General features: G+C 40.4%; 4 protein-coding genes across 6 annotated transcripts; 1 reads left to right on the top strand and 3 right to left on the bottom strand.

The window, feature by feature from the left end:
• Positions 1 to 66,500: 66,500 nt before the first annotated feature.
• On the bottom strand, positions 66,501 to 73,632 carry SULT6B1 (sulfotransferase family 6B member 1). Its single transcript, XM_054396916.1, is given in 10 exon segments — positions 66,501 to 66,653; positions 67,266 to 67,369; positions 67,699 to 67,768; positions 67,872 to 67,891; positions 68,100 to 68,129; positions 68,132 to 68,224; positions 69,088 to 69,175; positions 69,392 to 69,483; positions 73,436 to 73,520; positions 73,522 to 73,632. Coding segments are annotated over 10 exon segments (846 nt in total).
• A 5,772-nt stretch (positions 73,633 to 79,404) lies between these two features.
• Positions 79,405 to 94,658, bottom strand: CEBPZ (CCAAT enhancer binding protein zeta). The gene is made up of 16 exons (XM_054393359.1): positions 94,509 to 94,658; positions 92,799 to 94,330; positions 92,031 to 92,262; positions 91,293 to 91,467; positions 91,027 to 91,115; positions 90,462 to 90,515; positions 89,938 to 90,040; positions 88,800 to 88,868; positions 86,415 to 86,481; positions 84,943 to 85,043; positions 83,417 to 83,477; positions 82,183 to 82,382; positions 81,048 to 81,131; positions 80,505 to 80,566; positions 80,338 to 80,419; positions 79,405 to 79,608 (listed from the first exon to the last, which is right to left on the bottom strand). Exons 1-16 carry the CDS (start codon positions 94,656 to 94,658, stop codon positions 79,469 to 79,471), a joined length of 3,201 nt encoding a protein of 1,066 aa, XP_054249334.1. The 3' UTR covers positions 79,405 to 79,468.
• Positions 94,659 to 95,161: 503 nt separating this feature from the next.
• On the top strand, positions 95,162 to 100,521 carry NDUFAF7 (NADH:ubiquinone oxidoreductase complex assembly factor 7). Its single transcript, XM_054395942.1, has 9 exons — positions 95,162 to 95,266; positions 95,415 to 95,495; positions 96,085 to 96,195; positions 97,053 to 97,263; positions 97,736 to 97,794; positions 98,418 to 98,531; positions 99,326 to 99,469; positions 99,787 to 99,960; positions 100,309 to 100,521. Exons 1-9 carry the CDS (start codon positions 95,177 to 95,179, stop codon positions 100,519 to 100,521), a joined length of 1,197 nt encoding a protein of 398 aa, XP_054251917.1. The 5' UTR covers positions 95,162 to 95,176.
• Positions 100,522 to 101,797: 1,276 nt separating this feature from the next.
• On the bottom strand, positions 101,798 to 143,756 carry PRKD3 (protein kinase D3). Of its 3 annotated transcripts, XM_054399233.1 has the most exons (18): positions 143,702 to 143,756; positions 142,825 to 142,982; positions 132,043 to 132,050; positions 129,800 to 129,807; positions 129,431 to 129,607; positions 126,651 to 126,728; positions 124,578 to 124,761; positions 121,420 to 121,543; positions 118,661 to 118,738; positions 116,745 to 117,021; positions 113,559 to 113,611; positions 113,106 to 113,178; positions 108,407 to 108,513; positions 107,738 to 107,899; positions 107,197 to 107,295; positions 106,152 to 106,419; positions 105,207 to 105,292; positions 101,798 to 104,285 (listed from the first exon to the last, which is right to left on the bottom strand). In XM_054399233.1, the coding sequence occupies exons 1-18, from the start codon at positions 143,739 to 143,741 to the stop codon at positions 104,112 to 104,114; spliced, it is 2,154 nt and encodes a 717-aa protein (XP_054255208.1). In that variant the 5' UTR covers positions 143,742 to 143,756; the 3' UTR covers positions 101,798 to 104,111. The 3 variants fall into 3 exon arrangements, with proteins under 3 accessions (XP_054255208.1, XP_054255207.1, XP_054255206.1); XM_054399232.1 differs by lacking the exons at positions 129,800 to 129,807; positions 132,043 to 132,050 and adding an exon at positions 142,000 to 142,015; XM_054399231.1 differs by lacking the exons at positions 129,800 to 129,807; positions 132,043 to 132,050 and having other exon boundaries at positions 129,431 to 129,620.
• Between the last annotated feature and the right edge of the window lie 423 nt (positions 143,757 to 144,179).

The following is a 144,179-nucleotide window of genomic DNA, read 5'->3' as shown; positions in this document are numbered from 1 at the left end:
AACCAAAGCTTAGTATATGTTGCACACATTTCATCTTGCTGATAATACATACATGTACATGCATGTACATGATACATACATGCACATACAAGGACATTTCATTTGCAGGGTAAATATTATAGCTGGGTAATATAAATTACATCAGCATAAAAAGTGAGTATATCAGAAAAACAAGAGCATTGCTCTGTCAGTATCACTATCACATACAAGCTTAGAAGTATGGAAGATTAAATTCTTCAATATTCAGCCTCAAATTCTGATTTGTATTGAAAATTTTTTAGTTACAGAAGACTAAAATCATTGCTAGTCAGACTAAGTCAGCAATAGCACAAGGAAGAGTGATAAATTATGGAATATGAGGCATGGCTCAAGGTAGGCAGCCAGACAGAAAACAGGATGTAAAGCACAAGCTGAAAAAATCCTACACTGCAAAAATCAAACCTCAGCTTCTGCAAACTGCAACACTCACAGGGGAAACCAGTTTACTGCTTTGGTCTGCACAGCATATTGCATATGACCCTAGATATCATGCAGAGAAATCTGAGTATAAACACTGCAGAAAAATTGAACATTATGATAGAGTATGGTCTCTTGCTTTCTGTAAAAATGGATAAATTAAATTACCATTCCAGGCATGCCCCTTAACTTTGTACATAAATATTCTAATATTTGTTGTATTAGTAACTAACTAATAATTCTGCTATATCAGGAGAACAGACACAGGTGATTAATTAATGTCAGATACCGACTGTGCAGGCTCTCTATTACCTGAATTCACTTACTTGAAATGCTTTTGAGGTTTGTCACTTGCTGAGCCTCCGTTATATGTAGTGAGTGATCTATGGAATCAATTTCAGTGCTTGGTTTACTGTACTTGAATATGATTTTTGACCCAGATAATATACTTGCTGTACTTGAATTCCATATTGTGCATAAAGGTATGCTATGTACAATACAGTGTATGTACATGCAACACAGGCACCTGTTTGTTATGAGAAACATGCAAATAACTCCTTGTCTGTAATGCTTTAGCAGCACTGTACACTACAGAACAGACTATAGTGTCAGACTATAACAGAGTGTACTGGAAAAACACTGCTATGCAAAGGCCTTGTTCAGAGAAACAAAATTCAATCTTTTGTGTTATTCACACAATAGAGGACACAATTCACTGTTTGTATTGCAACCCACAATTTGTATCACATCCCTTTAAAAATAATCCAGAATGTCATTATTGGTGAAACTGAAATTTCATAATGCGTCTCACCAATAGACATGAAAAGACAAACATTTTTCATCTTTGCATGTATTCAAGGAATTCAAGCAAAGCCGAGTGCTCCTTATGTATTTCCATTAAAAAATCAGGTGCCATATTTGCAAAACACACAAAGGTGAAATTTACTCCTGCTAGACTGTGTATTGCTGCATAATGTAGCACAAGATCTGCCAGAATTACACAGCACTTAGCTCACTTGATAGATTTTTCCATTTTAAATGGGTATGCTACAGACTTTCTTCCACGCTCAAAGCTTTTTAAAGTATGGCAAACATGTCATTATTTCTCAATAATAAGTCTAAAGCCTGATATCAAAATAATGGTATTATGTTAGGAAAGGTTTCACATTTGAGACCCACCTGGACGCATTCCTGTGCAGACTACCCTGGATGATCCTGCTTTGGCGGGGGTGTTGGACCCAATGATATCTGAAGGTTCTTTCCAACCTCTAATGTGTGATTCAAGCCCTTGGCTTTGCCCTCCTGCTCTACACAGCACCTTGGCAAACTGAGATAGAAACTGAACGTTACCAGTTGCAACTTCATGCTGGCAGATTTGTCGTTTTAGTTTAGAATGTCTCTAACAGGAGTAAAAATCCTAAACAAACAAATATGATTACAAAAGTTTCAACACCATCATGATCACATGTTCTGGCTTAATTTGTACAACATGATATGTTTCTCTTTAACCAGAGAAAGAAAAAAAAAATAGCTTTTCTGGTGATTACAGAGGATATGTAACAGTCCCCAGAAAAGAAACACAGGAGGAAATAAATACTGCCCTACATTCTGCCAAATCCTGATTAACCACCTCCAGGCACTAGGAAAATTTTCCATTAGGAAAATAAATGTAAAAGTTTAGGCTTTCATTTTAACCATTTTGTCCCAGATCAGTCTGTCTATTTTGTTTCTAAGTATATGACTACCTAGTAGGTAGCTATGTAAATGCTGAGACAGGTGGATAATAAAGTTACTATTTTGTTACTGCTTTGACATTACAAATAAACAATATCTTTAAAGGATAGGAGCATATGTTCTTGCAATAGGTGCTTGGAAGGTGCTGGGTTTTGTGTTAGATGGGCTCTCCTCTCTCTAAAGATTGCCCAGAAAGGAAACTGGCTTGCTATTGCCACTGCAATACCCTATTATAATATACATACTGAAGCCTGTCCTTTACACTTTAGCTTGGCTACATTCCCAACCTCATGGAGTAATTCAGTTTAATTTACAATTACCAAGGATTACTGAGCAGCAAAACTCATATAACTCTTCTTGTCCAAAACAAGCAAACAAAAAACAAACTTAAATAAACATTTGCAATGTTCTCTGTGAAAGAGAAGGTGCAGAAGCTAGAGAGACATGGGTGGGAGGTTTTAAAAGAATGAAGGCTTTTATGCCTGGCTTCCAAGAATTACAGACATCTGTTGGGGTTTTGCTTAGTTGCTTTCCCCACAACACTTTTCAAGTACATTTGAGATCTACAGAAACCTATCAAGTTGACGAAAACAGGCAACTAGATGCCTGCAGATATACAGCAGACTGATAATCCAGATGGAAAAATATCAATCATTAGGTAACGTTTTTAATTGGACTTCAAGAAATCAACACATGAAAAAGTTCAATATATGACCCTTCAAACAGAGCATACAATCAGTTGTGAGGTGTACATCCAGAGAAATTCCATCTTTAATTTCTTATAACATGCTATTCCTGAAAAGAAGAAAACTATTGTAGAGAATACAGAATCACAGTGCACAGTTCTTGGGTACAGTGGTCATCTTTGACAAATCAATGTTCCACAAGAGGATTTGAGAGGCTGCATTTGGCTGCAGTATAAAAAAAGAATGGGCAATGCCTTTGCTGCCTTACCACCATGGAGCTGTGGACAAGTACTGATATTGACAGTCTGAAGACAGCTGTTAGTATTGGGATAAGATAAGCACTGAGCTCTGCCAGCAATGCATTGCTTTCTGCCATTCCTCATTATCTATCTTTGAAAATAGCATTAAAGTATTGGAAAGTAGGAGGTGACTAATGCTATACTACTGTGGCTAGTAGCAATCATTTTTTATTATGAAATGCAGTTTATTTTTTTCAACTACGCTAGTACTCAGTGATATGAAATATCCATTATTCTTAGAGGAGACAAATATCTACAAAGAGATAAAGATAACAATTCTGTGCCACCATTTACTGCACCACAAATCAAATGAAATATTTTCACTGAAGAGCAGATATACTTAGTACAGTGATGACCAAACATCTGCTTCATCCAGGCCAGACAGGTGTGCAGATGCACAAATTATTTGAATGATGCAGGGTCTGTACACAGAACAGAAGTTTATAGAAAAAAACTACTGTGTCCTTCCAGGATAATAGCTCTCAAGCCACAGATTACTCCACCTACCCTCAGTGGCTCAGATGAAATTAAACAAAAAAGGTTGCCCATTTGGGTCATACCAGATTTCAGCTCCCACCTCTTTTGGTTAGAAACCATGTGCGTAAACACTGGGAGGAAAATTAGGCTTTGGTCATCACTATTTTGACAGAAATTGTAGCTTATCTGACTTTTCATCCTCTTAGGACTTGACTGCTCATTAATTTTTGAGTGCTGTAGTGCTAAATTACAAATCCCATTCTAAACATCAACAAGACATGCCACAGCACTTTAAACAAATACCAAAGTGAGTGGCCACCACTCTATATAAGATGTGACTCATATGCACAAGGATGGATTTCTATCACAATTTTTGCTTTGGAGTCAGTATTTTTGCTGGTGTATCCAATTATTTCCTAATGTGTGATCAAATTAGCTTCTTACCCAAATCAAGTAAAATACTCAGTGGTAATCCAGCTTCTCCAAATCTGAGATCATGTTATTTTATTCCTGCATAAGGGATATAAATAATAACAGGGCAATCCCAGAAGGAATAGTCTCAGCTAAGTATACCTTCTGACAGTGATGTAGTGCTCAAGAAATGCTTTTTCTTCTCCTCTTCCTACAGAAGCACATCACCGACAATAGTCGCACAAAATTTCAGTCTATTCAGTTGATTGCATCCCCTCTTGTCTTTGAGCTGGCTTACAGAAATGTCAAACCCTTTTCAGAAATGCACTAAATTCTGTTGTACAGGGATAGATGTTTCTTAGAGATGGGGAGCAGCTTTCTCCAGCTTTTAACCTTTTAGCTGTGGTCCTTTTATAAATTAAAATGTCCACCTGTGCAATAAAAGCTGTGCTAACATTCTGAAGGCTAAGGCTACATACCACAAGACTCAGACATCTTTTCTTACTGTTTAATATAATGGTTTTAATACCCCTCTTGGACAGCATGCCATGGTTTAAATATTGGTTAATCAGCTGTTAATCCAAACTAAAAGTCTAGATAAAAGTACAATTCTTCCATGCTTTCAGGTTTTAGACTTCAGTTTTGATTCAGGGTTGCTCCTTAGCTGAATATTATCAGTGTTCCATTCATTTCAATGATTGCAGAAAATGCCTTAATACTAATGATGAACTCAAAAGGGGGGAAACGAGCCATAGCATTCTTTGCTTTGCTTTTGTACAAGGCAATTCTGAAAGTTTACAAATAGAATTGCAGGGGGGTTAAGCTTGGTTAAGGTTGGGCTTTATGCCACTGAAAAATCAGGTTTGCTTCCCTACTGTCAGGTTTGTATTTTGCCAGCAACAGATTTTCCTGTCCCCGGTGTTCCAGTGAGCTCTTTTTGATGAGGAAGTAATTAATTACGTGTACCACAGGTGCCAATAGGTACATCTTTATTTAGTGCAAAGGCAAATGAAGCTGTGCTGGAGCACTCTACAGTATGGAAAAGGAAAGCAAGGCACAACCCCCACAAACTACCCAGTAACCCGAAAACGAGCCTGACCCCAAGCAAAGCGCAGCTAACTTGCCCTAAACACCCTGTAAGAAACACAGCAGTACCCAAAATCATGAAATGGCAGAGCTGACTGTCTCCCATCCAAGCAGGCATCCCTGCGAGACCAAATCTTGTCTTGTTGGATCAGAGAAGCAGCAGCAGCCACACATTAGTGATCTTCAGGTTTTCTAAGGGTCCCGCGTCCTGTGACGTTGGGCCAGGACGGTCACAGGAGGATGGGTCTTGAGCCAAATCCCCACCCATATTTCACAACCATGTTACGTAACTTCTCACCCTACTGCTCATGTGTGCAGCCCACTCAGGGAGTTGCACACCCCCTGCACAGAAATAGCCTTCCTCATCTTCATCTTCCTCAGGTCCATTAGCGGTCAAATGAGAGCTCAAAGGTCATTTTTGGTCAGCTCAAGATGTCAACACATTCAGTACACTCCCATCCCCACTCAGTTTCACACACAAAGGGGCCTACAGATACATGTTATCCATTACTTTTATCATGCACCTGGGAGCTTCGAGCATTTCCAGACACCTCCAGGCAGCTGGGCACAAATTATCCCAGGCAGGCCTTGGCAGCTGGATATTTCTAATCAAAACTGCAATTAACTCTTCCCTGCTACACCTGGTTATGCACACAGTGGCCTCCCAATAACATATTCTTCTGGTAGCTATTCTAGTTTGGGGGGTTTTGTAGTACATCTAGGATCTGGTTGTAACCTAGGAAGGGAATTCATTATGGTAGCTCCAACCTATAGCTTTTCTTCTCTGGCAGACTGGTGGCTGGTCCTTCTATACAGTATCTCACAGCTGCAATTGAGAAGGGGTAGTCCAGTAGTCTGTTATGCATGTTTCTGGGTTTATTACAATAGTAAAGTTCAGACATCTGTCAGGTATTATTGGTGATGAGATGCTCACTGACCTCTTCATTACAAGTAGAAGATTAGAGATACACAGTCCTTAAATGTACTAAGTAGCAGAACATGTGAAGAAACATTTTTCTCAAGTACAGTCTGGATACAGCCCTCAGTCACATACCATGCAGGGACTCTAGGAGAATCTTTTCATTCATATTCTCTCCCACTAAACAGGGTCTATGCAAGGTCCCATGCTGGTGTAAGGGCCCACCAGTATTGTAGCCTGCTGGGCTACTTAAGCTTCAGCTCTCTGAGAGAACCAAGCAAGAAACTTTCTGTCCTCCCAGAAGAGCACATTAGTCATCTCAATTTTTAATAATTTGTGCCTAATTTCCCTATAAAAAGAAAGATTTCATGCAAGAAAAAAAAATCTGCTTTTCAGTAAGCCACCACCCTATGGATCATGAAATGAACAAGGAGAAGTGCAGGTCCTTCAACCAATATGCTAGTCAATATTCTTTACAGAGGTTGGACCATTTTCCAGAGCTGGAAGGAAGCAGTTGTAACCTGGAGTCTTTGCGATTACAATAGAAAAATCATCCCTGTGACTCTCAGCTTTCTCACTCCAACAGGAAAGGGACACTTTCCTGGATCCAAACACACCTTCACTGGGCATGTTTGGTCACTGCCTCAACCTTGGGCTCCTTATCCATCCTACCCAACCTGTCTCTCAGTTGCTCTTTGTTCAAGACTTCTCTCCTCCTCATCCAGTTCTCAAGTCCTCTGTCAAAACCCTCACAGGCCTTTTGCATTCTCTCTTTGATCACTTCTTTCCCTGTTCTCAAAGAACCCAGGAGTACTAACTGTACTTTCCAAAATTACTGAAGCAAGCTCTTCTCTATTATTTCACATAAAAAGCCATGAGGTTTTAATCACCAAGTTAATGTTCATTAAATTATCTATAGTACCTACAGTTTAGTCAATATTACATCAGAGAGGAACCATCACAAATCAGGATATGGTGAGAATGCATACAACACTAAGATGGGAGCATACAGAATGGAGAAAAAATATTCTGGTACCAGTGTGAATCTGATCCCTTCTAATGATCCAACTTGATCCAACAGAAACACTTGAAAAGTGAATCTTAAACTAGGAATATGTGCTAAAAGATAACTGAGTAAAATTCCCATTGACATGACTGGAAATTATCTGGGCTTCACTTCTATGAAAGGAAACCTCACAGGTTTCTAGAAAAGGTAGGTTTGCTATTTGAACAAGAAGGGATGCAAGACTTTAATTTTTTCTGCCCTTTATACTTTTTTTTATTATATCCCTGGACAGTACATAAAAACCACAAGGCTATTGTTAGCTACAAAATGGGAAGCTCAACCTTGTAAATATGCAAAGACAAATTTCTCATCTGAATATGGAAAAAATATATTTTAAGCTAACAATTAAAACAAGAATATTTCCTAAGTGGCATTGTGTTGCTGGATGGCTTTTACAGGCATTAATTCAAACATTTTGCTATGAATCACTGGTAAACTTCAAGACTGTACCAACAGGAACTGATTGCTTGATCTGATGCTATTGCAGTCATTTCTGTGGGTCTTCACAAGAACTGATCCCCTTTACACAAATTTGTCCTTCTGCCTAATGATGCATAATATTTTCTTTCACTTTCCAGTGGGGAAAAAAAATTGTCCACATTTCAGAAAAGCTGTACCATAAAGTCAAGCTACCCCATTCTTCCAATGCCTCTGGGAGAAAATGAAAACAAAATGAAGGTTCACCAAGACTTCAGTCACATTTACACTTCCATTAAAATTTTATCTTCTGTCTTTCCACACAGGTACCTCCCAATATCAGGTCTTTAAACTGCTGTTTCTGGAACAAATAATTCCTTGACACTGGAGGCATAGATGGATTATGAGCAACTTGAAGTGAAGGCACTAATACTGTCAACGAACCCATTTGTTTTTTCTTGCCTTTTCCCACTACTTCTGTGAAGCTCTTTAAACAAAATAACTTGTCTCCAGTCCTGATGCCTGTGAGAAATGCAGTGGTGAAGTGCAGAAGTCATTTAGCTGAAACAGCAGCATCAAAACATCTAAATATGCACTGACTTTCATAAGGAAGCAAGGTAGCAAGTTACTTAGCAGAAAATAACAAAGCAAAAGAAAGCAACCTCTTTCTCATGTGAATGTTTTAATGGTGGCTCTGTGACTAAGCTTGTTCTGAAAGGCCCTTTGATTTTTTCCAGAGGGATGAAGGAACAATATAGTAATTTGGGAAACGAACAGACAGTAGCATTAATTTCCCATACTGTTGATACAACTAAGTTTGTTCATCTGAGACTGCAAAAGCAGGACAGATCAAAGAGTGAGCTGTAAAGACTCGAGTTCAAATCCTAGCCTTCATATGACCTATATGAGCTGTCTCATTTCTCCTCAACTGTTTGAACAACATGAAGCTCTAACCCTTATCAATCTTAAGAAGCAGACATAATTGTAAGACTTTTTTAACAATAAAATTAAATCTTAATCTTTAATATCTGATATTTAATGTACACTAGTTGCTTTCCATTTTTGAGTCTGAAATGTAACTGCCTATCCGTAGTAAAACTCCAAAGCTCTGCATTTGGTTGTACCTTTACTAGAGGAACACAAATTTGGATTTAAGAATTGGAATGCCAATATTTTGTCATAATCACAGGACTGACATCCAAACAATCAGGTACTGTTGGCACAAATCCAGTGACAAAAGACAGACAGTCTAATATATTTGCACTGCTCTGATTTTACTGTGTATAGCATCAGTTCTAATCACAGAATTATTCCTTTTATTTTTTACAGTCAACAAATCACTCCATTCTCTACATCCAAAGAAAAATTAATGGCTATAGTCATTTTTTACTCATTAAATATAATTGAATCACAATTCTGTTTCTGACAACTTTTTCAAGGTTATTAACCAGGTGACTTCTAAGTGGTTTGTTTGTGCTACTCAGTCTCTCTCTCTTATTTTTCACTTCTGCTCCTGACAGCTTTACAGAACAGCAATTGTCAGCATATGCACAGTAACAGCATTGTGACTATTAAAATGCTACAATTCAGAGCAGCATTTCTAATTATCCATTAGAGCCATACTTAAAGTGATCTTACCACTTAGCAATTTTTACCAAACTTCCTTCATTTCAAATTGTTTGATAAAATCTTTCTGTCACAGATTCAGAATATTCAGCATTTTTAAATAAAAGGCTTTTTCTTCCTACATTTTCTACAGGTCAATTAGTGAATCAAATATTAATATTCCTAGGGTAATCAGTATTCTCTGTTTATAATAATAATATTTACAGATGTTCCTTGTGTTCAACAGAGCACAGTGCAGGAAATTTATGTCTTAACTAAAATCTTTGTAGGAGGAGATTAATCACTGGTTAAGGCATTTCTCTGCAAAATACCTCATTCTCAAACATTTGTGACTAGAAATCATCTTGGGTTGGGACATGGTAAATACTAGGACTGTATTCTCCATTTGGAAACTGTTTTAAGTCCCACCAATCTCAACTTAAAGCATGTTAGTTTTAAAATTTGCAACTAATATAAAATCACTGAACAATGTTGGGCATGTTTTCAAATCTAAGGTCAATTAATAACATTTAAAACCTGTAAAGGTCTAAACCTTCTTTAACATAGCATTTCTATAGCTGAAATGGAAGTCCAGCTCTGCTTTTAGATGCAAAGTTTGAGCAAGTTAGAAGTAGTAGTACAATATTAAATGGATTTCCTAAGAAGCCATTTGTTTTAGCTGCTTTTAACAGTGAGTTAAAGATATATTACCCACTTGCTTAATTTCCTAAATGTTCCAAAGGATATTTGTAGCTGTGTCTCTGGCACTTTGCTCATGCATTTCAAATCTTCCAGTGGTGAAGGTGGAGGAACAGAATGATGGATGGTCGTCTATCTGATGGATAATGCCACAATTCTCCATCTCAAAAACTGAATCCAACATAATTAAAGTTTCTTTTCAATATTCTTTTTTTTTTCCTTTCCATTGCTCACTGCCTTCAATTTTCCCAACTATCATGATTTTTCCCAATATACAATGGGCACTATTTATCAAAAATGGCATTCTCAGGTAAAAGCAGCTCCAAAATGTAAGTATATATCCTACAGAGCTCACTTCCACTGCCTTGGCCAGGATGAGCTTCTAGGTAAGCAGTAGTTTGCTGTCAGTCACTGACCACCGTGTTTCTGTTGCTAAAAATTTTTCATCATAAAACATCAAAAAAGAGCATCCTCCCCCTGGAAGTTTGTGAGGTAGTTAGTTGAAAGGGAAAGGGACAGAATTTCTCAGCTCCACGTTTGGACACTTAATCTTTGCCCTTAATCTTTTTTGCTTCACTGAATCTCTACCTTACTGAAGAAAACTTATCACTCAAATGTATCCAGTATCTAATTCAATAAAATGCTGAGTAGCATTGAGCTGGGCTCATAATCTTCAATTCTCAAAGTTATTTTAAAAACTTGAGTGATTAGGCCTTTGGGAGACAGACATCTTGATGAGGTGATGAGGTGATGAGGCAGCATGAAAAAAAACCAAACCAAAACAAAACAAAACAATTCTATCAGTTCCAAACAAGCCATTGTGGAGTACACAGAGAAAGCACCTTGCTAAGCAGTCTTCTGAGAGATTCCTAATGGGTCAGTTTGTACCCCACTAGCAGATTTACTTTCCCATCTCATTCTAACATCAAGATAAATTACTTTGCATGACTGTTTTCCATCACATATACCATGCAGGTCACCTGTTATAACAATTACACATTCACAAAACAGAGAATCCTCACACAATAATGTAGGTGGCAAGTCATTACCCTCTCAGCCTGTTCCCTGTCTAATTAAATATACAAGACCCATAGTGCTTTCTAACCAGAAGGCAAATGCTTTCTATAACTCTGCAACAGGGATAAAGCTTGGACTTTAATAAGCAGGAACTTCTACAAGCAAACATAACAAGGAGCATTGGGGAAAGTTCAGACACATGAAAAAGATTTTTAAAAAATGAATTAAAAAATAAACTGAAAAATGTCTAGAACTGTCAAAATATTGCTTTTGGTTAAATAACCAATAAAGGTGATTTCCAATATAAATGATTCTATAATGTGCCAGGGTTTTTTTAAGCAACAGTACACCAAATACATTAATATCAATATATATAACAACTACATCAATACACCAAATACATTAATATCAATATATATAACAACTACATCAATATATTTGTTTTGGTTAGACATACACCAGGATACAACACTTTACACCTCATGAGATCTTGGCCAAAAACATCTAGGAGTGGAAGAAAGGGGGAACTCATCATCATCACCTGAACCTCTCCCTTCTGTGAGGGAAGTGCAGGCTAAAGTATTATGTACTCCATTTTCACAGGAGAAACTTTGACAGAAAATGCTTTTCAGCATTGAAACTTACACATCAATAACGGTAGAAACATTGTTTCCTGTAAACTGCTTCATGTAGAAGGTCAATTGTTACAAAAAATCAAAACTACTTTTATTTCCAGCAGCCCAACACCTAAACCTCTTGCCTCAGGCCACCAGAGAATGTGAATCGTAAGTCAGTATCAGAATTAAAACTATGAGGATTTTGGTTCTTCTGATAAGAAACAGAAAGCATTTCAGACACAACTGTTCTTTAAATGGAAATAAGGCAATTAGTTATAAAGCAAATCTTCCTTTAAACACTATAGTGTTTAAAGGTATTTTCTTTTATCAGCCAAGCCTGTGCTCCAGCAGATGGGAGTGTCATATTGTGGGCAAGAAGATTATTTCCTGCCGTGATAATATTTAACCAGCTTTTAGATTCACAGCAAGAAAACGTCACCACTGGACTGCTTATTTTGAGAATAAATACAAGTCTATTGGCCAGAGCTTTCTGCAAACTTCCCTTCACCTTAATTTCAGGGTTTGTAAATTCAAGCCTCCCAACAAAAGAATCTGTTTGCTTCTTCCCTTGTCTAAACTATAAAAATCGATACATTGTAGAGAGCAAAGCTTTCTGACTTAGCTCCTCATAGTTTTCTAACTGAGAGACTGTGTCAATTCTTGGTGGCTAGAGAGTCATTCTTAAAACATTTATGAACACATGCATTCTTAAAGTGTACCAAAACCACAAGTCAAATTGTGACCTTTGAGCAATCAGGACAGCAAAGCACTGCATAAAGAAAGCCATCAGGCAGCTAAGAGTAAAATTGTAACCCCAAGCAGACAATTAGTTGTGCAGCAAGAAGTGACCACTAGCCACAGCCCACAAAATAAACTAAGCACTGTGAAGTGCTCATTATCTTGGATTGAAATGTTTCTCATCCAGGAAGAATTTCTCATGGTGTAACTCAATGCAGTGGTCAGTAGACAAAACTTTTTTAAAAGTTTGGCTTACATTATTCCTGTAATTGATTATGCCAATTATGTTGTCTCCACATTCACAACTTCAGTTTCTTCACATACAAACAGATGCTTTCCATTAAAATTCATTTTCTCTCTTCTGGTGTAGTATGGTTTACTGTATTTTTTTTTTTTAATTCAAAATTCTAAGGACAAATATCTTAACTGAACTATGGCCCCTGTCCTTACATGCTCATCTGTTTTCACAATGGCTTTTTGTTCATGCTTTTATCACGTTTGGAGTAATTTCTATTCCTTCTCCATTAGTCCTCAATCCTCTTTTTGCCTTTTACCTTCTACATTTCTTTCTTAACAGCACATTGCAACCATCCCTTCTCATACAGTCAGTTCTCTTAGGACTTTTCAGATCAAAGGAACCCAAATATAATTTTAGGACTTATTGCACAAACAGGTTCTGAAAACTTGCTATTTCTGTAGGCTTCAATGAGAAATTAACTTCTTTAGTAGCTCAGGATTTCAGATCATTATTGCTTTTTAAAAGATCCTTATCAGTGGAACGCTAAATACATACCTGGGGGAGTGTAATCTTACAAAATCTAAGCGCTGGCCTCAGATATCATTTGCAATATGAAAACATCATACTCAAAAGAGGTAGCTGTTTTTAAAATCCAGTAATCTGAGAATGCTGTGTTAGCATTCATTACCTACACTGGCTTTCCTTTTGTGATTCCTTAAGCATGCAGTTCTCCAGGTGCCGTTTCCATTTACTGTGTCTCACTTCATTCATTGTTTATCCAGTGCTTGCAGTTCAGATCCCTGCGGGTGATTTTTTTTGCAACCCTGTGCAGTTTTCTATCTCAGTGGTGCTCTCTACTACACAGGTTTTAACACATCTTGTTCTTCAAACACACAAATTTTGATTATGTAAAAATTTCCTTGGACTCTCATTAGATTGTTTTTAAGAAGTGTTCACTTTACTATTAATTAAGCAAAAGCACAGCAGTAGCTGCTTGAAATAAGTGGAAAGCACATACTGGACCTTTCTGAATGGAAAAGTCTTTCTTCTGCTAAACAGAAACTCCCAGAAGAGAACTGAAGGACAGTTTCGCTGAAGAAGCAAGTTTGCATGGCAGCATTTACCTAGGTGTGAGACAGTCCCACAGCTTTCAAAGGTCAAAAATTACTGCATTCATCCATATTTTTTCCTATACATATACAAATCAAACAGTTTAATAATGAGAGCTTTGGGACCTGTATATAGGCTTTGGTATTGACTTGTTTAAGTCTCCTTGCCTCTGTTTCTCACCTACTCGTTCAAGTTTACCTTGCTGTGTTATCCAAGTGCGTTCTACAACAGGAGAGGTGAAGTCCCTGTTGAGCATTACAGAACCAATGGCATGCCTTCATTTTGGAGGTAAACATTCTGTAGGGTCCTGAAGTTTTAAGTTTAGTTAATTTACTATACTCTATCATCCACCTTCCATCCACTGTGTTTATATAGAAAGAAAAAAGCATCAAGGCAGAACCCAGACGCACTCTGTGTTTCTAGAAAGACTTTCAGTATTTGTAACGAGATTGAAAGGCTCACAAGGACAGAAGTGTAGAACGTATCTGTATGCAGATATTTTCAGGATGTCTGACCACCCTTTACCTTCTCTTTGTTCTACTCTATATCTTCATGCCCTATTTCAGTCAGCCCTAGACCTCCAAGGGTTTTCGTATATGGTAATTTTAGCATTGTGAGTTGCTTCAGTGTTAGTAAAGTAAGTCACTGCCTGCAGTTATGTAAATGAGTAATTCTTTGCAGGACGACAGCCTGAACTTTCAATAACACATGGTTTCCTCCTTTCATGTTTTTATTCTTTCAAATTATTCTTTAATTCCCCTGTTTTACAGCCTTCATCTGTATCATCAGACAACCAGTGTGGGACTTATTAGCACATGAAGAAGCATCATTAGTGTCTAGCTTTATGTTCTGCATCTAATTTATTCCAAGAAGCACCTCCACGTTTAACTTTTCATCAGATCAATTTTTCTCATTTTAGAGTTCAAAGTTTTTATCCCCACCCAGTACTCATAACAGGAAATACTATCTCTACAAAGCAGAATTGCCATGGACCATGGACAGTGTCACTACGGTAACTCTTGGCACTTTTGGAAATTTAACAGCTCCACAGAGTGTAGATATATACTTTGCATTAAAATGCCCTCTTCAGTGTCACCTGGGTATTAGACATTGCATTCACGTATACTGTTATTTTTTGCAGGGTATTTTTGAGCTGCTTAATAGTCATAGTAATTCACTGCAGAGGTAACTGCACTTAAGGTATGCTTGAAATGTGTGCATGTCTGTATACTGTGCTTTGCTGTTTTCCACGAATAAAGATGTTATAGATATTACATAGAAATTTATTTGAAGAGAGTTTTAAATACAGTCTAACAATTTTTATCTCAAATGGATTTACAAGATTAAAAGCTAGTTAGAGAGCCAAGACTGTAAACTAAAATATGATCACAGGCTAAGAAATGGCAAGGGGGAAAAGATAGTTGAGATACAAACTGATAAGCCAGAGTTATGGAAAGGCGATAGTAGCTTAAGGTCCAAACAAGAGACAATGTTGCTGCATTGCTGAGATAATTTGGTAACAGTGTCAGTGTTTTGAATAGCTGAGAGATAAGTAGTCATTGTATTGGCAGCATGTGCAAGAAAAGGATAGCAGGCAAGCGTAATCATCAAAGTCTTTGCAGGTGAAATCATTAGCACAGTAAGCGGGCATCGTGAATTTTAAAAAATATGTGGAACGCTACATAGGAATCAGAAAACTAACAGGATCTCCAGAACCTGGATAGCAAGAGATAAGGGCATGAGAGTCAAGACACCCAGGAATTTAGAAGGAGGGTTTGGAAGGGGAAAGCAGGTATATTAAAAGCTCTTTTAAAGGAACGATTGGAAAAATAAAATTCAGAAAAACTGGAAAGGAAAAACTTCAAAAGAAAGAGATTAGTAGCAGATGCTCAGAGAAGATGAACCCCACACAGGAAGAAGTTCTGTGTCTGTTAATACTGTACTTGCATGTTTATATGAGTATGCAACGTATTTTCTGAATACATAACATTACCCTCCAGCCAGCAAGCAGATCACCATGACACAGAGGACAAGAAATGGAGACTTTCTAGGTGAAAGAAAGTTTGTAGAGAAAATAGAGTGGTGTGGTAGTGGCAGAAAAGGTCATAGCTAAAGGATCTTTCTTGACCCACTAAACTCTCAGTTATCAGAGGGGAATACAGGTTAACAAATTGTAGGTGCTGAGACATTTGGATATGAAAGAACTTAAAAGACGAGGACAGGTAAGGGTATGAATAAAAAGGATCTTGGAAATAATCATCATAAGAAAAAGTGTTGTTAAGGTCTTACAACTTCACAAAGAAGTAAATCAATGTTGGAACATAGAGAAAAAAAAAAACAGATAATGTGGAAGAAAGGGGTTAAGAAACATGCAACAACTAAACCAAGTAGTCATGTAGAAGCACATGAATGTTCCTCTAGTCAGGAAGAATATTTATAGAGACAAGTTATTGTGTAGAGAAATCATATCACACAGTATCACAGTATATCAGAGGTTGGAAGGGACCTGCCAGAGCAGGATCACTCAGGGTAGTCCACACAGGAACACATCTGGGTGGGTTTTGAAAGTCTCCAGAGAAGGAAACTCCACAACACCCCTGGGGAGCCTGTTCCAGTGCTTTCCTCTTCCTCTAAATTACTTCCTTCGCTCCACGTTGTGCTTTCTCATTTTTTTTTTACTGCACAGCCAACTCTCTACCTCTAAGTACTGAAAGGAGACTCAGCTGCTATTTTCTCCTTTCCTCACACAACAGAAGGCTTGATTTACATTCTGTAGAAACCACAGATGTCAGGTTGTGTGTTTGAAGGCTCATCTCCACAAACAAGAGCACAAAGGAATACAGAAGTACAATGGCAAGCAGGAGAATGCCAATAACTTGATAAAACAAAAGGACCCCCCTGCCCTGACTACTCACAGGATGAGTGATCAGCCTCACTGTCCAGATGTAAAACGCATAAATATGAGTCAGTAGGTGCAGTTCCTCAGATCAGCTTAAAGACTGAGTTGGTATGGAATTCATTACAGGATATAGGGAAAGAGCATCCTGGGATTCCTCAAGTTTAGGGAAGAAACCAAAGGTAGGGAAAGGGATGGATCAAGGTAGTCTGGGGAGGAACACAGAATCATAGAATGGCTTGAGTTAGAAGGAACCTTACAGATCATCTAGTTCAAACTCCCGTGCCATTGTCAGGGACATCTCCCACCTAGACCAGGTTGCTCAAAGCCTCATTCAGCCTGATCTTTAATGCTTCCAGGGATGAGATGTGCACAACTTCTGTGGGCAACCCACTTTCCTGTAGGCCACCTTCAGGTACTGGAAGGCTGCTAAAAGGTCTCCCTGGAAGTTTCTCTTCTCTTCTCTAGACTGAACAGACCCAACTACCTCAGTCGATTCTTGTAGGAGAGGTGCTCCATCCCTTTCAACAAGTTCTCTTCCTTTATCCACCAATTCTGTGATCCCATAATGAAAAGCCACCAAACTCATCAGCCCTGTTTTGGCTAAATCTGAGGCTAAAATAACATAATCAGCTTCAAAGCAGATTTTGAAGGCTAGAATGCCTGAGTGGGGACCTTTGCTAATTGCAATTTTAATATCAAAGTTGACACCCCTCAGTACAATAATGAGCCAGACTGAGTACATGCCAAACATATGGCTGTTACTCAATTCTCCTACCAAATCATGCTAAATGTCACCTAGAAGGCAAAGACAGCCAGGGCTAGGGTATAAAAAACATGAGAGGAACATCTCTCAGGGCACCAGCACCAGGGTCAGCAGCAAGAGGTGCAGCTGCAGCAGCATCAGCAGTTGGGAGCAAAAGATAGAGGTGAGGACAGTCAATGGGCTACAGTCTTTTCCTCCATCCGAGACAGGGACACCTTTCATAGTAAGAATCACATTTTTATTATACAGCTTAACTTTTGCTGCATTTCTATTATCTGTTAGAGCTATTACCAAAGTTTGCATCAGATGTTACCCTAGATTTATTAACTCAAGCTCAATCTTGCAGTCAGTGCATCGATCACTGGCATTCCCAAATCTGTTGTATCTGTTACTTTAATAAATTAAATCTATTGGTTATTTTAACTTTCTTAACTGGTTTCAGTAAGACTCTGAGTAAAATTCTTGGACTCTGAGACAGCAGACATTGGAATCTTACCCATAACTCAACGTCTGAATGCATGCTCAGCCTTGCTACTGGCAAGATCTTGGAAGATGGAGCTGCAGCAGCCTTACCTCAACAATCTTTCCACTAACCTCCATACAGAGACATCCACAGAGGGCATCTTATACCCTATACTCATACACATAGAGCTTGCAGCAAGTCCAGTGCATTAGACTCATGACAAGTGCTAACCAGTTATAACCAGGCAGTATCACACATCTGGCTATTACAGAGTGTACTTGCACATGAACCATAGCCACCGCTCCTTACACCTGCAGAATATCCTTTGTGTATTTCATATGTAGTCAGAACTTGTCTGCCTTTAGACAGATCCATATTACATGACACCCATGATGTTTCCTAGACCATACTGATCCAAGACATTTTCTCAGAGCAATGCTGATGTATATACAAAGCCTACAGACAAAACCATATTTTAATGTCAAGCATAAAAGAAGTTTTCGGTTCATCCTGACATGGTTTTTTTCTTGTATTTACTGATGAACATGTGATAAAAAAATCAAATGCATAATCTCTGACATGTACCATTTGGTCATCTTTGTCAGTATGCTTAATCAGGCAGTTTGAAGACTCATTATGCAAACTGAGATTATTTCAAAGTTTCTAGTGAGAATGGTTTGGTCACATCTCCATTACATTTCCTGTCTGCTAAATTCAGCAAAATTTTTTCACTCCAAATCTCTCTATGTATCTAAAATTTGGAAACCATTGAAGTCCATTATTCTTTGCACTTCCATATGCCCACATTGTGATCTGAACCAGAAAGTAAAAGAAAAGCTTTTTTCAAAAGAAAGGTCATTTTAGAGGAGCTCAGAGTTGTGGTGTGGTATCGTTTGAAGCTGCCTACTGAACTCACACATTCCCAGAGCTTCAGACACCAGGGTTATGTAGGGTTTTTTTTCTTAATAGAAACTTCACTCTTCAGAACTTTTTTCTAGCTTTGATGACAAGTCCTCTGAAATTGCTTATTTTTCAGATCAGTGGAGGGTGATACAGAGGGTCTTGGATCATTACAGAACATGAAGATCCTTACACATCTGGGCATATTGCAAGTGACAGCAGAACACAAAGTGAGCACCCAACAACATTGTTGGCAGCTAGAGTTAAGAAAATAACATTCACTAGAATTTTCCTTACTTAGAGATGTGTTCTGATTTATTATTGACCCAACACTGTTGTGTGTTTAAAGCAGTCAGAGACATGTTACATCAGCCCTAGTGCTTGATGTAGAAACACAGGAAAAAGATCATCCAAGGAACACACTGGTCAGGATCACAGGATGTTAGGGGTTGGAAGGGACCTCTGGAGATCTTTGGGTCCAACCCCCTGCCACAGCAGGACCATAGAATCTAGCATAGGTCGCACAGGAACACACACAAATGGGTCTTGAAAGTCTCCAGGGAAAGAGACTCCACAACCTCTCTGGGGAGCCTCTTCCAGTGGTCTGTGACACTTACTTTAAAGAAGTTCTTCCTCATGTTGAGCTGTAATTTCCTGTGCTGTAGTTTACATCCATTGCCCCTTGTCCTATCACAGGGCACAAGTGAGAAGAGGATGTCCCAGCCCTCATATACTTAAATACGTTTATTAGATCCCCTCTCAGTAGTCTTCCCTCCAGAATAAACAGCCCCAAGACTCTCAGCCTCTCCACATAAGGCACATGCTTCAGTCCCTTAATCATCCTTGTAGTCCTCTAGTTGGACTCTCTCAAGTAGATACCTGTTCCTCTTGAACTGGGGAGTCCAGAATTGGATGCAATATTACAGGTGTGGCCTTACTAGGGCAGAGTAGAGGGGGAGGAGAACCTCCCTCCATCTGCTGGACACACACTTCTTAATACACTCCAGGAGGCCTTTGGCCTTCTTGGCTACAAGGGCACATTACTGTCTCATGGATAACTTGTCCGCCAGAACTCCCAGGTCCTTCTCCACAGGGCTACTCTCTAGCAGATCACCTCCTAACCTGTACTGGTGCAGTTTATTATTCCTTCCCAGATGCAGGACTCTGCACTTATCTTTGTTGTACCTCATTAGGTTCCTCTGTGCCCAGCTCTCCAGTCTGTCCAAGTCTTGCTGAATGGCCACACAGCCTTCAGCTGTATCAGCCAAGCCTCCCAGTTTGCTATCAGATTAACCAATCATGATTTCCCCTTGGTAAATCCATGCTGACTGCTCCTGATCATCTTTTTCTCTTCCAAGTGCCTAGGGATGACCTCCAAAATGAGCTGCTCCATCATTTTTCCAGGGATGGAGGTGAGGCTGACTGGTCTATAGTTTCCTGGAACCTCTTTTTTGCACTTTTTGAAGACTGGAGTGACATTAGCTTTCCTCCAGTCCTCAGTCACCTCTGCTGCTGCCTTGATTTTGCAAAAATGATGGAGAGTGGTAGAGTGACAACATCAGGCAGTTCTCTCAACACTCTTGGGTGCATCTCATCAAGGCCCATGGAATTGTGTATATTCAGCTGGTGTAACTGATCTCTAACCCAGTCTTCATTGACTAGTGGAGAGTCTTCTCTCCTCCAGGCTTTCTCTCCTTCAATTCAGGGTCTGGAGTTCACAGGGGCTGGACTTAGGAGTCAAGACTGAAAAAAAAAGAAAGTACTTAGCAACTCTGCCTTCTCTGCATCCTCAGTTATCAGGCTGCCACCTCATTCAGCAGTGGCCTCACACCTTCCCTATTCTTTCTTTTACTACTGATATATTTGAAGAAGCCCTTCTTGTTCTCTTCAACTTCCTTTGCCAATTTTAGTTCCAAGAGGGTTTTGGCCTTCCTTGTTGCCTTCCTACATGCCCTGACAACTTCTCTATAGTTTTCCCAAGTGTCAAGTGCCTTCCTCCATGAACTGTAAATTTTGTTTCTTCCATGAGATTTCCTTCAGAAGCTCCTTGCTCATCCATGCAGGTCTCCTGGCACGTCTACCCGATTTTTTACTCAAGGGAACACACCTATCTTGGGCTTGGAGGAAGCAGCATTTAAAAATTGACCAAGTTTCTTGAGCTCCTTTACCCTCCAGTCTTAGCCCATGGGATTCCTGCAAGCAGATCTTTGAAGAGTACAAAGTTAGCACTGCAGAAGTCCAGGGCTGTAATCCTACTTACTGCCCTGCTTCTGTCCTGTATAATACTAAACTCCATGTCACAATCATTGTTGCCAAGGCTGTTTCTGACCTTAATGTCCCCAACCAGTCCTTCTTTATTAGCTAATACAAGGTCCAGCAGTGCACCTCTCCTTGTTTGTTCCTCCATTACCTGCATCAAGAAGTTATCAATACACTGCAAGAGTTTATTGGACTGGCTGTGCCTAGGAGTGTGGGCTTTCCAGCAAATGTCAGGGTGATTGAAGTCACCCATGAATACCAAGGAGTGTGCTCTAGAGGCTACCTCCAGTCAACTGTAGAAGGTCTCATCAACATCTTCTATTTTGATGATCAGGTCAACAATCCAGTCTGCACAGAAATGCATATGACCATTTTAACAGCAGCAGTTTTCTAATCCCTCTATCCAGGAGGAGGCTTCTGTAGGCTCAGGGGTTTGCAGTCAAGGAAAAAATGGGAAATGGAAAAAAGTGTGCATTGCAGCCTTCCCACGGGAATAGGAATTGTTAAAGCTCAAGGATCTGAAGCTAGTTGCAAGCACAACATGATAAAGAGGAAAATGGCACCTCTCAGGCCAGCTCAGAGGTAGCACTCCCACAGGCGTGCCACCAGCATGCTCCACAGGTCAGCTGAGTGGCACCAAATTTACCTGCTAAGGGTCCACAGCAGCAAGCACAATGAATCTCACAGTTTCTCTCTTAAAAAACCCTGGATCAGACATTCACAAGATTACATGTGAATTATTTTGTCTTCTTTTTTAAGAGAGTCTGAAACTTACCACCTGAAAGTTTGACATTTTAGCCACCAAGGATTTAAGAAATTTTTCTTCATTCTCTTAAATGCAATATATTAAATATATTCCATTCATTGTCATTATATTTGGCATTTGATTTCTGAGTGCAAAATTCATGTCACTGAAGTTCCCATGCTAAGTACCTGCCCCAAAAGCTTTTGTTATGGGAGAAGGGGAACTGCCTCTCTGAAAGTCAGTGACCCCAGGTACCAATTATCAGAGGAGATGCTTGACTCACTAATGCTAACCCTCTTCACACCCAAAAAAGTGAAGGCAAGTTGCTGTATTCACATCAACCACTACAGAGTGCAAATCCAGGTATAATACCTTCCCATATATTTAAGTAGAAATTTGTTGTTTCATTCTTGAAATGTCAAGATGAAAAGGTCTCTATAGGCTACATTTAAAATAAGGCCATCCATAGCACAGCATCATTGTTTCTCTTCCAGTGTACCCTTAGAGCAGAGCACAAAGTACACATCTATATGCCCTTTTGCCTGCAAAAAGCTTTAGAGATAGTACATATGGGATTCTCTTATCTGTGCAAGCACCTTGAAAGATCCAGACTTTGGCAGGCAAAGGTAGAGAAGGGAAACATCTATATTGATGAATTATATTAAACAGTAGTAACAGTAGACTGGGGAATAAAAAATGTGAAGTTACATAACTAAGGTAGAAATCCTAAGTCAATGGAGCAATTTCTTGGATGAAGTGTGAACACAATTTGGTGCTATACAATATTCCATTGATTTTATGTTCTGACTTCAAGGTGTCATCTTAAATGCTGTTTTCTTTCAACAGAACTGTCCTTTCCACTGTAGAAGTTCAACTAGCAGCCTGCAGAATGGGCCATTGCCATGGGTTGAGTTGAATCTGCTGATATTATTCATACCATGGTGCAGTCATGCCAGCTTCAAAAATGAAAGTGCTAAATGGAGCAAAGTATTATGGGGCTTGAAGTTCAAATTGCAACATGAGAGGCTTCCTGTTCTGGATCTTAGGTGTTGGCTCTTCTCTGCAGGAACGGCAGCGAGATGTATGGGAGTTGGATAGCTGCTGGGTTTGGTTTTCTGTTTTATGCTGTTTGGGGTTTTTTCCTGTATTTCACTGACTTCTTCTGCAAATAGGCTAAGCTAAGGTAATCGTGAGTTGTATTATTAGATTTATTAGATACTAGCTAAGGTAATTCTGCATTTTGATTATGATATCTTATGTTATATTAAACTTTTATCTCTTTATCTCAAGCCCGAGTTTTGTGTGTTACTTTTCCTCTCACTTTTGTGTTGGGGAAGCAGGCAAGTTAGCCCTTGTGTTAACCCATTACAGCCATTTATACATCTTTATTTCCATGTATTCAAATAAGATTTACTTTACTAAGATTTTAGTAAAGTTTAGACCACGCCACAGCCTCAAAGTCTTCACCTCCACCAAAAAAAAAAAAATGTTTGTTGAATCACTTAATCTACTTTCACAAAGGGGAAGGAGATTTGGGCTTATTTTCTTTATACTTGTAATCTTTCCTTCCTCAAATTGCTTTCAGAGAAGATGCTCAGACTGCGAGCTGCGAGGCAACAGCATCAGCACCGGCTAGCTCCATGAGAGGGGGGGAGAGGCGAGCTGACCCAACTCAGCGTCTCTCCGAGGATGCCCGAGAGGGCAGCGTGGCTGGGGGCATTCTCGGAGAAGCCGCGGGGGTTTTAAACCCGGTGAAACCGGAAGAGGCTCTCAGACTGCGAGCTGCAGGCGCAGGCTTTCTGCTTGTTGGAACCCAGCCAGTGGGGCATGAGAGGGAGGGGTGCAGTCAGACAGCTGGGAGCGCCTGGCCATTGGTACAGGCAGGCCAACAGGCACAGGGAGAGCAAATAGAGACCGAGTGTGCCCCAGGGGCTCCTTTTGAATTAGCTCAGTAGCTGGCATGAGCAGGGTGTGTCGGCAGAACATAAGGTGCTGCAGTTTTACTGAAGGCATGAGAGTGGCTACTCGGAGGAGGAAGACTGTGCTCTCTGCACTCACCAAAATGGATATTGGCATCCAGGCCATAGGTTGTGAGGAATGCCATAGTCTTTCACAGGCAACAGGGGGCAACACTGGTTGGTGTTGGGTGTGTGTGGTGTGAGCAGGTTTTTGACCTGCTCAGCTGGGTGGCACAGCTCAAGGATGAAGTGATGGAGCTCAGGGAAGAGGTGAGTAGGCTAAGAAGCATCAGGGGGAGTGAGAAGGAAATTGATAACTTTCACAAAGTGCTCTTTACAAATATAGAACAAGAGTCGACTCTTAGTGGGGCAGAGGATTCAACATCCTCTCATCAGCAAGCCCCCCAGCCCTCCTGCAGTAACTGTAGTAACTCGCATGTGCAGGGTCAATGGAAACAGGTAGCTACCCAACGAAACAAATGACACAAATGGAGCAAAAGGATGAGGGCTTACAAAAGCCAAAAATGCCACAAGGGCCAGAAGTGCCACAAAGGCTGACTTGGCCTCAGGCCAGCCATAAAAACTGACTCTGAAAAGAAAAATCGAAGGGTCATTGTTGTAGGTAACTCCTTGCTGAGGGGAGCAGAGGGCCCAATATGCAGACCAAACCCACTTCATAGAGAGGTCTGCTGTCTCCCTGGTGCCTGGGTAAAGGATGTCGTAGCCAAACTTCCCTCCCTTGTGAGTCCTTCAGATTATTACCCACTTCTGGTTTTTCAGGTGGGTAGTGATGATGCAGCAGCGAGAGTCTCACAATCAGTTAAAAGAAACTTCAGGATCCTGGAGCAACTACTAAAGGGATCAGGAGCTCAAGCTGTGTTCTCCATCCCTCTGACATCAGCGATGGATGAGGGAACATTTAGGAAGAGCCAACAGGTCAATTCATGGCTCCAGGACTGGTGTCATGGACAGGGGTTTGGATTTTATGATCACAGCTCAATTTACAGGCACCAGAACTGCAAACAACCAATGGGATGCACCTGTCCCAGAGGGGGAAAAGGATTCTAGGGCAGAAGTTAGCAGGGCTCATTGATAGGGCTTTAAACTAGATTTGAAGGGGGAAGGGGTTGCTAATCTCATGCTTGCCTGTGACAAACATTGGGGCAGTTCACCAGAAGCAGAGGGATGGAGTGCTAGCAAGGGCTCTCAACTTGCTACCCTGAGGCAAGCCAAGGATGAAGCACCAGAACACCCCAAGGGAAGAGAGTGCCACAGCCAGCCCAGCTGAAGTGTTTCTATGCTAATGCACACACCTTGGGCAACAAACAGGACGAATGAAGGGCCACTGTGCTGCTAGGATGCTATGACATAGTAGCTATTACTGAAACTTGGTGGGATGATTCCCATGACTGGAATGTAGGGATAGATGGGTACAAGCTCTTTAGGAAGGACAGGCAGAGTAGGAGGGGAGGGGGTGTTGCTCTTTATATCAGTGACCAGCTGGAATCAGTGGAGCTTCACCTGGGGAAGGATGATGAGCTGGTTGAGAGCATATGGGGGAAGATTAAAGGGAAGACAGGGGAAGGAGATGTTACTGTAGAGGTCTGCTACAGGCCACCTGACCAGCAGAGCCAAGCAGATGAGGCCCTCCACAGGCAAATAGAAGCAGCTTCCAGGTCACAAGCCCTGGTCCTCATGGGGGATTTCAACCACCCTGACATCTGCTGGTGACCAATGTGAGGCTCAGCGATGACCTTGGCTGCAGTGACCATGATGCAATAGAATTTAAGATCCTCAGGGCAACTAGGAGGGCACATCCCAGGATTACAACCCTCAACTTCAGGCATGCAGACTTTGATCACTTCAAGGCTCTGCTGGCCAAAGTACCATGGGACAAAGCCCTGGAGGGAAGAGGGGCCCAGGACAGCTGGTCAGTGCTCAAGGATCACCTTCTCCATGCCCAGGAGCAAAGTATCCCCACAAAGAGGCAAGCAGGAAAGAATGCTAGAAGACCAGGGAGATCAAGGGGAACAGTGAACATTTCTGTAGTTATATTAATGGTAAAAAGAAGACTAGGGAAGGTGTGGGCCCCCTCAGAAAGGAAAGAGGGGAGCTGGTGACAAGTGACATGGAGAAGGCTGAGGTTCTCAATGACTGCTTTCCCTCAGTCTTCACTGGCAAGGGCTCCAGCCTCACTCCTGGGATCACGGAAGATAATGGCAGGGACTGGAAGAAGGAACTGCCCATTGTGAGTGAAGATCAGGTTCGTGACCATCTGAAGAACCTGAAAGTGTTCAAGTCCATGGGATCTGATGAGATACCCCCACGGGTGCTGAGGGAACTGGCAGAGGAGATTGCTAAACCCCTCTCAGTTGTATTCCAAAAGTCCTGGCAGTCTGAGGAGGTCCCCACTGACTGGAAAAGGGGAAACATAACTCCCATTTTCAAAAAGGGAAAGAAGATGACCCAGGGAACTACAGACCAGTCAGTCTCACCTCTGTGCCTGGTAAGGTCACGGAGCAGATCCTCCTGGAGGCATTGCTGAGACAGAAGAATAATGAAGAGGTAATTGGGTATAGTCAGCACAGCTTCACCAAGGGCAAATTCTGCCTGACAAACCTGGTGGCCTTGTATCACAAGGTCACAACATTAATAGATGAAGGCTGAGCAACCAATATCATTTACCTGGACTGAGCAAAGCCTTCAACACTGTTCTGTACCACATCCTGGTCTCCAAGCTGGTGCAGTCTGGGTTTGATGGATGGAGCATTCTGTTGATAAACAACTGACTTGATCGCTGCACCCAAAGGGTGGCTGTGAATGAGTCCATGTACAGGTGGAGGCCAGTGACAAGTGGAGTCCCTCAGGGATCAGTGATGTTCAACATCTTTGTTGGCGACATAGACAGAGGCATTGAGTGCACCCTCAACAAGTTTGCTGACGACACCAAGTTGTGTGGTACAGCAGACACATGGGAAGGAAGGGATGGCATCCAGAGGGACCTGGACAGGGTGGAGACTGGGCACAAGCCAACATCATGAGGTTCAACAAGACCAAATGCAAGGTCCTGCATCAGGGTCGGGGCAATCCCAAGTACCAATATAGGCTGGGCAGTGACTGGCTTGAGAACAGCCCTGAAGAAAGGGACTTGGGGGTGCTGGTGGATGAGAAGCTCAACATGAGCCACCAGTGTGCACTTGCAGCCCAGAAAGCCAATCATATCCCGGACTGCATCAAGAGAAGCATAGCCAGCAGGTCAAGGGAGGTGATTCTCCCCCTCTACTCCGCTCTGGTGAGACCCCCACCTGGAGTACTGCATCCAGTTCTGGAGCCCCTGTTACAGGTAGGATATGTATAGGATACAGGTAGGATATGCTGGAACGTGTCCAAGAAGGGCTACGAGGATGATCAGAGGGCTGGAGCATCTCTCCTATGAGGACAGACTGAGAGAGTTGGGGCTGTTCAGTCTGGAGAAGAGAAGACTCTGAGGAGACCTTCCAGTATCTTAAGGGGGCCTACAAGAAAGCTGGGAAGGGACTTTTTAGGATGTCAGGTAGCAATAGGACTAGGGGGAATGGAACAAAACTAGAAGTGGGTAGATTCAGATTGGATATTAGGAAGTTTTACACCATGAGGGTGGTGAGACACTGGAACAGGTTGCTGAGGGAGGTGATTGAGGCCCCATCCCTGGAGGTTTTTAAGGCCAGACTGGATGTGGCTCTGGCCAGCCTGATCTAGTGTGAGGTGTCCCTGCCCATGGCAGGGGGGTTGGAACTAAATGATCCTTGAGGTCCCTTCCAACCCTAACAATTCTATGACTCTATGATCAACAGAAAAGAGACAACTGTGGCACCTTGTGATTGGTTACAACTTCTCTTCCCAAGCTGCTCTGCTCATCCATTTCATATGACATTTGCAAAAGCTAACATGATGTTAAAATTCATCAGTTGATAGAGAAAGAAAATGTCTAGCAATGAGAGATCAGTTTGTTTCATCAAAAATAATTCTATTTCTTCTCATTCTATCTTAGGAAACACAATGAATACTTTAAAACACTTTCCAAAATATTTCCCAGACGTACTTCCTACATTATATCACATAAGAAATATTTAATTCTGCTTAGTTATCAGCTGGTACCTTTTCTGAGCTTTTATAAGTCTGTCTTTTTCCAATACCTTCCTTTAACTGACTCCACAGACACTGGTATAGCACACATATATATTCCTATTTACAGCACAAAGCCATAGAAAAGCTGACAAAACCAAAAATCTGTATTGATTTGGTTTAGGGATGTGTTGCCTCTTTAACAAAAGACTACAGTTCTGAGCTGCTCCAGAGGCACCACAGGAGGGACCTGCAGGCTAGTGGTTATTTACTGTAAGCATAGATGTCAGCTAGCAGTAAATAACTACTCTGATGTGCAAGTCCAGTAAGCATCAATTGTTCTGGTTCATACACTGGCAGAAAATTTAAAGCTAAAGAATTATCCTGTACCTGTCATTTCTGATACCCAACCTTGCATCCCTGCAGGGAAGTAGAAAGCAAGCACGCGCTGGTTTTATTTCTCCGGTGCGCTGGGAAAGCATAGAGGGAAGAATGTAAGCCCCTGCCTTGGCATGCAGTATTTCTTTGTGCCCAGCTCTGGAGAATACCCAAAGCTTCAATAAGTCAGATGCAGGCAGCACCTGCACTGAAGCCAGGCACAAAATGTGCCTAAAAGCCCTGTTTCCCCTCGATACACAATCTTGGGACCACTGCAGAGAGAGACTGGTCGATGTTAGCGCTGAGATATCCTCTCTGTTTTTGTAGTGATCTGTCAGCAAGGCAGAGCAATAAAGCAGTAACGTGAACAGCAAGTGTGTACTTGAATGCCCTTGACAGACAACAGCTTTTCATCTGTAAAATACTAGCCCTGTTGCTGTAAAACCAGTCTGTACATTCCCCAACAGGTTAACAGTCTAATTAGTAAATGAATCTTGCTTCATGTCCCACTGAAGGCTACATTAAAATAGTGTAAGAACAGTCACTGAGCCTGATGCAGAGCCCCTTTCACTCAACAGGAAAAGTCTTTATTAATTTCATTATCTTTATTGCTAGTAATTAGACTTAGAAGCCTTTCATTAACACAGGAATCTGGTAACATTTAGTTCCTTTAGGCAGTTCAAAAAAACTGGCTTTGTCATGTCAAAGTACAATCTTTTAGCTCAGCATATGAATTGGCAAACCCCAGTCAGGGCCATACTGAGCAGCAGGATGTATCAAGATGGCTAATACCAATGACGTGAGTGGTGGATGGGTTTGCTTGCTTTCCATTGCAAAGTGCTGTCTAATGAACATTTCAGTCCACCCTGAAAGAACAGAAAGCTGTACATAGCTCCAGATAGAGCAGTCCAGACGGGAAGGTACACTAACTGGCAGATCAAAAAATCCATTCTTCAGCTTAAATCATGGAAAACATACAGCCACAAGAGAAGTTTGGAGATGAAGTCCAAAGATGAGACTTTCAAAAACAGGCACCCACTCCTAGCATTTAGAATCTACCTTGCAAGTAACTTTAACCACATATCTGGTTTTTCTCCCAAAACTTACTACTTTACCTCTTCCTATTAGAACTGTTTTATTTGCCATTTTACCCATTTTGGGAGGCCCCTCACTTATGCCCTCTATTTCAGTGCTAGTGACATGGAATGCTTTCCTAGGTTTTTCTCATTTTCATAGCCATGCATCTTTTTTAACTCAAGTAGCTTCTTCTCGGTTTCCCTGCAGTCAGCCACTCTCAAAGCTCTGCTCATGACCAGGAATACAGATGCAGATTCATTACCAAGGGCTGCCAGCATCCAGTTTTGAATAAATTATACATAGACAAGCCTCCATCAACTGCACTTCGGCTGATAACTGAAGATACATGAGTAAACACAGCTCTGAGAAGCCTCTCAGAGCAGCTGGGCTTCAGTGGCCTCTTGTAGAAAGTGCAGACAACAGCTACAATCGAGCAGACTAACTGTAGCAGTTCTGCTAGGTGTCAAAGCACCAGTATTCAAGACACAACAAGAGCAGGTCAAACAAATACATTAAAGAAACCCTATGCCCATCTAAAGACAGAAATATATGTGTACTCCTGGAGCCAAGTAGCTCTCTAAAATCATTCTATATCCCTCTCACCGCACTTCTAGCCCAGCATCCCAAGTTTAGAGCACCTCAGAAGGAAAAGCCACAAGGCTGGCAGATTTCACTAAGACAGTTGGCAGCTGGACAGTTGGCCTAATGGCCTGAGTATCTGAACAGCCCCACTCACCCACACGGCAGCTACTGCTGGACAAGCATGAGAGTGAACACAACGAGACAGACTGGCTACAGGCTTTAGCCACATTAACTCAGTAGTTCACACCTACAGAGCAGCAGCTCAACTCGTGAACTGCAGTTACCAGATGTTACCCAAGATGGTCAGAGTTATGCTAAAACACAGGCCCTTGTTTTGATGTTCTCCTTCACAATATGCTGCTTTGTCCAAAATTTTAGAAATTGGACACGAACTCTGCGACATTCCCAGCCTGTGACAGCACATTGCAAATTCAGCTCCAGGCTGAACATCCCATATATACCTTTGCGGTTTGCTAACTTCCAATAGCAAGTGGTTAAAAGGAACATGCTGCTCTTTCATTTCCGATAGATACAAGCTCTGTATTTGCTTTTCTTTGTACAGGGGGGAAAAAAAGAGATGAACATACACTTTTCCTGGATCCGTGCCCAGAAATCAGAAATGGAAATACACACCAGTTCCAATGATTTACAGGAAACATATAAACCCACATTTTCCCTCTGCACAGTTTCCTGTGTCTACACCACATTCAGCTATCAAAACTTTCAGGTGCAGGCTTGGGAAATTGGTTCTCCAGGAATACCTCCATATGGTTTACAGAAAACAGAGCACACTCCTAGACCAGCTCCAAAGCTGGGGGAAGTCAAGGGAAATTCTCCCTGACTTCAAGGAGATTGGATGAGGTTCTGAAAGATGTTTATAAAAATAAATGGGAAGAGAAAAAAAAATCTAGTCTCAGTAATACTATGAGTAAAAGAAATCTTGCAAAAGCATTATGCAGCATGCTGAATATTGTTACTGTAATTGGAGACTGGAGAGAAAGTTGCAGGGCAGCCCCCAGGTCACAACATATTTGGTATAGACCAACAGGCTCAAAAAACCACAGCCAAATCCACATAAGCTGTTTTTTCAGTAGTTGTGCTACATGCTGTCCTGAACATCTGTGAGAACCACTTACAAAGCACTGGAAAACTAAACTGCTATCAACTGCTATCCACCTTGTGCTGGGGTGAAAGGCCAACAAAGGCACTGCTCACTCCAGGACCTGGGTTGTTTTTTGCAGTTTGTGCACAGGCCACCAGAGCTGCTATAGCTCCCTGGGCTTGGGGCCAGGTCACCATCCTGCTTGAAGCTGAGGCTTTGGTCTGCTCCATTATCAAAGAGTGGCTCCCCCTGCTATAACCTGTATTCAGCAGAAGCCACAGAAGATCAAGTGCCAAGTAAGTATGGCATCCTTAACATTGTCTCAGCCTCTAGTTGCTCCAGTTGTTTTAATTGCTGTGGTTTCTGTATAGTTTCATCCTCAAACCCAACTTACCCTTTCCTGAATGTATCCAGTTTTTCTCAAATGAATGTAAATGTGTTCACAACATCCTTTAACATAAATTTCCGCGTGTCCACTACCCTTCATTTGATGTCCACCAGCTCTTGAATTGGAACATAAAGGGAATATTCAGCAAAGTGAACATTCAACTTTCTACATGCCACTTCTGATAGACATATCAGAAACTCCTCAGCTGTCTCTTTCCAAAGTAGAGTTCCAGCTCACTTTGTGATAGCCTCCTACAAAAGATTTTTGTGCCTTTGATCATCTTTGCTGTCCTTCTTCAAACCTTTCCAGTTCAACTACATTATTTTTCACATACAGAGATCAGAGCTTCAGATATTATTCAAGATGCAGGCAAACACTATATCCCCACAAAATATCACATTTTGTTCTGTAATCCTTTCCTTATAAGCCCTAACATTTGATTTGCTTTTTTGCCCACTAATGAGTATGTTGAACTTTTCACAGAATTATCCACTAGAGCCCCTGGTTCTCACAACAGAGATCTCACTTCCCAGTATGATCTCAGCACACTGCTCATCTTTTATGAGAACTGGATTGTTTGTTCCCCACATGGATTAGTTTATCATTACATACAGTGAGTTTCATCTGACATTTTATTAACCACTCAGTCTTACGAGGTCCTCCTGTAATTCTCCAGCTAGCCTTCACCCTTGCTATCACTACTACAACATTTCAGTACCACCAGCAGCTTCACTCTAAGCCATTTGTGAGCAGAGTTAGGAGCACACAGGTCCCAACACACATTCCTATGCCATCTCCATCTGCTGCAAGAACTGGCCATTGACCTTGTTTTCTGACTTTTAGTCAAATTGTCAACCCAAACCAGAATTATATTCCTGGTACCATAGCTGCTTAGCTATTTCAGCTGATACCACTCAAATTCTTTAGCAAGGAAGCTGGGTTTTACAAAGTGGCAAGGTAGATTATTCCACACAGATCATCTTTATAGGCTTGTTGACTCCTACAGAGAACAGTAATACATTTACAAGGCAGATATGCATTTTAACTTACCCCAAGTATGCAATACTTATCTATATATCCTCTAATTCTACTTTTTTTATATTGTATTTTCTACACTATAGCAAGTAGTTATGCCAGACTTACAGTCCTAGATTTCCTCCAACTAGCTTGGAAACCTCTGAACATTGCACACAACATTTATCAGCACCCACTTCTCAGGCACAAAAGCCAAAGGTCACACTGCTCTGGAGCTTTTGGTTGAGCCCAAGCTATTCTTGGTCATTTGTTGCTGCTCATTTTGATAATTTGTTCTATAACCTTCTACAGACACTTCAATTTCAGAACAACTTTCTTGAGGCTACCCCACAGGAAGGATTTTGGCATGGGAAGTCTCCCCAGATTATTCTATAAGGAACAACAATGCAAAGAATGAAATCTCCTTGCATTGGCTTAACAGGTTGAAGTATTTGTCTTGCACCTCAGTCATCTACTACCCCTAAACATATTCTGTCAGGCTTCATACTACTGATGCATTCAAAGAAACAAATATTACTATAAAAGTTTGGAACCCTCTTGGCAGTTAATAGGATAAAATGAAAAATATGAATACCTAACGGAGCTTTATGTATAACCTTCACCTTCTTGACAGATTCTTCTTAGTTCTGATAACCTTTTCTGGGACAAAAGATATCATTACTGCTTCCTTCAATCTATTCTAAGAGGTGTAGTGTCCTTCATGCCAACTTGGTGGCAACATGCACCCTCATTTTTACACAATTACCTTTCTCCACTTTGAAGACAGTTGTGATGGTTTTGGTTTGCTGGTTTTTTTTTTTTTTTCTTCCCTTGTTCTAACAAGGAGCTGATCCAAAGTACATTACAGTTCTAATTACAGAAGTTGTAGGATTCAGGACCTACATAACGCTCGGCACAAAGCCAAACATTCCCTCACCCATTGCGTGCTTGCTAATCAACTGCTCCAAGAACCAGCTATTAGTCTATTAATGAGTACCTCTACACTTGGTTTCTACATTACATTTTGTGTTACCTTCACCCAACTAACAAGAAGGAAACCAAATCCTCCCATTAGTGTTGTTTTTCTTGTCCTTGCAGGCTGTTTTCCAAATGCACTGTGCTGACTGCTGTGTCCTTCACTAGAGGTTTCACCCCATAAGAGATTCCTTTTTCTTGGCAGCATTAGCAGCCATGACGCATTTCCTGTTTGAAGCTGACTAATTCCCCAAACTATTTATTGTGTACTGATGTTTATCATAGGATCATAGAATTGTTTCTGTTGGAAGTGACCTCCAAGATCATTGGTGATCAACAATGTAATAATGGACATCTATTCACACTGTACATAGAAACAAAGGTATCGAGACTCTATGGTAACAATAGAGAGGCTGTTAACTGAAATGAAGGCTTTGGAGTGGAAGACACAATACCAGCCAATGTGGGTAAAATGATTACACAGAATAGGAAAAAATAATAAAGTGGGTGAAACTAATCCTGGACTATGTTCACCCTATTACCCTAATGCTTCATACAGTCTCCACCGTGCTCACATTTCCAGTCAGGTATAGTCTCCACCGTGCTCACAGTTCCAGTCAGTGGAAGGACAGCAATAACATTAGGCAGAATTACCCAGGAATTCGCATTCATAGTTTCCAATAAAGGTCAGAGATAAACCACTCCCTACAGTCTGTTTTGTTGTACAAATCAACAACAAAACCAGAGGGGCTTGCTGATATGAAAAATCCCCACCCCACACATACCAGCAAGTTCTGATGCAATGGAAAACCGGCAATCTTGAGTTTTAGCTCACTGGAGTTGCTCCCCCTCTCTGTTAAGAGACTTCAGCTTTTTGCTGGACCAGGGTTCTAGTGTGGACTCCATCAGAGCTATTACCATTCTATGAAGAAATACATCTGCCAGAAATATGTAAAGAAGACACTGTAAGACTGTTTCATACACTGCATAATCTGCATATCATTTCTGGTTTGTGTGGTGCCATGCTGTTTAAACATGCTGCCTGTTCTGCCACAGCAGCAGCACTGCAGCTTCACTATTCAACTGCAACGAAATCCAGCTTCAAGTCAGACACAGTAGGTTTGTCCCTCATACTTGTACTTTTCAGCAACACCACTGAAAAATACCAAGCTATTATGTTCAATTATACAATAAAACAAAGTTAAATTTCTTCTTCTTGGTGCATTGGAAGATGCTGCATAACAGTACTACTTTTGTACTTTAAAAGAATGGGTTACTTCCAAGTGGGCAATCTGCATTTATGAAGGAACATAGGAATGAACATACCAGACAAGACCTCTGGTTCAACCATGCTGTGTCTCATCAGCACCAAATTCTGTAGGGGAATGTTGTAGAAGACTCACAGTAGGCAAATACAGGATTATGAACACCTTGTGTGTCTGAGTCTTTAAAGCAAGCTATATCAACCAGTTCTTTCTGATGTGCTTCAAAATTCTGTTTGATTAGAGAGGTACAATTTTCATCAACAGAAACTAATTCACTAAGGCTGTAACATAGTATGATCATGTGTGCATTTCCTTACTCTTTTTTTTAATTATTTTTGATACATTTCTTGGTGTTGAAGTCACTGCACAATAGTTCTTCCTCAACAGACTTTTGCAAGAGAGCTGTAAAAAAAGTGAACTTATATTTATGTAAGTCCCTAGTGATGACAAGTTTTGGTATGTTTGCTTTGGTTTACTGCTTTTGAGCCCTGCTGAACAGCTCACCCTCCATGTATCCATAAAGTACAGCATCCCTAAAAGACATGCTACATTAACTTCAGATTGCCTTATGCTCAGGGAAAAACTGAAGGAAAGGAAAACTATCTCTGAAGTAAATCTTTAAATAATATTATTTATAAGTCCTATGATTCTGATACTGCAAAACTTCCTTTAGAAAAGGAGTTAACTCGCAGACAAAAAAATACCTGACTGCCAAGTGTCCAAGACTAAGACATATTGTTTCCCTATTATCTTCACCAGAATCCATGGTAGTTTTCCAAGCTCAGTCTGAGGCAGCCTTCATTGTATTCCATCAACATGCTTGCTACAATGGCCATGAATAAAAGACTGTGATATTACCATATAAAATGCCTGTCCCAGAGTCATAGCACATAGAACATATTTCTTTTATTACCTGAAGGGACTGTTATCATCCAACAAGTCTTGAGTTACACCAGTTTGGCTGACAAGACTTAAGTCACTTCACTGCAGAAAAAGCAGTATAAACAAAAGTATTTCCAACACCAAATTCAGGGCCATTATGCAGTGCTTTCATTCACCTCCTTTGGACTGCACTTTCCAACTTTACTCAGAAATAAAATCAAATTAGACTTATTAAATCAAAGAGAACCTTGTCACTGGACAGATGTAAACTAAATGGCAATGCCTTGACCCCCACAGGAGTCTGCAGTCAGCATGGTACATAAAGAGCTACTACAGTTAATGGGTTAGTTCTAATTGCACTTTCTTTCCCCAAACAGTAAAAATATGCCTTGTGGAGGCAGAATGTGCTGCTAGGTCATTCACACAAGACTCAGGCACTCAGGAAAACTTACAGAATGCCTATAGTAGGGTTACTAAAGCACACAACTGTGACATGGTCCATTAAAACTGAAAGACAGCAATTAGAAGAAAAGGTGCATTACAAAGGAGCTGACTTAGATTCTTCCTCTAAACTTTTGCCGTCACAGATTTCTGAATGGAATCCACCTCCATACAGATGATCACTTTCCCATCATCTCTTTGCTCCTCTGGAATATGAATTTCCATTAACATTGCATTGAGAAAGTCATCTATTCATAAGAAGATTTGAAATGCCAGCAACCCTAATTACACCACTTCTTGGTGAAGTCAATCACAACCCAGAGTGCGAATTAACCACTATTCACATGGGAAGTGAAAACACTGTCCTTTCCATCCCATCAGTCACTCTAAGTTGCTTAAATCTTTGCCTGGATCATAAAGTACCCATCAGTGGCAGAGACAGGACTCCACAGAATGAGTCACTAGGTTCATCTTGAACAGGACTCTTTTCCTCCTTGTAGATGGAGGTGAAGTATTGCAATAGCAGAACCAAGAGTCCAGGTGTATCCCTACATAATGAGGCCACATCTCTCACAATTTTCAGCCTGATCAGAATAGAGTCGTAGAATGCATTGAGTTGGAAGACATCTCTGAAGTCCAAGATCCCTGCAGTAAACTGGGACATCCCAACTATATCAGGTACTGGCCTCTTCACAGACTGCAGAACAGACTTATTTCTGTTGTGACTTGTGCAAATTTGTTTTAAAAGAACAAAGAATACAGACCACGTTTCTGACAGCTGTATCAGACCTACAATAACTTTCAGAAACCAGAGAGCAGAATGCTGTCAAATGCTAGGTATTCATCATCTTGGAGCTAGGAACAAGATTTAGCCTTATAAATGAAAATTCTCCAATTATTGGGGACATACTAAAGCACTTTGCATAGATGTATAGAAACACAAAAAAAATTTCTTCCATGAAGTACGTCTGTTCACCTTTAAAGGATGCATACAAACTACTCAGATTAGTTAGTAGGGCTTAGAGGGGAGTAACGAGATTGAAAAATATTACCTTCTTCAGTTTGAACAAAAATACTCAGGGTAGGGAAGCAAGACTTGGAGCTTGCCTCTAATCTTCGGCTGAAGTTAAAATACCACAGAATATAACTTTACCTGAAAACATTTTGGCATTCAGATTGGGCTGGAGGTACTGATGTGCTGTGTGAAAACACAGCATTCAACTTTCAGTCAACTTGCTTAGGCAGAGAGAAGAACACACCTATTTCATACAACTCCTCATATACTACCTTTCAGCAGCAAAAATTACATATTTCCCTACAACCATAATTTTGCACTTCAAGCTAAAACCTGTTGCAAATGACTCAAACCCAGAGGCAAAAACTGATACTAAATTTGAAATCTGGTACCTAAGTTCTTGCCATGGACCCATCCATCTTCCACCATCAAGAGAGACTTCCTACCAGTTTCTCCGTGGGTGGCTATGAGACAGTATAGGAGAGTGACAAAATGCACTATTCTTTTTTCCTCAGGCTTATTTGTGCCAGGGTTTCAAAAGCAGAAAGCAATCATCCTGTAGGACTGTTCATTAGAAGAAAGTTGACATTTATGTCACATTGCAAATGCTACAGGGCTTTCTGCTCACTCTACAATAAAAATAAGAAGAATCACACAAATTGCTATGAAATTAATATAAAACTCTCTTTTTTTCCATGGCAACTTTAGATCAGTACATTGCCTTTAATGAAAAACACGTGTGTAAGTTATGCACATGTTCCTTTGCAGTTGCTCCCCATATCACATGGGAAGGCCAAGTTCAAAACTCAGGGCAAAGAATCCTAGTAAGTGTCTGAGAGACTAAACATGATGATGAGCCTTTCAGTGAAGTCTTGGTGAACTTTGGCACAATTTGTTTCCTTGGTACAGAGAAGTGTACAGGGAAATCCCAAGACTGAGAAACCCTAAAAAATGACAAATCCTATGGCCCTCTGAGGGAACAGGGACTAATTCCAAATAACAAGGATCACTCTTGTGTCCAGTGTGCTCTGGGCTTCACCTGCAGCTTTCCCACAGTGCTGTGTCCCCCACCTTTGCTCCCTCACCATTGTATTAGGCTCGTGCTGCTTGAGACATCCACCCAGCTTTTTCTCAGGTTTTTGATACTCCCTAGATGTGAAAAGTCAAGTTGCTTTATCCAAGGGCTTTATTGTAGGCTAGAAGCCTTACCTGGCAACAGCATTTTACATGAGATCTTTAGAAGCCCAGATTTTAAATTATTTCCCAGTCCCAAACCCTCCTTACAGCTGAGATGGTATAAACACATTTAGTGAATAGGTATCTATTATTTAGAAAAGACTACACACAAAAGAAACCCATGCACAGATACCTAGCTACACTCAAGATCATCCTAAATGTTTGGAACTAAATTACAAAATAGTAACACCAAGGCTAAATTTGGCCAGGAGTCTCCACATCCAGTGTCTAACCTTTCTGCCACTAGTTCATGCAAACACTCAAAAGCTTTATTTTGCTGCTGAAATTTAGGGTTTAAAATCAGTCCAGAATAACTCTTGTGGGTGGCGAGAAGGGGTCCATACAAGCAAAATTGATCTTGTCTTCAGAGCTAACTGTAAAGTGAACGGGGTGTTGCTGGCCACACAGGTATTTCACTGAACTGAAGAAATGCTCTGCAAGCCTCTGACTTAATACTCTTTCTCACCTTGTAGTTTCAAAGGAACTCATTTGGCACACCATAAAATGTTAATTTTCCAGGTGTTTCCTTAGAGGGAAGACATGATACTTCTTTTAATAAAAAAAAAAAAAAAAAAAAAAAACCTCAGGCTCCAAATTGTAACCTTTCCTTTTACTCATTTTAAAACAAGCCAGGGGGAAGAGGGGTGTCACTTACAATTAGGCAGCAAAGCCAAAGTCACAGATGAGTGACCTCCACTGCACTAAAACCTTAACACTCACATCAAGTAATAAATGATAGGAGCTTTATACGCTCAAGAAACACAAATGAAACTGAAGCACAACAGCATTTTTCTCATAGCCTCAAGGGTTACAGTGGATTCCTTGCAAATCTGGTACTACACCCTCAGCTGTGCTTCCTGGCTCTCCCACAATGGCACAACAGGCTCAAGAAGGGCATGGATGCATGGTGAGCCTTCACTTTACAGCCTTGTTCAGAAGCAAAGGCAGTGTTTCTTCTTCCTCCCAAGTATGTGGCAGCTGCAGGCCGGCAGAGGTGGGTTGGCTGTAGCTCTTTGTTCCATCTCCCTGCCCCAGCTGGAAAAATGCACACACTTCATAAGGTGCATCAAAATAAACACAGGCCTCAAACATCACTCTCTCAAGCGTTCTTTAGTTTCCACAATCCCCCATCCCACTAACATGCTTCATTTCAAACACTTCCCAAGGGAGAAATGTCTGCAGAAGTAGCCTGAGTACTCCAAAAAAATGGAGTACTCCAAAAAAATGGAGATGGGACTTTCAGCAGTATGTCCTTGGCATGTGTAAGTCTGTATGACTCCTTTTGGTCTGTGCTATTTGCCTGTACAATTGGATGCAGGGAACTATGTCCAATTTCTACTGTTATTCCCTATTTTTAAAGAAACAATCCTGCCTGTAAAGTCTGGGTTTAGATTTCAAGGCTGATGTGGCAGAAGGAAGCACACAAAAAAGTTAAGTTGGAGAGAAGACAGTAAAAATATGCAGGAGGGGAGGAAAAACAAGTGAAAGAGCACAAGAATCAGCTACTTGGTTATGCTTCTGGAGAAACTGCCCTAGTAAGCACAATAACTCGACATTACCTATTTGTATCTTATCACATCCATGTCAGCATCTCCTAATTTGTTATATACTTGAATAGCCATATTTGTATTATTCTCTGCTTTACACTGTTAATATTGATGCAAAACACAGACTACAGCATTTCTCCCATACATCAGCACCACCAATAGCCGGAAAAGAGAAAACAAATTCTGGTTTTGGAGCAAACAGTAGGGCTAACAGCAGAACAAAGGCATCTGGAGTTCATTTTTATTATCTTTCAAGGCAAAATTGCAGACCTGCTTTGTTATTTATCTGGTCAAGATGGCAGGGACATAGCTAAGGAAACATGAGAAGAATGCTATGTGACACTTTTTTACCCTGTTGAGATTTTCCAGGAGGAAACAAAATGAACTGCACTTGCAAAGAGCACAAGCTCTTCAATTTGTGCAAAGAGCTTCAGAACCACAGGACCTCAGCGCATGCTCTCTGCACAGTGAGGCTGACAGGTAGTGCAGATGCCATGGCAAAGCAGAATCAGGCCTTGAAAGAAATACCAGCACTGCTGAAATCAAGAGACCTGTGCAAGGGAAGGGAAGAGAGGAGTTAAATTCAGTAACACAACAAGCTTTCCAGTTTTAAAGAACGGTCCATATCCTATGCTTGACATGACTGGTCAGCTGGTTGCAATCCACAGAGGAAGCTGCAGGGATCCTAGCTGACAAGTTCACAAGCTGACAGTCCACCATCAAATACTGACACCAATATGAAACACTACAACTGAAGTCCTTTACCCTTTAAAGAGCAGGAGTAGTCGCCAGATCATTTATTTTCTGTTCCACTTAGTTACTAGACAGGGATCCTTCAATCACTAATACAATGTTTAATCTGAATTCTTAATTTTAAATGTGTCAGTTACAGATGTGAAGCACTCCCTCAGCCTCTACACAGAAACAGTCTCTGATTTTATACAGCACTGCCAGAACAAGGATCCAAGAAGCACTTAACAAATACTAACATTGCCTTTGTGCCAGGAAAAGTTGCAAGTTGTCTGAGTTTTGAAGACCTGTTCCAGTGAGGTAAGCAGCTTCAGAGAGAACTAAATTTTAAGTGAGTAAGGCTATGCTAAGAAGAAATAGGAATGTGAAGTCCTTCCCCTAAATTCAGTAGAAACATGCACTAGGCTGCTTTCTCAGAAAAATCCCAGACCATATATTTCTGTAAAATCCTAACTCAAAAAATAATCATCCTGCTTCCTCTCAAAGTCTTACAGAAGTGCCTGTGCTATCTCTAGCTCCTGGACTTCCAAGTACTCTTCACTTCTAGATATGAAAAGGGGCAGAGTCTTCAAACCAGACCCTGCATTTCTTAGACAATCAAGTCTCCATAAACCTGAGGCATTTGATCCACAACTCTGACCTGCTTTTGACGACCATAAAGGGGTTTATTTTGTTTCTACTGTGTTGAAAAAAACTGTTTGGTACTACTATCCCTCTCCAGAGGCTTACTTGCTTTTAACATTGAACCTCTTGATGTCCCCAGGCAACTGCACAGTCACATTAGCTTCATTTTATAGATGGAGAGCAGAAGCAAAGATGATTACCTGGACAGGAGCAGGGAGTCTGACTGAAACAGCCAAGGCACAATACAAACCTCTTGACACCTACCCACATGCTGCTCCTTTCCATGACCACAGCCTAACACCTCTTCATTACACAGCCACAGAGGTAACAAAATGCCACAACACATTTAAGCCGCTCCAAAGGTAAAGGACAAAGAATCCTGTGGCTTCCTGTGCAATAGAAATCAGTACTGCTTTCCACAGCTCTTTTGCAAGAAACCACTGCTACAACTAATTTCATCTCTCAAATTTCCCTCCATATTTAATCAATCACAGAAACTCAGTTCATGCTGGGACAATCAGACAATCTTATCAATTTCAGTGCTAATGAGCACTGAGGAACAGAAAACAATTTGCAGTAAGTACAGATGAAAGTATTAGGTACTGCCTATGCTCACTTAACAGTGAAGAACAGTTGTGTATCTGTCCCTCAGAGGCAGATATCTGTGTCCAGGAATGACTACACAAGTATCAGCAGGTCTTCTAAACATTATTATCTCCCAGGAAAAGTTCAGCCGTCTCTCCAGATTGGGACAGGCACCACTGTTGCCAGAGCAGGTACAGCTTTGTAAAAACTACACAGGCAAGATCCAAACAGGGATACTAGGCCTGCCCCAGAATAAACATTTTGTGAGGTAAGATGAGAATTAGGCTTCTAAGTGAAGTTGACTACCTTGAGGCATTCGATTCAGTAATGTGCAATAGCAAGATAAAAGTAAGACTTTAAGAACATGTTGGTTTCCTGCTTTTGAAGTGTATTTCTGCATTCATATGGCAAAGGTAAAGGCAGATGATTTTAGAAAGTTGTACTTTAATTTCTACTCAAATTCAAAAGTAATTCATTCCAATAAAAAAAAATAACCAACAAAAATTAACAGTATCAAAAGTTTTGTTCATAGCCCCATTGATGTCTGGGGGAAAATTGCCAGTCATGTCACAGGAACTGATTAACTGGTGAGGGGAAGGAAGGAAGTTAGATACCTGTGACCCTGCCACCTTTTGATGCATCACTGCCCAAGGAAGCACATGCATTGCAACACATAGCATGTCAGCATAATACAGCATTCCCTTTACTAGGAAGGGGGCTGCATCCATTAGAGTCAGTGGCTAGTAGCCCCAAAGCCATCACCACTGTGCTTTCATTACTAAGTTCATGGCTATAACCTAAATAGAGTCACTCCTCAACTAGAAAATTCAAAAAAGGTTAATACATCCTGGGATATACTCCTAGACTGCCTGTATGTAGCCTATCATGTGAGACAGTATGTAAGAGACCTTCCCACACAAAGGGTCATCTTTGGAACAGAAAAAAGGAGAACTGTGGTTGCAGAGATGCAGAGATAAAGAAATCTTCCAGTCACATGCCAAGTCAATAAAGATCACAAAGCTGAAAATATGTTTATTTTTTAATATATTTATTTTTATTCTTTTAAATATATATTTATATTATTTTAATATATATTCTATCATCTATTATTTAATATATTATATTAATATATTCATTTTATTAGTTTTAATATAGTTTAATATATTTTAAATATATATTTTAAAATATCTATATATTTTTAATATATATATATTCTTTATAGATATATTTATATATATATATACACACACACTTCTCTTTCTGAAACTACCAGAAGAAAAATACTGTTTATAAGAATCTACACTGTCTACAGACTTCCCAGTGTAAAAGGCTATGCACTTTCTTGTTCAAAATATGAAAATGTTGTTTATCCTCATATGATCCCACTGACTGAGGAGAAATGTACTATCTGATGTAAATCTTCAGAACCATTCCCTGTGGAGAGATAACCCCTTCTTCTATCAGCATCTGCCAAGTTTGACTCATGACAGAATTACGACCCCAAAATAACATTTTAATAAATGTTTTCATGCTACCTCTCCCCAAAGACTAGGCTGATAAAATTCTTCCTCAGAACTAATCATGCTTCCAGACAAGTCTACCCTCGGAGGATGCAGCAGTGAAAAACAGGACAAGGCTAGACTCTCCTTCAGCAGGCGTGGGGCTCCTCCTTGTGGATGCCTTTGCAAAACTGCGCACTTTGTGAGTATTCCCACGAAAAGACAAAAGAAAGTCGTGTGTCCACATGCCTGAAATTTCCACTACCTACATAAACTACATTAAAAGTATGTGAACACACTATCATGCCTCACCTTCTTCTTCTGCCCTTCTCTGTGATGGGATGAGGTGGGACAGACCAGTTGGCTGATCTCTGTGGATTTTTTCCTGCAGTGGGGTTCAGGATCAGAGCATTGGAAAGGTAACGCCACAGCTCTTTATTATTATCATCTTGTGCTATACAGACTGTGAAATGGACGAGGTCAGATGTTGCCTTTTCAGGTGTACATGTGAGAACAGAAAACACATGGAGACATATACCTGAAGATCTGAATATCTTGGCATCCTACATTCCATCTTACACATTTTAGAGCAGTTTCTATCATCCCCAAATCATGGAAGCAGCAATGAAGCATCATGAAAGTGAATGAAGATTTAAAATCTCACTCTTTTCATCCTAATGTCTGAAACAAAAGAAGCCTTCTACTGCTGACAGAAGCTCTTCAGCTAGGCAGAGGTAAGAAGAAAGTCCATGCTAATATCAGCTTTTGAAATCCCCATATCATGACTCAGACTGCTGCTACTGGTAAATATTGCCACAGCAATCCTGAAAACAATGGGTATCTCAAGCACATATTTTTCAGCAACCCTTCCCAAAGCAGTATGGTTTAGAGCCACAGTATAGTCCACTGTTGCATTATTATTCACCCGAGCACTAAACACTTTAGTTGTTTTCTCCCTCCCCTTGTCATTTTCACCACTAAATGCTCAGCTTCCTAGGCTTCGTTTATGATGGTTAAACAAGAAAAGTTGTTATAGTCTCTTCTTGTACCTTATGGATCACTAGACCTGGAGGTGTGCTCATACCTGTCCAAGTCTGAGTTTATCTTCTTTGAACATGGGGTGATCAGAACTATCAGAAATACATATATGAGGATCAGAGATTAACTTCTCCAGAGTGTTAATTCTTTACTGTTTTCAGTGGGAATACATTATCAGAATCATCCTACACTTACTGTTCATACCAGGATGTCATAGCTACATCTATACTGGTGTATACATGTGGTCTTTCCTCAGTCTGCAATTTCCAACTTGCAAAAGAAATACTTGTGCAATACAGTGAATTGAAAACAAACAGCTTCGTGTCTCTGGAGTCTCCTGTCTTCATTAAAGTTATTGAAATCACCATTTTACAATGTTTGTCTGCTACTTTATCAGCAGAAAATCGTCTGTCATGCCATAACAGAGGTATACTGTTCTGGTTAACCTTCAAATTTCAGACTGGACCTAAAAGAATATATTACTTCAACCCACAGATGATCAATATATTTTTGATCTGCTATAATTAATAAATAATATTCCCTAATGATTTCTGAAGTCTATGCCTCTAATAGTATGTTTAGGAACACCAAAGAGATTCCATCTCCTCATGACTGGTAACTGCCCTGATAGGAGCTGAAAAAACCTCAGGGACAGACTTTTGGCCTCAGCAAGCTCCTGTTTGGTAAAGTCTGTGATGCTCACCTACAACCAAAAGTGCCCGGAAGTCCACAACAAAGAGATCTCAGTGCACACTTGGCCTCTCATCCCTCCAGTTCATATTGCTTGCTTTCAGCACAAAGTCTATGCTGTAAGATAACATTGACTCTTTCTGGGACATATAAGAAATCATGTTACCATGTCAGGGTATGAGTTTTGCGTTGTTCATGTTTAACACCCTCAAAAAAAAATCACATGGAAAACCATACATCAATCACAGAATGGACATCAGTGGCATCAGTGCACAAAGTCACTATCTCAAACTAAGCTTAAAACTAGCAGATCATTACAACTTAGAAAGTATATTTTTGTTATGCAAAAAATCTGCAACAGTCATTCTTCTTCTTTTTTTTTAAGGCTCTTTATCCAAAATTCAAGCCATTACCCTGAGGAACAGTGAGTACAGCAGCTCATCATTGGTGCAGAACACCTGTCTTTACCTGAAAAGAATTAACACAACACACATTCTCTAAAGAGTCATATAATTTCTGAGATGGCTGTGTAATCTTCTTCATCCCACAGGCTCACAGAAATCTTTCACCTTGGCTAGATAACCTGAGTTTAAACGACTGCTTCATCTGTTGATTGTAACAAATAATAAAAAGCTTGCAATTGGAGGATGCTATCAGCTCTTTTCCCTATGAAATGTTGCCATCTAGTGATCGTCTCTAGATGACAAGCACGAGAGGGCCTGCCCTGGTTGTGCTTAAACATCCTGGCTTTATCTTGAATTACCAGGGAATCTCACACCTGCAACTCAGTCCTGGCTCATCAGTCAAACCAGTTTGTAAGTGTAACAGAGACTTCATTTCTACATGTGCAGCTTATGTGTATCATCAGGGCAAACTGATACAGGACCATAGGATGTTAGGGGTTGGAAGGGACCTCCGGAGATCATCGAATCCAACCTCCTGCCAGAGCAGGACCATAGAATCTAGCGCAGGTCACACAGGAATGCATCCAGATGAGTCTTGAAAGTCTCCAGAGAAAGAGACTCCACAACCTCTCTGGGGAACCTGTTCCAGTGTTCTGCGACCCTCCCAGTGAAGTTGTTCCTGCTCATATTGAGGTGGAACCTCCTGTTCTGTAGTTTATATCCATTGCCCCTTGTCCTATCACAGGGTGCAACTGAGAAGAGCCTGTCCACTCCCTCTTGACACCCGTCCCTCAGATATTTATAAACATATATTAAATCCCCTCTCAATTTTCTCCAGACTAAAAAGTCCCAGGGCTCTCAGTCTCTCCTCATAAGGCATGTGCTCCAATCCCTTAATCATAGCCCTTCATTGGACCCTCTCAAGTAGATCCCTGTCCCTCTTGAACTGGGGAGATCAAAACTGGACACGATATTCTAGGTGAGATCAAATGATGCTCCTAATCCATTAACCAAAACAGATTTTGTTCACCTTACTTAAGGCTCCAAGATAATGGTGGTCTCTAAAGAGGAGGATAATAGAAGAAATTGTCTGCAAGTCAACAGTGAGGGTAATTTCTGGAAAAGAGAAACAAACACTTATTCCATATTCAGATTTGAAAACTCAGAGGATAATCATTCATTACGATCAACCTTGGCTAAAGAGCAGTTTTGTACAGGTGGAGTAATACAGACACCCAAAACATTAAAAAGGGAGTGGGGAGAACAGTAGGCAACAATAAAAACAACCACCAAGTGGAGAAAAACAACCAAGGAAATGCCTTTAAGAATGGACGAATCCACACCAGAATCTACTCAACATGGAGAGTTTGGAAACATCCCAAAAAGCCATCACCAGGCAGTCTGAAAGGCAATATTTGTGTAGTATTGACTGTGTACCTACACTGCAGGCTATTTTGAGAGCAGATGATAATGACGATTTTTAGCCTCCAGTCTGCCTATGACTGATGCAGATGGTCTTGCCAGTGGAGAAGACTGCTGGAGTTAAAGAAACTCCAGATAGGCCATTGAAAAAAATTACTGATAATCTAAAACTCTGCTGTGCGTGGGCAAACAGCAGGTCTAAATAGCTTCATAAGAAGAAAACAAAAGGAATCACTGATTTATGTATCAATCCCTGCCAAACACTGAGTTGCTAACACTTAGCACTTTCTTTCAATAACAGAGAAAGTTGGGCAGTAAGGTTTTCCTTTGACCATTCCTTATGGCTTAAAATATGCTGATAGGAGTCAGAACTAGAAAGGCCAAATTATGTAAAGAACCAAATTAGTGCCAAGTCCAAGTCACCAGAATGAAAAGACTAAGAAAGGTAGCACCCGACCATGATGGTACAGTGATATAAATAAAACAATAAAAACTTGTTTGGCTGATGTCTCATTGTCAGGCAATTACTGTCAACATTTAGGACTTTCTTATGTCTTCCTGGAGACAAGGATTAATTTTTAATCCTCTTGGGGAAGCTCGTCATGCCAGAACAACCAGAAAATCTAATGATTTTTTTGTATATGCTTGGCAGCAAATTCATTTTTAGGGTCAGTCACAGGTACATACAGCTTCTTCTGTGCAGGCTTCTAACTCACTATCCTTCCTCTCCACAATTTGAGCACTTACAGTAAGAATACAAGTATTCTTCAGAAATAAATAAAAGCACACCAAAATCAAAATAAACTGTAGAAGAAAAACTGCTATCTGTCTGCCTTATTAACAAAGATGTATTAAAAAGATCTCAAGTTATCGCTGTACAGATGTACCAAAAAGATCTAAAACTATCACCTCACACTGTCTGCAAAAGCCAAGTACTCTGAAGAAGAAAGCAGAGCAGCAGTTGTAGATATTTATGGTTTTCTCTCTCTTTAGTCAAATTTCTCATGAAAAAAAGTACCAAATCATGAGGTGATGAAACACTATGTAGTTATCCTTCCTTCATACATTTTTTCTGCTCCTCTGACTACTGTTCCGTTGCTAGCATCATGAGTTCAACTTTTGGATGCATTTTGGTGCTGTAAGAGAAAGATTCAGAAAACTAGCAGGCAGTATTTGTTGAAAGCCTAATCCAAAATATACAACAAAGGCTGACTATATTGTTTCTAACAGCTTTCTGTTTCTGAGCACAGAACACAACAGAACTGCTATTCAGCTGTCCTTTAATCATTTTTTACTTCCTTTTTAATTCTTATAGCTGAGTGGGCTCTTTCTTTTAAGATGATTTTTCAGACAAATCAAGTTCATGTTTTGGATTCTGTGATGACTAAAATGCAACCAGAAAACAAAGAGTGGAACATAAGTCTGCCTCCTCCCAGCTGCGTATCTTAACCACAAATGCACACTCTTGGGACAGAACTTTAAAGCTAACATACCATGCTAGGCTGCAACATTGCCCCTTCTCTAAGTGTGATTTAAAAGAAGCCAGTCACAGGAAACTGTATTTTGCAGAGAGTTGCCTACCATTGACCCACTCCACCAGTGCTTGCAGAATTGAGCAACCCATAAGCCAGAGGCAGAAGAACAATTTCATTTCTGTACCTCCAGAGGGTTCAGACAGCATTTAATACCTGAGCTGCTTCACTTGTCAAGACAAGGACCATTCCTAACAAGTACAGAGGAATAGTGCAGACACTCCAGAAACTTCAGATAAATAAAGATGCCCCTGCATAAGTCAGAAACCTCCAGAGTTTAAATAGTAGCTATACTAAACTCTTTGGGTCATACTTTATGATTCAAAGACCCAAATTTATCTCAAGCTTGTACATTCCAACTTGCACTTGGCCTTGCCCCTACCATCTCTCCATACATCAAGCCTTGAGCTGCAATGGAGGTTCCTGAACTCTGTGGGGCCATTAACACAGTAACTGCAGTCAAAAGCGGCAGTAGGATTGCTCAGAGAGATGAAACTCAAACAACCCTGCAGCAACAGGAAAAGAAAACCATTCACATGCAAAAGGTATTAATCCACAGCCAAGCCTGAAAAACTGCATGCTTCAAAATAGCCTCTCTTTCTCTAACAAGCCTGCTATGGAGAGAGATTGATAGAGAATCTCTGAGCCATCTTATTCTGTATCTGTGGTAGTGCTTTACAGCTTTTACAGCCATCCAACAATTCCCTTCTCTTTCTGTTAATTGGCTCAGCTCAGTATTTCACAACCATTTTTATTCTTTGTCTCTCTGGAGAGTTAAAAGGATTTAGACTTTAACTCAGGAGAAAAATTAACCCACCAATTAGACCAGGTGTATCTAGGATTGCATTCCCCAGGAAACCTAAATAATTCTACTTTCATTTTACAAATTTATAAATCATTAGAATGCAAAATCTGTAAATGAGAATTAGCCAAAAGCTTAAAAACATACTGAAACACCACAAATGAGTGCATGCTTCCCATGCTGAACACATCCCATGAAGAATTAAATTCCTAACCCAAAGAATTAGTCAAAAGAAACCCATAGGCGTTTGGATCAAACCTGAAACCCTGCAGGCATACAGTGTTTAACCAGATAGAGCTGCCCTGACTTGACAGAAACAACACAGGAGCTGCAGATTAGCTTACCCAATGAGTTATAGGAGATTCCCATGGCCCATGTGGAGGCTTTGCCTAAAGGATGAGATCATGAATAAAGCTAGACCTAGGGTGCAAAGTGTTTTGGAACTAGAAACAGTCTGCCTGCAGCTCACAGAAAATTAAAGTGAAAAGCAAGAAAAAATTTGCTTAAGGTCACATAAGAGAATCACAATTACTATACATGCCATCTGAATCCAGTTCTTGTGGCTCATCTCCTAAACCCAGGCTCTGCCTGCTGCATTGAAACAAGTATGCTTCACCCAGCTCTTCTGGCTAACACCACTAGTGTGGGGAAAACAGGTCTTCCTGAGATAAACAGACATCAAAACCACCCTTTGCAAGGAAGAAAAGGTTACACTGATAGCTTTCCTGAGCAGATGGATCTGTGGAAAAAAAAGTTACCCATTCATATGTAAATCAAAAAGCCCTCAAAGAACAGGGCCACTCTTATCTCAAACGGCATTTCTGTGCTGTTAGTTGAATCGCTTGCCTGTCCAAGAAAAAAGAAACTGTGGAAATCAAGCAAGAGGAGTTTATGATTTATCCTTGGTAATCTATAAAGACGAAACCTTACATGAAACATTGGTCAGTTAAGCATCCACTGATTTTCCCAGTCACAGAACAAATGATGGCACATCAGTAATTTAAAAAAAAAAAATGGAAACAACATTTTGAGGCATTCATCAACCTGAACATCTGCTGAGGAATTCAGAAAAGTTATGGCCCATGTTAAAGTTATTATAAAAACTACTATACAAAAGGTTTAAAAGGGACACTTCTGTGCCTTATACTAGCTCTACTAAAAGTTACTCATGGAAAAAAATTACATTCAATATACGCCTCCAAAAGTGAATTAACTTTTCTAACACTAGTTCAGAGTATATGCAGTTTTATCCAGGACCTTGCTCTACTCAATTTAATCATAAATCTTCTCCATGGACAAAGCAGTCACAGCAGCTAGCAGGCATTTCAACATATCAAAGGAATGAAATGTGAGTTTGAGAATTCCATGGCAGCTAAGTATGACTTATAATAACTAAAGGAATAGTTGAGTAAAATGAGACTTGGGTCCTAGCATTTTAGACAGATAAAATGTCTTGCATATGAATACTCGAGAAAGAAAATATCATTAGAAGCCAGTTTTGAGAGTCTATTTCATATTTTGTTATTAATTCAAACAGGAAAACAAATCTCTCCCTAAAGACAGATTCCACATATCAAGCCTGTAGCAGCCCTTAGCACTGCTAGCCTTAAGCAGTGATACTACATTTCCTCAATTTACTTAGTTTTTATTAACTGGCACTCAACATGGAGTCCTAGGCTGTAGCCACGATTCAACTCTGAAGTTTTTTTAATAGAAAAGAGTAATGACTGAAAATTGCTGAAGGGTTATTTATCTGGTTCAATTTTTAAAACAACTACAAGCAGACAGTTTTATTACTATCCATTATCTTCTGTATTAGCCACTGAGATTAGACTAGATGAAGAATAGTCTCTAGTCCATCTTTCTAGTTTATTACTCACAGGAGAGAATCTACTTATCTGGAAATAATGAAATTTTAAACTTTTCATAAGATAAGAGTAGAACACTGGTCTAGTCATATCTAATGTTTTCAATTTTTTCCTCTCCAGATTATAAATTAAGATTCTGTAATCCAATTATATCAAACAGAGTGGGGAGAAGGAGAGGGGAAGGTGTTCCACAACATCCTATAAGTCTTTGTACATCCTGTTACACATGAAAATCAAATTCCCTACAATAGGGGTTATGAAGATTTTTTTATTTATATGTATATATACATATTACTTTCTAGCAAGAATCTAGCTAGAATATTCCACTGAAATTCCAGGCACATACACTTGGAAAAGTAAGATAAATCTTGGGCTGATGAATCCCCTGAGATGGAGGACCACAAGTGTGGGAACACTGACTTTCCAATTGTGGACACTGAAACTTTAAGGGACCAGTTTATCATCTGAATGTTCCTAAGTCCATGAGGCCTTATGGCATTCATCCCAGAGTACTGGATGAGCTAGCACACTTTATGGCAGGACCTCCAGATCACCTAACATCTTCACCAAATGTTTTATGAGCCTGGAGAGGTGTCTGCTGACAAAGCTCACCAGTGGTACTCCAATCTACAGGAACATAGATCGATAAAGTCATGAGGACAACAGCTTAACAAGGCTCAACAGGTGATTCTGTGGCTCTTCATGTCAGAGTACCTTCAAAAAAGGCCAAAAGCCTTCTGTTACTTTTATAGGCCATTGTGAACTGCCTAGAAATACTGCACTTTAATATGAATCCCTAGTCCTTTAATAGCTCTGAGCATTTAAGAAGGAAAGCATTCCAAATTCAACCTCCTACACCAATTCACTGTGCCACAGTTATTCTTTTTGAGAGTCAGACATCTCTGAGGGCTCAGTCATGCAATGCACTAATGTAGGAGAAATGCCACCCACTTCATCTTGCTCATCATAGTACATACATGAAACAATTCTGAATTTGGCAGTCTTCTCCTGACAGCTCTATACTACTGTGCCTTCAAATTACAGTCCACACTGGAGGTAGAAGGAAGGAAGGCAAGGACTGAGTCTGCAATCAAAACAGAGTGTGCAGCTTTGCATTAGCACTCCCCAAGAGTTCATTATATTCCATGGTATTCATAGAAATACATATTCATACATTCTCCATTCTGTCACAGATATTTTTAATATATAAGCAAAATACTTTTCAGTGCTCATAAAATTCCTATGTTGCCAGAAGACAGGAGTACTTCTCAAAGCACTTCGAGACATTTAGAAGTTTTTCCATGCTGTTCAATAAATACTGTCCAGTTAGACTTAATTTCAAAGCATCACCAAGGCTTTTACACTGCTTCAGCAAATGAACTGTTCTTGGGGTCTTTATCTTGTCCCAAAAAACCCCATACATTATCCTACACATGTGACAAAACAAGGTCTTGGTAATCCTTGACCTTTGGCAGTAGACATGAAGGCTATGTTAAAACTACATTTGAACCCCAAGTAAGAGCTGACCCTTCAAGCCAGAGGAACACAAAATACTTTTACAAACTTACAAGGCAATTCTCTAAGCAATCTGAAGAACCACCTGTACTTGATTTAAGGAAGGGCAATTAGATTATATAAACTACAGAAATTGTTTCGGCACCATGTATCTGATCTTTAGTTTGGTGAATTTCTAGAAGTTAGACTGAAATTTTCATCAGGATGAATACTCTCCCACAGGCCTTTTAAATTCCCCAGATCTCAGAGTAACCTGATCCCAGGTGTAACCATGTAGGGGCAATTTCTGAAGGACAGCAAAAGAAGATGATAAACAACAGAAATAGAAGTTTCTGTTACTATGAGTGCACAGTATTAGATTTCAGGCAACAGAAATTTCTTGACTAGAACAGTAGTCAGGCAATACTTTGGTTCTAAATTTAAGACTGAAATATCCTGTGCTTTGTGTCTGTGCTGTGCAGGGTCATCTTTTTTTTTTTTTTAATCAGTACCCGTCACACTTATTTATGAGTAGTTAATGCAGGGATCACAGAATGTAGGGCATAAATTCTTTTGCTTCCCACTGTGGCACATATATAAGTATGAAAAACTCCACAGAAGATGGATCTTGGCATTTTGTACAGCAGACTGGAGGGAAACGTTTAGAATAATCTGGGTGAAAATGAGGAAAGAATAAACTCTGTTCCTTTTTAGTTACATTGTAGTTTCATCTACAAGTCTGAAAAGAGAGCTGCTAACTCCTGTGCCAAGCATTCTGCTGTTGCAGATGAGCCCTAGCTTGTGAAATGGAGGTGGTTTTTCTGCTCCATTCAGTCTCATTATTCTGTGATGCTCTGCATAAAAGATGCTTCTATAAAAATACATATTATTTTACTAAACATCTCCATGTTTATCAGGTAAGATGACCTACACTGGCAGAGTGTCTCTTGATGAACTGGGGCCCAAATCTGAATCCTAACTACAAACGTGCTTTCTTAGAGAAAGCATCGTTGAAATTCTGGATCTACATTTCTCAGCTGGTCACATTATCTCCAACAGGACAGACCAATCCCAGACATAAATATACACATCGTTTAAGGCATTCAACATTTGGACTTATTTTGCTAATTCAGGATCCAGGGTGGCATACTTTAGGTAACATTAAATTACAGGCAGAATTGCTTTTGAAAACTAATGGTACAAGCTTGTTTCATTAGCTCAGCAATGCTTTGTATGCAGAACATACAATATTGTAATGGCATATTGTAAGGAACAAGAGGAATTCCTTGCTCAACAAACTTGTGGCCTTCCTCCTGCTGTGGAAGTCCATCACTGGACCATGAGCAGCACTGACCACTTCCATCCTGAACCAACCAGAACAAGGGACAAGGGAGTGCAGAACAAATGCAAGGAGAAAAGAGAGCCTCAATTGTAACGAGTATAATCTGTGCAGCAATCTCTTGGAGGTTTATCCACCACAGAACCAGACATTTATCTGGAGGAAATGTTTCATCACCATTTGAGACCAAGGTTCTAGAATGATGGATGAAGAGTGAGTGAGGCCGTGACTAATGGACTTTGAACCCAAACAGTCTCATAATACAAACACTCTTATTATGCAGAGAGAATTCCCATGCAGTCTACAGAGGACCTTAAACCAAGCCTGTTCTGACATGTTTTTCTGAATAGGGATTGATTTAAACAAGTGTTTTTTCTTAAAGCAGGGGCTTAAGTAGTAGAGAAATCAATATAACCATTTATCAGGAAAAGGTAAAAACTTCAGTTACTTTTGATTCAAAATGAACACTTGGGCAAACCAGGCTCAGAATACATCCTTCTACACAAGTAGAATTAGAACTTGTAGTGGAAAGCTGTGTAATGTAACTAGTTAACCCTTAGCATAAATCTTTCAACATCAACCTAAAATCCCTCTGCATCTAAAATGTTGTCAAGTGTCATTAGCAGTAAAACTAAAGAAAAAAAAATAAAACAAAACAAAACAAAAAGACCCCAAACAAAAACCTACCAAATACCATTTAACTCACTGCTTCAGGTAGACTGTTATTTAACTAGTCGATAAACAGTAACTACAGCAGGTTCAGCTTTTGTTTGGGGGTTAGTAAGACTCGTAATGTGAATCTTACACAAATTGTTTCTTAATATACTTTTATGTGAAATAATTGTAACTACATTAGTACCTAAGCATACCATAAATACACATGCACTATCTTGGAAAAACATGTGGCTTAGGGTGATAGAAAGTCTTCTGTGGTATAAATAAATTTGTTATAAAATGCTGATACCCTTGACTCTTTTTTTATATATATATTTTTAACTCACACCTACTGACACACCCACATTTTATTTCCTTACCTGTTGTTTCCTTTTCCTTTCTCCATCTTGCTACTTTGTTTAGTTATCCCTTCTGAAGTAGGTGGTTCAAGGTGATTAACAAATCTTCGACACATGCAGGTTGCAGCATTAGGATTATCTCTTCAGGAGGCCCTCCCTAGAGGACCAGAATCAAGTGGGGCTTGTGCTGTTGCATACATTCCCTGAAAACAACAATGAGAACAAACAGACATTTTAGAAGCTGAGAACTGTGACACTGATGTTTCAGGGCTGTTGCATGTCAAGATTTCCATGTAATCCTGGCACATTTTGGAGCTCTTTAATCTCTTCTCTCCAGAGAGCTGCAGAGACAGAACAGGTTAGAAATGACACTGCAAACTAGAGATTACTCATCCATTCTTCTTCTAAGCACCAGTGGCAAAGTGCCATCAAAAGCAAACAAACCACCTCTTTTCCTATATTTTCTGTGCTGCTTTAGGTGTGTTCAAGCAGGTGGGCAGCAGTAAAACCATACTGTGCTGTCTTATGCTTACAGAATGTGTGTCTTTGCACAAGAGTTAGGATACAGCACACACACATCACACTAGAGGCTGACCACCACAGGAGAATAGCTAGACAAGAAGGTACAAGCAGAAGTGTGGGTTGTACAGAATTATTTAGCAACCCTCAGCTACCTTTTCCCATCATTCACCTGTCAGAGACCTCTCTTTGTCAAACTGCTCCAGCCTTCTTTCTTTGCCATTTATTTCCCGGCAATCCTATTGCTTGTCCTGAGGAACATGGAGGTGATGAAGGCAGAATACTGCTCTCATATTCGGCAACTGTAGGACAGAGGCAGAGGAGTTTGCCCAGATCAATGCTGCTCTGAGAGCAGAGATTTCTATTGGATATGGGGATCGTATTTTGTTCCAGTATGTCCATACATTTTCATTCTTTCATTTCTAGCAAACAGAATCAGCAGAGGGACCCTCCCCAGCCTCCCTGAAGACCTCTGACCTTGCATACCTGCCTGATGTGCACCCGTAGCATTGCTTTCCACACCAGGTACAGCAGCAGCAGCCATTTCCACTTAAAACAGACCATGATGCAGCAATTGCTGTACTATTGCAGAACACAAGAAACCAGTACTTTCCTTCCCTTCTCCTTATGTTTCAGGCCCTCATCTCCCAACAGCATGTACATCAACGCAGTCAACATCATGTTCCCTCTGTCTTCCCTGATTAACTCTGATTGTTTTAAGCTAAGCGCAACAGCTTGAACAAGAGAGTGGCTGAAGTTCCCTCATGTCACAGAAGCCTACAATTTGGCACTTTTGTTGTGTCTTGGGAGACATGGGTTTTATGCCTCTGGCTGCAGATGGAATTAAACAAGAATGTGATCTCACCATAATGCTATCCTATAAAGTCCAGAAGGGGGCACTGGTATAATTGCTCCAGTTAAACAAGCAGAGAGGGCTGGTTCCTGCTGCTTTTTGATTTTGCAGGGTGGCAGGGAGCAGGGAAGGGGATGAACCAGTGCTTGACCTCAAGGCACCAAGACATCAAAATCCTCTGAAGGAATCTAAGCTGCTCTTTTAGGGAAAGTAAAGAATGAATAAGAAGTGAAGTATATTCCTCACATCCTGACAGTTCCATTCCCAGGACTATTGCCTTGAGAGGAGAAGTGACAAAATCAAGTACAACTAACAATACTTCACTATCCCTCTGGATTTTCCATGTAACTCAGCATGTCTCTCCCATAATGGTGCAAATATATATCGGGCTTTTTGTTTTCAGTCTGCACAGAAGAACAGTAATCTGACATTTACAGGGCAGGATCATGCTATGTTTTGCTGAAAGGCATTCTGACAGGTCTTTTCATATATTGCTCTTGACTGAACCTGGTAATCAGATAGAACAAAACTAAAACTTGCTGACTAAACCAGTGCCAGACCCTCAGCAACCCAACTGTGTTCCCATGGCACAAAACAAGAGCACAATATGAATTCCCTCCTGATTCCCTCAATAGAAAGGGACTTGGAGCGTTTTCCAATATACATGGGAGAACTCTTAAAAAGTCATACTCATCCCCAAAAGACTGATGCCAGTGCCATTACACCAGCTGTTTCTAAGTGCAGCATTTATCCAAGAGCAGAATGTGGCACTGCATTTCTATATTTAAGTTCAGATTTATGGTCCAAAGAAGGAAAAAACAAGTGTTTTAATGTAACAATCCTATCCATGCAGCTACACTCACCAAAGCTAAATATAGTTCTAAACTTTCTCCACATCCACAAATTTGCTCCTAATTAGAGAATTAACTGTATGGTACTCTTACACAAAAACTTTATGGAATAAAGACAGCTACAAAGCAGGCACCCCTGTAAGATGGCTCACTCATATTTAAGGGGTCAAAACCCCATGTTCATTTTACTCAATATACAACCAATTATTCACAGCATTGGAATTAACATAATTAAAATCATAAAAATTTACTTCAAAAGGGACTTGATGTAGTAATTACATAAAGCATTCTAAAAGGGAAACAAAGCCAACTGCAAATTTCAGATGTTATTTTATGCAATTACTCTACCCGTAGTGTTCTAAAGAATACCGTTTGAACTGAATTGTCCATTTCTTATGCTACAAATAATTGCAGACCCATTTATTTCTAATAACCTATTATTTATGTGCAATTTCTTTTGTCCTTTTGAATGCTATGAGCCATTTACAGAACCACTTATATGACAACTTACTAATTATCCTTCCAAACCCTTGCATTTCTTTGGATTCGTTACACAAATAATTAAATGCCAACTAACTATTATGTTCATATTAAATTAGCAGAAGTCTGTGAACCCCAGCAATACTATATTTCATTTAATTCTAAACAACCATTTCTAAACCAAAGTGATTTATGTATTACCACCTCAGAACACAATCAAACTACATTCAGTTCTATCATGAAAAGATCATTGAGTGCCTGTACCAATATTTAAATATGCAAATAACAGCCACCATTTTCCAGACCATCTCCGAAATCAAATCATCCACCGCTTTTCTCTTCCAGTGTACCAACAGGGCAGCCAGTTACACAAGTGCCCAGGAGTAAGCCCATGAGCAGTCTCATGCCAACGCAGATCCCCCAGCTCACAGTGACATTGCATTTGGCTACTGGGCCACAATTTGGGTCAGAGTTGGCAAGGTGGATTACTCAAGCCTGTTGTATCTGTGCTGTGGGACTCTCAGTCACACTGCTAAGCCCCAGTGTCACTCAGGTTCTCAGGCTCTCAGCACAGGTCTGGGTCCCATCACGTTCAGAAGTGTTGAAGGAATGGCCATACCTCCTGGCACAGTCACGTGGGCTGAGAGGCTGCCACTGTGTCATACAGACTTACTGCCACATCCCTACTGCTTGAGCAGAGTGAAGCAGCCCATCATTACCAGCAGCACAGCAGAACAGCATGCTACCTGGTACCTCTGCCATATTCATACTATAGACACCAAGAATGTCCTGGCTTCCTTAACCATGGAAAGGGTACCTGGCAGCGCCAATCTTCAGTCCACTGCTCCCCTAAGGCAGCTCTGGTTACACAGATAAAAAGTACTATCAGGCTGGAGAACAGTTGGTCCATCTCACAGGCCCTGGTAAAGCCTGTGCCATTAGAGCACACTATTTCCATACCCTCAGAAAGTTAAGCCCTGTGCTGACTTGACCTGCTGGCAGGCATCTCCTTGCCAGCCCCCGGACAGTGATGACAGCATTGTCAGTATACCAGTCTGCAACACGGCTGCCCCTTGACAGGCCATGTGAAGAGCCCAGATGCTTATTCTTTCGTGGTCACTGAGAAATTTAGACAGTCTGGGCTTTCAGTGAAAACAGATGCAGTATGGAAAGACTGTCCATGTGAGAGCATGGAAAAGTGGCAAGGAGAAGACAGAGCTGGTGTACACTTTCTGGAGCAAATAACACACAAGCTTGTCAGTGCAAGCCAATACACTCTCTCATCCCACAGGTCAGTCTCTGCAGCTTCCTTGGAGAGGGCCAAAACTACAGCCCTCCAGAGTAAATGTACAAGGGCTACTTGCTACAGAAAGCCACTTGTCTTCAAGAAAGATCTAAACAAACCATGCATATGCTCTGACAGCCCACTCAAGGAAAGCAATTTGAGAGCAGCCAGACTACAAACCATTCAGCTGAGTCTGGCCAGATGATGTCCCTGGTGCAGTGAATGAGGAGAAGCGCCCGACAAGACAGCTCACAGTGCCTGGCATGCTGAGTGGGAGCAGCAGAGAGAGGGCAGATATCACTGCAGCTAACTGCTAGAAAAGACTGCAAAATATTGTACATCTCCCCAGCAGCAGGCAGTGAGGAGAGCTGGAAAGCAGAGCCTGAAGGTACTTCTTCGGCTTCAGCATATACATGTCCCTTTACCCTCCATTTTTCCTTCAAAACAGCCCCTCTGGCAGGTGATTTGTGGTGCTGTTTTAAATAAACACATGCCACTTTATGTATGAAAATCCTTTCTTCAATCCTTTTTTGTCAAAGTCTACACCATCTTTTGGAGGCACAGTGAGCAAGTAGTCCAAAGATCGTGTTAGCTGACAAACTTGGCCTGTGGCCTTTGCTGGCCTGAGTCCTTGAGACTGCAATAATCATGGCTAAGCAGCTCCCAGGTTAGAGAAGACTCCTGACTCACCATCTTGTTTATGAGTAAGCCACAAAAAATATTCAGTTTGTTTCTTTCAACATATGCCCTAAGGGATCTTGGCCTAACTTCTGTGTTCTTCAGTTGCAATTAATTCTGTACTTACGTTCATTTTTTTGCAATGAGTTTGGCTTAATTGCCATCTTTTTCCAGCTGAATTATTCCTTCCTCAATGAATGCGATTTGCATTATTGACTCCTTTGATACAATTTCCTTGGTGTGTGTCAGAAACCACCTCCACTTCTGTGCTGCTGAAAAGCTGCAGCATCGCTGTAGCCAAGCTAACATTATCATATATATTCTTTTTTTACCTGAGTGATTTTGACTTAATTCTCAAATTTGAGCATCTTTGCTGCTGAAGCAAGCTCAGGCTACTTGTGTTATTGCTGTTCTAGGGGGGGCTGTCATGCTGGCAAATAGCTTCGTATTTTCAACAGTTAATAATGATACTTACTCTACAGCATTACATAGATGTCTTTCTGTATTAATGCATTTTTCATCTCTTTTTGGTACCCTTGGGCTTTGAGCACACAATTCATTTGTGGACAAAGCACTTGTATGGCCGTGTATCATAAACCATTCAAAACACTGGCGGTGAAAAATGCAACAAGAGAGAGCCCTACAGGACCTGTCCCCCACTGTAAGGAAACTTGTAAATTGTCCATATATAAAATACACACAGTTTCTCTCATGCTTCAGATTGTTTATTTAAAATGGCAATACTTTGGGCACAGGGGTCAGAGAGGCATAGAACGACCTGAAAAAGAAATTAAGTTCCACAGAGATGCTCACATTTGATAACTGCAGAAGATTGTTTACTGCCCTGTTTACTCCTCCACCACGATTACTGCTCTTGCACAGTGAGACACAGGAGGCCTGAGCAGCCCCCACTGCTCCAACACATTTGTTACTCTGCCTGTTTCCCACCAGCATCACCTTGCAGGTGGCTTTCCCAAGGCTTTTTGCTCAAAATTATAATCTTCAGCCATATGGAGATTATCAAACACATACAGCCTTCAGAGCCACCCTCCTGACTGCTTGTTTTGCATGCTCTTGTGCCACTACAACCTTCCATGTCATGTTTTTCTCTCTCTGGTAAGGCCACAACCAGGCTTTACAGCCAAAAAGTCCTCAGGAGGTCATGATTTAGACAGCATGGGAAACTTCATTTACCACCACCCTGCAACCACAGCTCACCCCAGGCAGGCTGGCACAAGAGATCTGTCAGCCACCATGTTTTCACCCTATCCAGGTCTGAGAGCTGAGTTGTATTTTTCAGAGATGAGAATAGCTCCTCTCACCTTTAAAAGTAGGCCATGTAGTGCTGGACAGCCCAAGAGAGAAAACCCCTGTAGTGGGAGAGCCCCAAGATGGTGGGCTGTTGGCAGCCATGGAAGACCTCACTTTCCCAGTGCCCCCAAGGCAAGGCGAGGTAAGAGGGATTTTCCCTCCACAACCTCCCCTCAGGGTGAAAATAGCCCTGGACTCACATCTGCCATGACACTGCCAGGCCTCCCCCACCAATTTCAGAGGGACTGAGGTGCAAGGAAACCCAGCCTCCACCACCGTTCCTTGTCCTACTCCAATTAACATCACATCCTCTTGAGCCAAGGGCCACTCTTTATCAGGGAGACTTCTTAATGGTGCCTTGGTGGAGGCAGCCTCTAGCAGGCCATGTCCCAGCTTGCTCAGGCACAAGCAGACCAGCCCACAGGGCCCCTCTCATTGGCATAAGGACTCAACACCTCACAGCCTTGGCACATAAAGTTTCTATGTATATTCCCTCAGCACCACAGCATTAAGTTAACCTTTGCTTAGTGATGCTGGCTGACGGTGCCTGTGGTAGCACTGCAGAAAGGAAGACAGGTGTCCAGAGGTTACACACTGTAAGTAAAGACAAATACAGTAGCTGGCCAGGAGGGGGGAAAGAAAAAAAAAAGAGGAAGAAAAAGAAGCTATTTTCTAAATAAGTAACACTCAGGAAAAAGAGATTCTACGACATTAGAAAAAAAACAGGGTGAAAAAAAATGGGGGGAAAAATTAGAAGAAGAAAAAAAATCATAGTCAGCATAAATACTCACCCAAAGAATGAAAGAAGAGATTGGCCTGGTCATCTGCAGAAGCTATTCCCATCACTCTCTGCCTGTAGAAAATAAACTAAGAAGAAGGAAGAATATAAACCTTCCATTTTTGATTGTTTGTTGGAGGGTGGAGGTTTTAACCTTTTTTGGGACATATGTCTAATGCCTAAGATTACCTTGTATTTCATTTTTTCCTCTGAGAATATAATACATTGTCTATGGATATATCAGAAACAGGTAATAATGAAACTATGACTTATTTACTTGATGGGGAAATGCTAATGAGTATTTTAGTAATGAAAATGGCTTCACTGGCTTCTAAAATGCATAACAGCAGGGAATTCACTGGCAATCCCACAAGCATATGTCAATAAACTTATATCATTTACAAATACACAATCCTCCCAAGACACCAGTTTCCCAGCCTCCTTTCACTTCCTGATTGCTCCTGAGTGCCTAACAGTTGTAGCAAAGTCAAAGACTAATTTTCTATCTTACTCAAGCCTCTAAAGTTATTGCAGAAACCAAGTGATCATAAGAAAAACTTGCCATTCAGATGCAAACTGAATATTTTATTGGCTAATACTTAATATTAGCCAATCTTCAAGTATTACAAAAGGTGATAGCAATACAGAACACTTGTATGCACGACCATAAACATCTGAGTGTATTTAAGAGTGCACCAGCGATGCAGACAGCACCGATACAGTATTCCCTGTACTTTTACAGCACTTCTATTTCAATTCCTCATTAGATATCTTTCCAAATAATGTACTGCATTGTGCTGCAATATGAAATGCTTGCATTTTGTAAATGAGAAAATTGAGCTCAGTTTCATGTTGCTTTGATCCCATTTTATTTTATTATAAGTCTGTACCAGAATTCTTTTCCTTTTTGGTTACATCATCCTAAATGCACACAAGGGAACCATCTGTTGCATACAAAAGACAAATTTATGCTTCTTTTTTCTGAAGCAGGTCACAAATACAGAAAAAATTAAATCAAAACTGTAGTCAAGGAGTGAAAAAAAAAAATACCTTCTTTAGAAACTGGTCAATAAACACATTCTGTAAATTTTATGTGTAAAAAATACCATTTGAAGGTTTACTGATAAGTACCATAATAAAAAGAAAACTGTTAAAGTGAAAATATATATAAAGTATAAAATACAGACCTGGAAAATCTATACCTAAAATTACTCATTATATGTATAGGTGAAAGAATATATAACTGGAGATTTTCCACAATGAGGAGTTTAATTTTTCTTCTGGGTTTGAATCTTTTATGTAGTTTAACTGCTGTCAATAGCTGCAGTCATTGTGGACTACTGGATTTGACCTTCAAAGCCACCACTTCAAAGCACTTCACCGTGTTTTTCTCATCCTGAATGTGCTTAAGTGCTTGAAGAAGGTACAAATTCTCCCTTGGTCTGGTGACATGATATCTAGCTTTCTTCCCTACCACATCATTTTTAGCAGAAGCAAACCTACAATACACTCAAAACTGAAAAAATATCAGTTGTGTTTCACACTCACTGGTCTTATACATGTTGTTCTTAATGCTCATCATTAGCTGGCAATTAATTAGGATGTGAACATACACTGAGAAGAATGTGCAGATAAGAGTGAAGGAATTAAAGAATGTAACCTATATAATTTCAGTCTGACAAATAACTTCATCTTAGATAACCTTGATAGTCCAAAGGTGAAAAGTTTTAATAGCCTGTTAAGCATCTTTTGATAGGATTTGCCCTTGAACTGCAGGCAACCTACTTTAAAAGGAAGTAGTGCTCCTGTTTCAACATCATCCTCAACCAAAGACTTTTGAACTTCCTTTTGTTAATTGCTTTGCAATCATCCTGACCGAATGTTGCAGCAGGAACAGCTGATGCTGATGCTGTCACCAGTGCCCATGTAAAGCTTGTAAGGAACCTCATATTTGTTTGAGATAGCTTTAGTGAACTGAAACTTTCATTTGCTTGGTATTAACCCATTTATTCTGATATAGTTCAGTTTTCTGTCTTCTGTTTTGCTCCTCAATCCTCACTTGAACACCACTTTTGGTTTACTTATTTTAAACAGTCATTATTGCAGCTGTTAATTTTGAAAGCAAATTCACATCTGCATCAATTCTTTCTTCCCACCATGTGAATGCCAGTCTTTGAGACACTGATATCTCACCTAGTCAACCTAAAGGGCCAAGGGCTGGAGTTTTTTGTGCCATCAGTGAACTGCATGCAGTTTTCATTGCTATAGCAATGAAATAGGAGATGAAAATTAAAGGGGGAATATACCAGAAAAGACAGACAAAGAAGATTTTGTGGAGATTTGACTGCAAAATTAGTTGTTCCTAGGTAAGCATTGAAGTTAATTTACCTTAATCATTTCTTCGTCACTGGCAGACGTTTATAAAGGGATTCTCATTATCACTGAATGACTGAGATTTTGCTGTGTTTACCATCAGCTAACAAAGTGTGCAGCAGAAAGCCTCAGAGAGTCCACCTGTGTCAACACCTCAAATATTCAATACTTGTGTTTTCAGCCTGGCTAAGGTGTATTCTTTACGCAATACTGCTGTAACAAACACTCCTTCTGCCAAGTCATTCACCATATTTAAGGCAGGTGTTTCTCAGACAGAAGCTGACAAACTGTAACCTTCCCTGCTGGCTTAATTAGCAACTCTGTGCCCATTACCCACATATTCCTTCTCAGTGTACTTTTTTCTTTGTGCTCCTTCACCTCAGAGATAAAGAAATGCCTCCGGTGTGGACAACAACCAGCAGTCAAAGACTGGTGTTTAACAAGCTTCCCCAGGGAAAAGAAAGCAGCCTAAAAACACAACCCTTTACGAGACCATTCAATGTTCAGCCATCTTGGGCACACTGGTCTTTTGACACCACCAAAGGAAAGTCTTTCTCTTCTAGGCAGTGGCAATTCAAAGCTCCCTGACATCCAGAAAACAAATCCACATCCTGACTCTGAGTCCATATGTAATACTGTTAGGCCTAAAGTAACTCTGGCTAACCCAGAAACCCCAGGCAAAGGCTCTATTTCCAAGGTTATGCAAGTAGCACACTTCTCTCATGTATAAAAAGTCGTCTTCCAAGCAAGTAAACCAGATAGATAACAACCCCCTTGCCTTGATACCATAAAGAAGTAACTTCCTTCCATTGCTGCCTAGCCAGGAGCTTCTTCCTTCACTTCCTCAACATCCAAAGCAGGATGAGGGCTCTAGAGTCCTAACAATCACATGGAGAAAATGTGACATTCTCAATATATTTTTCCATTTTCCCCGACGAGTAACCCTGTGCTGAGGTTAAGCAATAAAGCAAGCCACCACCAGGAGCTGGACTCCAACTTCCATAAGAAGTTCTGTCCAAGGCAATTCCTTCACAGTATCACAGTATATCAGAGGTTGGAAGGGACCTCAAGAGATCATCAGGTCCAACCCCCCTGCCAGAGCAGGATCACTTACGGTAGTCCACACAGGAACGGATCTAGGTGCATTTTGAAAGTCTCCAGAGCGGGAGACTCCACAGCCCCCCTGGGCAGCCTGTTCCAGTGCTCTGTCACCCTCACAGTAAAGTTTCTCTTCATGTTGAGGTGAAATCTATGTTCTAGTTTGAACCCATTGTTCCTTGTCTTATCACTGTGAACCACTGAAAAGGGCCTGGCCCCCTCCACCTCACACCAACCCTTCAGATATTTATAGACATTGATCAGATCTCCTCTCAGTCTTCTCTTCTCAAGGCTAAACAGCCCCAGGGATCTCAGTCTCTCTTCATAGGGGAGACGCTCAAGTCCCCTAAAATCATTCTTGTGGCTCTCACTTGGATTCTCTCCAGCAGGTCTCTGTCTCTGTTGAACTGGGAAGCCCAAAACTGGACACAGTATTCCAGGTGTGGTCTCACCAGGGCAGAGCAGAGAGGTAGAAGAACTTCCCTAGACCTGCTGGACACACCTTTCTTGATACATCCCAGGATCCCATTGGCTCTCTTGGCCACAAGAGCACATTGTTGTTCCATGGAGAACTTGCTGTCCACCAGCACTCCAAGGTCTTTCTCTGTGGAGCTGCTTTCCAGCAGGGCAGCCCCTAACCTGTACTGGTGCCTGTTGTTATTCCTCCCCAGATGTAGGACCTTGCACTTGTCCTTATTAAACTTCATGAGGTTTGCCTGCACCCAGCTCTCCAGCCAGTCCAGGTCACGTTGGATGGCTGCACAGCCTGAGGGGGTGTCAGCCAACCCCCCCAGTTTTGTATCATCAGTAAACTTGCTGAGGGTACTCTCAATCCCCTCATCCAGGTTGTTGATAAAGTTATTGAACAAAACTGGACCCAGTACCAATCCCTGGGGGACACCACTTGCCACAGGCCTCCAAGTTGACTCTTTGCCACTGATGACGACCCTCTGAACTCTCTTGTGGAGCCAGTTTGTGATCCACCCCATTGACCAACCATCTATGCCACATCTCCTGAGCTTTTCTACGAGGATGTTATGGGAGACAGGATCAAAAGTTTTACTGAAGTCAAGATATATGACATCCACTGCTCTTCCCTCATCTACCTACTTGGTCATAACTTCATAGAAGGCTATCAGATTAGTTAAACAGGATCTCCCCTTGGTAAATCCATGTTGGCTACTCCTGATAATCTTCTTGTCTTCTATTTGGAAGTTTCTGAAAACAGAACCTATATATGAATACCACTATGTTAGTAATCATGAATCAAAACGATACCTCATGTTGGTTTTAAAAAAGTCTCTTCTAACATCCTAAATAAATTTCCAGTGATTTCAGTAGGTTTAACTGATGCATATTTATTCCACACAGGATTCTACCAGGTAGCATGAAGTTATAGCTGAAAAACAGTGGTAAAAACCAAGTGAGGCCAAATAGGCACAGGTTATTCAAGAGCATGCCGAGAAGTTAATGATGCTAACCACATGAGCAAGGATTGCTTGTGTAAGTTAAGACAGCAGAAACAGGTTTGCAAATTACATGTGTTTTCAAAGTTATTAAATCATATATTGTCCTGGTTTCTATTGCATCTCATAAAAGTGAATGAAAAGCATGCTGAATTTGATTTTTTTTTCTGTAAAGGAGGTTCAGGTCTTCAATACCTGATAATACTTTAACTTTGCTCCCAGCTTAGTTCCTTCTAAGCATGCTTTCAATTTGGCATCCATTTGGTTCTGAGCTTCAGTGAAACACTTTTTCCAGGCTCCAACAACGAATACGAAGAAAAGTAAAATATTAGCCTTGAATGTAAGAACCAAGGAGTATGATTTAAAGCAAAAAAACAACCTTGTCTCTCTTATTGCCATATTTTAGGACAATCCTTTTTTCCTTTTTCTCTTTTTTTTTTTCCTTCAATAATCTCTGACTCAAGAATACACTCTTGGTTTGCCTTATGTTTGGTGTCTTCAGTAAAGTGTAAGCATAAGAAGCTACTGGTCTTTCCTCATAGCTTTGACATACACATTATACAGGTGCATAAAAGACCATAAAAGATGGCCAGCAGTTGTGAAAGCAATCCAGAAAGTTCCAAGATTTTGCTTTTAACTGCAAGAGCTTTGTGCAGTGCAACAAGACACTGCCTTAAGCTGCAGACTATCTTTAGATTTTGGAGAGCCCTCAGTCTGAGGTTGTCTGAGTCTACAGCTCTAGCCTGATCCATGACTAAAAGACACAGCTTAACCTGCAAGGGTTCTGAACTCCACATTGACTGAGGTTCATAGGAAGCACCAGTGTTATTTAGAAACCCAAGAAGGAACACCTGGGGAAGCACTCCATAGGCAGAGTGCTAGGCTATCCCCAGTACCCACAAAAGCCAAAATAAAACTTCATTTTAGTTGGTGCTAACCACATACCATGACTGAAGGGCCTGCTATTTGTAGGGCACTTATGCTAATCATGTTAAACAGGGTTTTACCAAAAGGTAGTAGCCTTTGTGATGAAATCAGGTGACACCTTTCTGAAGCACAATCAGGAATTTTTAAACAACACCCAACTTTGAAAATAATACAGCAGTCAGATTCTGAAATCAACACAATGAAAGGGAGACATGCAATACACTTCCTCTCTAAAAGGAGTTACACACCTGTGATGCACATTGCCATCATCTATTAATAATACATGCTTTCCTTCTCAGTATGTTTTCTGCATTTTGTATAGTTAGACTTGTCACTAAAACCGACTTGATCTTTTCTTTCAGAAACCTGTGCATTTCACTGTTCTTTTCAGCAGATTTCAAGGAACAGGCTCAGATGTGTTTTGCTTGTCAGTACACAGTATCTGCTATACCTTTCAGGTCTTCATATATTATGATTGTAGTAGTGTCATCCTCTGTGTGTTCGTTCCAGGTGACTGCATGCTAATGAGGTATGCAGAAACAGTAAAGACAAACCATCATTAATTACCACTTCATAGCTGTAGCATTTCCTCCATCAGTAAGTGTCAGAATTTTGACCCAGAGCTGCCATGTAACTTCCTCATCCTTACCTGGAAGAGCACAATATCCAGAAGCAAAGTATCTTTTGGACATGTTCCCCATTCTGGCATTCAGCTGCCTATTTTATCATGATGCATGGCCATCAGTAAACTAATTATGACACATCTGTTTTCCCACAGGCCCCATTTAGTTGTTTTTAAAATATTGTTTTTTCTGTTGCTTCTTCAGCTACATTCAGTAACAATAACAATACCTTTTCCATTCATGAACTCTGAGAAAAATCCCAGGAGCTGTAACTGGGGACATTTGGCAAATTATTGTGGAAATGGAAACATGAAACAGCTGTATGTTTAGGGTTTTGAAACTGCACTAGTATCTGTAGTGGGAGAAAGAGAACAATTTTAGATCATTCCTTTCCCTTGGCAACCAAAATGAGACTATAACCAAACATTCTGCAATTAATAACATACCAGGGGCTACAAAATGTTTTATTAGTTAAAGCATGGAGAACAAATTTATAATATGATCATAACAAAGATTTTTTTATGTCATGAAGCAATTATGGAAAGAAGCAACTGGAAAAGCTGTAATATCATCATTGAATACTATCCCATAACTACCAAAGACCTGCAAAATCATTATGAACCATTTGCCAAACCCCTGCTAGGAAAAGCTCTGTTTGATTCTCCTTCAGGAAATTGCAGCTGTTACAATCATCTCCCATTTTGCAAAGTATGGCAATAATGTACTTGAAATCCTAAGAGACTGTAATCGTCAGAGAAGCATAAACACTTCTGACAACATGTTATGCACACTAAACTCTTTCGTTAGACATATTATGGTTTTTTCTTTCATACCAATGACATAAGGAAAAAATGCCCATCTCTTAACCAATTATTTTCTTCATCTGTAGTACATCTTCTAAGTGCTCATCACTGTTCAGTGACTGAGTACCAGAAGGAGACATTCAGCATTGCAGGGATATTGCTACCACTTTCATTCCCAGTGCAGTTGTGCACAGAAAAGAGTAGCAAAAAAGAGGAAAGTGTGACATTCCAGCCATTTCTGAGCACTGCAACAGCCACTCTTGTCTATGTCAACTACAGCATCCCTACTCTACTGTAAATCATAGAGGGTGCTAAACCAACCCAGGCATTTGGATATGGCCCCAAAATTCCACTTGCATACTGGTACCATCAGAAAGATGAAGCTTGTCCTTGGAAAAAGGAAAAAGTCCAGCTTGGCTTTGTTCCTGAAAACATACTTGTGGAGACAATCATAATTCAGATGTGTTACCAGAATCTTTGGCAATGGAATCTCCTTCATCCTCTTTAGAAATAAACAGAGCAGTAAGTGAGAACAGGTTTATTACATGGGTGCAGCAATGATCTGTGATACTCGCTTGTGTGAAACAGCCCCTAATCAAAAGACATTAGTCATCCAAGATTATCTTTTCTCCACTCTCAGGAGAAATATCTTTACTTGCTGCATGACTTCATTTTAATAACTTGTGTGCGGGGGTGCAGGAGAGAGAAAACAACAGACTTCACGTGGAATCTGGATCTCTGTGCTTACAGATTTACTCAGGAGAGTTGTAAATATCAAATCACTTAAAATCTGAATAAGCCTGTTCACACCTACACCAAGAAACCCAGAGAACAAAATAAACCATATCAGAGGATTAGATAAGATCTCAGAGCCCCACAGGCAGGTCCCTGGTGGACTCTGCCAAGATAGGAGCTTTGCCCTGAACATAGTCAACAGCATGAAATAATGCTTATTTAAAACTCTCTGATACTCTGGCTGGCAAAACACAATTTGCTCCAGCTGAATACTGCACGTGATGTTACAAGCAGAGGGAGACAAATGTTGGGGAAGAAGTAAGAGAAGAGCATTGCTCAATATATCATCTTTCCTATATCAATCTTTCCTGATTAAAGTTTTAACCTGTTTTTATGCTACAGTTTAGGGATAAACTGTGGAAATGGAGTCATCTATTCAATGTCATTGCCAGTGCTTGTCCTCAGCTGTGCCTGTCTGTCACCACAAAATGCATGCCAGAAAAAGTGCTAGAAGAGATGCTGCTCACTGGACATCTGCATCCCACCCTTTGGAAAGAATCTTATAGCAAAGCCTCCCCCATACAGCATCCTATTCCAGCATGAGCCTGTGGCCAGATCCTGGAGGTGCCTGCCTCCCCAAGGTTTCCAGGAATCACATTTGCTCCACTGATGCTCTGCTGATTGCCAGCGTAACAGAGAGAAGGAACAGCGTGTTCGCCTTGGCTCACAGAACGTGTCGGGAGGCACTTGGAAGTGCCACAGAGATGGAGCTATGGAGCTGCTGCTGCCTCCTGCATGTTCTGAGTCCCCTGTGGACATGGCTGCCAGAGGCACTAGCAGAGAACACACAATGTAAGCAGCCTTAACCTTTCACGCTTTCAGTGGAAAATGATTTCCAGAAAGGAGTAACTTCTACCCTATGTTATATGAATTGCCTCAGGATGCTTGGAAGGAAGCAGCTGACACATGTTATTTTTGTACAATATTATATGTACAATGTGTATATATCATACAATGTCTTATCATGCACACAACTATTCCATTTATATACCACTCAATACCATATTTACATATGACATCATATGATGTATATAATTTATTTACAGGACTATTCTGCCTAAACACAGACCAAAGTCAAGAGTACTAGGAGCCTCCAAATCCATGTCCTCATCTGCTCAGTATTAGCTGTATGTGCACAAATGTAAATATCATTTTAAAGAAACACTATTAGTTGATAAACCTGAAACACCTAGTCTCTAAATCCCCTACTGGATTCTCAACCACATGACTTCTCCCTAGGGAGTACTGCATGCTGGAGCTCCATCATCCTTCACCCCTACCTCATCAATAGTCCCCTGTGTCAAGACTTTTCCTCTGTATCACGTCCACCTGAGTCAGGGAAAAAAATTTCATAGTGTGACTTTACTGTAACTTAACCTTCATAAGCCTTAATAAGTAAAAGGAATAAGGACAACATTAAGACTTTGAGAGACTTTGAGACACAAACGTCTTGAAGGGCCTCAATGTGTGAGTCCTTTATCAGACATGTTCATGAATACCTAAGCCTGGCAAATGCCAAAGAGTTTGAGCCCTGGATAGAAAACACCTGAGAAGCTGACAGAAGAATTAAACTAGACAACAGGCCCCCTTGTTTCAAAAGAGAAGGTGGTCTGCAGAGATTTTTAGTACTGCCTGGTGACATCATGGCTTGGTGGGTCTGAGTGTCACATCCAAAAGCAAAAGGCAACCCAGCAATTTCTGGTTTCAAACTGGGGAAACTGATCTTTCCTTTTCATTCTTTATCCTCCTCTCTTGCCATTCCCCTGCTAACTTTGCAAGCTATAGGAAATTAGGACAAGAAAACTATTCAGCACCATTTAATGGTTGGGCTCAATGATCTTAAAGTTTTTTTCCAACTTAAACAATTCTATGATTCTAGAAGTGTGAGAGCAAACATCCAAATGGGAGAAAATTCACAAATATTTAGCTGCAGATTGCAACTTCGCTGCACAAACACAGCATTTTCACTCCCTCCTGCTTTTTCACTTCTTCCATGCAACCTCCCATACATGCTTTTCTACCAGTGCCTGCCAAGTAATAGGACGCTGTATTTCCCAGCAAACCATGGGGAGTTGTGTGCTCTGTTTCCTGCTGAACATTGGTCTTCGGTAAAATTTCTCTCTGTTGACCTAACACAAACTGCTCAATAAAAAGTGTGAGATCTCCTTCTTTGTCTGCTGATCCCTCTCCCTGAACAAGAGAGGTTTACTAAGTTGCTAACCTCAGAGGCAATCAGCATCATGATTCCATGTCTGAACTTTTCCAAACTCTGTGAGAAATCAAAGCCAGTGCCAAGTTGTAACAATGACCTTCTAGGTCTTCATAGAGTCCAGCAGAACCCTGGACCAAATCCAATGGAATTATGGTCTCCTTAAAATAAAGACACACATTTCACATTTTGTGCCAGCTTTTCCTTTTTGCATTTACTTTCTCTTCCTCAGTCATGACTCACAGCTGCTATAAATTCGACCTAAACACTAAGGCATACTTCTCAAGCCCCTAAATACACTATTTTCTTTCCAGACCAGAACTCACCAACTAATGGAAATTCTATGTGCTGAACGAAACCTTGAACTAGGACTTCAGTTAGAGCCCAGCTTGACAGAATCCACTGCTATCCTAGTGCAATGGAAACCTTCCCCAAACTCATATTTTAACTCATCAATGTAAGCTTCTGATGCCTAGTTCTGTAAGAAGAAATAGATGCTTGAATAGGATTTCCTAGATTAGCAAAGCCCATCTCTTCCTTGTAAGCAACCATATCACGACTGACATTTAATAAAACTGACTCAAATCAACTAGTTGGCTGTTTGAGTTTTTTCACTGTTCCTTTTGCACTTTTTCTCCTTTCTGCAAACCTCTGACTAAAAAATTTAGACTTCCAGTATGTCTTAGTCAATACCATTTTGCAGCAACAAAACAAGAAACAACGCTGATACTGAATAATGTCAAGAAATAGCTTCTAATTTTGCACATAAAGATGCTATCACATCACCTACACCTTAAAGAGTCTAATGCATAACTCTATTGCTTTTGTACACTACATTACATTACTTACATGCTTTTCAGCATACAGTTTACAACAATGGCAGAGTTGTCTTGTCCCACTAATACATAAAAAACCTACATATTTTATTCTCACTTCCTCACCTAAAAGTAACCTTGAACACTAAAACTACTTTTCCTTTCAGAAACACAAAGCATATTAAAAAGCAGTGCAACAGGCTACTGTCTTAGATTTAGGGAGTGAGAAAGATGCTCTTTAACCCCTCCCCAAAGGAGTAAAGAAAACTCTCCACAGAGGATTGGAAAGAACTGGAAGTTTAAATGGAAGTATTATTCAGAACTACATACAACAGTACAAAAGCATATAAAATACACAAATCCATAGTATACCTCAGCAACACTACCCAAAAACCTCATTAGGCCAAAGCTTTCCACAACCTCTCTCCACACCACGCCAAAATGCCCCACACCCCCACACCCCCACACCCCCATGCCTTTCCACACACACACTCCTCCCCCATACCAAATCCAAGGGACAGCTAAAAATTCAGCTTGACAACTCCAGGCCGCTCAAGGCTGAAAACCTCAACTCCCCTGTAAATACAGTATGCTGAGAGGACAGCAGAGAGAGGAAAGGCAGAACAGATTGAAATCCCTGTTTATAAACGGTTGCAGGACTTATGGGAATAAAATAGCATAGATTACACTTTCCAGTCCATCCCTGGACCTTTCTGGTCCTCCTGGAGGTCCTCAACTCTGTGGTTCTTAAAGGCATCCAAAGCCTCAAACCATAACAAATCCTTGAGATAAAGCAGGACAAAAACCTGCTGCCTCTGGTTGCACCAGAAAAGCCCAATATTCTTACTAAAGTACAATCACCATCTGCTGGTTTCCTTCTCATTATGTCCGCTAATTACTTACAATATTGTAGACTACAACAAGCAATTTATAATGTATTCACTGCATTTAGGGTAGAACACCAGCACCTTATCTCTTTTGGCTTCCAGCTTCTCCAGGGCTTGGAACATTTCCACACTGCACACTGTTGACAGGATACAGTGTCTCTTGGTAGAACAGATGATCCTTCAAGGTAAGACCTTCAGACTTCGCCAGTGCCTTATTTAACTCATCAACAATGGCTTTTTGATCCTCAGCCATATTTACAGCCTTTAGGGTGTTAGCCTAATGCAATAAGTGCCTTTTCCAGTGAGGAGAATTTGATTTGTCCCCATTTACACACAATCCTACATGGGCAACATGAAGTTCCATCTCTCTGGCATGGCAGGAGGTCTGAGATATCTGTGTTATTCAATCTCCCAATGATGGATACAGGCAGTAAGGTTAATCAGTAGCCTTTTCCCAGAGGGAAGATTTGTAACTATAGCACCTTGTAAACTTACAGCACAACACACAATGATCTTGCATTTTGTCTTTTTTTCAGTGCATTTACTCTGTCACTACCTGGCTGACAAGGCTGGAATTAAAGTCTAGAGAATGATCATGGTTTCTCAAATTTTAGGGTTGGATGGTATCTTTTTATTCCTTTCTGTGCTGCTTCTGAGAAAAACTGCTCCACATGCCATAGCTATTTTCCATCCTGAGCTCTATTTATGACTTCTGCGTGTAACTTTAAGCAGAAAACAGGGTGAATTGTGTTCTTATTGTTTTAACCCAAACCCCTACAAAAGAGGCTTCTGTGGTCCCATTACCCAGTCCATATACCATAGAGTCCCTAGCTGATTTTCATGTAACTGGACTGAATCTAGACCTAGAGGATTTGTCAGCAGTTGGAAGTACAATGATTTTACTTTTAATCAGAGAGTAAAATACTGTGGCTTTCCATTGTCTGGGATTATTTGGGGGGTTTTGTGTTTGTTCATTCAACACAGACACAGAAGTCTGCTCTTGTATTACTCATGAAAAATTTTATTGCTGCTGCACCAGTCATGATCAAGCCTGTGTTTCTATTGGCTAAAATATAAAGTTTTTGAGGAAAAAAATACATAGTGCTCCTATCCGAGACTGAAGGACAGCCAATATCACAGAGCAAAGCAGCATGATTCTCAGTGAGGCTGAGTGCTTTGGACAACCTTCCCACCTCTGCAGAACAGAGGGACTGTTAATTGTTTCCAGTACCACCATGCTGACCCCTAGAATGGCCTCTGCTGAGTTAGAATTTTGAACCATCTATATAAGAATTCTTTTTCTCAGCAAATTAAATGCTTGGATGTGTTTAGGGCTTGGTTCACATAGTAGTCTGAGTAATTCCTCTCCTTCTCCATTCTATTCTTATTGTCTCTAATACCTATAACCTTCACTGAAATTACAGAGATGACAAAATGTGCTAGTTTGTAGTCAGCTGGGATGAGAAGTGACTCTGCTCTTGGACCAGCAATGGAATTAACACTGTTTAACTATTTCTCATTGCCCAGTATCACTGCTTTAAGGTTTAAAAAAAGACTGTCATATCTCAAAGTTAAATACAAACTGTGGGGGAGAGGAAGCAGAAGTAGTGTACCACTCAAGACTCTATGTCCTCTGTGTGAGGCTCTGAACACTAAATCAAACTGGCAGGGGGCTTTTTAGTTAATACTTACTACTTTTGACTCCGTATTATATGACTTAACTCTTTATCCTAGTTTTGCTGGGACAGAATGCTAGACCAAATCACAGGCTGCAGGCCATTAGCAGTCTGGAGTTAGCCAGGACAGCTGACCTGAGTTGGCTCACAGGTGTAACCCACATCATAAAGGTCAAGCTCAGTATAAAGGGGAAAGTTTGAAGAAATGGAAGGCTTCTGCTTGAGGTTCTCCTGACCCTGCTCTTTTTCCTTCCTCTGCTTCTGAGGACTGTTTTCCTCTTTAGTGTGCCTGTTGTATCTTTGCTGGGCCAAGTATAACTTGATATACTTTGTGTTGGCATTGGTATCAGTTTGCTATTTCTTTACATCTCAACCCATGAGTGTTCTGTCCTTTTTCTGATTCTTCTCTGCTGGCGAATGGTCATCAGGTAATGGAGCAACTACTACAGTTTACCCCAGATATGGGCTAAACAGACAGTCCTTGAGAAGGAGCTAACTAAAATGAGGATCTATGTGTTTAATCACAGGTTGGATAATTTTTGAAGTAGATGCCAGGAAAGTGCAGAAAACATTTGGTGCCTGGTGACCACTGTAACCTTCTGGTACAGAATTGATGCTGTGTGTCTTGTTGTTCACAAGTTTGGTGGCTGAAATGCTATGGCCAAGATGAGCTGTAAAATGAAGGACTAGGACTTTGTGCAGGAAGTGCATTATTCCAACACAGAAGGAAAATTTCTGACTGACCCAAGATGGAATTCTGACCTGTTTAAGGGATGTAATTTCAGCTTTACCTGTGAAGTACTTCTCTGATGCCTACACGTTCCTGTTACAAGGAGTACATCCCTCTGACATACACCAGCAGGAGGGTGGTGTATGACTCTAATTTTTTTCTATTTAAGGTATTTTGAAATGGTAGAGTTGAAATCTTCACTGTTACTTCTGCCCTCCCCAAATTTCATATGCTTCTTTCTCTCCTCCCTTTCCAGACATGGAAGCTGGGCTGATCCTGTCCATTTACAATCTACAAAGCAGGAATTTGTTGAATAAAAAAATCCCACTGAAAGCAAGCAATACTTGCAAGCTCAGTCACCAGGGAAAACAGGATTAAGATCGGAAAAAGTATCACTCCATAGGAATGAGCAGCAAAATATTGTATCTAATCTTGCATAACATTAATGGGGTGTGGGGAATTATCTCACAATGAAAATGTTCCCAAGAAAAAATCCCAGGAGGTTTTCTTTTGGCAATAAAATCAGAGTCCTACTATGGAGTTAACAGAGACAGCGAGTAATGGGAAACAATCAAATCAAAGCCACAAAATAGCAAGAATACTACTCAGCGTGTTACCAAACCCAGCAAGTTAACTCCCCAACACTGATTTTAGCTTTGAGGAGTAGACGCCAGGCACACAGGGGATGACTCTACCTATGCGAGCACCCAAACTAGCATCTTGCAAGGAATATATATCAGCATTCTATGCATATTCACTCAAATTCTGGGAATTTATTAACATATTCATCAGCCTTGCTAGTATATGCAAATGTCTCTTCCACACATGCATTTCCATTATCTGGTGAATTTTTGGGGGAGGGCCTTTAAGAATAATCCCCTTAACTTCCTCCCCCTCTGATGGTCTTCATCACTCTGTTCACAAGCTGACCCCGAGGTTCATGCATGCTTGGAGGTGTGGACTCATTAGTGAGAGTCTTAATTGTTTAGGAGCTTTCTCCTCTTCCAGAAAACTGCTTAATTCACAATTTATTACCTTTCCCTCTGTGATTCATCATCTATGTATCTGAGGTCTACAAAGATGGGTCTCTTTCTCCAGCTGTGTTATCTCAAAGAAACAAAAGCTAGCAAACTAGTGACTTTGATACTGATGCTATGATACTGCATTGTATCAATCGGGCAGAGATAACTGCCACCTCAGGGGCTAAACACCCCCTTTTGGAGCTGGTGTGCACTAATGCCTTTTTTCATGTTAGAAAGATAGACACCGAAATCTTACACGGCATGGAATTTTTCTTCAACATTCTCACGACAGAACTAGAATCCTTTTTAACAGCCATAAGCCGCATGTATCTATCTGTGTTTTCCCATAGCAGGAAACACAGACAGCCGCCGCTGGCTCCAAGTACTGCCACCTGCCCTCGCAGTAGTCCCGCCGGGGCAGCAGATCAGCGCCCGCTCTGCACCGTGCCGCGAGGGGTGGTGCTGGGCTGCCTGTCAGGAGGCAGGGCGGTCGGGGGTGTAAGGATCTGCGCAGTTGCTGCGTGGAAGAGCGCTGCGCATGTGCGGCCGCTAGTGCTGATTTCCGTAGGGAAAGGGCGCCCTGCTCCCGCAGTGGCCATGGCGCGGCGCGTCGTGAAGGGGCTGCTGCTGATGGAGGCGGCGGGGCTGCTCGGCGCCCTCCTGCTCTTCCGCGCCATGGACCGCAGCCAAGGTGCGGCAGGGCGACCGTGGGGGGCGGGGGTGCGGGGGTTCCTGTGTCACATCCCGCTGGAAGCGGGGTTGGGGGCTGCCACTGCCGCCGTGACCCGGGGAGCTCCCCATGCCGGATCGGCCTTAGGGGGCCGGAGCACACGGGGTGTGTGAAGAAAAATCCCGACGCAGGGGTCAGTAGTTTGGCTTGGCTTAGTGCAGGCACACCCTAGTCATGTTTTAGGCGGGCCCCAAGGACAAGCTGCTTGTTGAGTTTTATAAAATGAAAACCATGGGGAAATGCTTCGAGTGCAGCACAGCACATGGCCGCCAGCATCACAGCTGAATCTTTGCATGTTTGGACAGCAACAGCCGTCGGCTCAAACCTGAACACAAGAGGCAGAAATGGATGGAACACCAGGCATCTGGTGTTCAGCCCTTGAAGGGATGCCCAGGCTCATGCCTAGCTCTTAGTGGCTGATTTTAAATTTCCCAGGATGACAACAAGCCCAACTACCATGAGGCAGCTAGTGTCATTGACCAGATCATTTAGCTTCAGTCAAGTCTTTTAGAGCCCAGGGAACACAAAAACAAGCCCAGCACCAGCTTGCTCAGTTAACACAAGATTTGCTCAGCAAAGCAGTGGTTTCATTTTGCTGTCAGGGCTGCAGCACCCGCTTTACAAATGCATGCCCCTGCAGGAAGAAGCAGGCAGTCCTGCTACCCATGGTCAGCCTGAGCCAGAGGGTAACTGCTGCAGGGAGGGCATAAAGTGAGCTTCACCTATGCTACCCTCAATTTGCATTTGTTATGCCAGACAGATGTTAGCAAGCTGTTACAGTTTGGTTATCTTTGCATTTTTATTAAAAAATACGTAACTAAAATGAGAGATCTCTGTGACTGGATCTGCCAGCCTAGCTTGGTGCTGGGGCATTCACTGTTGCTCCCTTCCCCCCTTACCAGTTCTGGGTCCTAGTTCTTTTATAGCCTTTTCAGATTTTCTGAAGCTGTAGCTCCTGTAGTTCTGTAAGTTGCAGTGAGCTCATCTTACAATCCTGTATGCTCAGAATGAGGCTTTTCCTGCTGTCTTTATAGTAGCACTAGCATTGGTAAGATCCTCTTCTATGCACTACTGTAAATCATTAAAGTAGTATAAAACTATTATTACATCATTTTCTACTGGATTGTCAGTAGCCCACAGCCTGCTTAAAGCTGTGTAAGCAAACAAAGCAGTTTTCCCAATTTTCATTTGCATGTCAGTTTCAGAGGCACTCGGCTTCTTGTGAATTTGTAGCTTGTATTTATCACAATTGTGAGAAAACTCAGTAAATACTGGGGTAATGAGGCTGCACATCAGTGACCTGAATACATTGAATTGAATACATTGAACTGAATACACAGTGACCTGTGATACATTATTTAATGGTGGCTGTAACTCAGGAGCTCAGACAAATTTAGGTAAAACTGATATATTTGTCTTAAAGTATGCTGAGTAAAATGTAATTTATCTTTCTTGTCAGATTTCAGATACACAATGCAGAAGAGGTTTCCATCAATTCTGGAAGGTGGGTGTGGAGTCGTGGCTTCAGAAGGATGGCTGAAGCTTCTGTCAGCATCTTACACATAAAACTCTTTTTTTATTACTGTTTAAATCTTATCCCAGGAGACAGTGCAGAAGTGTATATTCTTACACATTGGTGTGCGGAGTGTCAGGCTGTTGGGTAGAGTCCTCAGAACTGGAGGACTGTGCATCCAACAAAATTAGGCATGGCTGAAGGTGAGCCACTTTGTGGCTAACTTAAGAGCTGACATGGATAATTCCTATTTTTCAGTGTATTACAAATCCAATGAGTGGACTGGAATTCATGGCATAAGGGAGAATGACCAAATGACATGGTTAAGCAGCAAGAACTGAAGTAAGAAAGATGTGTGATTAATAAAAAAATATTTTAGAATAATTGTTGTTAAAATGTCCACATTAAAATGTACAGTTCATCTTTTTGATTTCTTGTTTTTGAACTTGTTTTTCAGCCCTCTGTATCTGAACTGTTTCTTCTTTCTGATGATGCTTTTCACATCCCTATTGTGAAGCCACTTGTCACGCTCTATTTCCCACTGGATCTGTTTGACATCTGTAAGAAGGAAGGCAAGAAATGATGAGCCAATGGATTATCTCTCACCATGATAAGAAATACATGATTCATCTGTAAAAGTTAAAACTTGGCTTCTGTATTTATAAACATTTTAACACCAGAAAGTTTCGTGTTTTTTTTCCTTTCACAGAACACACCCAACCCTCTCAGAGTTTAAGACCACTCTTGCCATTGTGATGTATTTTAGTAACACTAGGCATGCTTGTGTTTGAGAGATGTTGTTAATGTTTTTCAGGTGACATCAAGCAAGACTTGTAATAGCTCTAACAAAGGACTGATTACTCAATCAGTGTATACACAATTAATTAGAATTATTCCTGCATAGTTTCCCAGCTTCTTTTGCAAGGAAATATTCTGGTAAGGAAAGACAGCCATGCCTAAAGCTTTGCCTTCAGAATAATCCATGACATATTTTATCAGAGCAAAATTCACATGAGTGCTTGACAAAAAGCATACTGCCCATCCCTGTTTCCAGTGTGAAAGGGCCACATGACAGCCTCTTTTTCCTGAAGCCTTATTCACAGTTAATATTAGCACTGCGGACCTCTCATAACAGAAGGAATTTCCATCTCAGTGACAAGCTACTGTCCCTACTGTGTGATTTCTGATCATGTGTTCAGTTAAAGAAACTGCATCTTTTCAAGTACAGATTGAAAATAAAGAAGTAAACCATCATTACAACTATTTGTAGTTGCAGCACATACTTACTTGCATTATCTCTGTTGGCCATTGCATTTATTCCAATATTGTCAAACTTAGACCCAGCATTTTCATCCAGCAGATAGCCAAACTTTAAAGAGAGAAATTTTAGCATTTTATTACAAAGAAACAGGTAAAAGGTTTGATGAATTTTGCTAAGCACTAATCAAACTCACCTCTTCTGCAGATGCCAGTATACTGGCATCTTGGAGTTTTCTCTTCTTTCCTCGGTTGGATCCTTCAAACAAGAAGTATTACTCTTTATGAGACAGAACATGAAGTTCACAAAGATACTAAAATGAAGTGTTACCACAGGGACTTTTTATTTACTGATACCATCTAAAATATCTGTGTTAAAAACCTTTACTCTCCACCTCCCCTACAAAGAAAACAAGAAAAAGTTTCCAAGCAAGACTTAAATAGCACAAATCTGTGCCTCAGGTGTTAGCAACAGATGCACAAACCAGCAGTCCAACTACATCCTTCCTGCAAAAGTTCTTCCTTCAATTCCCAGTTCTTCACTAGCAGATTGTCATTCTGAGTTAGATGACATCAGTTGCAGGACAACCTCCTTTTCATCTGTGGTTTATTTAAATCTGAACCCAGATGCAAAAGCATAGATAACCTACTGTAGTAAAACCCCCTGCTCACAAAGTTTCTCGTATTCTGTATTTGTAATTTTGCCTTGTCAAATGGAAATCATGGCAGTGTCTCCTTACCTTCAAGTGATCCCACAAAATTCATCTCTTTCTTTCTCTTGCCCTTTTTACTGGTAGACTTCAATTCCTTGTCATTGTTCAGGTCTGATTGGGGGGAGGAGGGGAAGGAGAAAGGGGGGGGGGGAAAAATCAGTCCCTCAATTCTTGCACCACGTGTACATCCTTAAAGCACAAGAGTCTTAAAACTTACTAGGCGTATTTGTCATAGTGTTCTGAGTGTTTACTTTAAACAAGTTCATAACAGGGTGCGCACAACCCCATCTGGGATTTCTTCAGCCTAGACAATGAAAAATTGGCCAGTGATACGCTACTCTATGTTTTTTTTTTCCACGGCACCAAAAAGGAATGAAATCCGATACTAAGACACATAAAATATGACAGCAAAAAGCAGGTGTTATGTAAACCTGAAATGTCTGCTTGGTAAGTTTTGATCATTTCTGAAGTAATAATTTCATGACATGTTAATGTATTAACAGCTGTATGAACAGTTTACCTCCTTTACCCTCAATCATCTTTTTGCAGCCTTATTAGTTGAAATACTCCACCCATCTGTACTTTTCCAGCCTTACAAAGTGTATACTGTGTAAACCATGCTTTTCAGTAGAAAAAATAGTAAAACCATAGAGGTAATGATCAGTTATTATTACAGTGGAAATAAAAATTTGGGTGCATAGCTGTATTAGAAGATTACTTATGAGACAGCAATTTAAGTAAGTTACCTCATCTAAAAAGAGAGAAATTTTTTTAAAAATTGATATTGACTAAGTCTAAAGAAACAAAAAAATTACCAAGTACCAGATTTTTGAGATTTTTAAATATTTCTTCTTACTGTAGCCAGTTATTTGTCTCTAAAGCTACTTTTGTTATTGCCAGTGTTTAGAGAATAAAATAAATATGGTCTTGTTAACAAGTTTTTATATAGAGATGCCTAATTGTCACTCTCATACCTATGAGACTGTGCCTGGGAATGTTTCTCTTAACGCTTTATTGTCTAGAGGAGGACTCATCACTTCTTTTCTTAAAAGCAAAACTCCCACCTAGATAACTAAATCTGAATTTATATATGTAATTACATATTCAGTAACCTTTTTAAAAGCTTTTTCTTCTTGTTTTGTGATAATAAATGGTAGTTTACCTATGCTGTTTTCATCATCAGACACATCCATAAATACACCTCCTTCTTCATCCATATCCACTCCGAAGTCCTCCTCCATACTTCCTAAGGAGACCTCATCATCATCCAGATTACTGAATTCATCTTCATCATCAGAATCCTCCCAGTCAGCATTGGATTCCTCGCCTTTTTTACTACCTTTGGTTTTCTTTTTTATGTTACTAAAAAAGAAACATAAGCTTAGCACCTCATTGTGCACAATGTTTGCATCCAGATAACATCTATCTAAAAGCAATCACTGCATTAGAAAAAGTTCAACATCATTGCACAGTACCATAAATGAAATCTCAGGTACGTTTTCAGTGTCACTAAATGGAACTGTGTTACAAGTCAACCATTTTAATAAATTCTAGATAAAATCCTACTCTGAAATTAACAGAAATGTCAGCTTCAGTATTTTATCTCCTATATGTCTTTGTGCCTTCTCAGAAAGTCTTTTCTGTAAAACATACAAACTGCTGGTTTCCTTAGCAGCTCCAGCAAAGTAAGGAATTATTTATTTAGTTTTCTTCAGAAAGGAAACATGGTTCTTAATGTATTAGATGATTACTTGGTTTATGTCTCCTCTTTGCTATTTTTCACTCACAACAGTCTGGATCACAAAAATCATCTTAAATTAGAGGTTTAAGCTGCAATTCTCCTTTCACCTCAAAAAAAAAAAATGGTTTCTGTGCTGATCTGAAAGCTGTATTGCAGGTGCTGAATGATCTTAAAGTTATTTTCCAACGTAAATGATTCTATTATTAGTGAAACTCCTGACTTCCTGAGAACTGAGCTCTGTGATTCTGGATTCCACAAAGTTAATTTACTTCATTAGTTCTAGTTACAACCAGTATTCACAGCAGCAGTACCATTATGCCTTATTCTGATGTTTTTCTTCTTGGTAATTCCCAAACAGAAACTTGAGACAATGAAAAACAAGTACTGAGTCACTGCATTGCATATATAAAATAAAATAATACAGGTCTCACATGTCAAGCCATGGACTGTAAGCACCACAAAATCATGATGCTCCATTATGGGACATGTGAAAAGTAGCAATACCCAGCATTCAACTGCAATTGCCTTTTTTTCTTCTTTTTTTTTCCCCAAGTGATAGTCTGAGACTTTCTGAAAAGGTCTATCCAATTTCACAGAGTAAAACTCAATATAGGGATTAAAACAGTAGATGAAAGAACCAATTTAAAAGTCTTACCCAGCAAAATCAAGGTCATCCTGGTCAACATCAATGGCACTATCAGTAGCTTCAAATGTATCTGAGGGAAGAGAGAAAATTGTTTATTACTACAAAACAAAGCCAAACAAAGAAATATTAAGACATTGCAAAATATATTAATTTCAGGTATAACTACCCTTAACAGTTTATATGATCTGCATCAGTAACAAGAGGCCCTGATGCCAAAGGGTTCACACTCCTACAGAAAAATATTCCACAAAACAATTACCTAAAACCACTGGGGCTTTTTCTTAAAAAATATTTTTCCTTTGAAAAATAATGAAAGTTTCCTTTTATTGAGGATGTAATTTCTGGCAAGAACTGTATGTGTGAAACACACAAACACAAGTGGACACACCATTGCACAGCGAGTCAAACTTGGCAGGTGGGACATCACTAGAAGTCTCAAACACTTGCTCCAAGTCAGAAAAAGACTCAGTTAAGATCCTCCAAGCAAGTGTCCTGTCAGATAATCTGTATGCTCATTTTCAGATTAGAAGTACTCACTATAATTTTTGTCAGAAAAGCAAACAGACTAGTGAAAGCTCCTATCATCAGATTCACTTAGTAAACAAATTGCTATATAAAATTGTGGGCAAAATCAAAATCTGAAGAATTACAACTGTAATGTTTCAGAATAAAAAGTAACTTTAGAAGTTCCTTAATTTAAAATTGTAAGTTTATGGAACAAATTCTCAGAGAACAGTTGAGTTACTAGAGATACTAACAATAAAATTACAAACACAATTAGAAACAGATTCTTGTCATAATTAAAACTAATTGTGTCACTAAGAATCCTCCTATGGGTGTTCAAAATTCTCTAAAAATATTGTACAAAACAGTTGTGGAGAGCTAACTGGATTTTTTTCCCCAAATACACAAATTACTATATAAATAAAATATGAAATTGTAAAATAATGGACATTTTATGCTACACTAACAAATTTAGGTTCTTGAACAAATCATATACCAATTCCAAAGCAAATAAAGTACATACTACAGGAAGAGCTAAGACTACTACTACCCTAATGGACCTAACTGAAAAAATAACCTCATGAAAGATGTTAGGAACAACGAAAGAAAACTCTAAGGAAGACTGAGAAAGGCCAAGCAGTAAAGAAAGAATAATAGCAAATGTCACGTGCTCTTAGAAAAAGTTACTTAACTCTCAGACTACATCAAGAAAAGAGAAAGGCACGAGCTGGCACTCATGAGCTTACGTTCAAACATCAGATGACTTCCAAGCATTTGAACAAGCTGATTTCTGCTGCAGTAGGGAGAGCAAGACCTCTTTTACAAGGTGGCCATCCAGTTAGCTTATGTGATGGACAGTATGAACTGTTGGTGCAGTAGCACAGAAGGAGAATTGAATACCCTTTTTTTTTTTCACTTCCATTTTCATGTATCTGGCTCTTATACAATATAAACTATGAAAAGGATAAATTAATAATTTGCATAAGCAGGAAATATTGGGATAGTTACTGCAAGGAAAAACACAACCTTACCAAGTACTCTTTCAAATTCATCATCATCTACATCTTCCACACTTTCTTCATCATCCTGACGCCTTTGTTTCTCTCTCCTCTTATCAAACTTTGAATAAAATCTGAAATAACATATTGTTATCAAACACAAAAATTACAGGTGATGATCTTTATAACAAGTTTTAAAAAAAAAAAAATCAGCCTACAGATTGGTTCATGTATACTTTTGCCAGTTGAAAATGCTAAGTAATGATTTCAAACACATCCCAAATCAGAAATTCATATTCTATTTGGGTTTTTTAAAAGTAAGACATAACTGTAAATTTAAAATGAAGAAATTTCACAGCCAAAGGTGTCAAATTATTTTGAGCATGAAGAATTTATATAAGGGCTTAAGAAAGATGCAAAAATCTGCCTTATACTGCTAAGGAAAGAAGGATCAATTTCAACTTGAATCTAACTGAGAAAAAAAGAAAAAGGGAAGAAGAAAAAAGGGAAAAAAAACCCCAACAAGATTGATCCATTAAATTCTGTTACATTTTCCTCCACAGCCCTCTTCTTTTGTGTGTTTAGTTTCACCTTCTATCAGCCATTTTAAATTGATTTTTCTCCTTCATTTTACAACGAAGAACCACAGAAGACAAATTTGAGCATACACAAGAGCAAAAAAGCACAGCACTTTGTATTGAAGATTTTAAATGTGTAATGTCAGTCATCTTCAAAGTAACACTGTTAACTTTTCAGAGATATGATTTAAGATTTTTTCTTTAATATCAAAATATCTCAATTTTATTTATAATATAATACTCAATTGTATTTATAAGATTATAATACTGTAATATCAACTAAAATTATTAAGTCCCATTAATCTGATACTTTTTTAAAATTTAACAAACAAACAAAAAAGTTAATTAAACAAAATAAACAAAACTGATCTCCTAAGGAGACACAGGTATTTTGATGTAAGAACAAATCTTTGCCACATGTGTACCGCTTTGGTTTTAATATCACAGCTGCGTTTTATATCATTATCTGAAATGAAAGCCAACTAAATGGAAAGAGCTATGAATATTTTTTAAATATGCAGAAAACTAATTCCTCTGACTTTTTTTTGCATCCTTCCATTCTAATAAGCTTTAATGCTAATAACATGCATGAGAAGTATATTAAAAAGATGTTTATAAGAACTGCAAGCAACAGGACATTCATCATTACCCATTGTTTAAGGCCTCTTTATTACAATGTCCAATATTACTTGGTTGTAGACTACAAGCCCTGACTACCTTTGTTCATAAGTGATACTCTTTCTTAAGCACTTTGGACAAATATTGAAATTATTTTCCAAGGAAAGTACTGTCATCACAAGTCACTCAAGTTAATCAAATTTTCCAAACACTTGGAATACCAGAGAGTACTTACAAATGTAATGGGATTTCATGGGAATGCATTAAGAACCCAACACTTAAAATGAATGTTCACGAGTATGTCATTACCTGTGAAAAAACACTTCATCTACTGGGATTTTGCTTTCATCTTTGGTACGGAATTCCTTACTATTGACTGCAAAAACGAAAAAGAACTGATTTTACCTCAAGTTGAAATTACTGTTGTTTTTTTAAAAGGTAAGACAGCATGCACAGGCAGAGGTACAAAAATACCCAATGTCATCTGCTAAATAAACAGGAGCTCACCTCTAAATTTCTTCAAACCAACAGCTCTCGATGTATATAATAATACTCAGATGTGAGCATGCCCCATGGAAAATCAAGAGGCACAGCCCTAACCAAGTTCTAATCTCTGTATCATCAAGGGAGGTTTTGCAATGTCCTAGAGCAGCAATGCACATTTAAAAACAAAATTTTAAAGAAAGGACATAAGATAATTCCTCTGTCATGCACTAAAAGCTGAAATCACTTCTGCCCAGCACCTCCCAGTGGTAGGAGAAATGCTCAGCAGCACTGCAAGGCAGGACCATACACTAGTTCAGCATGTTGAAGAAGGGACTGAGCCTCATCCTGTTTTAACTGCCAAAGAACTGAGACAAAATATGATACTATGCAACAGCAGATTGACTAGGGTATTGATCAGATTACCTGTGGAGAGTTTTAGCTTCATATATTCCCCTTTCCCTCCACCTCAGAAGTAAATCGAAAGACCTACTGATTATCTCAGCAGGAACAGACTACAAAGTTTTCTAAAAAGACAAAGGACCAGGTTTCTGACACCACATCAGCGTATCCACAGAATGACTCTTCAAATGAATAGTAGAAGGTACCAGAGGATTTGCAGTTTCAGTTCCCTAAGCCTCAGCAAAGACCAGCTGAATGCAACAAGTGCATTAATTTATCCGTATTTTTAATACCAGATGCTTCATTTGTGGAACACAATTTCCTCAGTTCCAGTTCTAAATGCTCGGTCTGCTCCTTCGAGTCAGAATAAACTAAAAAAAAAATGCAATAAACTTTGCCTTTGAATACATTCCTTCCTTAAGCTTTGATAGCCATAAACCCCTGTATCAGTAACTAAAACTTCTGCAACACAAAAGACCTAGAGGACAGCACATTCCTGGGAATGTCAGAGATTCTAACACAGACGACAGTACCTCTTCTGCCCTCACCTTTTCTGATGGTTTACCTGATTTTTAACTGCTTGTTCTTACTACCAAATCCTGACCTTAATCACTGGAAACAGTAGGATAAAATAAAATTTTAAAGAAAAAAAAAAAAAGGTAGCCAGGAATACTCAGCAAAATAACAGTGCCAAAGACTCATTACAGTAATCTAAGAATAGGTACAGATGTGGCATTGTATGAAGTAAAACAAATCATGTAATGGAAGAGTTTAATGTGATTTATATCATTATGTAAATCCATTTTCTGATGTTTTGAGTAACTTTTTCAATCATAATAAACAGAATAAAACTTGTTAGATGATAACAAATAAAAAAAGCCATTACACAATTCTACTATATTAACTACCCCTAGATCAATATATGTTCTAAGGATTTTTATATAATCTTAGATACTTTTAAAGAACTTTAAAAAATATCATGGATAAACTAGGAACCCAGGCATATTTGTGAGCATAGAATGTAGTTAGTATTTTATAAATTCATGTCCCTCTGAAGCTAGTAGCCTAACAGATTGCTCTTCTAACTAGAAATACCATCAGCTGCAACAAATTCTAAGGGTTTTTTTTTAGCCTTTTTGTCACCCTAAAGGTTCACACCGCCAGCTACAAGCAGATGAGTAACAATGTTCTAAACTTTTTAGACAAGACTGCAAATCTCTTTACCTAGGGGGTGCATTTCCTTTTAGGGAGATGCAGGAAAAAAGATTACATAAGAGAAGGTAGAGGAAGTGTACACAGGTGATAGCACAGAAAACAAGGCATGCAGTTTTCAGTAGCTCTGTCCTTTGCTATTACACACTTCTTAATAGGATGGGTAAAGAGTAGGTATGATACCTGCCTAAGAAAAAGGAATTACTATACCAGAAAGTATTTACAATTAGAGGGGGGAAACAGAGAGAAAAGAATGGTCTTAAAAAAAAAATTGGTACATAAAGCCAAGTGCTACAGTAGAAGACAAAATATTTTCCTACCCAAAAATCTAATAGTTGAGGTAACTGACTTTTCTCTGTCTCTTGTTCTAAGAACGATTTAATGGATCCAAAGTTTCATCTGTGGAGATTCCATGCACCCTTACAAGAAGATTACAACCCATCCTGAAAATGAGGCACAACCACTACACACCTGACGGACAGGACTTTATTCTACTGCTAACAGATAACAGCACACGCAGCACAGATGACACGTCTACAGCAAACAGCCAAGAATTTTTTAGCCATCATAATATTAACTGAAAAAGGGGTAACTTACCTGCTGAATTCCGCATATCTTTCATAAACTGCTTCTTCTTTGGCTGCATTACAACACTGCTGGTGTTTTCTGCAGCAGAACATAAATCCAAAATAAATTACTTTAACATTAATGATACAAAACTCTGAGGAGTGGCTGTGATACACCAGAGGGGTTTGCTACCATCCATAAGGACCTCAAGAGGCTGGCAGGAACTTCATACAGTTCAGCAAGAGGAAGTGCAAAGTCCTGCACCTGGGCAGGACCAACCCCATTCACCTTTATGTGCTGGGAACTGCTCTGTGAGGAAGCACTTTGGCAGAAAAGGCCCTGGACACCAAGCTGACTGTGACCCAGCAAGGTGCTCCTGTGGCAAAGAAGGCTGATAGTATCCTGGGTTCTAAGGAGGGAAGTGCTGCCAGCAGGTACTGGGACATGACCAGTCCTCTAATCAGCAGGGGTGAGGCCACACCTGAAGTGCTGTGTCTGTGCTAAGAGAGATGTCGAGTTACTGGACAGAATGCAGCAAAGGGCCACAAAGATGGTTTGAGGAGATTGGAGTACCTCTTCTATAAGGAAAGGCTGGGAGACCTGGACTGTTCAGGATGGAGACGAGAAGGCTCAGGGGAGAGCTCATCAATGCATAACAAATACCTGAAGGGAGGGGGTAAATACAGATGCACTTTCCAGGTGTCCAAGATGGGGCAAGAGGTGATGGGCACACACTGAAACACAGGAGGCTCCAACACTTCTGCACTATGAGGGTGATTGTGTGCTGGCATGGGTTGCCCAGAAAGGCCATGGAGTCTCCATCCCTGGAGACATTAGAAAGTCATCTGGACAGCTGGGGCAGCCTGCTCTAGATGGCCCTGCTTGAGCAGATGATCTCCACAACTCCTGTCCAACTTCAACCACTCTGTAGTCTTTGCATTTCCCTGCCACTTTGTTTATTCCAGTTAGCAATTTCTGCACTGCAGATGAGAAAGTATGTGATTGCCAGCTGGCTCTAATTTGCAGACATCTCTCTTGTAGCCCTGAAGACTGTCCTGTGCTGCACTACCTTGAATATTTGACAAGCATAAAGTGCTACTTGGCAATCTGAGAGAAAAAGAGGTTGGTCATCATCAATAATCAAGGTCATGTTCAGAGAAGTTCATACCTTTGCCTTTATGGAGCTTGGGATTTCTGTACACAAAGCGGTCCAAGAATCTCATTAATGTGAAATCCTGCAAAGGGTCACCAGAGTACTGAATGTGATTTCCCTGAAAGAAGAAAAAAGTCAAAACCCACTAAGGTCTTCATTTTAGAAAGACAACAACTAAATGAGGACTCCAACCTGGAATAAGCCTGACACTCCTGTACAGACTGTCATTTTTGGAATTTCAGTATTTTCTTAAATGAAAAACAGCTCCTCCTTTTTTTTTATTAACTGCCTTGCAATGCACTGTGCTAATAGTAGTTAATATTCAGCACTATTTGGATAACTGGTATTCAAATTAAAGTTTCAAATACCTATTTGTGCATGATTTGAGTATTTTTGGCACAGTATCACAACAGTTAAATGATTTTTTTTCTAACAGTAGAGTTCAAAATGCAAGGAGGCTTTATCACAGTTTTCTGAAAAAGCAAGACAGCTCACATAAAAATCAATCTTCAAAGCTACAGGCTAGTAAAAGCACTTACTTCTAAGATTGTTTTTGCAAATAGGGCCACAGATGGATGAAAATGTTCAGAAAGCTGAAAAATATAAACAATTTATTTCTACTTTAAAAATAAATGCAATCATTACTCATGCTGATGCATTAGACTCCTGACACCACCATTATATCATAAAAATCACTCTGTAACTTGGCAAATAACACACAGACACATGTAATAGTGCGAGGCTGATGTGCTCTGCCCTTGAACAACTGAAGAACTTCAAGTTCTCATCTTTTGGTTGTGTCAACCAAATACATTCTTCTTAAAACTGTACTTAATTCAACGCTAAAAAGTGTTAGTGATACAAAGCTAAAGATCCAAAATTGAGAAGAGATTATTATTTTCCAAATCTCCACTTAAAAATTCCTATTCCCTACCCTGGAATATCAGCCTTGTATGTAACACGTACAAGCTTTAAGCTAAACAATGTGTCATTTAACCTTTCTGCTACGTTACCCAGCTAGCTACTCCTATAACCACGTTACTTTTCTTCTCGCCATAAAAGGGCCACACTGACACAGTAATCAGCAACACAAGAATGCTTTACCTTCTTCAGTTCCCAAAGGCTTGTATTTTCCGCACCACAGTATACAGGACTTCGGTGCATAGGATCATAGGAAGCTCCGCTCTTTCTGCCTGAGAGTTGGAGGAGATGAAAACTACTTACATTTCATCAGGCAACTTTAATGCTGCCCATTATTCCTAGCTGGACAGGCTACATTCATTCAGTAGCAATTTCACAAGAAGTCTTCATCAATATCCCTGTTACAGAATGTTAGAAGTTAAATGAATTATGTTTTCTTGACAATTTACCTCCCATGTTCAGATGATGCACCCACGAGGCTGTTGAATTTGAATCTTTCATTTTAGCAGAATTTTCCACTGTATTCCTCTTTTCACCTTCTGCTTCTTTGTCTGCATCCACATTCTTTTCCTCATCCTCTTCAACTTCTTCTTGATCCTTAAAGCACTCTTCATCATCTGACTCCTGAACAAAAAGTTAGCAAACAGCTAACTTCCAGTTTTATTCAGATTCATTAGGAAAAATGCACGTACAGTTCTTAAGAAGCTACTTACAAAATTATTTTTAAAATTATGACCAACGCGTAAACCTTGATACAGGATTTAAAACTGAAATTTACAGCTTACATCACAAAAGTGTAAGGGTCCATCCTCCCTGCCTGAAGAAAGAAAAAAAACAAACCAAAAGAAATCCACTCCTGCCTATTCTTCAGAGCCTGCAGAAAGAAGACACAAGCAGGCCATGTTTTAACAGAGCTTTTGAGTGAACAACGCTCATCTGCTGACTTATACAGCATTTAGCAAAATAATCCTCTCTCCATGAGCAAACTGCATGAGAACTGCAAGAATGCTTAAAACACCTTAATCTGTGCAGATTTTTAATGTAGTTGTATTTGCTGAAGTGCTTCTTCCCATGAGATAACATTTCAGCAAACTCCCAGATTACTAATAAACATGTTAGGGAAAGACACTTATGAAACCTATCAGCTCTTATTAAAGAAACAATAGGACAGAGATATCATCATATACCACATGATCCTGCAACTGCACTCTTAACTCTGGTTTTACTTTCAGAAGCTCAGACAGAAGGTACAGGGTTCCACAAACGAAGGGTGGCATTTGTCCACAAGTGATTTGAAGTAACCTCTTCACAAAGGCCTTCACGCGCCGTAACACTACATCTGCCTTCAGAGATTTATAGACAAGATTAAGAAACATGGATGGCTTTGAGCAGGTTGCTAAAGCAGGATCTAGAAGCTTCCTGTAGAAAACACATGAGAAAATATTGCTGATGGTCATAGTACAGTTAGAATAATTGCAATTAACAACAATCACCTACATTTTCCAGAGTGCTATTTAAAATACCAGAGACAGCTTGTTCCCCAGTATTCAAAATCATTATGATCAACCCTGAAGTGTCAACAGCTGTGTAGTATTTCTAATTATATGTAAGACGCTGCAGAGTAAAAAAAAAAAAATCTATACCAATAAACAAACAAACAAACAAAAGCCTCTAAGAAAATATAAAGAAATTGTAAAAATTATTTTGGAGTTAGTTATCTATTAGTTTGAAATAATATCTGAAATTAAAACATGCCACCATAAAAACGTGCATTTGTTTTACCCTCATGTTAAGTCCAATAAATCACATGCATTTTCTCAAACAAAATGTCAGAAATTTTTAGCCAGACACAAAACTCACAAGACCCTAAAAGCAAGGGAAGCGTATCTACAACTTTAAGTTAACAGTGACATCATAAAATGAAATTCATGTGAAAAGCACAGATTGTCACTTACTTGTATAGTGCTGCATAGTACCTATCTGATACAGACTGCTGTGAGTCCATCACTTGAAACAGCAACATCAGGGCCTGGACACTGGTACTGAAGTTGACAAGATGCAGAACTTTGAACAGTGTATCCATTTGTTCTTTCACTTTCTCATCACCAGTCTCAGCATAAGGGTAAGCTCTGTTTACCCCACAAAGAAGAGCACTGAGCATTTTGGATTCAACGTCTTTTTTCTTAATGCAGTTCCGAAAAAAGCAGAAGTACAAAGTTATCAGCTTGCTAGCCAATGCACTTTCTTCATGACTGAGGACTATTTGATTTAGAAAGCAAATGGCATAATATTGGGTTTTCACATTAATGTTTGACCGGTACAAAAGCCTCTCCACCTCACTGCACACTACTCCCTTCATATTTGGATGCTTGTGAAGTAATGTCTCTAAAAGGTAAGAGGCTTTGGTGGCTATTTTGTTCTGAGGGTCCCCCAATTTATTTACCAGCTGAACAAGCAGAACTTTCTCCTGCTCAGGCTTGTTACAGAGAAGTTCGTGGGCAACTGCCAAAGCTCGTGATTTCGGTGCTGCCAGAGAATCATGACTCAGTGCTTCTAATGCTTGCACAAACTCTGCCACCTGTACTTTCAACTGATGCTCGAAGTACCACAGTATCAACCTTCTGTCTCTTGAATCCCTGTTGCCACTTGACATTTTCTCTATGTTGCTAAATGGTCGCTGCGAGAAAGACCATAATTTTCGATTGTCTGGCAAGAGATCTGAAATGAGAAGCTCCCTGAAGGTGTCCAAAGCCATGAGGCTCTGATGCCGGCTGCCCTTTTTCTTTATGAGGTTTATCAAGTTCTCAACATACTGGAGACTGTGAACAGCACTGTCCTGAATAAGAAGGGTCATTGCTGCCATCCTATCAGCCAAAGTACCCGATGACACAACAGTTTTCATCCATGTTGAAGAGGCTCCCTTCTGATAATCTGTCTTATTTTTATACAGCTCTACCTCATGTTGGTACAGCTTTTGAGCCAAGGTCTTATACTTGGACAGGAGCATCTGATTTTGTGGCTCTGAAGAGAACTCATTGGTGTATTCCTGTTCATACCATTTGCCCCCTGGCTTTATCAGTATCACTTGCCTTGCATGAAATTGAAAATCTTCTTCTAGCCTATTCCTCTGTGTCAAAAGTTGCTGGTCCTGATCACCATCAGCTTGCTTCTTCTTGCCATCTTTCACGTGGCTTGCCTTTTCTTTGACTTTTTTTTCTTTTTTCCTTTCTAACGAAGGAGAGTTAATTTCTTTCTTGCTTTTCTCTTTCTTTGTGGTCTTCTCTTTCTCCTTGCTTCCACCACCGCCATTGTCCTCCTCCTCCTCCTCACCCTCCACAATCAGGCAATTTTTCGCATACTTATCGATTCCCAGGGAGCTGACAAAAGCCTCCAGCTCCCCTTCCTTCAGGTCGTCGATAGCGTCCTTCTTGCCGCCGTCCACCATCTCCTCTGTCTCGTCCACGGCACACAGCATCAGGTAGTCTTGCTGCGGGTAGCAGCGCACGGCCGTTACCGACGGATACGCATTAAGTCTGCACGTTCCCAACGGCTTCCCTTACCACCCCCACCGCGCCCCGTGCCACACAAGGGCCCGTCCGAGAAGGGACTCATCCCGCGGGCGCCCGGCCGCCACGTGCTCCCGCTCCCTCCGCTCCCCGCCTTACCTTGGTGCCGCCGAGACGAAGCACCTCGTCCAGCGTGAACTCCTCAGCTTCTCCATCTTCATCCTCTTCTTCATCATCCTCCTCCTCCTCCCCGCTGTCACGGTCTGCCGCCCTCAGGTCCTTCAAGCCAAAGCCCCACAACGCCGCCATCTCCGCCCGTCGGAAGCTCATGCGCCGCGCTTCCGGCCCCGAGGGCCGGCGGGAACGCAGATCCTGCAAGGGGAGTGGAAGTCGCGGGGAATTTGCCGTGGGCGAGGCTGGGAAGCACGGGTAGGGGCCGTATCAGGTAAGCCTCAGACGCCTCTCGCTTGCCCCCAGCGGTCTTTAGCCGGTAGCCCGGCCTCACGTAGGGACAGGGGCTCAACACGGCCAGGACCCGGGGAAGAGGAGGTGGAGGGGCTGCTGCCATGGTCTCACTGCCCTCGCGCCGCTCGCTCTTCGCTGCCGCTCTGAGTCTCGCCGGCCGCAGTCGGCTTCCCTCTCACCACGGTTAATGGCCGCCTTAACCTCCCCCGCCCCCTCGCGCTTCTCTCGGAGCGGCGGGGCGCGAGCTGCGCCGCTAAGACCCTTGCCGTGCCTCTCCTCTCCCCACAGCTCCGGCGGCAGCGCAGACCTCTTCGGACGCGGGGGGCCAGGCGGAGACTGAGGGGCCCAGCGGGTCCACCGCCATGCTGCGGCACTTGTTACTCAAGCTGCGGGCCACGGGGCCGGTGACGGTGGCCGAGTACATGCGGGAGGCGCTCACGAACCCCGGCCAGGTGGGGGCGGGGCTGGACGACCTCACCGTCACGGCCTGGGGGCCGCGGGTGCGATGCCTGAGCACCCGGGGCCCGTAGCGTCGGAGCCGGCCGGAGGGCGACCCCATCGTACCGCTCACTGGGCCTCCGGCTCCTCTCCCCCTAACAGGGTTACTATACGCGCGGCGGCGGCATCGGCGAAAGCGGGGATTTCGTCACCTCGCCTGAAATAAGTCAGATATTTGGAGAGGTAACGCATAGTTCCTTTTGTATTAGGTAGCGTCTTTTCGCTCTGAAGTTACAGGTACAAGTTTTGGAGGAAGAAATGGTATTTTGTTTTTCTGAGCCACCACCCTGCATAGTAGCATTTTCGCGTAGAATTTGCTTACAAATAAAATGTTACGGTAGTTTCATAGTGTGAAAACTCTACTCGAAAATAATTTTCAGATTTTGTTCTGGTTCACACTGATTTGTATATCATTTCCAGTAGTGAAGACTGACTAAATGCTATTCTCTAACACGCTTTGGTAAATGCACTGCCGTGAAGAACAGTTGTTCAGAGATAGCAAGGCAGTGACCTGCATTTCAGCCATAAGTGAAAGTTCTTGCTTAGCCAGAAGAGAGTCTGATGGAGAGTTACTTCTGCTGTGCCGACAGCAAACAACGGCAACTTTAATACTTAAACAGAAACGGGCAGTTATGTAATGATTATTCCTAAATTTAAAATAGGGAGAGCATATTGCATAGTATCTTGGTTAGTAATGGACAGAAAGCAAATACCACTTTTTAGTTCTCATGTTACACCATAACCGTTTCTTTGTGTCATTTCTCACTTTCAGTTAATAGGAATATGGTATATTAGTGAATGGATAGCCATGGGCAAACCTAAAGTATTCCAACTGGTGGAACTAGGCCCAGGAAGGGGCACTCTCACTGATGATATATTACGGGTAGGTTAAAACTAATGTTATTTCTGTCTTTATTCCATGGCTACTCTGAAATCTGAAGGAATGATGTTTTGCTGTAGGGTTTAAATTTCCTCCCCAGTAACCAAGTCATTCCAGTCATGAGATTTGCAGCTAAGACTCTAAATAAAATATATGCATGTTTCTGAGACCAGGTCTCTCAGCTGCAAGCAGAACATGAGTCAGGGTGTGCACACTGTGCACACACACATGGAATTTTTCAAATGCTACTTGATAGAAAGGGAGAGCAGGAATAGTCCATGATTAATTATTTCTCTATAGGCAAGCATTATCCAAACTGAAATCCATAGAGGATGGTGCTGCTGTGGAGGGAGGCCTCAGTGAAATCAACAGGAGGAAGAGGAGAGGATAGTAATATAGAAGTGAAGTTGCAACACTTCCTTTGGAGATTTTAGGGGCATTTTTCTTCTGAGATAACCTTCTCTTTTCTGTCATATTTGGAACCCCAGAACTCTTATTTTTTTTCATTAACATATGTAAATAGAATACTTACAGCAACAGTGAAATAAGGGATTTTTGTTTATCATGCCTGGGAAAACTGAACTGTTTTTCTCCTAATGCTAAATCCTCTACAAGTCTTAGAGGAGGCTACTCAATCTCAAGCTATTGATGTAAGCAGCTTTTACAAAAATTGATGAAGAAATTCCTTTTTCCTTCTGGATAAGCAAAATGCAGTCTCCTTCACTGGGACTATTTGTGTTATATGAAAGCCAGTTAATTTTTTTATCTTGAATATAAATAATGAGATTAAAGGTTAATTCTTAAACCTTTAATGTGTACAAAACATAACTGCACCTAATAGAATTCATCTGCCTTTACAGGTCTTCAACCAGCTTACTTCTTTACTTAGTAAATGTGATGTCTCTATTCATCTGGTAGAAGTGAGTCCCAAACTCAGTGAGACCCAAGCACTGATGCTAACAGGAGGGAAGGTGCAGTCAAACCCTGAGGACAAGTCTGCTTACATGCAGGGTGTTAGCAAGACTGGAATTCCTATTTTCTGGTACAGAGACATTCAGGATGTACCACCAGGTAAGGGGATTGAACGTTGTGTTACTGGGATATCACCCTTCCTCCATGTGCAGTTTTTGATAGGAGAGCACATCCCTGCTAGCCTTCATAATAAATAGAAAAGTAATTAATATTTGTTGTTTTTATGAGTCTGAGGTGGGATCTCAACTCATTTTCCTAACTGCTACCTATTCTGACTACATTTTGTACTAACTACCCCATTTCATGTATTTTGACTCCTCCTTTTCATGGGAGACCATTCACTCATTTTGCCTGAATCTCCTTTCATGAGAGACCAATCTAAAATTCAATGACTGGAAAACAGAGCTAGCTTGCTGTAGAAATGCTGTCTTTGATGTATCCAGGCTGGAGGTAATGATAATTATTTCATGGCTGCATTAACTAGCTTAATTAAAAATCACAATTAAAACGTTTTTAGCATTTGGAAGCTACGTTGGAAGTAATAATTTAATTTGGTTTTGCCTTCCCACAGGTCACAGCTTTTACCTAGCACATGAGTTTTTTGATGCCCTTCCAATACATAAGTTTCAGGTATGTTAAGATTATTATAAGTGACCATCTGCTTAAAGAGTTTCTCTTGGAGGAAGAGTATAATTAGGGTGCCAAACTAGACACATGCATTGTCGCTGGTAATAAAACTGAATTTATACAAAGAAGGCTTAATTTAGGTGACAACTGTAAAATTAGTAATGGGTCTTGAATGAAAGAACTTGTAGAAAGCTACGTTCCCTATGTACCACTATGAACGAAGACTGAAGGGTTTTTATTTGAATGGTAATGAGAATAGCAAAAGAGGCTAGTTAAGATTCAGAAGAAATTTCCATTTGATAACTAGTTTATGAAGATCACTGGTAGAATAAAATACTTGATTTTGCCAAGTTAAATGTTGTATGTCAATAGAAAAGGCATTTTTTATTAACACCCTTACTCATTCTTTTTCATTAAACCTGTATTTGATGACTCTGCAGCTGAGTCTCTATCACAAGGTTTTTCCAAGGGAGTTACTGGAATAAATAGGAATTAATAATTGTTTTTAATAGTATATTATGTTTTTAAAATATGTGTGAATACGTTTGACACATTAGTTTAATCAAATAATCAAGACCCTATTACACCTGTTAGAAAGTAAAATTTGTACTTTGGTTATTGAACAGAGAACAGAGAAAGGCTGGCGTGAAGTGTTGGTTGATATAGATCCAGAAGTTCCTGACCAGCTGCGGTTTGTCCTTTCACCATCCAGTACCCCTGCAACAGAAAACTTTATTCAGGTAAGGTTATGCTTACCAGAGTTCATACTTTGGTTTTTACTGACTCTTTCAAGTATATTTACTGCTGCCCAGTTACTCTTGACAGTAAGACGAAAGGTCGCAGTCTATAAATGAGTGAAAAAAGCTTACCATTTCTGTTCTGCAAAACTTCCACAAGCATTTAACTTTGTGTACTGCAGAAAATACAGCACAAAAGTAAACACATACATCAAATTTTGCAAAATGAAGAGCACGTCACAAAGCAAGCTGAGGCAAGAGAGCATTCTCTCTGTATTACATCACCATTTCAACAGTGGGCCCTGCCTAAGCCAGGCTCTCAACCTGATATTTACTCAGTGCAGCTGGGCACTTCTGTGCTATGCTGACCTGTAATGGAAAGTGTCCAAGATTACTTTTTTTCTCAAGTTCACTGGATTCTTAAAGTTACAAAATTAACTAGTTGAGATTAACACTAACTACAGTTTCATACAGAAAGGCCTTTTTGAAGGGTGCAGACGGCTGAAGAGCTCTTTGAATTCTTTGAGTATCACAGTAATGCGGACTCACCTGATGCAGGTGTTTTTGTTAGAAAAAAATTTTATTGACTACACAAAATTATAGGAGAGGTGGCTGAAATCCAGTACTTGAAAAACACTGATTGAAAATGACAGCAAAAACTAGCTCAAGCTCAAGACTATACCCCTGGATCTCTGTGCCCCAGTGAAGTGGTGACAATACCAAGATACCAAGTGTAAAGAACTCTTGCCCTGTACTTGTTTGCTAATACAGGTCTTTATCTTTGAACTCTGCACTAGCCTGAAGAAAGAAGAGATCATGTGGAAGTGTGTCCTGAGGCTGGTGTCATCATTCAGAGGCTTGCCTGTCGTATAGAAAAGGATGGTGGGGCTGCACTGGTTGCTGATTATGGTCATGATGGAACCAAAACCGACACTTTCCGGGTAAGTCATTCACTCTTAAATAACAGTATTTGGGTTTATTATTTGTTACTTGAATAAGCAAGGTTCTCATAAAAGAAAGGTATTGAGTGGACATTGCCAAAACCTACATTACGCTGCAACCATGAAACTAAGTAATTAAGTTCTTATTTAATCATAAAAGTTTCCATCAGACAGGAGGGATAATCAGAGCCCTTACTACGTTTATCTCAAATTTTCAAAGTGTAATCTGCTATTCTCACCTCTCACACACACAACATAGGCTTCACTAGCCTGAGTTACGGCAGCCAGAAATAGAACTGAGCAATTTAATTTTTCAGGGTTTCCGGAATCATAAACTTCATGATGTGCTGAGAGCTCCAGGGACAGCAGACCTGACAGCAGATGTTGATTTCAGCTATCTTCGAAAGATGACCCAGGGGAGAACAGCCACATTAGGCCCCATAAAACAGCGGGAGTTTTTAAAAAACATGGGCATTGACCTCCGATTGCAGGTACATTGCAGTGCTTACAGGTACATAAACTCTCCTAATCGACAAGCAATGTTCATAAGCAGCAAGAGAGCTTTCATAAAAATCTGGTTTTAAAATAAAGTTGTTCAAAACAACATGTAGCTGTGAGATCAAAGAATTGGATCCAGAGTACCTTATGTCTAGGAGAAGCCTCAAAGTAAATTTATGTTGTATTTAGGTGTATTAAATGCAAAACTTTGCTATATACATCAGGTCAACCAGGGATCTCACCAGTACTGAACATTACGACACTGTTAGATTAGTAGAAAAGGATGCACCAAGAGATTGCCGGTATGAAGGAATTTATAGGGAATTTATACTCTCTTTTAGGTACTTTTGCAGAATTCACGTGACACAGAAACTCGTGAGCAGTTGCTTCACAGCTATGATATGTTGATGAACCCCAAGAAGATGGGGGACTGCTTTAACTTTTTTGCCCTGCTGCCTCACAACAGATTCCTACATCCTGACAAGAAACATAAGCCAGAATCGAAGTCTCCTGTATCACCTGTTGCTGGATTTGGTGAACTCTTACTGAAGTAATTTCAAGCACTATAGCAAAATGGCTGATAGTAGTAGCTTTCAATAGCAACTTAATACATTTATTTAAAAAAAAAGTTAAAGGTTTCACCTACTAAAGGTATTCCAGTAATGTAATCAGCATACGGAGTAAGTTAAGAACTAAGTACTTTGATTTATCTTTTAACTGAAAGCACAGAAAATGTCATATCTCTCCAGGCAACTCTCTCACAGCAATCTGTGCTTCAAGGCCTAGCCATAATTTGGTAGGGAGTGGTACTGTGGAGTAAATCTCATGCAGAATACTAAATCTGTCGACTAACCTACTCAAAGGAGTATGTGTGCAAATCAAGTGCTATGCATACAGAAACCAACCTACAGAGAGCAGAAAATGAATGATGTTTCAGAGCTCTTATATTTACTAGTGGAATTGAGTTTAAACTTACCAGTAACAAAGAGATGTGCCACTTTAAGCAAGTACCAAAGCCAAGTACATTTAAAACACAAGACAACACTTTAAGATGTTTTTATAAAGAGCATGGTGACAGGAACCATACAAGAAGAGTTACTTAGTTCCATAGCACCTGCTAACAGGGCATATCCAGTGAGAAATCTACAAACAAGGAAATAATAAAGAACCATTTACTTCTAGGAACATCTGATAGGAGGGATAATTGAGGTGAATAAAGAACAAGTCTGATAGGGAAATAAATTTTATTTTCAAGCTTATCAGAGGATATTTACAAACAAGGGGATGTATAAAAATATAAAAGTACTTGACAGTGTCCTTTGCAGGCTGTAAGTTTTACATGGGCTTTTTCTAGCATCATCATAGCACTATTTCTTGAATGAATGCAACTTAATTCATCTAGGGGTAAATATATTAAACCTGTAACCTGCTGTCAAAGTCTGCAGTAAAAGTAGAAAAAAGAGAATAAAAACTCAGCTATTTTTAGTACTCCAAAGAAGTTTTACTTTGAATGTAGGTCTGATTTTTTTTTTATTCCTCTACTGTTAGCTGCATGTGGCTTCTATTGTCTGGCCCCATAAATCTGTGTATATGGTCAGGCAATCTCCTCCAGCTGCTAACAGCATTATTTATTTTTTAATAAACTTGAAGAATAAATAGCTCATAAAATACATTGGAGGAGAGCAGATTTCAGGGGGAATGACATCAGCTAGGTCTTCTTCATTGTTGTCCCCTCCTTCTCTATCCTGTCATGCTTTTTCAAGTGACTGAGCTGGCTTTATTTCCTCTCTGAAGAACATGACGTAAAAGAAAAAACAAAAACAAAACAAAACCCACAGGAAAACCTCAAGTAAAAAATTAGAAGTTTAAAATCAGACTATCCACATTATTAGAGTTAGGATGGAAGACAGCAGTGGCTTCACTGAAATTTCATCACTTGAGCAGTGGAAAAAAAAACACTGCGTCCCTTGCCAAGCCTGGGTAAATACCAGCTTCAGAAGCTGCTGTCCTGGTTCTAAAGATAAAACCAGTGCCCCTCTGAGGAATCAGTCCTGAAACCCTGCCCTGACAGGTGGCAAGGTTAAGGGGCAAATTCTACCCCTTACCAATTCCTTTCCATTGACAGTGTGGAATGGGAAGGATGACCCCCAGTGTAGGAGTAGCAGAAACTGCCATTATGCAAGTTTACTGCACAAACTTGAGAAAAACCTGTGCTAGGAGAGAGGATGCTTGGTGGTCAGAGGGGCTGAAATGCTCTACCCACTGCTGGCTGTAGGAAACTGCCATACGGGCTGCACCAATGTGTTGAACAAAGTCTGGTATTTCTAACAGGGAAGACAGCTTCTAGCAGTTTAGACACCTACAAAATGCAGTGGCAGTTAGACTTAGGGCAATAGGAAAAGAAAAGTGGATTAAAGAGCCAAACCTACCTATGGGTACAAAATTCTTAACTGCCACTGACTTGACTGCCATGTCACTCTCACTGCAAGCAGTTGCCCACCCTGAAATAGCCGTGTAAAATTTTGTGTGTATCTAACAAGAGAAACCTCTGCTCACCTGCTTCCTTACCTGAAGAACAACAGCAGGAACAGTTACCTACATACAGAAAAAAAAAAATCTTTGTAGGAGAGAGATGAGATACCCCAAAGCTTCTCACTGATTCTGCAATTCAAGCCTGTATCGTTATTTTTAGAACTATATCAAAGCAGGATCCCATGAAGCAGCCTGGCACATCAGGCATATTTAGAGCCATTCAGCACCTTCTGGCACCACAGTACTGTTACCCCACACAGAAGGAAAGATTTTACCTTTTCCATTTTTTTAAAACAGGACCAAAAAAAAGCCCCATACTCCTCCATTTGCATTTAGCATTCATGGCTTTCAAACATCTTGATAAGATTAACTGTTACACTGTTCTCTGAAGGACTCATTTCACAGAACACTGCTGGGAATCCCTCAGATGAGAGAGCTGTATTAAAATATGAATTCAAATTAGTTTTAGACTCTTAATTCAGCTGAAATAACAATGCTGAGCACAGTAAAGAGGATAGGAGGGGCTGCAGGTTAAGGTCCAGAAGGTAAAGCCCTTTCTCCTACAATCCAGCTGCCCTGGCAGAAGCAACATGTAATTTGATGTCCACTGTTATGCCTAGGTTTTGAACAGAGTTAAGATACAAGCTAGCAGGTTACAAACTACTCCTGATGAAAGTCCAGGGAACCCTAAAACAAATTACAAAAAAGTAGAAAAAAATTAAAATGTAATAAAACAGAAGAAAGCTGCACATGTTTCCCTATTCTTCCACATCCTTCTGCATGAAAGGATAAGCTACATCAAGTCCTGTATGCTCTATGTGCATTACTTGTTTAGCTTTAAGACAAAATGCCTTTGGTGTGTATCAATGAAGTGTGCCAGCCTTGCACAGCAACACACGGTTGTGGCTTATTGCTCTGTTTTAACAGACGAAACAAAGAACTAGCATAACTGTGGTGTCATTTCTTTAGATTGTCAGCCAGTACTGCCAGAGGAATTTGTGGGGGTCTTCTTTTTTTGGAGTATCGGGGAAAAGTTCAGTTAGGGCAAAGACACTCATGTTTAGCTGTCTTAGCAGCAAATGATTCCTTCATGGATGAAGCTGTGTTTGGCCTAAACCTACATGATTTCCTATTCGCCAAGGTACACTGCACTGATTTCTTTTTACAGTCTCTTTTCCCCATGCACAGTTTGGGAAATGGGAGATGTATATAAGTAACAAAAAACAGTCCTATATGGTCTAGTAAATAGGGATTAGAAAACCATTACAAAATTCTTACTGTGTAGTCTATGAAAACAAAAAAATCCTTGAAAAACACACAAACCATTCAATCTGTACACATGACACCTCAGTAATGGCTTTGTAGCCACACAGTTTGGTGAAATGTTACCCAGTGAGGTTTATCTTACTGTCCAGTAACTACTCATAGTTAAGTCAGTGATGGAGAAAATCTTGTCAGATGACAGTCTATTCCCATGTCAATGCAGGATCCTCTGGGACTTCATACACTGAACTATGTACATAGCACTTCAGAAAGAGCAACAGTTATTCCAAAACTTATCCTCAGTTTCTCTCTGGAGTATCTATCGCTGTAATTTAGCATAATGAATAAATCAAGGGTCTTCTTCCATGTCATCTGGATTAGGAGCCATAATAAAATGCTGGGGGTACTCAAGGTTGTGTTCATAAGCATGTTCTTTCCAGCGTGCATCATCACTCTCATGGGTAATGTAACGTTCTCCAATGCGTGTTTCAAATTCTCTGAGGTCAAGCCAAGTCTGGTAATCCTAAAGAATAAAAGAGATTTAAGGAAACAGTCAATGAAACAGCAACCCGATGTTCCCACAGAAACTCTGCACTTCCGTCTCTACTGCGGTATAAATAGTCATCAGATATAATCAACAAGATCTGGGGGGCAAAAAAACCCAACCAAACAAAAACCAAAACAGCAGACCAATACAAACAAGCAAAAACCAAACCAAAACAAAATAAAACCCACAACCAAACTCACCCTAACAGAGTGTCCACAAAGAATGGCTAAAAACTAATTGGCTTGTATTTGAAGTTGTAATACTGTAAGTCACAAAACTACAGCTAAGGTTGCTTTTTATAAAAGTAATTGCATATATACATATACATGAAATTACACTCATTCCAGTATTGTTCATGCTCAGTTGAATTTTCCCCTTAATGTCTTTCAAATTCTTCTTGCGCACAGATATGTGCACACAGTACTGTGAAGCCATTGTGAAAGGCACTTGCATCAAAGCAGCAGATGAATTCCAAACAATTCCGTTCTAAACCATCTACAATTTACAGTACATGCCACCTTCTGTGTCTGCTTCTGCACTGAGCAAGCAGCATTTCTCTGTACTGACTTCAGTGGGGCTCAAGCACTCGTCACTGCCTGCCTTCAGAAAAGGTGCCAGAATAATAAAACTGTGTTGATGTCAGACACAAAGTAAGAAGCGAGAGAGACAGTAAGACAAAATTTTCCTTGAAAGAAACCATCAACAGATAAGCAGAATTCTGGAGCACATGAAATGTAGAGCTGAAAACAGACATACCTGAGCCTCCATGAATCCTTGTTAACAGACTTTGATAGTTTTAATAAGTTGCAATAATTTTAATCAGCCTCTGAATGAATTCATCCAAGAAAAAAATATTTGCCCCTTATAAAACTCAGTGAAACAGGCAGATGGGTTTACCTGTAACCATGGATGACTAAGGGATTTGTCAACACTGAAACGTTTTCTCATCTTCACTTGAAGCAAATTGTTTATCAAATCAATGGCTGACAAAGAACAAAAAATGTGTTACATACTAATAATCTCTATCACCATTCACATGCTGAAGAGAAAGTGATTTCTTAATATATGTCTGTATATATATCCTACTGAACTCTTAATTAAGCTCCTGAATTTTATATTTAACTTTGCTGATGTTAGATGAGGCTCCAAAATAGCTACAGGGTAAGCTCCCAGCCAACCTTTACTATGTTGCTCATTAATCTTTTTCCCTCCTGATTTTAGTTAATTTCAGAACCACGAAAATTTCTCCAGCATAATCCTGTGTTCCAAGATTACGCAGGGGCTTCCACTATTGTATATTTTGTATACATCCTTTTATATCTACCTATGTGTTAATCATATAAATGTTACTAATAGCAAAGCTGGCACTGGAGAGCTCTAGAGACAAACCTTGTAAACTTCTAGACTGTTCATACCTGACATCTAGATCCAGGTTTTGTTTCACTTGCGAAGGTACAAAACTAAAGTTTCAAATTCACCTCTGAATTGTTTCTGTAATTATACTTGACATCACGTACATTTTGAGATCAGCATTCAGCAAATACTCACACTTGATTTAGCTTTTTATTGGGAATCTTTGAAACTTTCAGGTTATCCCACTACTCATGCATGCAGTTATTTTTCTTGACAGGTTCCTCCACCCCTGAGAATTATCTACAACGCTGTATTTGGCAATTTATCTTTCACAAAGATATACCAGCTTTTATTTATCCATTTTGTCATAGCCTACTAAACTTAAACTAACTCTCACACCTTGTATCTGAACGAACCTTGAGCTTTAAGCATTTGAATACATTATCCACATTCAAAGACATTCTAATAGGGAAAACACATTTTTTTTACCTTCACTAGAAATTTCCTTCCAAGGATTTGGTGGGTACATAAATGCTGCATTTTGAATCTGATCATTTATATCCTCATCTTCATTAAAAGGAAACGTACCACTAAGGCTCACGTAGACAATAACCCCTACTGACCACATGTCTAGAGAGCGGTTGTAACCCTTACTCCTGAGCACTTCAGGGGCAAGATAAGCAGGTGTGCCCACCACAGAGCGCCTGAAAGATTTTTCACCAATGATACGTGCAAAGCCAAAATCACACAGCTTCACCTGCAAAAAGAAATGTATTTTAAACCAAGACATCTCTGATCTCCAAAGCATGCTACCACCCAAGACCAGAGTGGTACTTGACACCCGTTCTGCCATCATTCAAACATTGTACGCTCTAAAAGAGGGACAAAACATCAGTCAGTGTGTTAGTGCTGGGTTTTCGGTCTGCAGAACAACCATGCTTAGGCTGAGACCTCAACTGGCCTTGCACAGACTGAGGTCTGAGGCAGTCTCTGTAGTACACGGCCACAAGTGTGCAAATACGGACAAAAGATTTGATTCCAAACCTAGGTTACTTTCAAATCTGCACCCTCTGAAGGCATAGAGCCAGTATTTTAAAAGTGCACAAATCCCAGCCAGATCACAGTCCTCTTAATCATATTCTTGAAGCTGGAAGATTCAACTACACAGAAATTAAACACTTAAGTTTTAGCTAGAACTCAGACCCAGCCAGCTCTGGACAGAACAGTCAAATAATCCTCCAGATAAAAAACACCAACTGCTTTGTTGTGTTTTTCTGTTGATTGTATATATTTGTAAATGTTGTAAATTTTGTATATTTGTACATATTCATTGCATTTCATCACAAATTGTAGATCTGCTTGTAAATACAGCTCTCATTTCCTTTCCAGACTGAGCTAGCCTGGTTATTGTTGGTGTGGGGGAATTTCAGCTCACACTGATACAAACAGATTACTGAGCATAAAGCTAGGCTAAGAGTTGGAAGTAGGAAAAAAAAAATAAAAGTACTCAAAAATATTTTTAATCTTCACTCACTTGAGGGAATGGCTCTGCTGATGCTAGTAGTACATTTTCTGGTTTTAAATCACAGTGCACAATATTTTTGAAGTGCAAATTCCTCAAGGCAACAAGTATCTACAGAAACAAAATAACATTTTCAGAACTATTCAAGAGGATCAGAAATGTCAAAAGTCATAGATGTTAACCAATACAGTAACTTGTATCAACATAGCTTTCAAGAATAAACCCACATATACTTTGCAATAAATACTTCCTATTTTTGCTTTTCTTCTTTTCTTTCTTTCTAACTCCCCTTTCCTCCCTGTCTGTCTTTCTGAATGCTTACTATTTTGACGTGCATCTTCAGATGACCACAATGATTCATCTTGGGAAAGAGCAGCAAAAAACATTAACATAATTAAAATTCAAAATAGTCAATTTTCATTGTATGTGTAGCCCTCCGTGCTCTCTCTTTTAAATAACAACACAGAAAATCCCTTCTTCAAACTCCATTTTCACATAAGTACAAAAGACAAATCCATCCTTTCATCTCAACATAGATGGACTGATTGCTAACCTGAGTGACCATGAACTTAGTTATTCTTTCTGGAAGTCGACTTTTCTCGCTGGAAAGAATCATCTCCAGCATATCCCCATGCAGCTTTTCCATCACAACAAAGACTCGTTCTGGGGTTTCAAACATACATTCCAGGTTCACAATCCCAGGGTGGTGCAAATTCTAAAATGAAGTAGTATAGGTACATCACTAAAATAAACCAGCATTAAATATGCTGAGTTACATGGAAACATACTACAAACCACAAGGCAGTTAAGTGGAGAGTTAGAGATAAAAAACTACAAAACTAACTTGTTTCAACACAAATCATTCATAGCAATTAAAGTTGACATACTCAGTAGCTTGAGTACAGAACATGCAAGAATAACACCAGATTGAGAAGGCAGTAGTAGAAGACAGCTAAAACCAACAGTTTCCAGCTACAGGAGGGAGAAAACATGAAGCCAAAAGTACATGTTTTTGATAGGTCCCCTATAGGGAGTAGATACCACCCCCAAGATACAAACTCTACCAGATACTCAGGAATTCCTGTCCTAAGATTCTCTTGCAAAAAGACTCAGAGATCATACACACAGATTTATAAATCAATTCAGAACACTTACACACATCACAAAATCTTATTAATGGCTTGAGACAAAACTCCAACATGATCTAAAAATACTTGTGTACCTGGAGAATGGCTACTTCATTACGAAGCTGACTTTCCTGTTTAGTTGGAAACCTCATCTTGTCAATGACTTTGATAGCCACATCTCTTCCAGTCTTCCTGTGTTTTCCTAAGGGGGGAAAAAAAAAGGCAATGTCAGCTACCAAGAGGTAGAGGAAATTCACAACTACAAAACAAGTACATTCTGTACAAGAGTACAAGTATTATTGTATTTATATTTTAAATTGCAACTTGCATCTGAGTAATGAAGTGATCAGCAGTGCTGTAGATAAATTTAAACTAGTTGCTACTCTGCGGTCAGGTATGCACAGTGACACTGGATGGATTAGGTGAAGTCTTTGCAAGAGAAAGTTTATGTGTGGAATATTCCCTCTCTTCTCTAAAAATGCAACAACAAAACCGTTCAAGACTAATATGAAGAAATATCTACAAGTCTTCTCCAGTGGTTTCACACTTTCATGGGTTCCACATGCACAAGAAATTAGATAGCTGATATTCTACAAGAACATGAGAGCAATTATGGACTATGAATAATACACAGGGGGAGTCTGTTGTGATTAAAAAGCTCTAAATGCTGTGGTAAGAAAAAAACCTGTGCTGATAGCACCAAATACTCTTCCTTGCTGCAACCTCCACCAGCTACCTAAGAAGATTCTGCAGTACACAGACAGAATGTTTCAAGGGCAAAGTGAGTAATTGCAAACGCTGCCAGGGCTTCTCCACAACTGCTAAACTGTCTTAGAATCATTGACAGTCCCTGCCATGAGCAGGGACACCTCACGCTAGATCAGGTTGCCCAGAGGCACACCCATCCTGGCCTTTCCAGGAATGGGGCTTCTAGCACCTCCCTGGGCAACCTGTTCCAATGTCTCACCACCCTCATGGTGAAGAATTTCTTCCTAACATCCAATCTGAATCTACCCATTTCTATTTTTTTTCCCATTCCCCCTAGACCTATTGCTACCTGACACTCCAAAATGTCCCTCACCAACTTTCTTGTGGGCCCCCTTCAGATACTGGAAGGCCACAATAAGGTCACCTCAGAGCCTTCTCTTCTCCAGACTGAACAGCCCCAACTCTCTCAGTCTGTCCTCATAGGAGAGGTGCTCCAGCCCTCTGATCTCATCCTCATGGCCCTTCTCCAGCATGTCCAGATCCTTCTTGTAATAGGGGCTCCAGAACTGATTGCAGTACTCCAGGTGGGGTCTCACCAGAGCAGAGTAGACCTGCTGGCTATGCTTCTCCTGATACAGCCCAGGATGTTATTGGCTTTCTGGGCTGCAAGTGCACACTGGTGGCTCATGTTGAGCTTCTCATCCACCAGCACACCCAAGACCCTTTCTTCAGGGCTGCTCTCAAGCCAGTCACTGCCAGTGACTGTCTCAAGCCTATATCGGTGCTTGGGATTGCCCCGACCCAAATGCAGGACCTTGCATTCGGTGTTGCTGAATCTCATGAGGTTGTCATGGGCCCACCTCTCCACCCTGTCCAGGTCCCTCTGGATGGATCCCTTCCCTCCAGCATGTCTGCTGCACCACACAGCTTGGTGTCATCAGCAAACTTGCTGAGGGTGCACTCAATGCCTCTGTCCATGTCACCAACAAAGATGCTGAACAAGACTGGTCCCAGTACTGATCCCCGAGGGACTCCACTTGTCACTGGCCTCCACCTGGATATGGACCTATTGACAGCCACTCTTTGGGTGTGGCCATCAAGCCAGTTCTTTATCCACTGAATGGTCCATCCATCAAACTCAGCTTGGAGACCAGGATGTCATGCAGGACAGTGTGTCAAAGGCTTTGCTCAGGTCCAGGTAAATGTCGTCAGTTGCTCTCCCCTCATCTATTAATGTTGTGACCTTGTCATAGAAGGCCACCAGGTTTGTCAGGCAGGATTTGCCCTTGATGAAGCCATGCTGGTTGTACCAAATCACCTCTTCATTATTCTTCTGTCTCAGCAGTGCCTCCAGGAGGATCTGCTCCATGATCTTACCAGGCACAGAGGTGAGACTGACTGGTCTGTAGTTCCCTGGGTCATCCTTCTTTTCCTTTTTGAAAATGGGAGTTATGTTTCCCCTTTTCCAGTCAGTGGGGACCTCCTCAGACTGCCAGGACTTTTGGAATGTAATAAAGAGGGGTTTAGCAACCTCCTCTGCCAGTTCCCTCAGCTCCCGTGGGGGTATCTCATCGGGTCCCATGGACTTGAACACTTTCAGGTTCTTAGATGGTCACAAACCTGATCTTCACTGACAATGGGCAGTTCCTTCTTCCAGTCCCTCCCATTATCTTCCGTGATCCCAGGAGTGAGGCTGGAGCCCTTGCCAGTGAAGACTGAGGGAAAGCAGTCATTGAGAACCTCAGCCTTCTCCATGTCACTTGTCACCAGGTCACCTGTTTCCTTTCTCAGGGGACCCATACCTTCCCTAATCTTTTTACCATTAATATACCTATAGAAATTTTTACTGTTCCCCTTGATCTCCCTGGCTAGATTTAATTCTTTTCTAACCAGGTCTCTTGCTGCTTGGGCAGCTTCCTTATATGCCCCCATTCTAGCTGTCCTTTCTTCCACTCATTGTAGAGTTTCTTTTTGTGTGACGTGTCCAGGAGCTCCTTGCTCAGCCAGGCAGGTCTCCTAGCATTCTTTCCTCATTGTGGGTATACTTTGCTCCTGGGCACAGAGAAGGTGATCCTTGAACACTGATCAGCTGTCCTGGGCCTCTCTTCCCTCTAGGGCTTTGTCCCACGATACTTTGGCCAGCAGAGCCTTGAAGAGATGAAAGTCTGCATGCCTAAAGTCCAGGGTTGTAAGCTTGGGATACCACATTCACATGAGAGACGTTAATGGGATAATACACTGCAAGACCTTGATACTCTAAGACATTTAATACTGAACTAGTACAGAACAACTAGGCTCCACCAAAGAAGTTATTATCAGTGAAGGTTTTGGAAGCCATTCTAGGAAAAGAGACAACACACAGCTACAGTGCAAGTGGCACAGAGGACTCTACTGACACTGCTACGGAGGCAAACTTTGCCTCACTAACCACTCAGCCAGGGCTTACCTCCTGCTCTGCAGTCAGTACTGGTGGCCAAGTCTTAGGCAGAGCACAGCGACCACTCCAAAGGCCAGTGCACCAAACAACTAATGCACCTGCCTTAAACATCATCATCAATAAAGGGTCAAAACTAGGCTTATCTCCACTGGATAAAGCAAGGTAGTTAATGGAGACAACACTCAAGATCCAGAGGGGTTTACAAGGTTACCAAATAGAACTACCATCTAGAGAGCAACAGAATAAAGCCAGAAATCTCAAAAAAGATCTGAGGAGTTTTGTCATTTTGTCTCTACCAATCAGCAATTTTTAGACAAAGTATTAGAAAGCACAGTACCCAGCTATAATTTAAATTTAAAATCTTAGATTCAGGGAAAATTATTCTGGTTACACTGGACACCGAATTATACTGAAATGTAGCAGAAATGTGATCAATAACAAAGAGGACACTAAACAGATGAAAAATGTTAGGTTAAAAGAGAACATAAAGCAAAACCAAACTAATAAAACATTTCACTACAGAAGCTACACTAGAGCTTAAAACTGAACATGAAGAAACATTAACAGAAAAGCAGCCTGAAAATTCCCTTTCCTGAGTAAAACACAACCAATCAGAAATAAAATCAAAACATGAAAATATTGCCTGTATTTTTAGTATGTGCTGTTCATGAAAGAGGAGGCAACACTTTAATTCACACTATGCTTTCCAAAGGGTAGGAGATGGGAGGGAGAGAGGTCTCTCAAGAATGACATAAAAACAGAACAACAAACTGCATTTCCATCGAGCAGTTCAGAAATAATAGAGATTAGTATTTAACTACATAATTGGCACACAAAGAAGTCATAGACGAAATACTTCCTGGCTAGAAAGACAACATTACAGAAAGGTTATGACTTTTAAATCATTAATTATCCCTTTTTCTCTCTCTCCAGATTTATGGTCTGTGGTTTTCCTCAACATTTGAAATGTAACACACGGGACTAAAAAAAATTTAAAATAAAATAACTAAAAAAGGGAGAAAATAGAAACAGGTCATACAATGCATTTCTACTATGTCTTTTAATGATTATATACTACAAGCTGTAAGTTGCAACAGAAGCTTTAAACTAAAGTGACAAAACTACATTTGAAACCTAAAACTGCAACCTCCTGACATGAATTTCTCCCTCCACTTTACCCTGCTGATAGAAAATTGTAGTGAAATTGTGTGCATAAAATATGCCAATAGTACATTTACATAAATACTGTCAAACCATAAATTATATATTTTCCTAATCTCTTTTGGCTACATCTCTCAGATATCATTAAAACCTGGTGTAATGATAACAGACAGCAGTGACAGGATTTGCAATTAAAAAAAATTCAAATCATTAAGGCTTGCAACTGTTTTGTTTTCATCTGTAGTCAAAATGCAATGCATATTCTGAACCAACTTTTATACTAATGCAAAACTCTATACGAAAAAAGTTTGTAAGAAATACTGTGCATAAAACTGCAGAGAAACAGACTAAAACAATCCAAATAAAACTTTTACAAGATAAACTTCACCTAGACATTCTAGATACAGCTAAGTAATTATGAAGTGGCTAATCCTATCAAGCAAACATCCTACTTTAATAAATGTATAATGAAATCTTACGTAATTTACCTCCATATACGATACCAAACTGACCAGAACCCAACACTTCATCAGCAAATATTTGGTACACAGAGCTGATATCCTAAAGCATGAAAAGAAGAAATCACAAATATCAGGACTAATCAAAATGTTCATGAGCATATTAGTTAGTACTGGTTCAATTGTATTCACATTTGGCAATAATTGAGCTCTGTAAAGGCTACCATCATTATCCTGAGTGGAGTGGAAAAACACAACAAACTTTTCCCAAAGAGGATCCACTTAGCTGCACTGCAAGCAGGGGCATACATTCATAAAAACTAACAACTGTGCCCGGTAAGCAGATTTCTTCCTGTATGTAACAATCGCTTCTTTGGCCACAATACCCTGGGTGTTGCTGTCTCATCCAGACGCTGTTGCTACCCATTACTTTGTAATACCCAAGTAAATAAATACTATTATTATACAATGCACATGACTCACCACATTCTCCTGGACCTGGCAGTTTGAAACAGAGATGCTCAGAGATAACTCTTCTGCAATAAAGAAGACATAACTGAGTAAGTAAGTAGGAATGGCAGTCTTTCTCTAGTAAAAAGAAAACAAAACAAAACCCCCTTACTGACTTCTAACCCAGTCATGGTGAAATGATTTTATTGATGTTCTGCAGAACATTGTACCCTGGAACTCAGATTTCACAGATTGATTAGATAAACAGCCCTGGGAGTTTTGCTGGAATTATTTGTCTATCTTTGTCATGTCACTGATCACAAAAATAGTGGAATAGTACAAATGTGTACACAGCACAGAACTGGAGAACTAGAAGTAAAGTGGCAATTGTATCAGAGTTCATTAAACTACTAAGAATTTCTGGTAGCAATATAGAAAAACACAGGGAAGATGATCATGTAGATCCCTTGCAATCAAATGAATATGATTACTAATTTTCTGTGGCATCAAGATATGCAAAATTAATGTCTAAGAAAAGGAAATATTTCAAGTAAAGCAAGTAACATAAGACCCGATAATTTAAAACAAACCATAAAACCTGTAAAATATATATTTTTTTTAATCTTTAATTCTTTGTTTCATGAATGAACTACAGAAGCAGATCAACATTTAAAATAAAAGAGCACATCTAGGAAGTTCAATTTGCAAGTAAATGCACCAGATGAAGATATAGCCTGCAGGAGAAGTATTAATTACAGGAATAACATTATGATGCACAGACAAGAAGAGATACATCAAAGAGGCAAAAAAAAACCTTTTCCTTTGACTTCCAAGACAGAGGTGAGGCATCTCAGACAAAGGGACACCAATCATTTGTTAACTTTCAAACAAATGAACAAAAAAAAACAAAAACAAAAACAAAAACAACACAACACCACAACAAGGGGTCACCTACAAGGTAGACAGAAGACATACTATAGATTTACTTGTACTTTGAGAAGAGCCTTTATCACCCTAAAAGCCCTAAGCTTTAAAAAATAAAATTTCAGATCACAAAAATATCCATATCTGATTTTTGCCACCTGTGCTTTATCTCAAAGAAAATTTACAGACTTAAGATAGCAACAAATACTGGTTCTCAAGGAAACTGAACACTACATATAAAATATGAACTGGAATTACAGCCTTGCATGTGTCTACAGAGTTTGACTATACTCAAGTCTGCTCTAGAACAGGACACAAGGGAAACCAAGAAAGAAGGCAGGCAAAAAAGTTACTGGTCAACACAAACTGCAGCAAAGTTAAAACAAGGTAACTACAAAGTCAAGTTTTTGGAACTGTTTGAAGCACACTGAACCCTTGACTGACTACAGAATACAAAATACCTAGTAGGTAGAAACTGAATTACTCCCTTCAAACAAACCCACTTTTCTAGTGTCTGAAGTGCTTAAGGACTGAAAAATGCTGACTTCTTAAAAAAAAAAAAAAAACAAAAAAAAAAAACAAAACACCACCAAAACACCAAACACTAATAATGCCAAGATTCTGTGATTCAACACGTAATTGAATGTATAACAGGAAACAGCTTTCTTATCTTCTATTTTCATTTCAGCTTGGAAATGTTCCATAAAGAAATATCCCACCTCAGTCACCAGGTACAAGGACTGTTTCACACCCTCATTTCTTACTACTTTCTGGCCAGAATGCAGTGTAAATTGACTAGCTAGTGTCTTGTGGACATTTTGACACCACAAATTCCCTGCTTCTGCAAGTTATTTCAAGCACTACAATGTGTCCCTCCTCTCCTTTCATTTAAAAGGACATTTCCTTTCATTTAAAAGGACATACTTGAGGCTTTGGGGAATTTGGTTTTTTTAACTAAATTTCTTAACGGCTCTTGGGATACATTTCATAGCTCACAATATGTAAGAAGAAGATGGATGAACAGACATTTTGTGGGCTCCACAATTCTAGGTAGTTTCTCATACTTCTACAATCACAAATACACTAAAATACTTTGTATCTACCCCCCCAGTTCTGTTCCCTACCACTTCCAAGTTTTAATATAAAAATGTTACTATTTATATCTGAAAAAAAAAATTAGTTATTTTGGGGAAAGCAGCTGTCTTCACAAGTCACTCACCGACAGCAAGCCTCAGGTTCCAGAAAACAAAGAGGTTTAGTGTAAATACATATTTGGAACTAAGAATTTCGTATTAAAAGTGGCAAGTCATATGTGTCCAAGACCACTTATGAGGTACCATCTTAAAGACGTTTCTTCACTGCAATCAAATACAAATACCAGTACTGGCATTTCATAGTTCACCATTTCAGACCATTGTTGCGTTTTCAGAAAGTGCCTTTACGTAAGACTAGTATTTACACATTCTTAACTGCTGCAGCGTAGCCAGGTATCAGAGACAGAGAAACTAAACTCAGAATCTCCCACCCCCCCCCAAAAAAAAACCCCACAAAACAACAACAACAAAATCACTAGAAAAAATTTAAGGAATAGCTGCAAGATGAAAGAAAACTAAGGGATGAAATCATAAGTCTCAGTACAGAATGTGAATTAATATAATTGGAAGGAATAAGGAGATGTCTGAAGAGAAGGAACACAACATATAGATTAGTGGAGCATCTGTAATGGATATGATCCTATGCCAGAGAAAGGGAAGGCAGGTGCATAAAAAGTAGCACAGGATACGTTTTATTACTACCCAAGGCTCAGCAGAAGATCTTTCCATCACTGTCAGCATTTACAATGCATCACTAACTCCCTTTTTTTTTTAGCTACTGACATACCACAGATATTTTAAAAAATATATAGGGGATACCATCCAAATGCATCAAAATTTAGTTATTTTGGAGTATATAATATGAATGTATTTAAAGTATATTAGGAGTATCTAAACTATAGGGGTCTTTTTCACATCCAGCAACTCTGTGTGAGTATCTTAATGCTCCTACAATATGCAACATACATTATCACTGTAAACCTGATTCTTAACTACTACTTCCTGCTAACACAGATCAAAGGATTTGCCCACCCTCCACAAACCTGAGCATCATTTTTCAGAGACTTGTGAAAAATTATGGATCCAACTCAGCAGAAAATAGACAGCCAATCCTCCACTAAAAACAAGCCCTTTTCTGAAAGAAGAGTCTACTATTAGCAGCTTCGGAGTATGAATAACAGCGCCTTGTCTGCCTGCTTACTGTGATCTTTTCCTTGTCCTGCAGCAGTGCAAACACTAGCTTGAGGAGTGACTGGCATCAAAGCCTGACGAATGGCTTTCTCCCAGCCCTGAGCTACGTCAAGTCCAACTCCGGTGGCAGCAAGAACAGGGCTGTGATGACTGGTGCCATTGTTTTCACCAACAAAGTACACCATGGTGTCAGTGATGATCTCAAAACAGTACGGGTTGCTGCCCTGCATCACATTTGAAAAATCTCGAGGCTGAGTCACCTGGAGAATCTCTGAAAGTGGAATCTCCTGAAGAAAAATATTAAAGATTAAAAAATGAACACACACACACACACAATACTATAAGATACTGATATTCAGAAACTTAAAGCATTTGCAAAGAAATCAAAGCAAAAACATCAAAATGCCCAACAGCAAGCTTCATAACTAACGTCAAACTGTGCATTACCATTGCCTACTCAGTCTTCTGAATTCCTCTGTAGAAGCCTAGAAAGGCTTCCAGACTTTCTACATACAGCTCTTTCTGTATAACTACTACTTTCTACTCAGAAAACTGCATTTATATTCAGCATGAGACATGCTTCCACCACATACAAATAACGCACAACTACAGAATGACCTTCTTCCATGGTAGCCTGTACAACTTATCTAGAGAAGAACATGACAGGGGAAAAAGGTGAAACAAGACAACATAAAGAAGAGAAAGTGATTATATAAGCTAGTCAACAAGCACTGCTTCACATATCTGAATTGGTTTAGGTAAAGATTCTCTATTATACAGATATTAACAATTTCTACTGACTCCTCTTCCTTGTCAGTTTAAGGTCATGGTAACAAGCACTACTAGAGAACAGATCTGAAGAAAGAAATAGCTGCAAGTTCACACTAGCTGGAGGAGTTCCACATACATGGGAAGGTATACGGGTGCACATCGCTTGCAAGAGCAGTAAACAAGCAAGTGAACACCAGGTGGGCATTATAGGGATAAGAGTAGTTGATGAAGAGCAAATAAATGTAAAGGCAAGAAACTGAATGATCTAACAGCAAAGACAACCTGAGATTTAAGCAGTAAATAAAGGGGTGCAAAGGGGCAAGTCAATGGACTAAAAGCAGTGATATAACAGAGCAACAAGCAAGGAACATATTTTACCAGCTGTGTTTTGAATGCACAGGGCAATACAAGTATCAGAGAGGTCTGAGAAGAGACTGCATTGGTCAAGATAGGGATGAAAAGGATCTGGGCAAGTTTAGCTGGGTGTACAGACAAAAGGCTCGATCTTAGAGATGTTATAAAGGAAGAAGCTGCAAGATTTGGACCCCCACCTAAAGGTGTAAGACAAAAAAGGAAAAAAAGTCCTGTTTATACATTCAAACATGTTTTCTGAATATTGCACCACTGAACACATTACTATATTAACAACATACTAAATTTATTGCTAGGCTTCATTTACGTAATGCCAGGCTGCACAATAAATTTTTGTCTAAATCTTGCCAGATTTCAGTTGTACAGTTGGGAATAATTCAGTTTCTGGAACCTCAAAATGAAATACACAAGCACACAAACTTTCAGTCACTACTTACTAAATGCAAAAATCTTAGCTTTCATTACACTGGCAGCCAAACAAATTCTCTGGTAACTGGGAAGAAAAGCAGCTTATTATGCTATGCAATTCAAGAGAACAGTACATGTAAAATGTAAGGAGACATACCCAAGGGTGATTAGGACAGGTGCTGCAAACAACTTCTCAGAGTTAGTCTTGGCCCTTCTTACTCACAAAGTTTGGCCAACAAATTAACTTGGACACAGTTTTGGTTTTAGAAGATGGGGAAATGGGAGATTGTAGTTATACTCCTCACAAGTAGGTTTCAGATCTATAAAGCACTGAGTAAATTAAGTGCAACGTAGTTATTAATCATCATTAATTACCTTGTAATATTTTGTTCCAGATTCATTTTGAAACAGTGTGAGGCATTTGCTGTCCAGTCTCCAGTAATGTCTTTTTCTCTACAAAATGCAGAGTACAATAACATAAGGAATAAGTCACTGGTATGGCTTTAGTTACCCAATTACTTAAACGGGAACTGCTTTACATAATCAATTAATATTAATTTACAGTTGCATCTTGGACTAGACACATAAAAAATACACTGTGGGAATAAATTTCTTTTTTTAAACTCAAGACAAGGCTCAAAAATTATTTACACAAACAAAAAAAAAAACAACAATTACTTACCTTACAGTAATAGTAGAAACAACAGTTGTTATCTTGTACAGGCAAAACATGATCACAAAATTTATTTAATTGATTTAAATTTAGGAACAATTGTGGGAGTCAAGCTCCCTCTCTCTGTATCCTAACATTAACATCACAAGGGTTCAAAGACTGAGCAGGCGTAAGTCCTTAATTCTATTGTCAATACAGAATTTTAGGAGGTCAAAAGCACATGGTGGCAAGAAGGAGATTCAAATGGACCAAATATCTTAGCCAAAAAAAAAAAAAAAAAAAAAAATCCAGACAGACTAAATAGCCATTTTCTGGAAGTCTCCACCAATGAGAAGTATCTCCTCTACCAAGAAGTAGCATAAGCAATCTGTATAAACCACCTTATAATGTTAAGCAAAAGAACATTCCTTTAAACAAAGAAGCTTCTAGGAGCTTCTGAATCTAACTTATTTTGCTTGCATCATGCTCATAGTTAGACACCCATTTTCATTTTTCTCTGACAAAAATCCAAGACCCTTAATTCTGGCCTAAGATGACAAAGTTTGAAATGTACACAGCAGAGCCTAAATCACTTCAATCATGGTGAAGCTAAGACTACCTGTAGGAGATAGACAAAGAAAGCTGAGTCATAAATAAACGGAATTTCCAGTGAGCACTGAATGGGAACTGGGGAAAGCATAAAGATGAACCTATGCTCTTTATTAAACCATTAATCAGGGAAGGGTTTGGAGGGGAAAATTATTAAGGAACAGGTTAGAAATTCACTCAGTGAATCAAAATCTGCCCATATCCTATTCTGAGAAAGGACTGGCTCAGAAGGAAGAAAAGAATGCAGATGATGATAGAGAAACTCCTCACTGCAAAGAGTGAAGTATCTTGTTATCCCAGGTCAGCAAGAACCAAACATATTGCTGTTAAAAATGAACCTCTTTGAAACAGAAAGGCCAAGTTGTTTCAGGAATAGGAAACAGTCAGACACTGCTGGTAGCAGAGCAGTCAAGGGAAAGAACCAGTGTTGTAATGCCTAATACAGAAGTCCCTCCCATTAGGGAGCTGCACGTGCTCTTGCTCGGCTGAAGGTATCTTGCTTTGAGGCAGAATACTCCATTTGCATAGCTTTTTATGTCACCTAAGTAGCAGACAGGCTGACAGATGAAAAAAAAAAAAAAATCAAACTGAACTAAGGTATAAAATGAGAACATTGTTCTATGAGGAGGTTCAAGTAAGTCCATGGAAAAATGTACTTGCTGTACTGAAAGATTAAATACAAGCCAAATACCAGTTCTGCCCTCAAGCATTTTGCTAGAGCTATTCAGTTGTGTCTGCTACCTGGCCTTAGTTCTTCCATAGCCATCTGATGATAACTGCATCTGTTAGTGGCCTTAGCTGGAATATCATCTGAAATACACTAGATACTTATTTTGGTTTCTGATAAATACATCTAGGTATTAGAAAACTGTACTTAAATAAATCTTTTATAAGGCAGTTTCTGACAGACCACATATAGTGGTCTTTAGCTGAAATCCCCCAAAATAAAAATACTGCAGCACTCTGAACTAGCATTGCCCCTCAGCTTGATTTCAGCAGTTTGACACCTTAAGTTTCCTTCAATCAGACTTCTGTGTAGAAACAAAGAATGCGAAAGCATTTATGCTGCTTTTCATGAACAGTGTAAGTATCACACACTGTGCTTCACCAGATACAGGAACTTCTTCAACTCATCCTTTTCATTCAACTACCAAAAGGATTCACTACCTCACATCAGACAAGTCTAAGGAACCCAATTATTCTTCCCTATCTTCAATACACAAGAAAAGGAGATTGCCTAAGAAGATTCAAAGAAGATCATTACTGCTAGTGCTAGAAACAAACAAGGTAGTTTTTTGGAATATGCTTGCATACCTAAGGGCATACAGTCAAGCCACAATTTTGATTCCATTGACCTCAAGAGGCAGGTGGCATTCAATAATGCTTAGACTGAATAAAGAGCTAAAGACATTAAGGACTCCAATATTCACACAAATATTGAGAAACACTTGATCATTAGAATAATAGCATTAACCATTTCACTACTCATCATTTTATAACCATTTCAACTTTTCATGTAATAGAATAAAAACATTGAGACGAATATTTAGTTCTAATGATAAAAAAGACATAAGCAAATTATTCCGAATTATTTTATCAAGAAAGCTGAAATCTTACACATGCAATTCAATTGAAACAACTTAAAGATGCTTCTCCTTCTTAGAAGGGAGAAAGAAAAGTACTGATATGCACCACATGAAAAATTTTGAATAAACAATAGTTTGTCCTTTGTGCCGAATTTCTTTATAATGAACACTATGGCCAAGTCCTTTCAAATGCTACTGTAAATCAGAATATCTAAATAAGAGAAAGGAAATGCACTGCTTTAGAGAAATAATTTAACTTAACGTAGAAAGAAACTGAAGTCACTGACCAGATTGTCTCTACTAGTATAGTGAACCATCCATCCTTCCTTCACCATTGTACTGCTCTTCCTCTTTGTGTGCTTGATTGACTGTACGACTCTCATGAGAGGAATATTACTGCTTGTTGAAGGACTAAAACAAACAAAAAAAAACATAAACCAAGATTTTAAACATTTAACAAGTTAAAATACAACAGTACTGTATTTATCCTAGTACTACATATTCAGACTGTAATTTTCAGGAACAGGCACCTTCACCTCTCATCAAAATTTCACTGAAAAGAAATTGATAAGGTATCTGAGCTCCTACTAGCTCTCTTACTGCATGTATTACATTAAATTACAGAACACAGAGGAAACACACTGGAATTAGGACATCTATAGAAATCAACCTCTCTCAAACAATTAATTAAGGCTGATGGTCTTAATCCAGAATTTAAAAAAAAAAACACAAACCAGCATTCCTACTATTTTTTCTGTGTAAGTTGATTATGAGACTTCCTAATATTGTTACTACAGTAATGAAGGTCTCTATCTAAGCATACTTTCAATTTATGAAAATATAAATAGAAGTGTGTTAATTCAAAGCATAGCTTCACCAGAAAATGTTATCAATGCTCAGGGATGTAAACTGTCCTGCAGACAAGAATTTGACAATCTAACATTCTGACAGAGTCATCCACTAAATGTACAGGTTTCAATAGCACTGGAGTTGCCTGCTTAATACCAGAGCTCCTACACATGACACTAAAGAGACATTAGCAAACACACAAAACCATGAGGCAGGTTCAAAACCAAGGATGTAATGAGCAAAGGTGGCAGCAGCAGACAGGTTCGGTTCTGAGGCTGATCTCTGGAGGCAGACAGGGGGATCCTGGAGCCAGAGGCACCTGAGGGAGAGCAGAGACCCAGCAGGAGCTGCCTGGCACACCCTAGAGAGCACACAATGTGCTGCAGTTGGTGGGCAGGGCAGGCCCCTAATCATTGTTTTGGGTGCTTAGCCCAGGGAAGTGTTCTAGGGCTCTCCATCACAAGGAGGACACTACCCTTAGTGCTAAAACCAGTGTTCCTACAGTGAAAGCCCCTGAGAAGTCTGACATATCCACCCAGACAGACCTGGACAGAAAGGATTCTTCAGTACAGGCGTTAGGTTGCAGGGAGTGGCCAGCCCCTTCTCCTAATGTAAAAGTAACTACCTGCAAAGAATATACACAGCAAGTGGCTAGGTTGCAAGAAGCAGTCACAAGGCATTAAAGGAGCCAAGATGGAGATAAGTGGTTTCAAAACCATGCTCCTGCAGCAGGCACCATGGAAAAAGAGGCACCTTGGATCAAAAAAAAAAAAAAAAAAAACCACAAAACAGGACTATGCTTCATCCTCCACCATCTATCACCACCACCAAAACCTGATCTGAAGCTTTAACACCTTCAGACATCCATAAGCAAGCTCTACATGGAAAAACTTCATCAACAATGAAGGGAATACCATAAAAAGGATGCACATGTGATCATAGTGGCTGACTCTCTTTTAGAGGGCACTTAGGTACCAATCTGCCAACCTGACAGGAAGTCATGAGATGTCTGCTGCCTCCCAGGAGCTAAGATCCAATACACTGCTGAGGGTGCCACAATTCATTAAAAGCACCAATTACTACCCAGCGTTACTGTTCCATGAGTGCACGAGCAGCACCGTGAGCCAGAACCTGGGCAGAATCAAGGAAAACTATAAAGATTTGGGGGTGCAAGTGAAAAACATTGGTGCCCAAGTTATCTTCTCCTCCATTTCCCAGTTAAAGGAAGGGAGGCAGTCACAAATAGACAAATAAGGAGTATCAACTCCTGGCTAATCAGGGAATAAGTTAGGCCAACCAAAGCAGTGGCAAATGTTCCTTAGCTGCCTTCCAAGAGGAGAGCCAGAAGGCAAACTACCTCAAGCACATGTACAACTATGGCAGATCCTCTTGCATCTCTCCAGGGAAATCTTACTTGACTACCTCTTTAAAATGCCTATACACCAACAACTGCAGCATGAAGAACAAACATGAAGAACTAGAGGGGGGTGTGTGGATGCAGAGCCACAATCTATTGCAATTACAAGACACGGTGGGATGGCACATATGACTGAATTCTGTCATGGATGACCACATACTTTAAGACAGACAGATCAGCAGGGCGAGGTGATAGAGTTGCTCTTTATGTGAGAGAGCAACTATAATGTACTGAGTGTATTTTGTCCAGTTCTGGGCTCCCCAGCCCAAGAGAGAATGGAAGCTACTGGCAAGAGTCCAACAGAGGACCACAAAGACGATTATAGGACTGGTGCATCTCTTTTCCTCTGTATAAGGGACCTGGGGCTCTTCAGCCTGGAAAACTGAAGACTGAGAAAAGGATCTTACAAATGTCTACAAATATCAAACATGTAGAACTGTCTGCCACAGGATGCTGTACCTGCCAAGAAGTTTATTTGCCTCAAAATAAATTAGAAATAAATGGAAAAAGCCTACCTAGAGGTGGAATACAAAAGAGAAGCTACTTTTAATTCATCACGTCCTTGAGTTGTAAATCACTGAAAGAAATGTTCCTCCACACATATTTGGTGTTAAGCCCTGAGCTAAAATGACCTTTAGTTTGACCTACTACACAACTGCTCCATGACTTAAAATCAGGAGATGCTATTTAGAGTAATACAGGAAGCAAAAAGATCAAACTTTATTGAAGGAAGTACATAACAGTTTGAAAACAGAAGACTCAAGAAAAATCACATTCAAGACAAACAGGAAAAAACTTCTGCCTAAAATGCATATAGACTATAATGAGATGATGAAAATCTCAAGTAATTCCTTTTAAATCAACACATATATAACAGTAACTAAATGAGGCTAGTCATGAATATCTTAGTCATATATTAGCCATGTTAAGCCATAAATTTCATCATGTTTCAATAATATGGTTTTATTTCTTTAGTAACAGTCATAGCACAACACATCTTCCAATGCGAAGAGACTACTTCAATTCGTGTTTCAGAATTTCTTGAGATGTGGTAAGTTTACAAAGCATTTTCAAATTAAAAAAAAGGAGAAAAAATTTAAAAACAACACTTTAAGCACTAGGCTAATCAGAAATGTTTTACTTGCGATACTGAGCAAAGAAAACTACATTACAGCTTACCTGATAGTTTTGACAGCTTCCTCATCCTTGTCTGTATCAAGATCAGATGGATCCATAAAGAAGATTTTGTCCTCTGGAGGAGAGGGCTCTTCAGCATCATCTAGACTTCGACTGCCGTCACTGTTCATTTCACTGCTATCAACTTCCATTGGCATGTCCAAGTCCTGGCCTGGGCTAGCAGGTTCTGGAAACAACACAGGTTTCAGATATTATTTCAAACACACACACACACACACACAACAGGAAAAAAAAAAAAAAAAAGGCAAACAATACCAAAGAAAACCTCAAAAAAACCATAAAATTTCTTCTTCAGTTCACATTTCTGCAAGTAAACATAAAAGTACAAACAGAATATAAAAAAATCCTCAATTTTTTGGCTGAATGATGCAGATGTTACTGAACATTATCAATTTAATTTTGTTAAATACCAAGGCAAGAAAAAAATCAAAGTAAAACAGAAAACATATTGAAAGAAACAGAGTGAAAAGCTTAAATCTCATTAAGTACTTCTGTTCCACAAATAATCAGTACAAAGTAATGTTTTGATGGCTAGAGATGACCCAGAGAGTTATTCCTATGCAAATTAATTCTCCACCAACAGATATCCAGAAATTTGCTGTCACTACCCTTGTAGCCCATAATAGCAAAAAGTGAGGAAAAGTGCGCCATGGTGTTGCAGGAAAAGAGAAAAGCAGGACAAACTATATTTGCATCTGACTCCCTGCTGGCCTTCAGCAGCAGCCTTTTTGTTTGAGGAAAACTCAATTTAAGGGTAGGAGAAAGAACCAAAAATAAACTACTCCTCATGTTTGCAGAAGGATTGTAAGAACTCATAGCTTCCAAATGATATGTCCCAGGACCCTGCTGTTGCAAGGGTGGTGAAAGCATGCTATTGTTCATGGCCACCAACCTCAAGACCCAGGCAAGAGCTTTGAAGATGGAAAACGCAGGCTTGAATGGGTGAGGTATGTTGTTCAATAGCAACAGATCCACTGGCTAACAGGCCTGCTGCCCAGGTCTCCAAATCAGGTTGTACAGTTTGGTGTGACCTGCTGCATGCCATCAGTGAATGTATGTGTGCAGAGGATCAAAATTTTGGCCAATACAATCACAGAACAGTTGAAATTGGAGAGAACCTCTCGAGGTTGTCCGGTCCAGTGACCATCAGGAGCTCATTTCTCTAGCCTGTCCAAATCCCTATGGATGGCAGCACAACCCTTTGGCCTATCAGCCAGTCCTCCTAGTTATCAGCAAATTTGATGAGGATATACTTTGCCTCATCACCCAGACCATTAATGAAGATGTTGAACAGGCTTGGATCCAGTATTGGCCCATGGTTTACTCCACTTGTTACCAGCCTCCAGCTAGACTCCATGCCACTGATCACCACCCTCTGGACCCATTCATTCAAACAGCTTCTAATTCACCTCACAGTTCATCCATCCCATATTTCATCAGCTTACCACTGATCTAAAACTTTGTAACAAAGACTCTGAGCTTTCATCCATGTACTGTTCCCCCTCTTTCCCTTTTAGTTCTGTAAGCTGTTATCCAGAAAATAGTCCCACTTAACTGAGGTTTAAAAAAAAATACTGTCGAGTTTTGGGTTGGTTTGACTTTTTTTTTTTCTTTTCTCTTTTACCTCAAAAGGCTGGGCTACTTCTGGACACTAAAAATCATTGATACGAGACAGTCAAAAGAGTTGGTCCTGGTCTCCAAATACTAACATTTAAAATATATTTTTTATGGTGAACAGTGAACAGACTGATCACAACAGATGTTTAATTTTTGCACATTGAGAAGGTTTCTTGATTTTTTTTATCTCCTTTGAGCAATATCAAGCGAAGCATACCATACTTGCCATTAAGTAAAATTAAAATCACCAGAGTATAAGTTTTACCTTGAGTCTTTTTAATTATCAGTGATCTCAGGTAAAAAAACAAAAACAAAAAAAAAAAAAACAGATGAAATAAAAAGATGCAAAATATTCAAAGATGAGGGAACCAAAGGCTAATGTATCTTGCTAAGCCTCCACAGATCTGTCAGTATTTAAAAGCTTATTTCTCATCTTACCTCCATTGAAAACCACCTCTCCAAGACAGTCTCTAGGTACTTTAGACGCACAGCGTTTGTGACAATTGAATCTGCAATCTAAACCAGAAGATAAATAAGCCAATGATACCAGAATCTTTCTTCTGCTTGGACACTAATATTCTATTACCCAGTACTTCCATCACAAGCTTCAGTTCGAATTGATACATTTGCATGTAACTGAAGATAGCATCAGTGAGGTCACCTCCAGAAGGAAATTAACAATCTCGTTCTGATGTCACATGTTTATTTGCTCCACCACTATTTATGTCAGCATTTCCCCTTCCAGTATAAAACACTTTTCTATTTCTCTAGCTTTCTCTGCAGTAATTTTTTCCATTATGATGACATTTTCCCCATCCTCTCATTTGTTCCACATATTTTTTCCATTGCTATATGATTTCAATGTCTCTATCTTCTCCACCTGCTGCCTAAGATTTGCAGCCATCAGCGCCTCTAGGATCACACACCTGTATCACAGGGCAAATAAACTCAGCAGTAAATCACAAAGTCCAGTTCCTCTGTCATTAAAAATACAGATTTGGCTGAATACTGAAGCTCCATTTCTGCCTGCTGACTCAGGGGAGATAAAATGACATTATGTTCAAATCCGGCCTGAAATGGAGATGGAATCTGACCTGGACATGTGCCATTTCTGCATTCAAGGTATCAGATGCAGCCTAATGAAAAAATGCCAGCATACATTAGTAATATTAACAGAAATTTCCTTTATTAGTAGCATCACTGCAATTTTCAACTCTGTATTGACAGTATTGATTTCAAAACTCCCTACTGCCCTCACAACCGTTTTCAAACTAATAATTTAGCCCCTTTCTGCCATCCAAATAAAGCTTTCCTTTCAAGCCCAGAAAAGAGAAAAATCATTCTCTCCCCATTCTTAGTAGCAGAGATGCCAAAGCATGGAGCAAAATACAATTCTGTTCAGCTTCTCAGTGCCCATGAGAAAGCAATCCTAGGAGACCAATGAACTGTCTCTTCTATAGCAATGTATTCAGTTCATATTATAGAATATGGCTAGCATGAATTGGACAGGGGCTGGAAGAATCAGAGACATTTCAAATATTACCAGGCAACTAGAAAGGCTAGGAGGGAATCAATCCTAATAAATTAAACCACATCCAGAAACATTCTAGGGTACTGCAATGCAACTCTCTAGTCTAGTAAACAGAAACATCCCCTAACATGCTTTGAGCCCACAGCATTAGCACAGTCCCAAAAAGTTCCCAGATCTAGCTCATAAATCAGAGCACCCATCAAATTGTTCCAAATAGGCAGTCTGCATACACCACTCAGTGTGGGATGCTAAAAAAAACTTGTTCATGAGCATGGGTCATTTTGTCCCACTTGTCCTTGGTGTCCAAGAATGCGCCTGGGCACGTTTAATTTATGACCACGAACATAGCCTTAGCATCCCAAAAACCATTCTCAGAGTCCAAGTAGAAGCCTGACTAACTTCAATAAATCCAGGACTCTTACAGGTATTTAGGAACATGGGACTGCTGAAAGACCTCAAGTTTTGGGAATGTGCACATGAAAGTTAGTGGGAAACCTTAGCAATCTACAGAAAACAGCAGTAAGAAAATATTTTGACTGTTTGGTATCAATTCCTGCTATATTAAAAATAGGTATATGATCAAACTGCATAAATGGAGGTCTATTAACATATTTATTTCTGTCCTGCACATGTATATAACATTTCTCTGGACTTGTCTTCTATACATAAACACTATTCTGATCCAGTATCATTCACTTCCCTGAAACTGATATGGCAGCCCCATTTGTTCAGCTACATATACAGTCACAACCACCACATGAGGTCAGTAGTAATGACATGTGAAAATTATAAATCACTTTTTTTCAGGCTTCATTATTATGTATTGCAGGTATCCAAGAGACACACTAACAAAAAAAAATTTCAGCATCAAAACCAGTTCAGGATGCAGACTTCAAACAGACTGCAAAAATAATGCAAATTAATAACAAAACAAAACAAAAAAACCCCAAACAAACCAAACCACCAAACCACAAAACGCCGAACAACTACTTTATTTAGATGAGACAGCAGTATTTTTGCAACCTCTTTCAAAAATATTGTCCTTCGGTACTCACATTTGACAAACTCATATGAGAGGAACAGGAGAAATGGGAGGTGAATATTTCCATTAATACCCATATTAATGTTTATGATTCATTACTACAGTTTTCCTTCCTGCAGGGCTGACAGATCTGCACTAAGCAGCAATAAAGATCAGTAAGAAGATCATGGTGTAATAATTATGCCCATGGAACTGCACAAGAGTCTGAGAACTGAATAAAAACCATGCAGCTGACAAAGCCTAAGCTATTTCAGCCCACGCACCTGTATACAATTTTTCCAAAAGATAATAACCAGTATTCTGTACTAGAACAATAAAAAGAAAACTTAAAAATGTTTTAGTGATGAGTTTTGTTCAATATATTTTTCTAATGGAACTATTTCCCTTTTTTAAATTAATTTACAATTATCCTTCTGGAATTAAGTTGTTCTCGATCTACACGTGATTAAATCTTATTTTTCAAGAAACTATACAACATGCAGTTGACTAAAATGAGGGCTACTGCAATCCTTTCAAAAAATACGTATTTTTTCAAAAATTATACTGCTGATTTTGCAGAATAAAACCTTCCAGCAATCAGAAATTAAGTTGAAATCAATTTTAAATACTGAAATTTATCACTGCAGCAGAAAATGAAATATTTACCTTTACATTGCATTCCTTGGCGAAAGAGGCCCTTGAGTAGCCGTTTACAATACTGGCATATGGTAGGACGAGTGTAGGAGTGAACAGCAAAGGTGTGTGGAACCTTCACCCTGCAAAGCACCATCTTTTCCATCCAGATGGGACGGCCACTCCAGGAAGGAATCCTCTTACTAGGTTCTGGGCAGCAGCGCTGGAATAAAGAAGATATACATGCTTTACAGCAAAACAGTTCAAAATCATGCACCAGAACTTTTCAAAGTCTTGGCAGTCAGGTGAAGTCCCTGGTGACTGCAAAAAGAGAAACACTGCACTCATTTTTAAAAAGGGTAGAAAGAAAGACCTCAGAAACCACCAACTTGTCAGCCTCACCTCTGTGCCTGGAAAGATTATGGAACAGATCCTCCTCAAAGCTGTGCTAAGGCACAAGGAGGTGATTCAAGACAGCCAGCAAGGCTTTACCAAGTTTGACAGCCTAGTGGTCTTCTGTGCCAGAGTCACTACATCATCAGATAAAGGAAATGCTGTGGATGTAATCTATCTGAACTTCTGTAAAGCCTTCGACGCTGACCCCCACAACATCTTCTCTAAACTGAACAGGTATGGATTTGATAGGTGGACTATTCAGTGGATGAGAAACTGGTTGGTTGGTCATATTCAAAGAGCAGCTGTAAGCAGTTCAATGTCCAGATGGAGATTAGTGACAAGTGGTGTCTCTCAGGGGTTAGTACTGGGATCAGTTCTGATTAATGTCTTCATCAATGACATAGTGGGATTGAGTGCAACCTCAGCTAGCTTGCAGATAACACCATGCTGCGAGGTGCAGCTGACATGCCTGGCAGACAGGATGCCATCCAGAGAGAGCAGGACAAGCTTGAGAATGGGCTAATGTAAATCTCCTGAGGTTCAACAAGGCAAAGTGCAAGGTCCTGAACTCGGACAGGGGCAACTCCCAGCTACAATACAGGCTGAATGATGAAGGGATTGAGAGCAGCCCTGCAGAGAAGAACTTGAGCATACTGGTGGATGAAAAGCTCAACAGGAACCAGCAATGTGCGTTCACAGTGCAGAAGGCCAACCATATCCCGGGCTGCATCAAAAGAAGCATGGCCAGATTGCCACACTCTACTTCACTCTAGTAAGAGTTGACCCAACCAGTGTATGGCACCCAGCTCTGGAGTCCTCAGGGCTGGAAGGCTTCCGCTATGAAAAGAGGTTGAAGGAGTTGATGTTGTTCAGCCTGGAGAAGTGTCCAGGGATACCTTATTGCAGTTTCTCAATACTTAAAAGGGTCTTATAAGCAAGATTAGGACAAATTTTTTAGCATGGTCTGTTGCAACACGAAAAGCGGTAATAGTTTTAGACTAAAAGGAAGGTAGGTTTAGACTAAGTAAGGAAGAAATTTTTACAGTGAGTGTTGTGAAACGCAAGTGCAGGGGTTCTAATGCCTCTCTAAGCAACCCATTCCTGGACACAGACATGGTCAGGTTGGACCATGATCCAAGCAACCTGACCTAGTTGAAGTCCCTGCTCACTGCAAGAGACCTTTAAACCCCAACTATTCTATGATTCTACTTTAGGGAAACAAATCAAAACCAACAACCACAAAAAAGAAAGAAAGAGAGAAAGAAAGAAAGAAAAAAGCCAGAAGTCAGTGGGTCTGGGAAGGAGGTGTAGGCTCAGAAAGTGATGTGATGAGAAAGAAAACTGGCCACAAAGCTTTAAGAGGCATCATAAAACAAAACCATGAAAACACCAGACAGAAAACCCTTGCAGAAAGCAGGAAAGTATGCACGAATCTTTATTTTCACAGAAGCTAAAAACTAAAAATTCACTCAAGACTTATTTTTTAAGCAACCTGGCATGGCTAGCAGACAGCACATGCAGGGCCCTATCTATAGAGGGAAAAATGAAAACCATTGGAGGTAGACAAATCAAAATCCAATCATAATCTCAAGCTATCAGTTTAAAAGAAAAAAAAAAATATACCTGGATAGCTTACTAAGTCAGTAATACAATATTCAGAGAATTAAAAAATACTTTTAGAAATTACACCCACCAGAAAAAAAAAATCTTTGAAATTACATTAAAACTAAAGTCTCAGCGATTAAAAAAAAGGCTTTGAGTATCATACTGAATATTTAGCAGCAAGATAAACTTAGTTACCTACATCTACAGAAAAATGTAAATTAACCTGGCTTTGCATATCTGACCTAAAATATTTTAAGATTGCTAAAAGATGAACTGCGAATATGATAATACATTACAGATCATTTAAGACAAGTATTTAAAATTGGAGAGCAAAGAACAGGTAGCAGAGATAGTAAACACATCTGTAGAAATCAAAGTTTAATTGGTGATAGGAGAAATTATTACACTTCTATGTTCAACAAATAAATCTTACCAATATTTATAAACATCAAGGTAAGTATACTTCATGACTGAAGACTAACCTTCATAGCCTCTAGCAAAAAAAAAAAAAAATCTGTTCTTGAACTAGACAATTTATGACATATTTTGAACTGTAGTAAGAATAGTTATACTGTCAAGTAATAGAATAAGGAGAGACTGTCAGAAGCAATGCATTTACACCACCCTGAAAGCAGCAATGAAACAAATGGGTCTTAATAGCTCCCTGTCCTGTTCTTTGATCCCAATATACTTGCAGTATAATTGATACCCTCTCAGAAACCATAACCATTATAACAAAGAACTTTTATGGATGACAGTTTTTACTGTTAACTTTTCATCTTCTACACTCTCCTTGATAGGGCTTAGATTTTTTTCAGATTAAAACCTTTCACCTCTGTGAAAGATTTAACTGCAGAACAGGAATACTCTCTCCTCTCCAAGCATAAAAGCTTGCAAGCTGCACTGTGTGATGGTTTTAAGACTGTCTTTAATTTTTCTTCACAAAGATCGAGCAGAAAAGCAAAAGAATGTAAATAAATCACTATTGGGTGTAAGAAAAGAAAATAATGATTATTCTAAACACTTCCATTGGAGAGAGAGAAATGTTTAAGAGTCAGCACTCAAAACAAGATACGGGGCAGTCGGGCAGTCCATCTTCTCTCAGTCTGTCTGCTCCATTCTTCTGGCTGGATATAACACAAACTCGCATACTGACCTTGACAAGCTAAGTTTAACGAACCTCTCAACTTCTTGGCTTTTTTCCCTTTTGCCCGCTAGCTCTGGGAAGGGGGGGGGAAGAAGCACAGCCCCTCTCAGGGCCAGAAGGCTTTGTTGTGTTTTTCTGTTGATTGTACATAATTGTAAATGTTGTGAATAGTGTATATTTGTACATATTCATTGCATTTCATCATAGATTGTAGTTTTGCCTGTAAATACAGCTTCATTTGCTTCTGGACTGAGCTAACCTGGTTATTGTCAGTGTGGGAAGGGGATTTCAGCTCTCCACTGTAACAATTAATATTTTGGCACCCAACGTGGGGCAATTGCTTGTATGATTTATTTCTGCTCAGATTATGAAGCAAAATGAAGCTGCTTTGGATCCTCTGGCATGTTATGTATTCTGTTCTGACTGTGGTGATTTATAAATGGGCTGTTTCTGCTATGATAGATAAAATTGTAAGATATGCGGCATATAAACTGTTTCTTTGGGGTAAAAACAAGTTGCAGAAAGTTGATGAATACTGTTCTGGTTTTATTTGAATAAGGAGTTACGACAACTCTCCTGCAAATCTGCCAGCAGAAGCATATGAATTTGATATTCCTATTGCAGAGGCTTAACTGAACAAATGGAACCCTAAATTGATTTTTATGCTAAGCTTGAATCTGGTGTTTGCTGTAATAATCATATAGCTGTTGGTAGCACTGTATCAAGACAAACATGGAGCTACTTGCTCTAGCAGCCTGCACAGACGTAAAAGAAAATACAGAAGAGCTCAGAGAGACCTGGAATTAGGTTTGGATTCTGATTACAGCATACAGGAAATCACAATTAAGTGCAGAGAGAAGACGACTTGTAAGAGAGCTATTCTGAGTGCTGATAGCTTTGGCTCAGAGCCAGTAGCTGCAGGAACTCTGCCAGAACCTGAGATAGCTACCCTAGTTACACAGGCAGTCGCCATGAACGAGGCACAGTCATTTCCACCCTCTGCTGCCAAAATGGAAGCAGCAGTGGCTACAGGGTCTCAAAGAGTACCTGCTGTCTCTGCACAGAATCTCTTTGATCCTGCTGACTCTGCTGTGAATGTGAAAGCTAAACCAGTGAATTCAGTTGCTACTCTCACCAGAAAGCGTAAAGGAGCCGCAGGAGGAGGTGCAGAAGGAGGTGAGGATCCTTCTGTTCAGGGACCCTCTGTTAAGAAAGATCCTTCTGAAGAGGAAGAGAAGGTTAGCCTTAAAAGTTTGGCAGACCTCATGAGACCACACATGGATGGTGGAGACGCAGGACAGAATATGAGCCCTAGTAAATTAGCAGCTGCTGTAAGGGCCTCTGAACTCCAGGAAATTGCACAGAGGCTTGCAACAGGAGCACAGGGACAGCAAGCTCAAAAAGAAGATGATGAGGATGATATACAGTCAGATAATGCACCCATACAGGAATTTAGGCATGTGAGGCAGGATTACATCAGAGGAGACACTGAGCCAATCCTGCCTTAGCTATGGGAGCCCCAGCCTTGGTGGTAGGCAACAAGTCTGCCTCCCAGCTGGGGACACTTGAAAGATACAGGCATAGACAGGCATCTAAGCAGGTGCCTTGGTAAAGTTTCTCTGTGGGCAGACCTCCTACTGGCAGTCCTCAGAGGTACCCTAGTAGAGATGATTTACCATGGAACCCTAAAGCCTTGGAGCATGATAGATGAGGAAATCAAGCGTCTGAGGGAGTATGCTGTGAGAGAAGTAATGTATGGAGATTGTAATACGCTGAATCCCGATGTAATTCCTGTGGGAACAGGCCTTGCCAAAAAGCTCATTAAGCTTGCTCCTCCTAATTATGCTACTATTCTGGCAAGCAGAATTGTGGCAAGAAATTATGGTGGAGCACCTCCTACTGTTGGCCATTTCACTGACCAAATGAGGCAATTGGAGGATAGTCTTGCACGTACTTCTTTGGTTTCAGCCATTGAAACTCTGTCTGGAGAGATAAAGAATTGCATGAAATAGCTGAAGAAGGAACTTAAAACCTCCATATCCAACTTGATGAAGGGGGATGATGTTGATTCCTCTTCCTCCAGATGGGTTCAAGTTTCAGCTGTCAGGAACAGACATCCTCCAAGGAGGCCATTCCAAAATAGGTCAAACCAAAACAGACAACAGAGGCAATCACGTGGGAGTATCTGGATAACTCTGTGTGATCAGTTTGCTGAAAACATGAACAGATGGGATGGTCAACCAACTTCTGATCTTTTCAGGAGATTACAGGAGCTGCAAAGTGGCAGAGCCCAAGGTAACAATACCAGAAGGGTAGCTGTCACTTCTGTAGTTTCCCAGGACAACTCTAATAGTTCCAACAGGGATTCTAATTCTGGCACCAGACATTGTGCCAGCTGTACATGTGGAAGTAATCCCCACCATTAGGGGTGCCCTGCCTTCTGCCAGGGGGAGGTAAGGGATAATGGAGATAACAGAATCTATTGGGATGTGTACATCCAGTGGCCTGGCACTTCAAAATTTCAGAAGTACAGGGCCTTGGTTGACACAGGAGCTCAGTGCACCATAATACCATCAAATTATCAAGGGGCAGAATGTATAACTATTCTGGGAGTCACTGGTGGATATCAAGAGTTGTCTAAGATAGAGGTTGATATAAATTTAACTTCGTAAGAGTGGAAGAAACATACTATTGTAACGGGACCTAATGCACCTTGTATTTTGGGAATTGATTTTCTGAGAGAAGGGCGTTTCAAAGACCCTAAGAGTTACAAATGGGCTTTTGGAATAGCAACTGTAGAAATTGATGAGGGAAAATTGAAGTTGTCTATTAGACCTGAGCTTTCAGATGAATCTGCAGTTGTGGGACAACATGAGACAGAGGATGTGAAGTTGCCAGTTGCTTCTCAAGTTGTGCATCACAGACCATATAGAACCAATCGTGACTCTTTGGTGCCCATTCAAAACTTGATTCGCCAGTTGGAAAGTCAGAAGGTCATCAGCAAAAGTCATTCACCTTTCAACAGTCCAATCTGGCCTGTGAGAAAGCAGAATGGAGAATGGCGTCTTGACAGTTGATTTCAGTGCATTGAATGAGGTAACTCCACCAGACATGATGGAACTCCAATATGAGCTGGAATCCAAGCAGGCCAAATGGTATGCTATCATAGACATTGCTAATGCTTTCTTCTCTATTCCCATAGCAGAGGAATGCAGGCCTCAGTCTGCCTTCACCTGGAGAGGCATTCAGTACACATTCAATCGTTTGTCCCAGGGGTGGATTCACAGTTCAACCATCTGCCATGCAGTGATCCATGATACTTTGGAGAAAAGTGGAGCTCCAGAACACATTCAGTTCATTGATGACATCATTGTCTGGGGTGAGACTGCTGAAGAAGTCTTTGAGAAAGGTAACAAAATCATTGACATTCTCTTGCAAGCCGGTTTTGCTATCAAGCAAGACAAGGTGAAAGGACCTGCCAGAGAAATCCAGTTTCTGGGAGTGCAGTGTCAAGATGGTCGCCGTCACATCCCAATGGATGTGATAAACAGAGTCTCCACCATGGCAAATCCCATCAACAAGAAAGAAACTCTGCGTTTCTTAGGCATAGTGGGATTTTGGAGACTGCACATTCCTGGATACAGTCAGATTGTGAAACCTCTCTATGATGTGACTGGAAAGAGAAACAGTTTCCAGTGGGGTCCTGAGCAACAAGCAGCCTTGACCAGATCAAGCGAGAGGTAGTCCAAGCAGTGGGTCTGGGACCTGTCCGAACTGGTCCAGACATTAAGCACATTCTGCACCCGGTTGTAAGTGATAACGGTCCAACCTGGTGCTTATGGCAAAGTGCTCCAGGGCAGACACATGGATGTCCTCTTGGTTTCTGGAGTCATGGTTACAGAGGCTCAGAAGCAAAATACACTCCAACAGAGAAAGAGATTTTAGCTGCTTATGAAGGAGTAAAAGTTGCTTCTGAAGGAGTAAAAGCTGCTTCTGAAGTCATTGGAACTGAGTCACAACTTCTAGCTCCTAGATTTCCAGTTCTGAATTGAATGTTCAAAGACAAAGGTTCTTCACCACATCATGCAACAGATGCTACCTGGTCTAAGTGGATGGCTCTGATAACACAGAGAGCTCGAATGGGAAATCTCGAAAGGCCTGGTTTGGTGGAGGTGATCACAAACTGGCCAGAAGGCACAAGCTGTGCAAAACCTCCAGAGGAGAGAGTAACTCGTGCTGAGGAAGCTCCTCCTTACAGTGATCTGTCTGATGATGAAAAGAGATATGCTTTGTTCACAGACAGGTCCTGTCGTCTTGTTGGGAACAAGCAGAGATGGAAATCTGCAGTGTGGAGCCCAACGCGCAGAGTTGCAGAAGCAAGAGATGGAGAAGGAGAATCCAGTCAATTCGCAGAGGTAAAAGCTGTCCAGCTAGCTTTTGACATAGCTGAACATGAGAGATGGCCAAAGCTTTATCTCCACACCAACTCATAGATGGTAGTCAATGCCTTGTAGGGTTGGCTAAAAGACTGGAAAAAGAATGGATGGCAGAGAACAGTAAAGGCTATCTGGGCTGCCGATCTGTGGCAAGACATTGCTGCTCGCATTGAGAGAATCCCAGTGAAAATGAGACACATCGATGCTCACATTCCTAAGAGCAAAGCTACTGAGTAACAACAACACAACCATCAGGCAGATCTAGCTGCAAGAGTTTCCCAAGTGGACACGAACTCTGATCCTAATCTTGACTGGAGACACCGAGGTGAACTGTTCTTAGCTCAGTGGGCCCATGACTTGTCAGGACATCAAGGCAGAGATGCAACCTACCAATGGGTTTGTGACAGATCCATTGACATTTCCATGGATGCTATCACACAAGTCATCCATGACTGTGACATTTGTGCTGCTATTAAGCAGGCAAAGCGGATCAAGCCCTTGTGGTACGGTGACCGATGGTCCAAGTACAAGTATGGTGAAGCCTGGCAGATTGACTACATCACTCTACCTCGTTCTCCATCTGGTAAGCAGTATGTGCTGACTATGGTAGAGGCAAGCACTGGATGGCTGGAAACTTATCCAGTTCCTCATGCAACTGCACGTAACACCATTCTTGGTCTGGAAAGACAAATCCTGTGGAGACATGGAACTCCAGAGAGGATTGAGTCAGACAATGGAACTCATTTCAAGAACAATCTTGTAAAAAACTGGGCCAAAGAGCACGGCATCGAGTGGATATTCCACATTCCCTACTATGCACCAGCTGCAGGGAAGATTGAACGCTACAACGGTTTGCTGAAAACCACTTTCAAAGCCATAGGGGGTGGATCCTTGAAAAACTGGGAGAAACATTTAGCACAAGCAACCTGGTTGGTGAATAGTAGAGGTTCAATGAATAGAGCTGGACCTGCTCAATCAGATTTGTTGCAAAAGGAAGACGGTGATAGAGTTCCTGTTATCAGAGAAAAGAATCTGTTAGGCAAAACTGTTTGGGTATTTTCTCCTTCAGGAGAGGCCAAACCAGTCTGAGGGGTGGTTTCTGCTGAAGGTCCTGGGCACACCTATTGAGTGATGCAAGAAAATGGTGAAATTCAGTGTATTCCACAAAGAAATCTAACTTTGGCTGAGAGAGTCTATTTTCAGAGTGTTGCACAGATACAACAGAGTCTTAAAACCATCACACACTGCTTTAGATCAAGTACCTCAGCCCTTCCCTGCTCACTGAGTCAGAAGCAGCACCAAGTGGCACAGCACAAGCCCTCCTCTGAGCCAGCTTCTCTCTCCCAAGAGGCAGGCACAGCTGGTGTTTTCACCAGAGGGTGCTGAGTCACATGGATTTGTCGTCCAGTTAGGTCACGTGGGCAGGATCAGAGATGGTTGCAACTCGTCATAAAAGTGTTTCCAAAAGACCTGTGTCAACGCAGACAGAGGTCCCACATAAACACGCAGGTATCCAAACTCCTGGCTGTAAGGAGTGCCAGAATCTCTCACTTCCCGAGGCAGACTGCAGGGACTACACCTGTATTCGCTGTGAGCAAGTGGGTGACCTTCTCTGTCTAGCAGCTGAGCTGAAGGAGGGAGTTAATAGTCCGCAGCCTTTCAGGGAGTGTGAGAGGAAGCTGGACCGGTGGAATCAGGCTCTGACATACTTCAAACAGTCCCATCAGCCATGGAGTAGTCGGGACACTAAACGCTCCCTACTCTCTTACCAGCTTCCCAAACTGAATGACTCAGAAGCTGGACAGCAATGGAGACAAATTCCTCCGAAGTGTGCCAGGCATGGCACCCCACAAGCCACTGAACCCCCTCAGGTGCCCCTGTATAATAGATTTGCTGTTCTTAGCGAACCTGTTTCCACCAAAACCAATATTCAGCAAGTGGAACCATCTATCAGCAGCTATGAAACCTTATCTAGTTTACGTCGTTCAGAGAGGCTAGGGACAAGCAAACCTACTGTCAAAACATCTGCAGTCAAGAAGAAATGCCAGGTGCTTGTCATCAGGAACTTGCTTCTGAAGGGCTGTGAGGGTCCTATATGCAGACCTGATCCACTCTTTAGGGAAGTCTGCTGCCTACCTGGGGCCAGGGTCAAGGACGTAGTAAGAAAACTTCCTACCCTGATCCACCCAACTGACTACTATCCATTGTTGGTTTTCCAAGTAGGCAATGATGAAATTTCAAAAAGAAGTTTGAGATCAATGAAGAAGGACTTCAGAGCCCTAGGACAAATGGTGAAGGGATCAGGAACACAAGTAGTATTTGCTTCTGTCCTCCCACTAGCTATGCATAATGATGGACTAAACATGAAAATCCAGCAGATGAATGCCTGGCTGTGCGACTGGTGTCAATGGCAGGTTTTAGGGTTCTTTGATCACAGGCTACTCTACAAGACTCCAGGCCTGCTGACTATAGAAAAACACCTGCTTATCTCCTGCTTGTCCCAGGAAAAAGAATCCTGGGACAAGAACTGGCAGGGCTGATTGATAGGTCTTTAAACTAATTTCAAAGCAGGAAGAGGGAAAAATGAGCCTCACTGAGGACATTCCTGGGACAATTGTGAGGCAGGGTACCTGCTCCACTGATATCCCAGGGGCTGTAGGGGATAGTGGATTATGCAACACCCACAATGGTAACAGATACTCCTCTGCTAAGTCTCTGAAGTCTCTGTATACCAACACAAGAAGCATGGGGAAAAAGCAGGATGAACTGGAAATCTGGGTGCAGTTGCAGGGTTATGATCTTGTTGCAATTACAGAGACATGGTGGGACAGCTCCCATGACTGCAATGTGGTTATGGATGGCTATGTTCTTTTCAGGAAGGACAAGCTGACAAGGTGAGGTGGTGGAGTTGCTCTCTATGTGAATAAGCAACTGGAATGTGTTGAGCTCAACCCAGGGGGAGATGATAAAAGCATTGAAAGCTTATGGGTAAGAGTGAAGGGATGTACAAACATGGATGATAGAGTTGTGGGGGTTTACTACAGACCACCGAACCAGGAAGAAGCTACTGATGAGGCCTTCTACAGGCAGCTGGAAGTAGCCTCAAGATCAAGCGCCCTGGTGCTTGTGGGTGACTTCAACCACTCAGATATTAATTCACACAGCCAAGCACAAACAGTCCCAAAGGTTCCTGTGGTGCATTGATGACAACTTTCTCCTGCAAGTAGTTGAAGAACCAACAAGGAGAAGTGCAATGCTGGACCTGACATTAACAAACAAAGAAGGGCTGGTTGTAGATGTCAAGGTTGGGGGTAACCTTGGTTGCAGTGACCATGACATGATAGAGTTTAATATCAACAGACAAATAAGCAGGGTGATAAGTAAAATTTCAACCCTGGACTTTAAAAGGGCCAACTTTCCCCTCTTCAAGACTCTACGTGGAAATATCCAGTGGACTAGGGCTCTGGAAGGGGGGCCCAAGAGAGCTGGTTGATGTTCAAACATTACTTCCTCCAAGCTCAAGACAAATGTATTCCCTTGGAAAAAAAAAAAATCAAGTTAGGCAAGCAGAAGACCTGCATGGATAGGCAAGGGACTCTCAGTAAAACTCAAAAAAAATAAAGGAGGTTCACAATATGTGGAAAAAAGGACTGGTCAGTTGGGAGGATTATAGAGATGTTGCCAGAGAATGTAGAGATGCAACAAGAAAAGCCAAGGCCCTCATGGAACTGAATTTCACCAGAGGGGTGAAGAAGAACAAGAAGAGTTTTTTCAAATATATCAATGACAAAAGGAAGAGCAGGCAAAAGGTGGGCACACTGCTGAATGAGAGGGGAGATACAGTAACTGATGATGCAGAGATGGCAGAGTTGCTGAATGCCTTCCTTGCCTCAGCCTTTACTCCTAAGACCATCCCTCAGGAACCTCAGTCTCTAGAAGCAAGGGAGCAGAACTGGAGAGATGTGGACATTCCGCTGGTCAGTCAGGACTGGGTTAGAGATCTCCTATACCATCTGAAGACACACAAATCCATGGGCCCTGATGGGATGCATCCACATGAGAGAGCTGGCTGGTATTGTTGCTGAACCTTTCTCCATCATCTTTGAAAAGTCCTGGAGAACAGGAGAGGTGTCTGATGACTGGAAGAAAGCAAATGTCACTCTAGTCTTCAAAAAAGGCAAGAAGGAGGACCCAGGCAACTACAGACCAGTCAGTCTCACCTCCATCCCTGGAAAGATAATGGAGCAGCTCATCCTGGAGGTCATCTCTAACCACAGGGAAGACAAGAAGGTTATCAGGAGTAGCCAACAAGGATTTACCAAGGGGAGATCCTGTTTGACTAATCTGATAGCCTTCTATGAAGTTATGACCAAGTGGGTAGATGAGAGAAGAAGCCCTGGATGTCATATATCTTGACTTCAGTAAAGTTTCTCCAATAACATCCTCATAGAAAAGCTCAGGAGATGTGGCATAGATGGGTGGTCAGTGAGGTGGATCACAAACTGACTGCACCACAGAGTTCAGAGGGTCGTCATCAGTGGCACAGAGTCAACTTGGAGGCCTGTGGCAAGTGGTGTCCCCCAGGGAGCAGTACTGGGTCCAGTTTTGTTCAATATTGTTATCAATGACCTGGATGAGGACATTGAGAGTACCCTCAGCAAGTTCACTGATGATACAAAACTGGGGGGGTTGGCTGACACCCCCTCAGGCTGTGCAGCCATCCAATGTGACCTGGACAGGCTGGAGAGCTGGGTGCAGGCAAACCTCATGAAGTTTAATAAGGACAAGTGCAAGGTCCTACATCTGGGGAGAAATAACAACAGGCACCAGTACAGGATAGGGGCTGCCCTGCTGGAAAGCAGCTCCACAGAGAAAGACCTTGGAGTGCTGGTGGACAGCAAGTTCTCCATGGAACAACAATGTGCCCTTGTGGCCAAGAGAGCCAATGGGATCCTGGGGTGCATCAAGAAAGGTGTGTCCAGCAGGTCGAGGGAAGTTCTTCTGCCTCTCTACTCTGCCCTGGTGAGACCACACCTGGAATACTGTGTCCAGTTTTGGGCTCCCCAGTTCAAGAGAGACAGAGACCTGCTGGAGAGAATCCAGCAGAGAGCCACAAGGATGATTAGGGGACTTGAGCATTTCCCCTATGAAGACAGACTGAGAGCCCTGGGGCTGTTTAGTCTTGAGAAGAGAAGACTGAGAGGCGATCTGATCAATGTCTATCAATATCTGAGGGGTGGGTGTCAAGTGGAGGGGGCCAGACTCTTTTCGGTGGTTCACAGTGATAGGACAAAGAACAATGGGTTCAAACTTGAACACAGAAGATTTCACCTCACCATGAGGAGAAACTTCTTTACAGTGAGGGTGACAGAGCACTGGAACAGGCTGCCCAGTGGGGTTGTGGAGTCTCCTTCTCTGGAGACTTTCAAAACCCACCTGGCTGCGTTCCTGTGCGGACTACCCTAAGTGATCCTGCTCTGGCAGGGGGGTTGGACCTGATGATCTCTTGAGGTCCCTTCCAACCTCTGATATACTGTGATCCTGTGAAGTAACTGTTCTAATATGAAACTACAGTTCTCCAAGTTCATATAACTGTGAGTGACAAGCTAATAACAAAATAATACATAAAATCATTTACTTCCCATTTAATTTCTCACAGTAGTAATAGTTATCTGTAAGTGTCACAGCCTAAGATTCACCAGATTTAAAAACAAACTAAAAGAAATCATAACAGTCAAGATCAATTCCCTTGTACTCGTTCTGAGCCACATGCAATGCTACCTACATCTCCAGAGGTTAAAGGATTTAAAACCAGAAATCATTTCCCCTTTCATGTTACATACCTCTTCAGAGGCAGAGGATGTATATTCAGCTTGGGCTGGTCTTGGGACTGAAAGCCCTGCTCCTGGTAAAGACACGTTAGACAGTCGCCTCTTTCTTACTCCACTGCAGTTATTCGGAATCTTGAAGGCACATCGCTTATGGTAGTTTAGCCCACAACCTAAAAAAGAAGGGGTTTTTTAGACAAAAAAAAACCTCCCAACATTCAAAGTAACAAAAATAGTTAAACAGTTAAAAAGATATTCCAGGAAAATGGTAAAGGCAGAAACAGATAGCTTTCTTAAACTATCTTATTTTAGTGTTCTTCATGTGATACACAAAAACGTCTTTTTTTTTTTTTAACTTTCGATAATACTGGTATTCAATAAATCCAGCTCTAGAAACAAGTTTTAAGACTCTGAAACAGCTCATCGTTCTCATCACTTCTCCCCCCACCAGGAGGCTTTCATCACTTCCAAAGTCAGACTCCCTCACTTTGGAGCGTAAGAGCCAAGGAGAAGCCGGTGAGCAGGCAGCATTAGTACCTGACAGCAGGCTGCAGAGTGCTCTGCAGCCTGCTGGACAAAAGCCATAAGGAAAGGGATTCCCCTTTGGGAGTCTCTCCAAAGTATGAGCTCCTTCTGTAAAGAACACACACTTGTAAGCCAGCTATTTTATTTTACAAAGCGGGAAACAAGAACACTTGGAGTCATATGCCCCAGGTCACACAGTTTGCTTTAACGTTAGGATCAGAACTCGGGCTTCTTGATAGATAAAAGACCATAGACATCTTCCAGCTCTATGAAATACTGCATTGATCGTGTCTTAAAATATCAAACAAGATACAATTTCTTCTTCCTCATCTTACATAGATATACATACACTAAAAATCAGACTTACCTTCACACTTTAATCCTTGCCGTACCAAACCCCAAAGCATCTCCCCACAGTAGTCACAGAAAGTAGGAGCCTTGTAGGAATGCACATAAAGTGCATGAGGACGGATCTGGAAATCTTCAACTGTAGCCAAAGCTTTTAAAAAATTTCAGTAAGTTATGGTTCTTGCCACAGAATCAACAAGGATTTATGGAAAACATATGTTGTTTTTAAAATGGCAGATTCCACTAATGAGCTGTTTTAGACATCAGCATTTTATTGTATACCATTTACCATTTAAATAACTACTTAGAAGATTACATAGTTTTCAGTAAGCTTTCTCTATTGAGGAAAAAATCCACTGGATTCTGTAGGCTTCTGCCCATAACTAATTAACAGTAAGAGTCACAATGTTGAAAACCTCACTAAGATGAGAAGTCAAATATGACAAGCTTTGCTGAAATCCACTTAACAGTAAACATTTGAAAGAGCAACTTAATTT

This window comes from Indicator indicator, chromosome 2, assembly GCF_027791375.1.
Source record: "Indicator indicator isolate 239-I01 chromosome 2, UM_Iind_1.1, whole genome shotgun sequence".
NCBI lineage: Eukaryota > Metazoa > Chordata > Aves > Piciformes > Indicatoridae > Indicator > Indicator indicator.
This window is presented reverse-complemented; position numbering and strand designations above follow the sequence as displayed.

Excerpts from the sequence above, each read along its gene's own strand:
- CEBPZ (XM_054393359.1), bottom strand. The coding sequence starts at position 94,658 with ATGGCGGCGTTGTGGGGCTTTGGCTTGAAGGACCTGAGGGCGGCAGAC. Across the intron at positions 94,331-94,508 it reads TTCGTCTCGGCGGCACCAAG|CAAGACTACCTGATGCTGTG; the intron begins GTAAGGCGGGGA and ends TGCTACCCGCAG. Across the intron at positions 82,383-83,416 it reads GATGACCTTGATTTTGCTGG|TAACATAAAAAAGAAAACCA; the intron begins GTAAGACTTTTA and ends TTTCTTTTTTAG.
- NDUFAF7 (XM_054395942.1), top strand. The coding sequence starts at position 95,177 with ATGCTGCGGCACTTGTTACTCAAGCTGCGGGCCACGGGGCCGGTGACG. Across the intron at positions 97,264-97,735 it reads CATTCAGGATGTACCACCAG|GTCACAGCTTTTACCTAGCA; the intron begins GTAAGGGGATTG and ends GCCTTCCCACAG. Across the intron at positions 97,795-98,417 it reads TTCCAATACATAAGTTTCAG|AGAACAGAGAAAGGCTGGCG; the intron begins GTATGTTAAGAT and ends GTTATTGAACAG.
- PRKD3 (XM_054399232.1), bottom strand. The coding sequence starts at position 143,741 with ATGCTTTGGGGTTTGGTACGGCAAGGATTAAAGTGTGAAG. Across the intron at positions 113,612-116,744 it reads AGGACAAGGAAAAGATCACA|AAGAGTTATCTCTGAGCATC; the intron begins GTAAGCAGGCAG and ends TCTTTATTGCAG. Across the intron at positions 113,179-113,558 it reads GCCAGGTCCAGGAGAATGTG|GATATCAGCTCTGTGTACCA; the intron begins GTGAGTCATGTG and ends TTCATGCTTTAG.